This window comes from Mustelus asterias, chromosome 6 (genome assembly GCF_964213995.1).
Source record: "Mustelus asterias chromosome 6, sMusAst1.hap1.1, whole genome shotgun sequence".
NCBI classification, from domain to species: domain Eukaryota; kingdom Metazoa; phylum Chordata; class Chondrichthyes; order Carcharhiniformes; family Triakidae; genus Mustelus; species Mustelus asterias.
The window spans coordinates 16,412,664-16,556,842 of NC_135806.1; the positions used below are offsets into that span (position 1 = coordinate 16,412,664).

Here is a 144,179-nt window from a genome sequence, read left to right on the forward strand (position 1 = left end):
TCCTCCCCCCTCCCCTCTCTCCCCTTCTGCTCAGCAGTGATCCCAACACCTCGGTGAGGGAGCTTTTAACTATTCTGTTCTTCCTTACCCTTATCAATTACCCGGGGTTGGTGTAGCACTGCTCAACTGTTGGCTTCACCAGTGGCGGGCCCTCTAAGCCCAGCTATGTCGCAGTAGTGGCCATGACCCAGATTGCCGGCCCCTTGGCCATTGTAGTGGCCTCCAAAATGTATGGCAAAGCTGTATTCTTTTTGAAGGCCAAGTGGGTGCTCCACCTTGCCGTGGGAAAGGGGCTCATGGCGGGTGGGACCTTTCTGGTAGTGGATCCACTTCAGGCCCTTGTCAAGAAGAAGGAGGCACATGACATGTATAGGCAGCTGGGATCAAGTGAATCCCTTGAAGAGTATAGAAGGTGTAGGAGTTGAGTTAAGAGAGAAATCAGGAGGACAAAAAGGGGCACGAGATTGCTTTGACAGATAAGGCAAAGGAGAATCCAAAGAGCTTCTACAAAAACATAAAGGGCAAAGAGTGACGAGGGAGAGAGTGGGGCCTCTTAAAAATCAACAAGGTCATCTATGTGCGGATCCACAAGAGATGGGTGAGATCCTAAATGAATATTTCTCATCAGTATCTACAGTTGAGAAAGGCATGGATGTTAGGGAACTTGGAGAAATAAATAGTGAGGAGTGTACATTTTACAGAGAAGTCTTAGAGCATATCAAGGTAGATAAATCCCCGGGACCTGATGAAGTGTATCCCAGGACACTGTGGAAGGCTAGGGAGAAAATTGCAGGCCCCCGAGCAGAGACATTTGAAACACCAGTAGTCACAGGTGAGGAGCCTGAAAATTGGAGGGTGGTAAATGTTGTGCCTTTGTTTAAGAAGGGCTGCAGGGAAATGCCTCGGAGCTGTAGGCCAGTGAGCCTAATGTTACAAGTCGGAAAGTTGTTAGAAGGTATTCTGAGAGACAGGATCTACAGGCATTTAGAGAGGCAAGGGCTGATTAGGGACAGTCAGCATGGCTCTGTGAGTGGAAAATCATGTCCCACAAATTTGTTTGAGTTTGTTGAAGGGGTAACCAAGAAAGTAGATGAGAGCAGTGCAGTTGATGTTGTCCACATGGACTTTAGCAAGGCCTTTGACAAGGTACTTGATGGTAGGTTGTTGTTTAAGGTTAAATCTCACAGGATCCAGGGTGAGGTTGCCAATTGGATACAAAATTGGCTCGATGACAGAAGACAGAGGGTGGATGTAGAGGGTTGTTTTTCAAACTGGAGGCCTGTGACCAACGGTGTGCCTCAGGGATCAGTGCTGGGTCCACTGTTATTTGTCATTTATACTAATGATTTGGATGTGAATTTAGGAGGCATGGTTAGTAAGTTTGCAGATGACAAGATTGGTGGCATTGTGGACAGTTGAAGAAGGTTATCTAGGATCGCAAGGGATCTTGATCAATTGGGCCAGTGGGCTGATGAATGGGAGATGAAGTTTAATTGAGATAAATGTGAGGTGATGCATTTTGGTAGATCAAACCAGGGCGGGACTTACTCAGTTAATGGTAGGGCGTGTGGATGAGTTGTAGAACGAACAGATTTTGGGGTACAAGTCCATAACTCCTTGAAAGTAGAGTCACAGGTGGACATGGTGCTGAAGAGGGCATTTGACATGCTTGGTTTCATTGGTCAGAACATTGAATACAGGAGTTGGGACGTCTTGTTGAAGTTGTAGAAGACATTGGTAAAGCCACACTTGGAATACTGTGTACAGTTCTGGTCACTATTATAGAAAGGATATTATTAAACTAGAAAGAGTGCAGAAAAGATTTACTAGGATCCTACTGGGACTTGATGGTTTGAGTTATAAGGAGAGGCTGGATAGACTGGGACCTTTTTTCCCTGAAACGTAGGAGGCTTTGGGGTGATCTTACAGGATATGGGACAAACGCGGGTAACTGGGACTAGCTTAGAGTTAAAAATGTTGGGCCGAAGGGATGTTTGAATGGACCTACCCTATATTAAGTTGATCTTTCTCTACACCAGGGGTCTCCAAACTACGGCCCGCGGGCCACATCCCGTCCGCAGTTTGGAGACCGCTGCTCTACACCATAGCTATGTCTGTAACACTATATTCTGCAACTCCCCTATATAGTCTGTGAATGGTATGTTTTCTCTGTATAATAGGATTCGATTCCTGGCTTGGGTCACTGTCTGTGCTGAGTCTACACGTTCTCCTCGTGTCTGCGTGGGTTTCCTCCAGGTGCTCTGGTTTCCTCCTGCAGTCCGAAAGACGTGGTAGTTGGGTGCATTGGCCGTGCTAAATTCTCCCTCAGTGTACCCAAATAGGCACCGGAGTGTGGCGACTGGGGGATTTTCACAGTAACGTCATTGTAGTGTTAATATAAGCCTACTTGTGACACTAATAAATAAGCTAAACAAAACTAATTTCTGCTCGTAATATTTATAATCTCTCGATATTTCTGCTTCATCCTATTCTCTTGTCAGTCAGAGAGTCATTGCCCACCCTCCTCCCCCCTTATGACTTTACCCCACCCTTAGCACCATCCACGACCAGTGCTGATCCATATTGAAATCCTGCATATGATCTGAAAGGTTATAGTTGTAGGGTATGGTTCACTCAGAGTGCAAGTTGCTGTGGCGAGATTCACTTTTACAAGCACATTGTCTGAAGCTATGGATGGTGACAGTAGAGGCTCCAATGTTCTTTCTATCACATGGACGGATGTGGCCACAGGCTGATCAGGAATCTCTCCCGCTCTTTCTGTTTGCCATGGGCATGTGTTGGAAGAATTTGCAGATTGATATTCAATCTGTTTGGCCGTGTTTTGTACAGCGCTTCCTTCGCCATCAACTTCTGGAGTGGGACTTGAACCTGCAATTTCTGACTCTGAGGTTGGAATTTTCCAGTCCTGCCCGCCACGGCAATCGGCCCGTTGGCCTCGAGCAGGATTTTCCGGTTTTGGGACGAGCGCGGCCAGAAAATCCCACCCTGAGGCAGAGACACTACCCACTATTCCACAAGACCTGAAGATTGCTGAGTACAATTATCAAACTAACATTGTGCTCATTCTCCGTCAGAAAGGATCTTGTGATTATTGTTATAATCTGGTTATTACTGCATGTTGTGTTGGTATGGAATGGTTCTCACTGAATTGTTCAGTTAGTCACATTCAGAATCCAGTATATTTCTGCTGTACTAAATAAATCCCAAGTGTAAAAATGTAAAAACTGTGCTGGATAATGAAACACCACTAGATGGTGCTGTTACTCTGCCAGCTGATGAGCAGAGACTCCCATTGACAAGCTGATTATTCATTATAATGGCAACAGACACAGATTCCAGTGAACTTCTGAGCAACAACTTTTACTAAAACAGATTCAGCCAATTGTCTCAGGAAAGTTTCATACCAAGAATCTGAGACCATTTTGGTGTAGTTTACTGCTATATTATAACCATGCAATTTGAAAGTCATTCATATAGCGCGAAGAGGCAATATCATCGCAGATATTTTATTAAGAGCAATTAAAACTAAGAATATTATGATCAAAATAGCCACGATTTTATGGAAATGTCCTTGGCTGGGATTCTCCCAACAAAATTCAAAGTCCCCAATTTGCGGGAAAATGGGGGTCACCAAACTCCGCACTGACAGTTCGGTGCATGAGCAGTGGCAAACTCAGCGCTGAGCTGCCAGTCTCTAAGGCAGGAATAGGCCCCATCCCAGACTTTCAGACTGAATCACACTGAGGCACTCCATGATTCACAGAGTATCAGAGATTCACTCTGGAAGTCATGCTGAAAAAAAACAGCAGGAGTACGCAGTGGTCCCACATTGCCGGACTCCCGATCGCTGGCTAGCCCCACAAACCCCCAAACCCCCATCGCTGGCCTATTGACAACCACCGCCTCCCCCCAACCCCACCTCCCCCCCACCGTCCCGGCACTCCCAGTTGCCATCCTCCCTCCCTCTGCCTGCAATCCGTGTGCAGAGTGGCAGCAGTTCCCCCCCCACACCCACCGATCATCCCCCCATTAGGCCTCACCCCCTGATGCCCAGTGGGCAGTGCCAGGCTGGAACTGCCCAAGGTGCACCCCCCCTTACCCCCAACCTGTTAGGGGGAGGGCCCTGCTGTTGGGCTGGGAGAATCACTCAACTTGTGTACTTGATGTAAATACATTGAGTAAGATCTGTGTGAGTAAAATAGAAATTATCATAGAATCCCTTCAGTGCAGAAAGAGGCCATTCGGCCCTCCAAGCCTACACTGACAACAATCCTATCCAGGCCAACTTAGTTTTACAGTCACTCATTCAGTCACACAAGATAACATTTAAAAAATTCAGAAAACATTTGCAAGCATCAATATCTTCACAGTAGCTGATTTGTGCTTTGAGTTTAAATACTACATTGAACTCAGAGATGTTATGATCACTATTTGATAAATATTCCCACACAATTAGGTTGTTAATTAAGCCTGGCTCACTACTCATTTCTAAATTCAATATTGCTTGTCTCCTTGTTACATCCTTGTTACATCCTTGTCACATTGTAGGAAACTGTCCCGGACTCACTCCAGAAATTCACTACCTTTCTGACAGGTGCTTGCCTGCCTTTCCTAATCAATGTTAAAGTTAAAATCCCCCATTGATACTTCATAGAAGATTTATTATAGAATCCCGACAGTACAGAAGGAGGCCATTCGGTCCATCGAGTCTGCACCGACCACAATCCCACCCAGGGCCCTATTCCCGCAACCACACATACTTACCCTATAAATCCCCCTGACACTAGGGTGAATTTAGCATAGCCAATCCACGTAACCCGCACATCTTTGGACTGTGGGAGGAAGCCCACGCAGACATGGGCAGAATGTATAAACGCCACACAGACAGTCACCCAAGCCGGGAATTGAAGCAGGGTCCCTGGCACTGTGAGCCACTGCGCACTGCCGGCCTCCTGATCGCTGGCCCCTTGATTATGTAAGGGCCAGCCTCGACCACACCCCCCCCCACCCCCTCCACCCCAGCCCACCTCAATCTCCTCCCCCCCACCCCGCTGGCAGCCCCAATCTCCCAATTTCACCCCCCCTCCCCCACAACCTAACGCCCAGCCCTAATTGCTGGCCTCCCTCCCTCTGCTCAAGATCCCAAGTCCCAAGTACAGGGTGGAAATGGGACCCCCCCCCCACCGATCTCCCCCCAGAGGCCCCAACCCCCAATTAGGCCCCGTCCCCTTGTCACTGCTCAGTGGGCATCAGGCCTAGTGGTGCCCCCTGGGCATTGCCCCTTGGGCAGTGCCAGGGGGCCAGGCTGGCTGTGCCCAGGGGTCACCTCCCCCCTTACCCCTGACCCTCTGGGGAGCCTCGATGGCCCCCCCTTCACTCCTGTGGGGTCAGGCCGCAGGTGGGAAGCTATTGTAAATGCTGCTGGAGTGAAACACTCCTGGCATGGAGGGAGATTCTAGCGGGCCCGGAGATTTCAGTCCCGGGCTTGCTAATTATATGTTAAATACATTTCAATACTAGTTTAAATACATTATGCAGGTCCGCGCCGATGGGGCGGCACGGTAGCACAGTGGTTAGCATTGCTGCTTCACAGCTCCAGGGTCCCGGGTTCGATTCCCGGCTTGGGTCACTGTCTGTGTGGAGTTTGCACATTCTCCTCGTGTCTGCGTGGGTTTCTTCTGGGTGCTCCGGTTTCCTCCCACAGTCCAAAGATGTGCGGGTTAGGTTGATTGGCCATGCTAAAATTGCCCCTTAGTGTCCTGAGATGTGTAGATTAGTGGGTAAAATATGTAGGGATTTGGGGGTAGGGCCTGGGTGGGATTGTGGTTGGTGCAGACTCGATGGGCCGAATGGCCTCTTTCTGTACTGTAGTGTTTCTATGATTTCTATGATTTCTATGAGCTAATGGTGCTGGAAATCTGGTTGAGAAGGTTAGCCATCTTGGAGACCTAGACAAGGGATGCACGCGCTTTGTCAAATACAATGTGGAGAGGTAGGAATCATGTGTTATGGACGTCCAGTTTGTGGCACCAGTAATATTGCCTTGTGGAACTCTAGGCTAAGTCTGTTATTGTTTACCATCCTACAAACAACCTCACAGCAAATGAGCTTTCTGCCCGGGTTTGAATGTTTGGTTCCATTTAAATGTTTTATATTGTGAATTCTATACCATTGCCTATAAGAATGATTCATCTCTGTATTCCCACCCCATCGTATGTGGTCAACACTACAGAAAAGTGAATTAACCAGCATCAGTTTTCAACCTACACACCTCCGTGAAGGAATATTTCATTGGACATTGATTCTACACTCTGGAAACAACGTTGAAACAATATTTTTTTTTCTCTGTGGCCTTTGATCAGTTCATTCTTTCTTTTCTCAATCCTTTTTTTTCCAGCATGAATGCACACAGGAGACAATGTTGCGACTCTTTTTTTGTGTTTTGAGTGTGTGCAAATTAACTAACCCTTCGAGTTCATACCATCTCAAGCTTGCTTTGGGGTCATAGATAGAAATTGGATCACACCCAAAGCTGAGGAGTTTGGGAAAATACCACAACAAATGTCAGCAATTTGGCACTTTCAGCAATGCCGTCGCTCGGTGTGGGGAGTGAGGGGTATTCTCCATGAATCATGGAGTGATGATTGGAGAGGTCTCTGATCCATTCCCCATCCAGACCCAGCTGAGAGGACCTCAGATTTTACCTGATGGTCTTCCCATGCGCGGGTGGTCCATGGCAATGCCCGCAGAGGCTGTAAGTGGTTTGTTGGCAATTGGCCACTTGAGTGGCTTAATTGACTGTCAGTGGGCGACCAAGAACCAACATTCTCACCGCTGCCAAACTAGCACCGCAACAGGTAGATGTTGGGCACTATTCCAACAAACAAAGTACTCCCCCACCCCCCACCCTCCACCCCACCACCCCCACAACATGTTTCAACTTCTGGCACCTCCCAGAAAAATTCAGCCCAAAGTCAGGAAGGACAAGTTTGCTCAGAAAGCAAATACCTCGTGAGGTATTTCACGGAGGAGACAGGGGGAGATTTCCATTTGTTTTTTGTGCTTCACTGTTTCTGTTCTGCCACAAGGGTACAAGGGGGGCACAAGGGGGCAGCATTCTACATCATTGGGACAAACTGGAGACTCAGTTTAGCTTTTCCACATCCGCCTCGGTTATTCCCTGAGTTATGAAGCAAAAAGCAAATCTAGTTGTAGGGGCCTGAAAAAAAAGGATAAATGAAAGAAAAATGAAAAGAGTGTGTTTTCTTGAAATATGGGTAAATTTAATGAAAAAGACATTTACCATTGTTCTTTGTTTTCTTGAGAGTTTCAATATCCTGTTTACTGGGCCCAATACCATGAACAGATACTGTTTGTTTGAGTGATGTGAGCTAAGCCAATCCGTTTTCTAGATAGCTGCACTTTAAGCCAATCAGATTACTTAGGGGAGGGAAAAAAAATGGCGGGAGGCAGAGGAAGCTGCAGTAGGGAGACACACGTGGGGAAGAGGAGCTGTTTCCATGCGGTAAAAACCCAGTTTTAACATCGAGGCAAATAATATTTGTAGACTCACATACTTCACAGTACGGGCACAAATATTACTGTGCAGTTAAAGCTCGTGTTTGTCGCAGTTTAGTAACTCGTTTTTTCCAGTTTGAAGTGAAAGGCAGCAAGGTTGAGTCCTGTTTGTTATTTTCATTACTGTTGAGAAAAAGTGTAAAGTGCATCGTCTTGTACTCTCAAGCGTGGACGTTTCTGCTAGAAACTGCCGGTGAGGGACAGTCAGCTATAAACGCCGGGCGTAGTTTTCACTGAGAAGACGGAGAGAATGAGGATTAGCTGAAGCTAACTTGCTAAGTAGCACTGCCGAGGAGGACAGACTTCAGCGCACTGGACCTGCGTCACTACACGGACAGCTTGCTGCATTTTATTTCCTGCTGCATCATCTTCCCGCATGCAGACCCTTCTGGACTGTGTGTGTGGTGGTTGCGTGAGTAACTGGAGACTGTACTATCAGACACTGAACGGTATCAGCAGTGTGTTGTTGAGGGCGTGTTTTCTTCATATGTGCACCAACGTATGGGCCCCAACGTTTATAAATCCAAGCGCTTGGTAATATTTTGAACATTTCTCAGGGTTGAAACTGTTTAATTGAAAAATCTTTAGTTTGGGACTCTTTACCTGTTTTATGAGACGCAACAATGCAAGAACAAAGAACAATACAGCACAGGAACAGGCCCTTCGGCCCTCCAAGCCCGCGCCGCTTCCCGGTCCAGGATTGAATCCTGAATCCAGGATCCCCGCCCAATTTTCCAGCCTATCTACATACCAATATCCTATCCACCGAGCTGTCCCTCACAGCCACGATGCTTTGTTCATTACAACCTATTAACTCACCCCCACCCCCCCATTCCAGACCATGTGATCTCCAGGGAGAGGCGAAAACCCAGAGTGAAAAACCCCAGGGCCAATATGGGGAAAAAAAAATCTGGGAAATTCCTCTCCGACCCCCTGAGGCGATCGAAACGAGTCCAGGAGATCACAATGGCCCTGATCGGAAAATGCTTCCCAACCCTAGTCATTTCCACTTCCACGAACACCATATGAATTCCCTGCCCCCGAGACAGGCCCCCAGAAAATAAATTTATTTTTGTTATTCCTTTTGCAGGGTTGTCCTGAACCTTTTCTTATTATAAGGTTTACATACTTACCATTTTAGGAGGCCCCGCGCTATTATTAATAGGTTATTACTCTAGATTGCAACTGCATCCACTAATCCTTTTCATTCACGCCTGCACTGACATTTATTGGTAAATAGGAAATTTAGCTCAACACCAACCGCTGAGAACTCAGGATCCTGTTAGTTGAACATTTACATAGTAGCCCCTTATAACATCAAGCACATCCCAGGTACAGCTTTACTTAACTCAGCTGGTCAGAGCATATAGTTGTCAGCAGGGGGTTACATAGTGATTCCGATTAATTGTTACCAAGGTGTTTATCCCATGGTATGGGTGCTTTTTGTTTGGGAGACATTAGGAACAGAATGAGGCCAGTCAGCCCCTCAAGCCTGCTGTGCTATTTAATTAGATTATGCAGTGGGAGCTGAAGAATCGGTTTCCCTCCCGCCAGCATGGAATGACACTGGAATCGTGGGCTTCCATCATGGGATGCAGATGGAAGTCCTACCTCAAGTTAAGATGCATGTCAGCCAGTCGCATAAGAGGGTAGAGGCAGCTCTGGGAGGCAAACAACTGGATCCTGTATTGGTTTTGGCTGCACCAGCTTCTGAACTTGAGGTTTTGATCTGTGGGGTTGGACCAAGGGAGCCTTTGGCTTTGGTGATCAAGGCAGAAGAAGGGACCGGCAATGGCCTAGCATCAGAGATGACTAATCCACCCATTCCTTCTGTGGATCCTGTGTCTTTGATTGTTGAGGGGCCCTGGCAGGGTTATGGCATTCCGCCAGGATCCAAAAGTCACCAGACAGACTGACATTATGTACTAAACCCCCTGGTGTCTCCACTGTAATTTTGTTGCTTGTATACCTATGTGCGTAACCGTTCTTCTCTTTTGTTTTGTCATAGGTATAACTCAAGGGGTTAGTTTAAATTATATAAGTTTATTTATTAGTGTGACAAGTAGGCTTACATTAACTCTGCAATGAAGTTACTGCAAAAATCCCCTAGTCGCCACACTCCGACGCCTGTTCAGCTACGCTGAGGGAGAACTTAGGATGGCCAATGTACCTAATGAGCGCATCTTTCAGACTGTGTGAGGAAACCAGAGCACCAAGAGGAAAACCACACAGACACAGAGAGAACGTGCAGACTCCGCACTGACAGTGTCCCAAGCTGGGAATCGAACTCGGGTCCCTGGCACTGCGAGGCAGCAGTGTTAACCACTGTGCCACCGTGCCGCCCATAGGGGGGAAGGGGGAAGGAGTGTGGTAGCGTGGCTCCTTTAAGAGGAAATCCTTTGAGGGCCACGTGATCACATGACTGGGTGGAACCAATGGAGCGTGGGCGCATGAACCTCAGCCAATGGGGAATGAGGACGCGCATCCCCGTGGCTGGAGATCGGCAGAGCGAGTTGGGGAGTAATTGGGAGCAAACCTGCGTTGTTGTGTTGCAAATCCTTCAGTGTAAATAATTTCTTCTCGTTGAACTAATCTTCCTGTTTTATATCTGCCATAATGAATCGCCTCGAGTTATCACACAAATCAACCTGACACATCACATGCCTCATTTTTAGGGCCCTGGAAATCAAGTTTTTGCATCAACTCAGCATTTAAGTTGACCCCGGCTGTAATTTTCAGGTCTCACACATCCCGCTACAACCACCAGCAAGAATGGAGGATCTGCCACCCAGCCAAATCCCCCTGCACAGCAGTGGGACTGGAGAATCCCAGCCACAGGTGAGGTCAGAGAATTCTGCCCCCCAGCTCGTTTCCAACCATGATATTCTGTACTCACATTAACCATCAGCCTCAATTTTCCAGCCCACCGCTGGATCGTTTAAATGGAGGCAGTGGCCTAGTGGTATTGTCACTGGACTAGTGATCCAGAGATCCAGAGTAGCGCTCTGGGGCCCCAGGTTCGAATCCCTCCACGGCAGATGTTGAAATTTGAATTCAATACAAAATCCGGAATTAAAATCCCAATGATGACTATGAAACCATCGTCGATTGTCGGAAAAACTCATCTGGTTCACTAATGTCCCTTTAGGGAAGGAAATATGCTGTCCTTACCTGGTCTGGCCTACATGTCACTCCAGATCCATAACAATGTGATTGACTCTGAAACAACTGAGCAAACCATTCCGTTCAAGGGCAGTTAGGGATGGGCAATAAACTCTGGCCCACCCTCCAGTTGCTCTATAACTGGGCATGAAGGATCAAGCAGGAGATATGGGCTGTGTTGTGAAGATGTGTGGGAGTTTCCCACACTGTAAATACAAAGCAGAACCCACACTTGGTAAATGACAAATATGGCGACCACCCACACCTATGCCAGTGCTTCATTTCTATACTCAATCTATAAGTTAACTGCCCTTTCTGGAGGGATTTCTCAAGGCTCCAAATCTCGACTTACAAGCCTTATAATACTTGACTAAAAACATTTATGGTAATTGCAAAAAGTCATCAGGGAGTCTAAGCAGCCCTGTTTTATACTAGGTTTAAGGTCTGGGATTACACAGAGGCCTCTCTGAAGTCAAAGCATGTGAAAGTACAGAGGAAAGGCAGTGAACAAGATTGGGCAGAGGTGCTTTGACCACCTCAATGCCACCTTTCCACTGTCTCCAGGGCTTGTTCACCAAAGCGAGGGTGGCCAGGAAGGTGTGTGAAAGGGATGAGCTTCAATGAGGTTAACAGCCTAGATTGCACCGAATAGTATTCAAGTTAAATGATGCAACTGATTTTTGTGATCAAGTTCATCTGAAACCACTTTCTGTTGATGGGCAGTATGACCAGCCTGTTACTGAGAGGAATTTGTTTGGAGAAATGTTTATCACACTAGAACATCAGGTCATTTTCATCCCAAACAGACTGCTTTCCTTCCATTGTTTTTACAAGGGCAGTGCTTCTTTTATTCAGAAAATATGGAGTATTATAATCTGATATTAGTCGGTAGAGTTGCTTCTTGAAGGATTGTTTTGAAATTTGATGAAAGGCTTCACCTTCTTACCTACAAATGACAAAATCACAGAACTGTTACGGTGCAGAAGGAGGCCATTTGACCCATCAAGTCTGCATTGATCCTACGAATCTTAACCAGCCCCACCTCACGCCCTATCTCTGTAACCCCACGTATTTACCCCGCTAATCACCCTAACCTACACATTTTGGGATACTAGGGAGCAATTTAGCAAGGCCAATCCACCTAATCTGCATTGTGAGGCAGCAGCGCTAACCACTGTGCCACTGTGCCAGCCATCATGTCTGCACTGGCTTTCCAAATGGGCATTATGACTAGGTGCCATTCCCTTGTCATTTTCCATCCCCCTGCACATTGTTTCTATTCACGTAATCATCTAATGTCCTCATGCCAGGGACCCGTGTTTGATTCCTGGCTTGGGTCACTGTTTGTGTGGAGTTTGCACATTCTCCCCATATCTGCCTGAGTTTCCTCTGGGTGCTCCGGTTTCCTCCCACGGCCCAAAGGAACAAATAAAATAACAGAGCAGGGAATGGTGTGCAGTCCGCAACACACAGGTTGTGCAATAGAAAGGAATTTAAACCAGCAGAGGTTGGGCCCATATTTTCACTGGGCAGTCTGCACCTGTAACCGACCAATCATAATCATCACACTCAGTGTGTTCACATTGGATCCCTACAGTGCAGAAGGAGACCATTCGGCCCATTGAGACTGCACCAACCCTCCAACTGACCATCCCACCCAGGCCCATCCCCCCCACCATATCCCCATAACCCCATGCATTTACCACACTGACCCCCTAACCCACACATCTTTGGACACTAAGGGGCAATTTAGCATGGCCAATCCACCTAACTTGCACATCTTTGGACTTTGGACATGCATGCAGAGAAACGCTGATTTAAGCTTTCTTACTTTCTCCCTTAGTTTGGCCCCACATAATAAATTCACATCCCTACTCCAGTGCCTTTTCAAAAATCTCTCCCAGTATTCTGTGAACCTTGACAATCCCTCTCCTGTTACCCCCTGCTTCCCACATCCCTGCCCAAGTTAGTTTAAACCTTCCCAATTAGCAATAGCAAATTGCTCCGTGAGGAATTCAGTCCTGGCTGTATTTAGGGGCCCGCTTCAGGCCTGTGCAGGTGCCTTTGTCCAAACCTGGTCCCAATGTCCCAAGAAAATAAAGGCCTCCTTCCCATACCATCTTTCCACCCACGCATTTATCTTATTTATCCTCCTTTTTCTGAATTTGCTAGTGTGCGGTACCAGAAGTAATCCAATGATGACTGTGTTTGAGGTCCTTGGGGACTAAATTACTGAATTACTAAATTCCTACCTAGCGCTCTAAATTCTGACTGCAGGATCACATTCCCCTTTCTGTCTCTGTCATTTATACCAATATGGACCTCCTCAATGGTTCTGCAGCCATCCAGTGACATCTTTGACCCTGGCACCAGGGAGGCAGCATCCCATCCTAGATTGAAGTCTATAGCTACAGCAATGCCTGTCACTTCTCCCAGCAAATCACCTATCACTATTTCCCTTTCATTCTTCCTTGTACTCCCTTATAACAGCTGAGCCACCGCTCTGGTGCCATGAATTTGGCTCTGGCTGCACTCCCCAGGTGAGACATCACTCTCATCTGCACCCAGAGCTGAATACTGTTGCAGAATGAGATGCACTTAGAGATGTCTTGTGCCACCTGCCTGTTTCTTATTGACTGCCTGATGGTCACAAAAGCCTTGCACACTCATAAGCTATGGGCTGATCACCACTATAAACATGTTATCCGCAAAGCTTTCATTCCCACAGATGCACCACAGTGATGCCACCTGCTGCTCAGGTTCTGAAACCTGGAGCTCAAATTGCTGCAACTGACAGCACCCCCTGCACAATTGGTTATCCAGGACACAAGAAGCATCCTGGAGTTCCCACATAGCACAGGATATGCAATCCAGGTGTCAGAGCAGCACTGCCATTCTTTTATCGATCAGTTAATTTCGCTACTGCTGATATAAAGGAAGTACAGAAAGTTGGTTCAGGATGAAGGAATCATGATTGCAATCAAGAGACCAGCTACACCTCACATGATAGTCTGTGGTCATCAACAATATATATTCAGAGAGTGGTATCCCTTTCAGCAGAGAAATATGTCAGCTTGGTGAAAAGGTGCGTGAAATGCAATGTGAGGGCATCCTATAGCATCTTGGGATCTGGGGAAGCAAATGCAGGCAAAGTCTAACGCTGTCTCATTCTGTTTCATTCTGTTCATGGGGAATGGGATGCATGGATTCCTCCTGGAGTCGGGGTAGGAGACAATAGGGCTGATTGCTGAGTATCGTAGTTGGGAGGCCAACACCGAGAAGCTCAAGGACTACAATGAACGGTTATGGTCAGTAAATTCAACTTGAGGAAAATAGGAAAAGATAAACAGTAGGAGGACATTTAACCCCTTTAACCTGCTCTGCTATATAGTGCTAAGGCTGATCTGCAACCTAACTCCATTCACTTGCCTTTGCCTTATATCCTTTCATACATTTGGCTAATGAAAATCTATCAATCACAGTTTCAACATTGAAATTGCATCAATTGCCATCATTCTCATCAAGGGGTCCACCTAATTGCACTCCCAGATGCTCTGACGCTATTTATTTGATTGTGCTTCCTAGTCTTGTAGCTCCCAACTTGTGGGGAGAATTTCTCCAAACCTGACTTATCTGTTCCCTTCAATATCTTGAAAAATGCAATGAAATCACCCCGAGAGATTCTAATTTCCATGGAAAGAACCTTCCTAGTTTGTTTAATCTCTCCTCATAGTTTAATCATTAGTGACGAGCAACAGAACCTTCCAAGTGCAGGCCAGCCTTTGCAGTCATCTACGTATCCATTGGAATCTTACCATACACTCCAGAGAATGAACATGGACATCTTCATCTCCAAGGGGGAACAACACTTCTTTTACTATTCCATTTGCTACTTTCCTGTTCAGCTGAAGTAATAAGAACATAAGAACATAAGAACTAGGAGCAGGAGTAGGCCATCTGGCCCCTCGAGCCTGCTCCGCCATTCAATAAGATCATGGCTGATCTTTTCGTGGACTCAGCTCCACTTACCCGCCCGCTCACCATAACCCTTAATTCTTTTACTGTTCAAAAATTTATCTATCCTTGCCTTAAAAACATTCAATGAGGTAGCCTCAACTGCTTCACTGGGCAGGGAATTCCACAGATTCACAACCCTTTGTGTGAAGAAGTTCCTCCTCAACTCAGTCCTAAATCTGCTTCCCCTTAGGTTGAGGCTATGCCCCCTATTTCTAGTTTCACCCGCCAGTGGAAACAACTTCCCTGCTTCTATCTTATCTATTCCCTTCATAATCTTATATGTTTCTATAAGATCTCCCCTCATTCTTCTGAATTCCAATGAGTACAGCCCCAGTCTACTCAGTCTCTCCTCATAAGCCAACCCTCTCAACTCCGGAATCAACCTAGTGAATCTCCTCTGTACCCCCTCCAGTGCCAGCATATCCTTTCTCAAGTAAGGAGAACAAAACTGTACACAGTACTCCAGGTGTGGCCTCACCAGCACCTTATACAGCTGCAACATAATCTTGCTGTTTTTAAACTCCATCCCTCTCGCAATGAAGGACAAAATTCCATTTGCCTTCTTAATTACCTGCAAACCAACTCCTTGAGATTCCTGCACAAAGACACCCACGTCCCTCTGCACAGCAGCATGCTGCAATTTTTTACCATTTAAATAATAGTCCATTTTGCTGTTATTCCTATCAAAATGGATGACCTCACATTTACCAACATTATACTCCATCTACCAGACCCTCGCCCACTCACTTAGATTATCTATATCCCTTTGCAGACTTTCAACATCCTCTGCACACTTTGCTCTACCACTCATCTTAGTGTCATCTGCGAATTTTGACACACTACACTTGGTCCCCAACTCCAAATCATCGATGTAAATCGTGAACAATTGAAGTCCCAACACTGATCCCTGAGATACACCACTAGTCACTGATCACCAACCAGAAAAACACCCATTTACCCCCACTCTTTGCTTTCTGTTAGTTAACCAATCCTCTATCCATGCTAATACATTACCCATAACACCGTGCACCTTTATCTTATGCAACAGCCTTTGGTGCGACACCTTGTCAAATGCCTTCTGGAATCCAGATACACCACATCCACAGGTTCCCCATTGTCCACTGCTCATGTAATGCTCTCAAAGAGTTCTACCAAATTAGTCAAACATGACCTGCCCTTCATGAACCCATGCTGCATCTTACCAATGGGACAATTTATATCCAGATGTCTTGCTATTTCTGCCTTAATGATAGATTCAAGCATTTTCCCTACGACAGAAGTTAAGCTAACCGGCCTATAGTTACCTGAAAACTATAACATGATAACTTTCTGCAATATGCAGCTTTCTTCCTCATCAATCACACCAACAATTTTTGTGCTATCATCTTCAAGATCTAAGTAGGCACTTTTAAGATATGGCTGTCTATTTGGACTGAAGTGCAAGCTGTTGGATATGTTCCCACATTGCTGGCTTTAATGGATTCTGGAGTCACATCATTGCCCTAACTCCTAAACAATGCTGCAAAACCCACATTAAAGCACTATGTTATAAAGATGCACTTTTACAGACTTCATTAACGAACACAGAAGGTATTTATTCATAAGAATTGTACATCAGCCTCATGGCTGTAGCTAGCTATGCTGCCCTTAAAGGGAACATTGCCACATGTGTCTTCATGTCACCATCAAAATGAAGAAAAATTTATGCTCTTAATTCTACCCTATTCACACTGTTGTGGGAAATTCTTTTAGGTGGCCTGATTAATTTAAAAACTAAATCTTTTCAATAAACATTTCATTTCACAAAGGCAAAAAAAGTTTATTGAGTTCACTTAAATTCTTCAATTAAACTAGTTTTTATTAAAACATTGAAATGCTAGAATCAAAAACATTACAAATTAATAATATCCAGACAAACATATAATTAAGACGAAACAAATCTAATTTTGGCCAAAATGGGAGGTCAATGGTTTCACCTACACAGCTAATGTGCTAGCAGCTTTCACAAAAGATCTCAGATTTCCTGCCAAAGAGCAGAAATGATCATAGTTTTCGTTATCAGATTAATCGGCCCAGCACTTAATTACAAACAATTTCATTCATTCACTGATCTGTCAATCTAACAATGGCATGTCCTTCAATCAATTATTTTTTGACACATTCAAATATTGATCTGTCATTCGTCTGTCTGTTTTACGGAAGTTCTCTCCAAAAAATGGCTACTTATGATTCAGCATTTCTCTCACCAGTTTAAACCGGCTCTAATACCAAAAGACACCTTTATCTTTTGGTATTATCACCCGGCCTGGGTAATTTACTTTGTTGTATAATTTGTGCCTGACTTGTCCTGACATCTTTCATTTTACTGGCATCTTCCAAATTCATTTCTTTGAGACATTATTAAGATGTTACTTAAATATTTTGTAATATTCTCAAAACACATATTAAAACATTAGCTGCTAATTATTCTCATGTTGGGTATTTAGAATTAATCAGAATTCTCAACGACAATTCCCCCTGTTGGCCGTATTGGCTAACAGCAATACAAGGCCAAAATTGTTTCTAAAAACTCTATTAATGTAATCTACCCTATTCTACTTAAATATTTTCTTTATAATCAATGTGTTAATGCATCTTTAACTGATTCTTTATTGATGCTCATAAAGTATTAATTGTATTTAGGTTAAATAAATGTTCTTGTTTTAAAAGGATGCTCTCGTGTATTTATTATCATAAGTTGGAGCATCTAAAGAAGTTGAAGTCATTGGTATTTCTACCTTCTCTTCCTTGATCAATGCTACTCTTGCAACAGTCTGGCTTGTGGTTGAACAACAACATTAGAGTAGTATTATAGTCATAATAATCATCAGTAAATAAACAAAAAGATATGTAGCTCTGATAAATATGTTCTTTCCCAATATTCCGATCCTTCCTGTTTTCCATTTTTTCAGAGAGAATGGCTCTGGTTTTTCTAACTTCTTGACCTCCTTCCGAAAATGAGTTACCAGATTGGTGTAATTCTCCGAAATATCTGATAGGTAGGTGCAGGATTTTGATCCAATCTAAGCCCATGTTCCTCCTCTTGCTGCAAGAGTGAAGTCCAATGCCATCCGATTCTGTAGCATTGCTACCATTTCATCATTGATTTTTGTTAAAGCAGTAGCTGTGTCATTTGCTACCCTTTCTAAGATATAGGCAATATTTTCCAATTCCACTGTCAGTCTTACATGTGAATATCCTGGCACCATTATTCCAAAGAAATAGTCTATGCCCATTGCAGTATGTCAACATCTGGTAATTGATCAGTGTGATAAATATATGTGGAATTACATATTCTAAGTAACAAACTCCTTTCCAACCTGTGGGCAGCCTTGGGTAAGATTTGTTTCTACAAATCCAATAAGTTCCAATAAGCGTTGAGTATATTGAATCTTGCACATGTGATCATCCTCCGGTGGCCTTGAGCAAATCCTGCTCCTGACGTCTATGGTGTAGGTTTAATTTACTAATCCCAATATCTATGCTTCCCTGATCACCTTGATGCATAATATTCCTTGTACCTCTAATCCTGTATCAATTAGAATCAAATTGGGTGCTCGTTTGGTTGTATTGAATACAGGTGAGTATCTGTCTATTCAAGTAAAAAAATCTGCACTTTCACACTCCTTTGTAAATCCCACTGTCCTTCCTCTAGGTTTCCTGAACAATTGGGTTAATTGATCCCATATTAGTAATTCCTCCCACCTTAAAGGGATTGTCCGCAAAGGAAACTTCTTCCCCGCATGAATTGGTATATGAGTACATACCCAACATTGAGATACATCAGCTATTCGGGCACAAGTGTTCAGATAAGTGTTTCTGTTAAACTCCTAATAGCCCACTTGCACTATACAACACAGACATATTATTACAAGATGTAACATAATCATATTGTTTTTACCATTCGTTATTTCTCAAATTGTGTCGATGTCAATAACAGTAATGTACTTATTTTAACCATGCTCTGTTTTTGTTCCTTGTCTGAAGATTGTTCTAGATTGTTATTCATTGATGTTTTCCTTCCTCAATGGATGGTTGATTTTTTTTTTTGTATATACAATTCTGCAATTTTGCACACAATACGGCCCTAAGGCCTCGCAATTAGAATCAATAATCATAAATTTAACATTTGATTATAAACATTTTCTAGATTGCTTTCCATACCATCTGATTGACTAAAAAGTCTAAAACATTTTTATACAAATTTATCCAGATTCTTTTCACTAATTTAATCCTTTGAGTAAGGTTTTAGCTGTGTCCAGTGTCTCCATCTATGACCATGTTTTTCATCAACCAAAGCACATGTTTCTCCTGCAATGATTATTTCAAATGGCCCCTCCCATCCAGTGCTTAATCCTTTTTTTTGTCAGACATTAATTGTACCATAACCCTATATCCAGCAGTTGGTAAATTTGGATTTGCTTTTGAGCTAATTTCATCCAATTTTTATATTGCTGTTGAATGACTACTTAGTTTTTAAAGGAATGTAATCGGGTTATTAAGACTCTCATGCATTGATAGACTGCTTCTTTTCTCATTCATTAACCCCCCTCCTCCTGTGATAACATCTTCTGGGAGATGCATTGCTCTACCTGTCATCAATTCAAATGGAGTTAATCCTGTTCCTTGAGATGGAGTGGCTCTTTGTCTTAATAGAATTGCAGGTAAAGCCTGCACCCAATTATTTCCTCCTTCTAATATGGCTTTAGCCAAACTATTTTTCAATGTTCTGTTCATCCGTTCTACAATCCCTGAGCTCTGTGGGTGATATGGTAAGTGAAATTTCTGTTTAATCCCCAACATTTTACATACTTCTCTCAGAACTCTCCCAGTGAAGTGAGTTCCATGATCCGAGTCCAATTGTAATTGCATTCCCCATCGGGGTATGATTTCATTGGGTAATATCAAAGCCACAGTTTTGGCTGTTGCATCTTTACACGGGAATGTTTCTACCCATCCAGTGAATTGATCAATAATCACTAAACAATAACTTTGCCCTTTCTTCCTTGGTAAAGGTCCTGTGAAGTCTATTTGTAAGTTTTCTCATTGTCCCTTGGGTCTGGGTTGGTTTCCCATTTTAATTTTGTAATGTTGTCCTGATTCTATCTGAGCACACTGAATGCATTTTTTCAGAACTTGTCGATCATTTTTCCATACCCTTCCACCAGCAGCTATTCTTAATTAAGGTGGTCATTTTATCTCTACTAGTGTGTGTTACTCCATGATATAAATTCATCAGTGTTTGGTGTATTGCTTCCAGAGCTATTATTTTCTTATCTTTCCTCCATATTCCATCCCATTCTTTCTTCCCTCCCAATTCTTTCCATCTGTTTTTCTCTTCTTCTGAGAACTGTTCTTGAATCTGTTTCATGTCTAATTCAGTGTCACCTTTGGTTTGTATAGCAGCTATATCAGTTAATTTGGTTTCCTCTAACTTTTGTTCCAATAATCTTTTAGCTGCCAAATCTACTTTGTAATTCCCTTCTTGGTCCTCTCTAGTGATTCGTTTGTGTGCTTGAACTTTGATCACAGCTGGTTTGTATTCAATCACTTTCTTGACAAACAAATGTGAAATGATTTACTAAAACATTGAAATGTTAGAATCAAAAACATTACAAATTAACAATATTCAGACAAACATACAATTAAGACAAGGCAATTCTCATTTTGGCCAAAATGGGAGATCAATGGTTCCACCTACACAGCTAATGCGCTAGCAGCTTTCACAAAAGATCTCAGATTTCCTGCCAAAGAGCAGAATTGGTCATAGTTTTCGTTATCAGATTAATCGGCCCAGCACTTAATTACAAACAATTTCATTCATTCACTGATCTGTCAATCTAACAATGGCATGTCCTCCAATCAATTATTTTTTGACACATTCAAATATTGATCTGTCATTCGTCTGTCTGTTTTACGGAAGTTCTCTCCCAAAAATGGCTACTTATGATTCAGCATTTCTCTAACCAGTTTAAACCGGCTCTAATACCAAAAGACACCTTTATCTTTTGGTATTATCACCCGGCCTGGGTAATTTACTTTGTTGTATAATTTGTGCCTGACTTGTCCTGATATTTTTCATGAATACATCGTTCATTTTACTGGCATCTTCCAAATTCATTTCTTTGAGACATTATTAAGATATTGCTTTAATATTTTGTATTATTCTCAAAACACATATTAAAACATTAGCTGCTAATTATTCTCATGTTGGGTATTTAGAATTATTCAGAATTCTCAGCTACAATTCCCCCTGTTGGCCGTATTGGCTAACAGCAATACAAGGGCAAAATTGTGTCTAAAAACTCTATTAATGTAATCTACCCTATCCTACTTAAATATCTTCTTTATAATCAGTGTGTTAATGTATCTTTAGCTGATTCTTTATTGATGCTCATAAAGTAATAATTATGTTTAGTTAAAAAAAGGTTTTAAAAAATTTAAAAATAAAAAAAAACTCTCTATTCGCCATTCTGGGTTCGGAGTCTGCTCTATTCACAGCTTCAGAAATGTCCCTGAAGTCTGCTTCAGCACACATGCTTTCAGTTATTTACTCCATTTTCCATCCTAATTCTACTTACAAAGAACGAAGACCAAAGAAAGTTACAGCACAGGAAGGGGCACTTCCTCTCTCCAAGCCTGCTCCGACCATGCTGCCCATCTGAACTAAAACCCCCGACCTTTCTGGGGACCATATCCCTCTATTCCCATCCTATTTGTGTATTTGTCAAGACGCCCCTTAAAAGTCACTTTCGTATCTGCTTCCACTACTTCCCCCGGCAGCGAGTTCCAGGCATCCACCACCCTCTGTGTAAAAACTTGCCTCATACATCTCCTTTAGGCCTTGCCCCTAGCACCTTAAAATATATGCCCCTTAGTAATTGACTCTTTCACCCTGAAAAAAAGCTTCTGACTACCCACTCTGTCCATGCCCCTCATAATGTTGTAGACTTCTATCAGACCGCGAAGACTTCTATTAGGTACTTAGGACTTAATATCAACTCTGAAGCACTTGCACTATTGTGATACCTTTAGGAACTGTATAAAAATAAGTTCCTGTTGTCAATGGGAAAGAATTGTTGTTCCCGCAGACATGTTTGTGCTGTTTTGGGGTATGGTACAAAGAGAACATCAGACCAAAGTCTTGTCTAGTGTGATGGAAATTTCAGCTTACTCTCAGGGGGTTGTAGGGCTGGAGGAGATTACAGAGATAGGGACGGACAAGGCCATGAAGGGATTCGAAAACTGGAATGTAGAATTTAAAATGGAGGCCTTGCTGCACACCTGGAACCAAAGTAGAGTAGCAGGGACAGGGGTGTTGGGGAAATGGGACTTGCTTCCAATCTGGATGCAGGCAGGAGAACATGGATGAGCTGAAGATTATAGAGGGTGAAAGGAGGGGCCAGACAGGAAAACATTGGAGTCTTTAGGCAGAAGGTCACAATGACATGGACAAGGGTTCCAGGAGCAAATAGCTGAGGCAGGGGTGGAGGGTGGTGTTATGATAGTGGAGCCAGGCAGTTTTGTTGATGGAAATCATATGTGGTCAAATGCTCATTTCGGAGTGAATGGTTTTGTTTGGCCTGGCATGTTTGGCAGGGTGAAATATGTTGGCCAGAATTCTTCTGTTTTTGCGGGAATCATAGCCGGCAAGACAGAAAATTCAGCGGACCATTCAAAGGTCCATTGAAGTTGGGCAAGAATTCAGGTCTTGGGGCACGTGGACCCAGAGAATCCTGCCTATTGTCTTTGGCTCAGAGTTGGTGACAGTGACCAAAGACAATTAGTCTTCCCAATACTTAGTCGGAGGAAATTTGCAGTGTGCTGAATTAGAGGCAGTGCAGGGTTCGAAAGGGATGGAGGTGAGGTAGAGCTGGGAGGTTGTTACTCCCAGCCTTATTCCACAGCCTTATAACCCTTCTGCACTGTCGGGATTCTTTGAAATACACACTAATGTTGTCTAGATTGGATAGTTATTTGAATTTCATTGAGAGTTTGTGCATGTGTGTTAGGGATAGTGTGCAGTGTCCATTGGGAAATAAGTTTCAATATTTTGAATGACATAAATAAACCATTTGCAAAAAAGCAATTGTCAAATGAAGAAATTCAAAATCTTTACAGCTGCAATTTTTTTATTTTGTTTTACGAGGTTCAAAACGACTAACACAAGCTTGTAACATAGACCATACTAGAAATTACATGTAAGTTACTTTTGTCTTATTCCACGTTTGTGAGATATTTAATAGACTACATGGTTTAAAATCTCACTGAAACAGAGTCCATGTGTATAGAATAATATATAGAGATGTACAGTTTTCAGCAGAGAATGCTGATATCTTTTTTGGTACAGCCGTAAGTGCAGCATTTGGTTGACATTCCTGGCGACACTTCCCTTTTCTTCCTGAAGGATCTGGCCCAGGGTAGATGCTGCATCTGTTTGTTGCTGCCTTCCTCAATCTGCCGGATGTACTCGCTGAAATCTTCTGGTATCTGATCATACTGGCTGTAGTTCTCATTGCCCTCTTGCTCAACAACGGCTGGCTCAACCTCCTGGTTCCTGTCATTGGCAAACATCCCCTGAAAGTTCCTCATGCTGTCCATCTCCTTGGCGTAGTCTTTATCAGCTGAGGTCTGGAAGGGATCTGAAACAAAAATAAATCCCCACCCGTGACTATGCACCATATTAATGAAATTGGCGTTACAATATTCACTCTGTCCCGATTGTAGTGGCTATCATCTGTCTGGGGCAGAGAACTGGTCTAGATCATCAACCCTGAAGAGACATCTGCATAAATTGTGCTCCATTACATTTTGACTGCTCAAACATAATTGGCTATATATACATTGTTGTACACCCAGAGAAATAATTGATGACCATCCTTAAGTGGGTAACCAATGTTTGGTCAGACAGTTGAACAGGGCTATACTGCAGTTGTGACAGAAAATTGAGTATAACTCCAGTCAGTGGATCATTAATTCTCAGAGGACTGACTTCTTGAGAGAGTCTATCCATTGCAATATTCTCAGGTAAACGTTGCAGCTTGTTGCCAGATAAATTCTTAGAAAGTAGCTCAATCTTTGTCCCCTTTCATTCACTGACTACCTCCACCCATGCCAATGGGAATTTCATGTTTGTGGATTTGATTTAAGACCTGCTCAACAGGAGTTTAGAAACTTTCAAATTTCTGCTCTTTTTTTACTGCATTAGATACGATCAAACACTTTTCCAGTCACTATCTGTTGACTGAGTCAGTCACTGCCCCTGACATTCCGGGGGTTCACTTCAGCTTCTGAATCTACACCTGAACTTTCACTGTTTCATCAGATTTTCCAATTCAGTTTGTTGTCTTTTCTCAGCTAAATCCTTCAAATATCTCAAAACGTTCCTGCCTGTCCTTATTTTTAGGATCTTGACTGGGAAAAGAGAAACTGGAAGCATAACTCAGTAGATGAGTGACCAATCCAACTCTCTGGTTTAGCAAAGGAAAGAATTGATGTATTATCGAGATTTATGAATGAGAGTGAGGGGCGGGGTGGGGTGGGGGGGGGGGGGTGCGGGGTTGCACTCTTATCAAGAACTAGCCCGAGCACCATGGACAGAATGGCCTCATTCGTTTTGTGCTGTGAGGCCAGCCCTGGAAGGTTTGTGTTGGACCAGATATCAGCAGTGTATGCTATGGCTTCTTAAACTGAGATCTGGATCTTTGATGCTTTGGGAATGAGTCAATATTGCTGTTAGAATGATATTTCCAAACATTAATACTTCAAAACAAAAGCCCAATTCTGGCCCATCGAGTCTGCACCAACTCTGAAAGAGCATCATACCCAAGCCATATCCCTGTAATCCCACACATTTATCCCGCTAATCCCCCTAATCTACACATCTTGGGATGTCAGGGGCAATTTAGCATGGCCAATCCACCTAACCTGCACATCTTTGCGGTGTGAGAAGAAACCGAAGCACCCGGAGGAAACCCACGCAGACACGGGGAGAACGTGCAGACAGTTGTGGATCTCACTTGACAGATTCGAACCTGTGAGCAGTATCTGCAGCATACTGACAGTGTGAAGCAAGAATACGGCTTTGTCATTTTACAATGCTCATTAGAAGGACGAAGAGTTTAACTAAATGATGTTCACACTCACCTAAAATACCCCGCTATAATATCGAAGCATCGACAGATTCCATTCTAATGTGATCAGGGTGTTTGGTGATTGAATTAACCAGAAAAAGTCCTACATGAGGAACTAGGAAAGCTTGCTCTAAGGCAGATGCTGTGGCTTCAAATAAACAGACACTGCTGACTGATAGGGCAGCACCCACTCGCCCCATCCAGAATGCCAGAACCCATGTTCCACAATGTGAAATAAGAACTGACAGTCCTGGGAATGAATATCAGGATGTGGAGATGCCGGCGTTGGACTGGGGTAAGCACAGTAAGAAGTCTCACAACACCAGGTCAAAGTCCAACAGGTTTATTTGGTAGCAAATACCATGTTTTTTGGTGTCTGTGCACTGTTTGAGAACAGATATCCACTCCATCTGACGAAGGAGCAGTGCTCCGAAAGCTTATGGTATTTGCTACCAAATAAACCTGTTGGACTTTAACCTGGTGTTGTGAGACTTCTTACAATGAATATCAGGCCAGACAGCATTGGAAAGACAGTTGTCCCCTCCTGACAAGGACTGTGTTGATAACAAATCTCACATAACTTGCCTTTCAGAAGTTACCTGAGCGGCTCTGTGTTTCCAATATCTCTACTCACCCTTGTCCACACTGCAGCAGTTCACACACTCCTTACATTATGATCTATGTTAGCAATATGATCATAATAAATATATTTTACCCACAATATCTGTACGAGGGGCAGCATCTCCGAAATAAAGTTAACTTAAACATTTTCTATTTTACAATTTTCATACTCACGATGATTTACAAGCTTGGAGCTGTTGAATAAGTAAGATGATTATTCTGGTAACTACAGCCTAACTAGTTTCACAATTATTTAACTCAGTGACTAGCATTAAGACATCTTGATAGCAATAATGTCGAAACACTCAACCTTTTAGACAGGGATATAGCAAAGGGATATACTCACCATTCTGGTTATCAAGAAGTCTCTTCCAGCGAGAACCCCCACAGGTATAGATGACGGCTCGGATGAACTCCCGGCCGCATAGCTTGATTCCTGATTCCCCACCCCTCAAAGACTGGGACAAGGCAGCAGTGGGGAAGGAGACGAGGAACAGGTTGATTACCAGAACACACACTAGGCTCTTCATCTCAGCTCAATGAGTGTTCAGCCTGGGCTTCTCTAGATTGGGTCTTGTAGGCTCTGACTGGTGAGAGGTCTATATTGTTCTGACTCTCTCCCTCCTGTTCCTGTCTTCTGCATGTCTAACCCTCCTCCCTTTTATAGCTGTTTTTGCTCCTTTTCTCTGACTCACTGCTGACTTTGTTTTTAAAAAAAAATCACTTGTCCCTCCTCCTCTCTCCAATGACCTCGAGATTCTTGCATCACTTCACATTAGATACTCCCCCTGGATCATTATCAGATTTACAATTTGTGGATTGTATGAATAAATGTATTAATCAGTTTATCTCCTCTTATCCTCTATATACATTGTCACGTTTCTGGTTTTCATTTAACAATGTTATTCATAGCGTTATTCTACCTTCTTTGAAATGCTGCTTGCATTTCACTTATTAAATATTTTTTGCCCCTGATATTTTTCCTCAATTTCCTAAATGCAGATTCTTCAGCTTTCAGCTTAGTTTTAGCACTTGGACTAAACTTTTATTCCACCTATTTTCCCCCCATTCCTCTCTCATCTTTCTCTGTGTTCTCCCCCCCCCCACCCCTTCCTATGAATCTGTTATCACTGAACATCACACATTTGATTTTCCCTATTGTGGCTTCTCCAATTTCTTTTCTGCAAGTTGCCTTTACAACAGGTGAGTGTTTGTAAATGTGTTTTAAATTGGTAATTATTCATGTTATCGGGTCCTGAAAGAGACGTGGCAGTGAATTAAACACTAAGATGAAAGCAAAATACTGCAGATGCTGGAAATCTGAAATAAAAACAGAAAACGTTGGGAAGAAAAACTGACAGCATCTGCGAGGGAGAACGTCCAGGAATGCTTACCGTGCAGACGTTTTGCTCTTCTCTCTGACGGGATTTCAATTTGCCTCTTTTTTTTTACCTTGTTCACCTTCATTTTCTTCTATTTCCCTCCAGAGCAGACTTCTCCAGGTCTCGCATGCCCCGCTTCTGCTACCAGCGAGAAAGGAGAATTTGACGCTCAGCCAAATCTCCGTTCACAGCAGCGAGACCGGATAATCCCAGCCGCAGGCAAGGTTGGGGAATTCCAGCCATGGTGTTTGATAAGCTGTTTACCAAATCTCGCTTTCAAAGCTGCATTACCTTTCTCAGTGACTGTCTCTGCCTCCATCTTAACCTACATGGTTCTTATTTATTTTTTGTTCATTTGTGGGACATGGGCGTCACTGGCTGGCCCGTATTTATTGCCCATCCCTTGTTACCCTTGAGAAGGTGGTGGTGAGCTGCCATCTTGAATCGCTGCAGTCCCTGTGCTGTGGGTTGACCCACAATGCCGTTCAGGAGGGAATTCCAGGATTTTGACTGCGAAGGAATGGCGATATATTTCCAAGTCAGGACGGTGAATAGCTTGGAGGGGAATTTGCAGATAGTGGTGTTCCCATGTATCTGCTGCCCTTGTCCCTCTAGATGGAAATGGTTGTGGGTTTGGAAGGTGCTGCCTAAGAATTTTTGGTGAATTGCTGCAGTGCATTTTGTAGATAGTACACACTGCTGCTATTGAGCATCGGTGATGGAGGGAGTGAATGTTTGTGGATGGGGTGCCAATCAAACAGGCTGCTTTGAATTTCCATCCCTCATTTTGAATCCACCCGGGATTACAGGGATCTCTGGAACAAACAATGTTCCTCAAATTGCTGTTTTCCCCACATCCTGAGATCCACACTCAGTGCCATGCCCCACCATATGAACACTCGTCCTCTCTCTCCACCAACTCCGATTCAACCTATAGCTGCTCTTAACACATTCTGCTATTTTACCTTTTTGCCTCTTTAGTCTTTAATGCTACCATTAACACTCCCTTTGTCTTATGCCTGTGACATCTTTATCAGATCTCTCCTAGTTCCTACCTATCCCTGACCTTCTCCAACTGCTCCGCCCATTCTTACCCTGTACATTTCTCCCTCTCTCTAGCTCTGAAGAGGAGTCATACAGGCCTGAAATATTAACTCCTTTTCTCTCTCCACAGATGCTGCCACCCATACCTGCTAAGTTGTTCTGGTATTTCCTATTTTTCTCACATACATTCAGCTGCTTTTCAGTGATTTTCGCTCCATAAATGGGGCTCTCTGTCAATGGTTCTACGGAATCTTCAGTCTCAATTCCTCTCATAACAGGGCATGTGCTAGACTGCACCAGGACCAGGACAACAGTCAGTCTTAGGCTGAAATGTGGCATATAATATTTATGCCACATAAATAGGGGCGGCACGGTGGCACAGTAGTTAGCACTGCTGCTTCACAGCACCAGGGACCCGGGTTCGATTCCTGTCTTGGGTGACTGTCTGTGTAGGGTCTGCACCTTTTCTCTGCATCTGCATGGGTTTCCTCTGGGTGCTCCGGTTTCCTCCCACAGTCCCAAAGACGTGCTAGTTAGGTGCATTGGCCATGCTAAATTTTCCCTCAGTGTACCCGAACAGGCACTGGAATGTGGCGACTGTGGGATTTTCCGAGTAACTTCATTGCAGTGTGAATGTGAGTCTACTTGTGACTAATAAATAAACTTTATGTTGGGTAATGCCTATCCAACCATTTTCCTGAATCTTTAACGGTCTTACATTTGACGAAGCCTTTACCATCAACATCCAGACTAGAAAGTGACTGGACATATTCAGAAAAATGGATCAAATGATGAGGGAATTGTAGAAAGAGATAAGAGAAATAGGCCATTTTCAGAGTAACAGCTACCAGCGTTGCAATGATTGGCTCAGACCTGTCACTGAGGTACCTGCAAGAGCAGTCAGCAAGATTCAATCAACAGACCATTGTACAAAACAGTGTTTTCGAATTGTCCCACAGACAATCATGTCATTTCCAGTCCTCACTGCATCTTTTCATTCACTGCAATAAATCACAAGGTATTGCTACCAAACCTAACACTGTGCAAGCAACTCTATACTGTATGCCTTTCCCGCCTACAGATAAAACTCGTGTACACACAATTAACTCTTGTGGCAATCTACTTTCAATCACAAAATGTGCAGAATTATTGAACTGAGAGCAATATATATGTTCATGCTTGATGATATAACCCAGGTTTAGAATTCTTTTATATGCAACATCTCTGTCTGGAGCCTGTAAGATGACAGAAGGCTATAAGATGGCTGGAGATTGTAACATGGGTGGAGACTGTAACACGGGTGGAGATTGTAACATGGGTGGAGACTGTAACACGGGTGGAGATTGTAATATGGGTGGAAACTGGAAGTTTGGGCGGCATGGTAGCACAGTGGTTAGCACTGCTGCTTCACAGCGCCAGGACCTGGGCTCGATTCCCGGCTTGAGTGATTGTGTGGAGTTTGCACATTCTTCCCGTATCTGCGTGGGTTTCCTCTGGGTGCTCCAGTTTCCTCCCACATTCTGAAAGACCAGCTGGTTAGGTGCATTGATCCAAACAGGTGCCGGACTGTGGTGACTTGGGGAATTTCACAATAACTTCAGTGCAGTGTTAATGTAACACTTACTTGTGACTGATAAATAAACTTTAAAAAGATGGTTGGAGTCTGTGGGCTGTCTGGAGACTCAGATGCCTGGGGACTGAGTTTGCAGATGATACAAAGATATGTAGAGGGACAAGTAGTATTGAGGAAGCAGGGGGGCTGCAGAAGGACTTGGACAAGTTAGGAGAGTGGGCAAAGAAGTCGCAGATGGAATACAATGTGGAGAAGTGTGAGGTTATGCACTTTGGAAGGAGGAATAGAAGAATAGACTATTTTCTAAATGGGAAAATGCTTAGGAAATCAGAAATACAAAGGGACCCCCCTGGGAGTCATTATTCAAGATTCTCTTAAAGTTAACGTGCAGGTTCAGTCGGCAGTTAGGAAGCCAAATGCAATGTTAGCATTCATGTCGAGAGGGCTAGAATACAAGAGCACAGATGTACTTCTGATACTGTATAAGGCTCTGGTCAGACCCCATTTGGAGTATTGTGAATAGTTTTGGGCCCCATATCTAAGGAAGGATGTGCTGGCCTTGGAAAGGGTCCAGAGAGGATCACAAGAATGATGCCTGGAATGAAGAGCTTGTCGTAGAGGAACAGTTGAGGACTCTGGGTCTGTACTCGTTGGAGTTTAGAAGGATGAGGGGGGATCTTATTGAAACTTACAAGATACTGCAAAGCCTGGATAGAGTGGACGTGGAGAGGATGTTTTCCACTAGGAAAAACTAGAACCAGAGGGCACAACCTCAGGCTAAAGGGACGATCCTTTAAAACAGAGATGAGGAGGAATTTCTTTAACCAGATAGTGGTGAATCTGTGGAACTCTTTGCCACAGAAGGCTGTGGAGGCCAGGTCATTGTGTGTCTTTAAGACAGAGATAGATAGGTTCTTGATTAATAAGGGGATCAGGGGTTATGGGAAAAAGACAGGAGAATGGGGATGAGAAAAATGTCAGCTATGATTGAATGGTGGAGCAGACTTGATGAGCCGAGTGGCCTAATTCTGCTCCTATGTCTTATGGTCTTATGGACTGTAAGATGGCTGGCAGCTGGGATGGCTTGCAACCTCTGTGAATTGGGCTCCAATAGATTGTCCTGCCACCAGTGTGGGGAAGGCAGATCCTGCTATTGTCTGACACTATCAAAGTCATGAAGAGAACTTAAATGGAAAATGTAGAAAATGTAAGTCTTACATCCTCCAGAGCAAAATATTACTGCTGCTTCCAGTAGGTTGCCAACCCTCCAGAGTTGGCCTGGAGTCTTGAGGAAGTGAAGATCAATGTCCAGGACACTAGTCTGTGCACGCCTGGAGAAAAATCATCAGGAAATGAAAAGAGACTTTTTTTGTCATTTCCTTTGAACATTTATCTTTACCAGATATAAACATATTGAAAATGGGTTGGGTTGGGTGCAGCAGGGAGGACAGGGGGTGAGGGGGGTGGTTGGCATGGAGGGAGGCCATTTCACTGACAACCAAGCATCATTCAATTGGGTAATGAGTCGTTTCCCTTTCCAATTGGTGCAGGAAGGCAGTGTGTCATAAGGACGGATACGTTGGCTGATTATCGGGTGGCACAGTGGTTAGCACTGCTGCCTCACAGCGCCAGGAATCCGGGTCCAATTCCGGCCTTGGGTCACTGTCTGTGTGGAGTTTGCACATCCTCCCTGTGTCTGTGTGAGTTTCCTCTGGGTGCTCCTGTTTCCTCCCACAGTCCAAAGATGTGCGAGTTAGGTTGATTGACCATGGTAAATTGGCCCTTGTGTCAGGGAGACTAGCAGGGTAAATGTGTGAGATTACGGGGATAGAGCCTGGGTGGGATTGTGTTTGGTACAGACTTGATAGGCCGAATGGCCTCCTTCTGTACTATTGGGATTTTATGATTCGATGATTGGCTGGAGCATGGGAGCAAGTCATGTGATGAAACCTTCAGGGACACATTTAATCACAGTTGGCAACTCGAGCTCTCCGACATGTTTGCATTGCGCAATTAATGTCGGCTACCAGCACTAAGGGCAGTTCACTACTTTTAAGGGCACTGTGTATTCCACCCATGTCAAGCCTCCCATCCCTGGGCAGCAAGCCATGGGCAGTGCTGATCCACAAAAAGGTAACAGTCCTCGTGTAGAAATATAGGTTCAGGTGCATCTAGTTCAGACAGTTTCCTGGGAGGGCATTGCCTAGCGTAAATGAAGGTGGTGTGCAGAGGTGAAGTGTGAGGAATTGACTCCCAGATCATTTTGTTTCTAATATTGTTCCAAGGACGGGATTTTCATTACTATTTAAAAATAAGAGAAAAAACATTGTTTACCAGATTGTAAAGACGCCTCTTCAAGGATTATTTTGCAACAGTTAATGCAATTTACCTTTGTCTTTGCTTGTTAAATATTAATCAGTTTCCCTCCACTGTGCAAAAAGGTTTCTTAGCCGTGTCACTTGGATTCTTTCAGATGAGCTGACTATGACAGCCTGGATTCTATCTGCTGTCCGTTGACATCTTAAGTCTTGTCTTTTTGATCCTTGGCAGTATGGCCCAGCATGCACTTGCACTTGAAGCACTGGGAGTGGCTTGACTGAGTTCTACAGCAGCTTCCCATAAAGCAGCAAAATTGGACCTGTGATCTTGCCCTTATCTCATCCATCTGGGGACTGAGTAAAGTTGTGACTCTGAAAAGGATATAGCTAACACTTGCAATGGAACGTGTGGTGTGGTCAGGAAGTTGACTATGGCATGGTAGTGTTTAAAGTTTATTTATCAGTGTCACAAGTAGGCTTACATTAACACGGCAATGAAGTTACTGTGAAAAACCCCTAGTTGCGACACTCCAGCACCTGGTCGGGTACAATGAGGGGGAATTTAGCATGGTCAATGCACCTAACCAGCACATCTTTTGGACTGTGGGAGGAAACCGGAGCACCTGGAGGAAACCCATGAAGACATGGGGAGAATGTGCAAACTAAACACAGACAGTGACCCAAACCTGGAATTGAACTCGAGTCTTTGGTGCTGTGAGGCAGCAGTGCTAACCACTGTGCCAGCGTGCCTCCAGAAACAATACAGGCAACATTTGCTCTTTTGATGTCTAAGATCAGTTGTAAGGAAAATGCTACAATCTATAATAAAGGATGTAATAATATAGGAGACTTAGAAAATAATGGCAGGATTGGACAGAGTCAACAGAAATTTACAAAAGAAAAATTGGGCAGGATTCTCTGACCTCCCCATGGCATGTTTCTCATGGTAGGAGGCGATGAACCAATGGCCAGAGGTGGGATCTTCTATTCCCGCTGCTATCAATGGGATTTCCCATTAGCTCCACCTCATGCCGCTGGGAAACCCACAGCTGGTGCACCGTCAGCGGGACCAGAAATTAATGACGGCATCAACAGCCAGAAAGTTACTGCCGTTAGGTTTAACCTGTTACAATTTTTGGAGGATGTAGGTGGCAGGATAGATAAGGAGGGACCAGTGGATGTGGTACATTCAGATTTTCAGAAAGATGTCAATCAGAAGAGGTCAGTAAACAAAATTAGAGCACATGGGATTGAGGGGAAAATACTGACATAGATCGACAAATGGTCCAGAAGACATGCTGGTTAGATGCATTGGCTATGCTAAATTCTCCCTCAGTGTAACCGAACAGGCGCCGGAGTGTGGCGACTTGGGGATTTTCACAGCAACTTCATTGTAGTGTTAATGTCAGCCTAATTGTGACACTAATAAATAAATAATTAAACTTAAGTAAACTTGAACTTAATGGACAGAAAACAGATTAGGAATAAATGGGTCATTTTCAGGTTGGAAGTCCGTGACTATGGAGTGATGCAAGAATCATTTCTTGGGCTCCAGTTATTCATAATCTATATCAATGATATGGATGTGGGAATTAAATGTAATATTTTCAAGTTTGTAGATGACACAAAACTATGGGGAACTGTGATTTACGGGAAGGATGCAAAGACACTTCAAGGAGATCTGTAGAGACGAAAGTGAGTGGGCAAAAATTACAATGTGGAGAAATGTGAAGCCATCCATTTTGGTAGGAAAAACAGAAATTCCTTAAATGGTGAGAAGCTGGGTTTTTTCAAACAATGATGAAACGGAGTATAGGGCTTATACACACTTACGTGTGGCCAAATTCCGCTCCAACTCCATTTTCAAGTTTGCTGATGACACCAAAGTTGGGGTCAGATCTTAAACAATGATTAGACGGAGTATAGGAAAGTGACAGAGAATCTGGTGGAATGGTGCGATAACAAAAAATCTCTCCATCAATGTCAGTAAAACGAAGGAAATAGTCATTGGCTCCAGGTGGTGGAGAACATGTACCTGTCAACATCAACAGTGATGATGTGGAAATGGTCAAGAGCTTCAAGTTTCTAGATGTCCAGGTCACCAACACACTGTCCTGGTCCCACACCAACACCATAGTTAAGAATGCCCACCAACGCCTCAACTTTATCTGAAGGCTAAGGAAATTTGATAGAACATAAGAAATAGGAGCAGGAGTAGGCCATCTAGCCCCCCCAAGCCTGCTCCGCCATTCAATAAGATCATGGCTGATCTGATAGTGGGTTCAGTTCCACTTACCCGCCCGCTCCCCATACCCTTAATGGTTAAAAATCTATCTGTGACTTAAACACATTTAACGAGGTAGCCTCTACTGCTTCATTGGGCAGAGAATTCCAAAGATTCACTACCCTTTGGGAGAAGAAGTTCCTCCTCAACTCTGTTCTAAATTGACTCCCCCGTATTTTGAGGCTATTCCCCCTCGTTCTTGTTTCCATTGTAAGTGGAAATAACCTCGCTGCTTCTACCCTGTCTAGCCCCTTCATGATCTTATTTGTCTCTATGAGATCTCCCCTCAACCTTCTAAACTCCAATGAGTACAGGCCCAGTCTACTCACTCTCTCCTCATAAGCTAACCCCCTCATCTCCGGAATCAATCTGGTGAACCTTCTCTGTACCCCCTCCAAAGCTAATATATCCTTTCTTAAATAAGGGGACCAAAATTGGACACAGTACTTTAGGTGCGGCCTCACCAGTACCTTGTACAGTTGCAGCATGACCTCCCTGCTTTTATACTCCATCCCTCTCGCGATAAAGGCCAACATTCCATTTGCCTTCTTGATTACCTGCTGCACCTGCAAACTGAGTTTTTGTGATTCATGCACAAGGACCCCCAGGTCCCTCTGCACAGTAGCATGTTGTAATTTTTCACCATTTAAATAATAGTCCATTTTACTATTATTCCTTCCAAAGTGGATAACCTCACACTTACCAACGTTGTACTCCATCTGCCAGATCCTTGCCCACTCACTTAGCCTATCCAAATCTCTCTGCAGACTCCACACAATTTGCTTTCCCACTCATCTTTGTGTCATCCGCAAACTTTGTTACTCTACACTCAGCCCCCTCCTCCAGATCGTCTAAGTATATGGTAAATAGTTGAGGCCCCAGCACCGATCCCTGTGGCACGCCACTAGTCACTGATTGCCAACCGGAAAAGCATCCATTTATTCCAACTCTGCTTTCTGTTAGATAGCCAATTAGCCAGTTAGATAGCAAATATAGATATGTCTATTACGACTCTCACCACTTTTTATAGATGCACCATAGAAAGCATCCTTTCTGGATGTATCACAGCTTGGTATGGCTCCTGCTCTGACCAAGATTGCAAGAAACTACAAAGGGTTGTGAACGCAGCCTAGTCCATCACGCAAACCGACTTCCCATCCATTGACTCTGTCTACACTTCCTGCTGCCTCGCAATAGCAACCAGCATAATCTCGGACCCCATGCACCCCAGACATACTCTCTTCCACCTTCTTCCATTGGGAAAAAAATACAAAAAGTGAGATCACGTACCAACCGACTCGAGAACAGCTTCTTCCCTGCTATCATCAGACCTTTGAATGGACCAACCATATATTAAGCTGATCTTTCTCTACACCCTGGCTATCACAGTAACAGTACATTCTGCACCCTCTCCTTTCCTTCTGCCCTATGTACTCTATGAACAGTATGCTTTGTCTGCATAGCGCACAAGTAACAATACTCTTCACTGTATCACAATACATGTGACAATAAATCAAATCAAATTTGCACGTGATGGGTGTTTCTTTAGCCTGTCTTTCAACAACTGAAAGGTAAGCACTGTGCTCCCTTGGTGTACCTCTGGCTGGTGCAGGATGAAGCAAGAAGTTGAAATAATGCAAAATAAAAACACATCTCCAGAACATTGAGGCTTTATTTAATATTGAATAATTTATTGAAGACAATAACGACACACCATCTGATTAAAAAGATCCATGCAAGGTTAATTAGTGGCTACTCATACATTCCTCCCCTTTGATCTGTGAACTATATCTTTGAGCTGTGTCTTCCAAGCCTGCAACCTATTTTTGAATGAAAGGCATCCCCTGAGCCCGCCTGGCCTTTTCAATACTTTCAAAGGTTGGCACTCCTTTTGGCATGTCAATCCGGGTTGGCTCTGTATCCATTATATTCTCTGCCTCATCTGGAAGATAAAATGAACTCCAATAACCATCCAATTGTCCAATGTATATCACAGAAGAACTGAAAATAATAAGTGCACATCTGTAATTTGGAAAAATATAAATGCACATAGACCGCTTTCTTTTGGATTACTTTATTTTCTTTATTCGTGGGACATGGGCGTCACTGGCTGGCCAGCATTTATTGCCCATCCCTAGTTGCCGGAGGACCATTGAGAGTCAACCACATTGCTGTGGCTCAGGAGTTACATGTGGCCAGACCAGGTAAGGACGGCAGATTTCCTTCCCTAAAGGACATTAGTGAACCAGATGGATTTTTCTGACAATCAGCAATGGTTTCATGGTTATCGGTAGATTCTTAATTCCAGATTTCTTTTATTGAATTCAAATTCCACCAGCTGCCATGGCAGGATTTGAACCCAGGTCCCTGGAACATTAGTTGAGTTTCTGGATTAATACTCTAGCGATAATACCACTAGGCCATCGCCTCTCCTTTTGAAGTATTCTCTGCTTCTGTAGAATATAGTCTGAATATAGCAGCATGGTAATTTCTGCAAGCCCAGGGACAACACAACAATTATATTCTTTCATAAGGTAGGAGCCAGTCAATGCAAAAGACTGAGGGCTCATTGTTGTATCTTAAAGGCAAAACACCCCAAATGTATCTGGCTGAAACACAAGCAAACTACAAAGTGTTGCAAATGTAGCCTAGTCCATCACGCAAACCAGCCTCCCATCCATTAACTCTGTCTACACTTCCCGCTGCCTCGGAATAGCAGCCAGCATAATCTAGGATCACATGCACTCCAGACATACTCTTTTCCACTTTCTTCCATCAGGAAAAAGATATAAAAGTCAGAGATCGTGTACCAACCGACTCAAGAACAGCTTCCTCCCTGCTGCCATCTGACTTTTGAATGGACTACATATATTAAGCTGATCTTTCTCTACACCCTAGCTATGACTAAGACTATATTCTGCACCCTCTCTTTCCCTTCTCTCCTATGGGAAGACTGGTATTCACAATAGGAGTGGCAGAACTTTAAACTGGGAATAGACACTGGCTGAAAAAAACGAAAGGACGGGCATGGAATCACTTAAGGTATTGGGTGGGTTTCTCCGGCCATGCTCACCCCAAAACCAGAGAATGCCGCCTGAGGTGAATGGACCTTTGTGTGGTGCGTCCCCCTCACCCGCTATGATTCCCATGGCGTGTGGGATGGGAGAATTCCCCCCATGTTTTTAGTAGAACATTTCAAAAGACAACATCCACTGGGTAATAAAATGCCATCACGGGCCTTTCTAAAACCAAAGCTACGCTAAATGTTAAGACCTTAATAAACTTGGTTTTGAAGCAGAAATTCTAAGAGAGTAGAGGAACGGGAAAGGGTACAGGTCATTCAGCCTATTCATGGCAGGTGTGAACAGGACGAGATGAATTACAACTTGCTCTCTGGAACCATGGTTTCATTTTTGTAGGATTTGTTGTCTTCGTTGACCCTTTTCAAAAACGAGGTGAGTTTGGAATCCAGATTTGTAGAGACAAACTATTTTTTTTTCTAAATGGAATTACTGTAAATGCTTAAATATAACTGACCTTTTGAAATGTAAAATAACTTGTTCCCAACTTTATCTGTACAAGAATGCAGCAATCTCAGATCTTAAACATAATCGAAGTCAGTATTCACTGTGGGGATTCTGTGAACTATGTGTTTGGCAAATGAAACTGATGAGACATGAGGGAAAAGTTCTCTTACAGGGCGATTGGTTACCAGTAGATAGGTTTTTTTTCGGATTACTTTTTTTTGTTCATTTGTGGGACATGGGCGTCGCTGGCTGGCCAGCATTTATTGCCCATCCCTAGTTGCCCGGATGCAGTTGACAGTAAACCACATTGCTGTGGCTCTGGAGTCACATTTAGGGCAGACCATTTGATAGTTCTCTGAAGAGAACATTTTGTGGGGCTATGGGAAGGGGAGAAGGAATTGAACTGGCTGAGAGCGAGCATGGACACAAGGGGCTGAATGGCCTTCTGCGCTGTAACCATTCTATGTACAATGCTCTCAGAAGTTGCTCTTGAATTGGGCAGAAATAATGAAAGCAAGTTTAGTCAAAAGCCCATGACCACTGTTTGAATACCAGGTGCAGAAGACCTTTTTCCTTAACTCATCCAATAAAGTCACAGATTTTTCCTGTATCTTACCTTTCATTCTTATCATTAATGTTCCATAGGCAAGGTCATACTGGTAGGCAAAAATGAAGCTAAATGGAATAATAGGAACCAGAAGTCCCGGTTTCTTCCTCTTCATGGCCCTGCAGAGAAAATAGCCAAGGACAGATTTAAATTGCTGATATTGGAGTAAGAAACACTTGCTTCGTGAAACTTAATATTGTGCTCCCCTACAGTTACTAACTAGATTGCATGTATTCCCGGAGGTTTCCACATGACGGCCCCCGCACTCCAGCCATTAGTCAGCCAACACATCTATCTTTGTGACATACTGGCTTCCTACACCAATCGGAAAGCTCATTGTCCAATTGGATGAGGGTTGACTGTCAGTCAAACAGCCATTATTCCCACCACCCCCGCCAATTTTCAACATTTCAATCTGCTAATGTTCAAAGATAATGACAAAAGAAACCAATCTTTTATTAATGTGCTAATCATTTTTCTCCAGGGTTAAATACAGTCACGTTCTGGAGATTGATCCATTAACTGACACTCAGATTGGATATTTAAACATACCGTGCGTAGTTAGTGCTGTAAAAATGGACAAATCCGGTCTTCCGCTGACTCTGCTCGCTCCTGAGGGATTGTGCGTTTCTGTGAAAGCTAAGATTGGAAACTCCCGGGGGAAATGTGCAGCAGCGTCAGGTTGGGGGGACTTTCAAGTGCGCAGTGACAATTCGGTCACTATGTCGGCTACGATTCTCACCAACGTTTACAGATGCACCATAGAAAGCATTCTTTCCAGATGCATCACAGCTTGGTATGGGTTCCTGCTCTGTCCAAGACCGCAAGAAACTACAAAGGGTTGTGAATATAGTCCATCATGCAAACCGGCCTCCCGTCCATTCTGTCTACACTACTCACTGCTTCGGAAAAGGAGCCAGCATAATCAAGGACCCTACGCACCCCGGACATACTTTCTTCCATTGGGAAAAAGATACAAAAGTCTGAAATCACGTACCAACCGACTCTAGAACAGCTTCTTCCCTGCTGCCATCAGACTTCTGAATGGACCTACCTTATATTAAGTTGATCTTTCTCTGCACAATAGCTATGTCTGTAACACTATATTCTGCACCCTCTCCTTTCCTTCTCTCCTATGTACTCTGTGAATGGCATGCTTTGTCTGTATAGCGCGCAAGAAACAATACTTTTCACTGCATACTAATACATGGCTGAAGGGCCTGTTTCTGTGCTGTACTTTGTTTGTATGTGACAATAATAAATCAAATTTAAAAAAAATCAAATTTGTATTCTAAGATTCTGGTGACTATTGGTACTTTACAAGCTTATCCTTGTGTCTATGTTAATTGGGGCAATAACAATATGGCATACACTGCAGATCTCGGAGTCAGTTGTGTTTAAAGGTTGTTTAATCAGGCAATCGGTTTGTCTGGTAAAACGTTGCTACAATGGTAAACCCGTCAATGACCAGAAAGCCAAAACACAATACTCACCCTAATGTTAACCCAATCGTTGCAAATCCAAAAAAAGTTCCAAAGTATTTTATAAATTCACGGGACCATGCGATCTGCATCGCCACTTGTCTCTGTCTCATTTCATTTTGCATCAGAATCTGTCTCTGCAGCTGTGAAAGGTGACACAGGCAATTCAATATGTTTATCAGGAAACAATTTGCAAACTGCTCTCCCAAACCCTAGAAATAATATCCTTTTCCCAGTAAAACTAAGCAGCCATGATCAACACCAGTGATCTATCATTGTGTTTGAAATTAATGTTGTGTTTAGGGATATAATATTGATGAGTTACTCAGATTGAATGTGCGTTGGGAGCATGAAAACCAACATAAACTAGTTGGGCCGAATGGCCTGATTTTGTGTTTTAAGATTTTTCATGTACAAACATACGGACCCAACAAATACCAACACTTCCCTGAGGATCTCCTGTCTAAATTTCAGAAAGGTCACTAAATAAGATCAAATGGTGTTATCATTAAAGAAAATGTAAGTTATTGGTAAATAGCAACAGGATTGAATCTTGGTCAGTTTAGTCAGTAAATGTAAAAAATGTCAGAAATCCAGCCACTAATGACAAAACATTGATCATCTCAGAGATTCCCTGGCATCTCCTTGTGAATTACTGAAGGATATGATGAGTTTGAAACCACTGACTTATTCAGGACCAGTGCTCCATAGCTACTTATTGGCTCAGGTGGAGTAACCATCTCTGTGGTAGAACACTGAAGGAAACAATGCGACCCAACAGAGGGGCGACATATAGGGGGTGGATTCTCCCAGGCCGTTGTGTCTCCCTTCCCGCCAGGAGTGGTTCACTCCAGCAGGGTTTACTGCTGCTCCCCACAAACAGGGAACAGGTGGCCCGACCCCGCTGAAGGGAACAAAGACCATGGAGGCTCTCCCAGGAGGTCAGGGGTAAGTGTGTGTGTGTATGTGGGTGGGGGGGGGGGGGGGGGGGGGGGGGGGGGGAGAGAGGGTTCCCCAGGGCAATGCTTGCCTGGCAATGCCAGCCTGGCTCCCTGCCACTGCCTAAGGGGCAAACTGGCAATGTCCACCGGGCATCAGGCACCAGCGAGAGTTACTCTCATTTTCACGCAAACTGGGGACTTAGAACATTTTGGGAGCATCCCAGCCATAAAATCTTTTGGTTACTGTTTATTGTCAATTATATTAATGTGGATCTCCAAATTATGCTTGCCCCTGAACTATAAGACATTTCAGTCATCTTTCAGCTAATGTTCCTGCTAGATATAGTTGACCATAGAGTCGTAGAGATTTACAGCATGGAAACAGGCCCTTTGACCCAACTTGTCCATGCTGCCCCTTTTTTAAAAACCATTAAGCTGGTCCCAATTGCCCATGTTCTTCTGTAGTTTGGCCCATATCCTATTCCATCAAAGTGTACAAATTGTACTCTGGCTCAGGGAATAGTACAACAGAAAGTCTGAAGAGTTGGTGACAGGGCAGGGGTGTTGTGGGTAAATGTTTATTGAGTGTGCTTGTTTTTCAATGTGTACTGCAGTCCATAGTGGAAGAATGATGCTGCTGTGTCTTCCCACTGAAAGAATCATCTTTAGACATTGCCAGACTTCTTCTTGACTGACTGAAAAAGATTATTATCTGTATGTTAACGTTTTTCTCACCAGTAGCTTCCAGTCTCTATTTTCCCACTGACCATTTATCTTGTAATGCTTTACATAATCTACACCAATATGGTCACCACCCTCTTCAACATGATAGATGGCATTGAACTGCACAAAATCCCCCACCCTCACCAAACTGCACATTCCACATCCCACTGAATTACCTTGAGGGTACCTGTTCTTGATTTCAACTCCCTCTGCAGCCTCACCCATCCTATTATCATAGGGGGGCCGTAGCATAGTGATATTGTCGCTGGACTAACAATCCAGAGACCCAGCATAATGCTCTGGGGACCCGGGTTTGAATCCCACCAGGGGAGATGGCGAAATTCGAATTCAATAAAAATCTGGAATCAAAAGTCTAATGAAACCATTGTCGATCGTCATAAAATCCCATCTGGTTCACTAATGTCCTTTTGGAAAGGCAATCTATGTTTATCTATTAGTCACAAGTAAGGCTTACATTAACACTGCAATGAAGTTATTCTGAAATTCCCCCCGTCACCACACTCTGGTGCCTGTTCGGGTCAATGCACCTAACCAGCACATCTTTCAGACTGTGGGGGGAAACCAGAGAACCCGGAGGAAACCCACGCAGACACGGGGAGAACGTGCAGACTCCACACAGACAGTGACCCAAGCCGGGAATCGAACCTGGGCCTCTGGCGCTGAGAGGCAGCAGTTCTAACCACTGTGCCACCCACTAAGTTGCACTTCTGTTTTTCCAAAATTGCCACCATTCAGGTAATAATCTTCCTTCCTGTTTTGCCACTGAAGTGGATAACCTCTCATTTAACACATTATATTGCATTTGCAATAGATTTTGGCAGTGAAGGAGATGAAGCAGTGGTAGGCACTGCAAGCAGCATCAGGAGAAAACTGCACTCAGTGATGTACAGCGGTGTCAACAGTGTGGGTTCACAGTTCCTGCACCGGCTAAGGCTATTCATGAAGACCCACCTTTTCAACCTTGCCCATTGCCTGAGGTGTGGTGGTCCTCAGGTTAAATCACCTCCAGTCAGTTCTCTCTCAGGGAGGGGAGAGCAGCCGATGGTCATTTAGGAAAACGACTTCACCTTTTCATAGAACCATAGAATCCCTACAGTGCAGAAGGAGGCTATTCGGCCCATCGAGTCTGCACTGACTCGCCAAGTGCACCTTACACAAGCCCATCCTTCCCCCACCCTATCCCCATAAACTTGTGCATTTACCATGGCTCATCCAACTAACCTATACACCTTTGGATCTTTTAATGGTAAATAATTTATAGCAAGAGTCCAGTGAAACCTTGTTACTTTGAATCATGTTATTATTACAGCAGAAAACATAATCAAAACTTAATTGCAATAGGAAGTTTTGCTCTGTTCAAATTTCAAGTTTGAATGCCAGAAGGGGAAAATAGTAGGATAATGGGATGAACAGGATTGATCTTTCAAGGAACTAGTATAGACACAATGGGCCGAATGCCCTCCTTCTCTCCCATATCATTCTGTAATTCTTTGATATTCTGTGAGCTGATAGTTACCTACACTCAGGCCGGAATTCTCCGATCTCGTGCGCCCCACCACTGCTGCCAACAGGAATGGAGAATTCAGTGCTCAGCCAAGCCTCCATTCACAGCAGCAGGACTGGAGAATCCCAACCGCAAGCAAGGTCAGAGAATTCCGGCCTCAATTTTACTAAAGAATAATTAAAAAGGAAATCCAAATGTTCAATGCTGAGAAGTACAGTTGGTCTCATATTTGTTTAGTCTCACAAGAATGGTTCTGTTTAATTCTCTTCTATGGAGTAATTTATGGCATAATCTCCATGTCTCTATAACTAACTGGGGCAATTATAACAGATCAGATTCTACTTCATTAAATATTAAAATAATTAGATCTAATTTTCTCAATTTTGTTAGCACAGCACACGTGCAAACTATAAAGTAACTATTCATGTAGCCTATTAAGTATTCTTTTGTGATACTAATTTTAGAAGTCATTCAAAAGCAAGCTTGGAGTCAGAGGTTTTGGAACAAAGTAGGTTCATTTACCTAGCTGTAATCTCAATTCAATTTGTGTGCAGATACAGACAAGTGTGGATGGAACCGCAGCATGAACCTAGTTGCCAGTAGTTAGCATGAGAGATTTACCCCAACCTTACCAAAGGAGTACGCACACTTCATAGCAACTCTCATTTTCTTTTTAAGTATTGTGGGCATTGTTGGCAAGGCCAACATTAATTATCTATCGCCATTTGCTATCAGGAACCGCTGGAGTCCTTGTGCTGCGGGTGCGCCCACAATGCTGTTAGGTAGGGAGTTCCGGGATCTTGCCATAACAAGCAATGTTGCTGCATTTCCAAGACTGGTTGGCGCATGACTTGGAGTGGAAATTGCAGGTGGTGGTGTGCCAATGTGTTTACAGTCCTTGTTCATCTACATGGCAGAGGGTGTGAAAAAACCTTGGTAAGTTGCTGAAGTGTAGCATGTAGATGCTGCACGCTGCAGCCAGGATTAACCAATGGAGGACAGTGCGAGTGCTTGTGGATGTGGTGTCAACCAAGCTGACTGCTTTATCTTGAATGATGTTGAGCTTCTCGAGTGCTGCTGGAGCTGCACCCATCCAGGCAAGTGGAGAGTATTCCATCACACTCCTGACTCGTGTCTCGCAGATGATGGACAGACTTTGGAGAGTCAGGAGATGAGTTACTCCCCACAGGAGTCCTAGCCACTGAGGTGCTCTCGTAGCTACAGTTTTTATGAGACTTGTCAAGTTAGCTATCTGGGCAACAGTAACCCACAGGGTGTTGATGGTGGCAATTGCAATGCTGTTGAATGGCAAGGGGAAGCATGGAGATGGTTAATGCCTGGCACTTGTGTGGCAAAGATATTATTTTCCACACACCAGCCAAAGTCTGAATGATGGTTAGGCGTTACTGTATGTTGGCGCAAACTATTATATGAGGAATTCCAAATGGAATTGAATACTGCACAATCAGCAAATATCCCCACTGCTTATCTTACGTTGGAGAGAAGGTCATTGATGAAGCAGCTGAAGATGGCTGGGAATAGGACACCATCCTCAGAAAGCACTGCACCAATATTTTGGGTTCGAGATGATTGCCCTCCAACAACCACAAGCATCTTCCTTTGTGCTAGGTATCACTCCAGATAGGATAGAGTATTCCTCCTAATTGCCACTGACTCCAATTTTACGAGCGCTCTTTGAAGCCACACTCAGTACAGCAACAGGTTGGCTACGTCTGGAATACAAGTCTTCACACTGGCGTTGAGACCCATAGCCTTTGCTCTATTCAGCGTTCCCAAGCATTGCTTGCTAAAACATGAAGTGAATCTAACTGACTGAAGAATGACACCTTTGATGTGGGAGATTTCAAGAAGAGGCGGAGATGGACCATCCCATCAGCTCTTCTGGCTGAAGATGGTTGCAAAAATTTCAGCTTGGACTTGATATGCTGAGCTCTCCATTCACTGAGGATGGACATGTTCATGAAGCCTCCACTCCCGTTGTCCAACATCATTTAGGACTGGGTGTGGCAGATCTTCGATCTGATCCAACGATCGACGGAACACTAACATCTATAGAACGTTACTCCTGCTTTGGCCCAAACACAATGAATTAAGCTATTTGGGCTGTTTAAAGGTTATATTAGTCCTTACAATGTCGGGCAGCACAGTGGTTAGCACTGCTATCTCGCAGTGCCAGGGACCTGGGTTCAATTCCCAGCCTCGGGTCACTGGCTGAGCGGAGTCTGCATGTTATCCCTGTGTCTGCGTGGGTTTCCTCGGGTGCTCCGGTTTCCTCCCACAGTCCAAAAGACGTGCTGGTTAGGTGCATTGGCCGTGCTAAATTCTCCCCCAGTGTACCCGAACAGGCAACACAGTGTGGCGACTAGGGGATTTTCACATTAACCTCATTGCAGTGTTAATGTAAGCCTACTTGTGACACTAATGAAATAAACTTTAAACTATCATTTCTGTAGCATTGAAAAAAAGACACATGCCAAAGTTTTTAGTCTTACACTCATCAGAACATTCATAAGAATACCAAATGTAAAGGAAACCAACAATTTATACTTCATGGGTAGAGCACGCTGGCTGATTGGTAGAGGCATTACCATGGATTTCACCTGATATATTTATATTTTCTCCTGATGCAACAAGTCATCTAAAATATCCCTAACTCTTTCATGTTGACCAAATATCCTTTTTATAGTCCAATTTAAGAGAAGAATTTGTGTATAGGAAGTGAACAGTGAGGGTCACGGGAAACTATGAGGGGAATATTCAACTAGAGCAGGGAGGGAAAATGGGCATTAGTGGTTTCCTGCTGCATTGTGAAGTGGGAACAGCTCTGAGGAATTTCCTGTTCAACTCGGCTACACTCAAATAGTACTCAAGACCCCTGATGATTTTATAGAGAGATGACCACATCGCACCAAAGAATACGTTTTAAAAAAAATTTTCTTTTGAACTTGTAAGAACTCGTGCTCTTCTCTGAAGAGGCTAGAGGTGGTTTCTGAATATCATTGTTGTGGTACCCAAGGATCTATCCTTGACTCCCTCCTCTTTCTCATTGATAGGCAGGTTCCTACAGTTTCACACTTGGAACACTGAAGCCACTCAGCCCTTCTCACATACTCCACTCCCTTAACACCAATTTGCAAATGGCAAAAAAGCAGGAAAGGGTCAAACAAGATAGAGCAGAAAAGACCACCTGGGAGTCAGCAAAAGTGCTAGACTGCTTTAGACTTCCAGCTACTGTTAGGAAAAGGAACAACTTTAACACTAAAACCTCAGATCATACAGTGCAATGATCTTTACTAATTGATTCTCATAACCAGATAGCACATAACAAAAGGACAAGCCGACAAATCATTTCCGAGTCCCTCGCTGCTCTTGTAACAGTTTGTGAACACCAGTTAAGATAACGGAATCAGAAATGCCACCTTTAAGAAATTAATATTCAAAAAGGAAGCATCAAAACCAGGGACAAATGCCGCTGATGACCTTCAGAGCACATTTCAGTGATTACTGGCTGAAGAGTCCTGTATTCAGGATAGAAATGTCACAGAAGACTCCAACATTTTTGAAACGCTTCAATCCACAGACTATCAAGTCGGCTCCTCCAATATACCAGGTCAAAGTTCAGGCAAAAAGGCAACAACATTTCATTGGGGACATGGTTTTTCTTACAAGCCAAATTTTACATATACGAATACAGTATTTTGATAATGGCAACAGGGAATTTATCAATGGTTGCTGCACTGCTTTAGCTACTTCAACTCCAGCAATGGCCCAATGCACACTTGGATATCACTAAGCTTTGACTCTGCTGATGTACCACTGAGAAAATTGGACTTTGGTCAATGGGGCACGTCTAGGCTTTGGGCGCAATCTTATCACCCAGCCAAATCTCCGTTCATTGCAGCGGGATGGGAAAATTCAGCCTGCATGAATGGTGGTAACGTTCCAACCACAGAGAATGCAAATAAAACCTCTATCTGCATGTGTGTACCATCTACAGGACACACTGCAGGAACTCACCAAGGCTCCTTATGACAGCATCTTCCAAACCCATGTCCACTGCCATCTGGAAGTTTTCCTCCGGGTCACACACCATCCTGACTTGCAAATACATCATCGTGGTTAGCACTGCTGCCTCACAATGCCAAAGACACGGGTTCAATTTCCAGCTTGGGTCACTGTCTGTGTGGAGTTTGCATGTTCTCCCCATGTCCACGTGGGTTTCCTCTGGGTGCTCCTGTTTCCTCCCACAGTCCAAAGATGTGCGGGTTAGGTGCATCGGCCATGCTAAATTGCCCCCTAGTGTCCCAGAAGACTGGAGGGATTAGTGGGGTAAACATGTGGGGTTATGGGGATAAGGTCAAGGTGGGATTGTTGGTGCAGACTCGATGGGCCGAATGGCCTCCTTCTGCACTGTCGGGATTCTATGTTCCTTCACTGCCGCTGGACCAAAATCCCGGAACTCCCTCCCTAAGAGCCCTGTGAGTGTATCTGCACGATGTGGAGATGCCGGCGTTGGACTGGGGTAAGCACAGTAAGAAGTCTCACAACACCAGGTTAAAGTCCAACAGGTTTATTTGGTATACCTACACCACAGGGACTGCAGCAGTTCAAGAAGGCAGGTCACCACTATCTTGAGGGCAATTAGGTCTGGGCAATAAGTGCTGGTCTAGCCAGCGACACCCACATCCAGAAATGAATAAAGAAAAATATCAGGAAGATCGAAATTGTTGACTTTGACTGCTGATCACAAACTCCACAACCTTGTCACTGATTCTATCATCCACTTCCTCACACCCCTCTGGTGAGTGTCTCAGTGTCATACTCAAACCTGCAGACCTCACTATACCAAAGCCGCTCTGGCTAACCTTCCACCTTCTGTGTAATCTCCTGCTGTTCATATCCTCCTCCTGCCATTGATGATCTTATAGAGACCTATAAGATAATGAAGGGGCTGGATAGGGTAGAGGTGGAGAGATTCTTTCCACTTAGAAAGGAAACTAGAACTAGAGGGCACAGCCTCAAAATAGAGGGGGGTCAGTTTAGGACAGAGTTGAGGAGGAACTTCTTCTCTCAGAGGGTGGTGAATCTCTGGAATTCTCTGCCCACTGAAGTGGTGGAGGCTACCTCGTTGAAAATGTTTAAATCATGGATAGATGGATTCCTGATCGGTAAGGGAATTAGGGGTTATAGGGATCAGGCGGGTAAGTGGAACTGATCCACTTCAGCTCAGCCATGATCTTATTGAATGGCGGGGCAGGCTCGAGGGGCTAGATGGCCTACTCCTGCTCCTATTTCTTATGTTCTTATGACCTACGTTGGTGCCTGGCCCCTCTATTGCAACTGTCGATCCTGAGGTTTAAAATCCCTAAAACCCCCTTTCTTCTCCATTTCTTTGCAATCTTCTTCAATTCGACAAATTCTCTCCCCAACCAGACTCTCCTTTCCTCCAACTCTCCTCAACAGCAAGAACTTGTGTTGCCTCTTTAGCAGACTCAAATTACCCAGGATGCTTCACAGCTACATGACCAACAAAATTAGCCACATAAGGAAATATTAGGACAGATTCGGTCCAAGGGTTAGGTTTTAAGGAGTGCCCATCTCATGTGCTCTCTCCCTCCTTTGAGACGGTCCTTAAAACCTGCCTTTTTGATCAAACGTTTGGGGATTGGGGAGGCGATGGCCTAGTGGTATTATCGCTGGACTATTAATCCAGAAACTCTGCTAATGATCTGGTGACCCCGTTCGAATCCTGCCATAGCAGCTGGTGAAATTTGAATGCAATTTTTAAAAATCTGGAAGTAAAAGTCTGCTGATGACGATGAAATCATTGTCGAAAAATCTCATCTGGTTCACTAATGTGCTTTAGAGAAGGAAATCTACCGTCCTTACCCGGTCTGGCCTACATGTGACTCCAGAGCCACAGCAATGTGGTTGACTCTCAACTGCCCTCGGGCAACTAGGGATGGGCAATAAATGCTGGCCAGCCAGTGATGCCATGTCCCACAAATCAATTTAAAAAAAATTGCCCTAATATTGCCTCTGCGGTTCAGTGTCAAATTCTGTTTGATAATGCCTCAGGTGAGGTGTCTTGGAATGTTCTATCATGTTAAAGGCGCTATGTAAATGTGTAAAACTTGCTGTTGGAGGCAGGGTAGAGAGCTTTGGGGAGCGATATCCAGAGCTCAGGGCATAGGCAGCTGAAGGCACAGCCACTAATGGCGAAACAATTAAAATTTCAGATGTGCAGGAGGTCAGAATTGGAAGAGTGCAGAGATCTCAGAGGGTTTTAGGATTAGAGGAGGTTACTGAGATGAGATGTTGGGGTCGGGGTCGGGGTCGGGGGGGGGGCGGTGAAGAGAGAAAAGAGATGAGGCCACGTAAGGAAACAAAACCAGGATGATCATTATTTTAAACTGAGCAGCTGCTGAACCAGGAATCAGCATCAATCAGTGAGCACAGAGGTGAATGGAACATTGAGGGGAGCTTGGATACGGGAGGCAGAGTTTTGCAGGAGCTCAGGTTTATGGAGGGTGTAAGGGGAGTTGTCCAGGAGAACATTGCAATAGTCATGTTTGGAGGTACCAATGGCATTGCCGTCTATGCCTTCTGATATCAAAGACCCAGTCCCTAAATATCTCAGCCTGTCCACCCTCCTCTCCTCTCCCGAAAACCTTTCAGCTCAGCTCGGGCAGCACGGTAGCACAGTGGTTAGCACTGCTGCCTCACAGCGCCAGGGACCCGGGTTCAATTCCCGGCTTGGGTCACTGTCTGTGCGGAGTTTGTATGTTCTCCCAGTGTCTGCATGAGTGTCCTCCGGATGCTCCGGTTTCCTCCCACAGTCCAAAAGATGTGCAGGTTAGGTTGATTGGCCATGCTAAATTGCCCCTTAATGTCCCGGAATGCGTAGATTAGGGAGGTAAATATGTGGGGCTACAGGGATAGGGCCTGGATGGGTGCAGGCTCGAAGGGCCAAATGGCCTCCTTCTGCACTGTAGGATTCTATGATTCAGCTCTTTTGGCTCCTGCTCTGAACATCTACTGAATTGGTGGGAGTCTGATTAGGCTGCCTTGGCAAAGCAGCCAGCATAATAAAGGACTCCATGCTCCCCGGGCATACTCTCTTCCATCAGGAAAAAGATAGAAAAGTCTGAGGTCACGTACCAACTGACTCAAGAATAGCTTCTTCCCTGCTGCTGCCAGACTTTTGAATGGACTTACCTTGCATTAAGTTGATCTTTCTCTACACCCTAGCTATGACTGGAACATTACATTCTGCACTCTCTCCTTTCCTTCTCTATGTCTTGTCTGTATCGCAAGAAACAATACTTTTCACTGTATAGTAATACATGTGACAATAATAAATCAAATCAGACCTCTGTGCAGCACTTTTGTGTTTGTTTTTACATTAAAACTCTACATTAGAGGCTCCCATCCCTCTATGGAACCTCACCCTTTTAGCCTCAGCTGGATGGGCAAATTTTCTCCACTCATTCCTCACTCCAGCTACAATTGCCTTTCAGAGGTGAGATTCTTAAAGGGGTCATATCTTTCTTCTTAAAGGGTCAATACAAGTTCTCAATCCCTGTGCCATGATACCTGCTCATATTCAGCAATGCTGTACAAATTTGTGAATATAGTTTGTGTTGACAAATGCCAGAAGTGCCACAACATAAGTTTGCTGAACTAACCTTCGTTCATTCCCTGTCTCAGTGCTTTGCAATGCCTTATCCCTCAGGATTTTTTTGTCGGATCTACTTACAGCTTTTTTTGAACTAATCCTATCTGGAATGAAAATATTGCTTTTTCAAAAGTAATCACGCGTTTGCTTTCGACAGATTTCTATCCAGTGTCAAATTCATTAGGTAGCTTTTCTTAAACAAAGCGTAAATATGATTTTAAAGTTTAAATTTTTTTTATTAGTGTCACAAGTAGGCTTACATTTAAACTGCAATGAAGTTACTGTGAAAATCCCCTAGTCGCCACACTCCAGTGCCTGTTCGGGTGCACCGGGGGAGAATTTAGCATGGCCAACGCACCTAACCAGCACATCTTTCGGACTGTGGGAGGAAACTAAAGCACCCGGAGGAAACCTACGCAGACACGGGGAGGACGTGCAGACTCCGCATGGACAGTGACCCGAGCCGGTAATCGAACCTGGGTCCCTGGCACTGTGAGGCAGTGGTGCTAACCACTGTGCCATCCCCCATTGTTAATAAAGATTTGCTGTTTTTGTACGTCATGATAGAAATGAAAGTTGTTTGTAGTCAATGATTGGATTTTGTTTCGTTGTGGAAAGTGCGATTCTTTTTCAGTCTTTCTTCAATGACAAATACATTAATTATGTCAATTCTGATTTCTACCCGCAGCATGTAGATATGGACTCTTTGCAGGATGTATTGTAATGCAATGTGGACGTTTCAAGCCTTCCCACATCACTTTTGTACCAAAGACAAGCAATCTCTGTAACGAAGAACTCACCAGAAAGAAAATAGTTCCCTATTTCACGGCTCAACAATTTTCAAAAGGTCAATTTTTATGACCTCAGCGACATTTCATGTTACCTTGAGGAGAATCTGATTGACAAAGGAGCAGCTTAATAGCATTATTTTAAATCAACATGCTGATCGCCACAATGGACAAAGTGCTGGGTTTGTATATGAAGTGAAAAGTGTGGAGTCTGCACGAGATCTTGCAGAAAAGGGATGACGCACAGAAACAGCAGATCTTTATTAACATGGAGATCTCATCATGCTTGAGTTTTTTTAAAAAAAAGCTACCTAATAAATTTGACATTGGACAGAAACTTCCCCCATCCAGCTGAGCATTAAAGGGTGAGGTTTGATAGAAGTATGAGAGCCCGAAAGTTGGGGAGTAGCCCAGTACTAATGTTCATCGGAGAAACAAGGCTCTGAAATGGGACTACCGTATAACACAAGAACACATGGGAGGGTGGGGACAGAAATTAGGGGGAGGCACTGGCTAGTGATATTGTCATTGGACCAGTAACCAGACACAGGATAATGCTCTGGGGATCGGAGGTTCAAATCCCGCAATGTCAGATGGTGAGATTTGAATTCAATTAATGAAAACCCGATGATTATCATGAAAACATTGTTGATTCTTTCAAAAACACATGCAGTTCACTAATGTGCTTTAGGGAAGGAAATCCTTACCTGGTCTGGCCAACATGGTTGACTCTTAACTGTATGCTAGCAGTTAAATGGTCTAGCAAGTCACTCAGTTGTATCACAATTGCTGGAAAGTCTATAAGGAAAGCCGGACGGACCACCTGGCATTGACCTAGGCACTAGAAATGACAATGGGAAACAGCCTTGTCGACCTTGGCAGGTCCCCTTTACTAACATCTGGGGGCTAGTGCCAATATTGGGAGAGCTGTCCCATGGGGCGACATGGTGGCACAGTGGTTAGCACTGTTGCCTCATAGCGCCAAGGACCCGGGTTCAATTCCCGGATTGGGTCACTGTCTGTGCAAAGTTTACACGTTCTCCGTGGGTTTCCTCCCACAGTCCAAAGGCGTGCTGGTTAGGTGTATTGGCCGTGCTAAATTCTCCCTCAGTGTACCTGAACAGTTACCGGAGTGTGGCGACTCGGGAATTTTCACAGTAACTTCACTGCAGTGTTAATGTAAGCCTACTTCTGACACTAATAAATAAACGCAAACTTTAAAACAGACTAGGCAAGCAACAGCCTGACAGTCATTGGTGTCATAGGTGACTGAGCACACCCACCCACTGTGCCTGTAATGCTATTACAGGAAACCCACAGCTCGGGGGTATAGCACTATAGAATTTGAAGGCTCAGGGTTCAAATCTCACTCTGGAGACTGAAATCTAGGCTGAAAACCCAATGCAATACCATGGGGCTACGGCACTCCAAGAGAATGCACAATCTCTTTTCTTAAGTGATGTGAAAGATTCCATGGCACGAGTTGAAGTAGAAAGCAGGTGGGTTTTCTGCAGTGATCAACATTTATCTGTCAATGAGCATCACTATAAACAGATTACCTCATAATTCTCATGACTGATAGTGGGATCGTGCTGTGTGCAAGTGATTGCCGTGTTTTTTTTTACATAACAACAGTGACGAGATTTCAAGTGTGGGCATTAGCTGCAAGATTGTCGGATCACTTGAGATAGTGTAAGGTGCTATATAAATGCAAATTCTTCATTTCTTTCTGTTATCATAGAATCCCTACTGTGCAGAAGGAGGCCATTCAGCCCATTGAGTTTGCACCGAATCTCTGACGGAGCATCCCACCCAGACCCTATCCCCGTAACCATACGTATTTACCCCAGTAATTCACGGCTTTAGTCACTGTCTGTGTGGAGTTTGCACATTCTCCCCGCGTCTGCATGGGTTTCCTCCGGGTGTAACCCCATGTATTTACCCCACTAATCACCTCCGGGTCCAAGGACGGCACGGTAGCACAGTGGTTAGCACTGCTGCTTCACAGCTCCAGGGACCTGGGTTCGATTCCCGGCTTGGGTCACTGTCTGTGTGGAGTTTGCACATTCTCCTTGTGTCTGCGTGGGTTTCCTCCAGGTGCACCAGTTTCATAGAACATAGAACATAGAACATTACAGCGCAGAACAGGCCCTTCGGCCCACGATGTTGCACCGACCAGTTAAAAAAAAAAACTGTGACCCTCCAACCTAAACCAATTTCTTTTCGTCCATGAACCTATCTACGGATCTCTTAAACGCCCCCAAACTAGGCGCATTTACTACTGATGCTGGCAGGGCATTCCAATCCCTCACCACCCTCTGGGTAAAGAACCTACCCCTGACATCGGTTCTATAACTACCCCCCCTCAATTTAAAGCCATGCCCCCTCGTGCTGGATTTCTCCATCAGAGGAAAAAGGCTATCACTATCCACCCTATCTAAACCTCTAATCATCTTATATGTTTCAATAAGATCCCCTCTTAGCCGCCGCCTTTCCAGCGAAAACAATCCCAAATCCCTCAGCCTCTCCTCATAGGATCTCCCCTCCATACCAGGCAACATCCTGGTAAACCTCCTCTGCACCCTCTCCAAAGCCTCCACATCCTTCCTGTAATGTGGGGACCAGAACTGCACACAGTACTCCAAGTGCGGCCGCACCAGAGTTGTGTACAGTTGCAACATAACGCTACGACTCCTAAATTCAATCCCCCTACCAATAAACGCCAAGACACCATATGCCTTCTTAACAACCTTATCTACTTGATTCCCAACTTTCAGGGATCTATGCACACATACACCTAGATCCCTCTGCTCCTCCACACTATTCAAAGTCCTCCCGTTAGCCCTATACTCAACACATCTGTTATTCCTACCAAAGTGAATTACCTCACACTTCTCCGCATTAAACTCCATCCGCCACCTCTCGGCCCAACTTTGCAACCTGTCTAAGTCTTCCTGCAAACTACGACACCCTTCCTCACTGTCTACCACACCACCGACTTTGGTGTCATCAGCAAATTTGCTAATCCACCCAACTATACCCTCATCCAGATCATTAATAAATATTACAAACAGCAGTGGCCCCAAAACAGATCCCTGAGGTACACCACTTGTAACCGCACTCCATGATGAATATTTACTATCAACCACCACCCTCTGTTTCCTATCCGCTAGCCAATTCCTGATCCAATTTCCTAGATCACCCCCAATTCCATACATCTGCATTTTCTGCAGAAGCCTACCATGGTGAACCTTATCAAACGCCTTACTAAAATCCATATATACCACGTCCACTGCCTTGCCCCCATCCACCTCCTTGGTCACTTTCTCAAAAAACTCAATAAGGTTAGTAAGGCACGACCTACCTGCCACAAAACCATGCTGACTATCACCTATCAATTCATTACTCTCCAAATAACTATAAATCCTATCCCTTATAATTTTTTCCAACATCTTGCCGACAACAGAAGTGAGACTCACCGGTCTATAATTCCCGGGGAAGTCTCTGTTCCCCTTCTTAAACAATGGGACAACATTCGCTAACCTCCAATCTTCTGGTACTATACCAGAGGCCAACGACGACCTGAAGATCAGAGCCAGAGGCTCTGCAATCACTTCTCTTGCCTCCCAGAGAATCCTTGGATAAATCCCATCCGGACCAGGGGATTTATCTATTTTCAGACCCTCCAGAATATCCTGCACATCCTCCTTATCAACTGTAATACTGTCTATTCTACTCCCTTGCAACCCAGTGTCCTCCTCAGCTATATTCATGTCCCCTTGCGTGAACACCGAAGAGAAATATTGGTTCAATGCTTCACCAATCTCCTCCGGTTCCACACATAACTTCCCTCTGCCATCTATAACTGGCCCTAAACTTGCCCTAACCAACCTTCTGTTCTTGACATATCTATAGAACGCCTTAGGATTCTCTTTAACCCTATCCGCCAAAGTCTTCTCATGTCCCCTTTTAGCCCTTCTAAGCTCGCTCTTCAACTCCCTCTTAGCCAATCTAAAGCTTTCTAGTGCACTACCCGAGTGCTCACGTCTCATCCGAACATAAGCCTCCTTTTTCTTTTTAACCAACAAAGAAACTTTTTTGGTGCACCACGGTTCCCTAGCCCTACCAATTCCTCCTTGCCTGACAGGGACATACCTATCACAGACTCGCAGTAGCTGCTCCTTGAAAAAACTCCACATGTCGGACGTTCCCAGTCCCTGTAATCTCCTAGTCCAACCTATGTTTCCTAATTCTCTCCTAATAGCCTCATAATTACCCTTCCCCCAGCTAAAACCACTGGCCCGAGGTTCATGCCTATCCCTTTCCATCACTAAGGTGAACGTAACCGAATTGTGGTCACTATCACCAAAATGCACACCAACTTCCAAGTCTAGCACCTGGTCTGGCTCATTTCCCAGCACCAGATCCAATATAGCCTCACCTCTAGTTGGCCTGTCTACATACTGAGTCAAAAAACCTTCCTGCACGCTTTGAACAAAAACTGACCCCTCTAACGAGCTAGAGCTATAACAATTCCAGTCAATATTAGTCAAGTTAAAATCCCCCATAACAATTGCCCTATTACTTTCACTCCTAAGCAGGATTGACTCCGCAATCCTTTCCTCAACCTCTCTAGAACTTTTAGGAGGTCTATAAAAGACTCCCAACAGGGTGACCTCTCCTCTCCTATTTCTAATCTCCGCCCATACTACCTCAACAGATAAGTCCTCATCAAACCTCCTCTCTGACACTGTGATACAATCTCTGACCAATAATGCTACCCCTCCCCCTCTTCTACCTCCTTCCCTACTTCGACTAAAACATTTGAACCCCGGGACCTGCAGCATCCATTCCTGCCCCTGCTCTATCCATGTCTCTGAAATAGCCACAACATCGAAGTCCCAGGTACTGATCCACGCTGCAAGTTCACCCACTTTATTGCGAATACTCCTGGCATTGAAGTATACACATTTCAAACCCTGCTCCACCCCACCTCTGCAATGCCGTGCATTGCAGTCCCCATCCATGCATCCCTCACTTTCAGCCCCACTACTCAGGATCCCTCCCCCCCCCCGAATCCGTTTAAACCTCCCTGCATGGCCTTAGCAAATTTACCCCCCAGGATATTGGTCCCCTTCTGATTAAGGTGTAGACCATCCTTCTCATAGAGGTCACACCTTCCCCAGTACGAGCCCCAATTGCTTAAGTACCTGAACCCCTCCCTCCTGCACCATCCCCTCAGCCATGAATTCAAACCTTCCCTCTCCCTATTCCTCTCTAAACTATCCCGTGGTACAGGCAAGAGTCCAGAGATAACCACTCTGTCAGTCTTGGCCTTTAGTTTCCACCCCAACTCCATAAATCCCTGCCTAATATCCCCTTCCCCTATCCTCCCTATGTCGTGTGTCCCCACATGTACAATAACTTGTGGTTTATCTCCCTCCCCCCTAAGAGTCCTGAATACCCTGTCAGACACATCCCGGACCCCAGCCCCTGGTAGGCAACACACCAACCCTGAGTCCCTACCTTTAGTTCCGACCCTCCTATCTGTCCCCTTAATTGTGGAGTCCCCAATCACAAGGCCCAGTCTTTTACAGCCCCTAACCACCTGAGCTTTCTCACTCGGCTCACCCCCAGAGATCTGCTCTCTATGCTCAGTTGATTCCTCCTCAACTGTAGCCTCCAGCACCGAAAACCTATTATGGAGGGGAACCGCCCCAGGGGATTGTCTTCCCGATTGCTTCTTACCCCTCCTCCTGGCATTGACCCAAGCCTCATTTCTAGGAGTTACTATTTCTCTATAACTCCTATCAACTTCCACCTCCGCCTCCCGAATTATGCGGAGTTCCTCTACCTCCCCCTCCAGCTCCTTTACACGCTCCTCCAGAAGCTGCAATCTAATGCACTTCTTACAACTAAAATCTCCTGAAACACTACTGGATTTCCTCACCACATACATCCCACAGGAGATGCAGCATACTGCCTGAACTGCCATCCCTGAAGCCATTACCAGCAAGAAAAAAAGAAAACAAAAAACTTCCCCACACTTATAATTAGGTTAGACTCCAGCATCCGCAGCAATTTTGCTTTTATCCCTTGAGAACTTGCTGGATTTGGGGACGTTTTCAAGTGGAAGGTTTTGTAATGCCTTTCCCCCTATTCCTTTTTAAAACCCATCATCTATTATTTTAAGCGTTAATAATGACAAAAACAACATCCAGTTTGGTTTTTTTTTTCCCCCGGTAAAGTCAAACAATGTTTAATTTAATTTCCTCCCACAGTCCAAAGATGCACGGGTTAGATTGATTGGCCATGCTAAAATTGCCCCTTAGTGTCCCGAGATGTATAGGTTAAAGGGATTAATGGGTAAAATGTGTAGGGATATGGGAGTAGGGCCTGGGTGGGATTGTGGTCGGTGCAGACCACAATGGCCTCTTTCTGTACTGTAGGGTTTCTATGATTCTAATCTACCCATCTTGGGACACTAAAGGGCAATTCAGCATGGCCAATTCACCTAACCTGCACATCTTTGGACTGTGGGAGGAAACCGGAGCTTCCGGAGGAAACTCATGCAGATACAGGGAGCTTAATTCTACTGAAACCGGAACCAGAGTGGGTGAACAGGAACTGAGTTCTGCGAGGTTGGTAAGCGATGGTTCTGGTGTCGTGGAAATATATACTTTATAATAGCAGATATAGGTGTCAAAGCTAATATGATCTCCAGTGTGTTGAATGAATTTGTACTTTTAAATTAAGAAAAATGCTGAAACCACTTCTGTTATATAAAAACTGATCTTATTTCGGTAACATTGGACAAAAACACAACCTTCATTATTTCAAATAATTTCCAGAATCCGTTTTTACACAATGCTGAGACATGCGTCAAGGTTGATACTATCCTTCTGGGGATTAGTTTCCGATTGCATTTTTCATGGAAATAAAATAGTCATTAATTAACGTGGAAGTATCCTGTTTGGTGAAAAATTTGTTTTCTTAAAAAGTCGAGTTAGTCGTATTAAACAATCTAGCACTAATCTTTCTCACTGTTGGTCTTCAATATATCAGCATTGGAGGAGAGCAGTCACTGAATTAATAAAGTGAGCTACTAAATTTCACTGCCTCCATCACTTTAGGCACACTATTTATTAGTATCACAAATAGGCTTACATTAACCCTGCAATGAAGTTACTGTGAAAATCCCCTCCTTGCCACACTCGGGTACACTGAGGGAGAATTTAGCATGGCCAATGTACCTAACCTGCACATCTTTGGACTGTTGGAGGAAACCGGAGCACCCGGAGGAAACCCACGCAAACACAGGGAGAACATGCAGACTCCACACAGACAGGACTCAAGCTGGGAATTGAACCCGGATCCCTGGCGCTGTGAGGCAGCAGTGCTAACCACTGTGCCACCCGTGCCATCCACATACCACTGATGTTTTCTGTTCATATCTCTATGAAAGAAACAACAAAAACATTGGCCACCCATTTCTCAGGGTAAATGAGATGTGAGACAAAGGAATCAAGGAGACTTGGTAATACTCGTGTGAAAATGTCAGCGTATTTGCAAATCATAGAATCCCTAGTGAGAAGGAGAACATTCGGCCCATCGAGTCTGCACCGACCACAAATCCACCCAGGCCTTATCCTCATAACCCCACAAAAAGGAAAGTAAAAATAGTTTGATGGGATGGAGAAATTCCCGCGCAGGGAGGGGGGCGCGGAGGGGGGGGAAATAATAGGAAAACAGGTGTCAAACTAATGGGCTAATTAATGATGGAGGTGACAAGCACTATCAGTTCTATTGATTACAGCTTTGCCACCAGCACAGACGTCACACTGCAGAATCTAACTTTGCATCATTGATTAACATCTCCCAAAATAAAGTACTCATCTACATGAACTTAACAGATTCTAACAATCTACACAGAAGCGTCAGGAAAACTAAATCAGACACTTGGCATCTTACGTCAGCCAGGCTGTAGATATTACTGAGACACTGAAGAATTAATTTTTGAAGTAAAGGTGATTCTACTTGTCAGTTCATGAATGCGTACCCAAATCTAGGATACATTTAAAATGGTATTTTTCTACTTTATCCCACTTAATACAGGGTGGCAGAGTGGTTAGCACTGCTGCCTCACAGCGCCAGGGACTTGGGTTCAATTCCGACCTTGGGTGACTGTCTGTGTGGAGTTTGCACATTCTCCCCATGTCTCCCCACCTATTTTCCTCTGGGTGTTCCCATTCCCTCCCACAGTTGGAAAGATGTGCTGGTCAGGTGTATTGGCCATGCTAAATTCTCCCTCAGTGTACCCGAACAGGTGCCGGTATGTAGTAACTAGGGGGATTTTCACAGTAACTTCATTGCAGTGTTAATGCAACCTACTTGTGACACTAATAAATAAAACTTTAGAAAGATGGAAAATTCACTCTTTGAACTATTTCAACCTTGAAAAATCATCCAAATTCAATCTTTTCATTGCTTCAGCCAAAGTAGCAAGTCTAATGTTCATTGAGAGTTGGTCCCACTAACTCTTGGCAACCACTGGACAGTCAATAGTTTACTATTTTTGTCCACTTTGTGCTTTACTGAACAACTTATCATCAGCACAGGGGAAATAAGGCATTATTTATCCGATGTTAAGACTCCAAGTTCCCTTATCACTAGACCTGACGAGATATTCAATTAAAAAAACCAGCAGTTTGAAAAAGAAGTTCCATTCGCATAAATATTCAACAAGTCTTTCTGCAAATAAGATTAAAATTTTGACTAAAATAAATGTGTTCCTTTACAATGTGTTACTGAAGTAGCTGCGAATATTCTGAAAATCTCCCGCAGTGATTCTGTTATGAGACGGAGTGAGGTTAACTTTCAAGCTGGATAAAAGCAAAATACTGCGGATGCCAGAATCTGAATCTGAGTGGCACGGTGGTACAGTGGTTAGCACTGCTGCCTCACAGCGCCAGGGATCCGGGTTCGATTCCCATCTTGGGTCACTATCTGTGCAGAGTCTGCATGTTCTCCCCGTGTCCGTGAGGATTTCCTCTGGGAGCTCCGGTTTCTTCCCACACTCCAAAGAAGTGTGGGGTTAGGTAGATTGGCTATGCTAAATTGCCCGTTAGCGTCAGGGGGATTAGCTGGAGTAAATACATGGGGTTACGGGGATAGGGTCTGGATGGGATTGTGGTCGGTTCACATTCGATAGGCCGAATGGACTCCTTCTGCACTGTAGGGTTCTATGATTGAAAAACTGAAAATGCTGGAAAATCCCAGCAGGTCTGACAGCATCTGTGGAGCGAGAATAGAGCCAATGTTTCGAGTCTGGATTACCCTTCGCGGAGGGTCATGATAGTCCCTGAAAGGGTCACTAAATGGATCAAAATTTCAAAGGACATTTAGCTAACGAAATCAAAATGTAGCTTTGGGCGGCACAAGTGGTAAGCATTGCTGCTTCACAGCGCCAGGAACCTGGGTTCAATTCCGGCTTTGTGTGGAGTTTGCACATTCTCCGTTTCTATTGCATGGTAGGTTGTTGCGGAAGGTTAAATCTCACAGTATCCAGGGTGAGGTACCTAAATGGATACAAAATTGGGTGATTATAGAGGGTTGTGACCAGCGGTGTGCCTCAGGGGTCGATGCTGGGCCCACTGTTATTTGCCATTTATATTACTGATTTGGATGAGAATATAGGAGGCATGTTAGTAAGTTTGCAGATGACCCCAAGATTAGTGGCATAGTGGACAGTAAAGGTGTTTATCTCGGATTGCAACGGGATCTTGATCAATTGGGCCAGTGGGCTGACGAATGGCAGATGGAGCTTAATTTAGATAAATGCGAGGTGATGCATTTTGGTAGATTGAACCAGGGCAGGACTTACTCAGTTAATGGTAGGGCATTGGGGAGAGTTACAGAACAAAGAGATCTAGGGGTACAGGTTAATAGCTCTTTGAAAGTGGAGTCACAGATGGGCAGAGTGGTGAAGAAAGCATTCAGCATGCTTGGTTTCATTGGTCAGAACATTGAACACGGGAGTTGGGACATCTTGTTGAAGCTATACAAGACATTGGTAAGGTCACACATGGAATACTGTGTACAGTTCTGGTCACCCTATTATAGAAAGGATATTATTAAACTGGAAAGAGTGCAAAAGAGATTTACGAGGATGCTACCAGGATTTGATGGTTTGCGTTATAAGGAGAGGCTGGATAGACTGGGACTTTTTTCTCTGGAGCGTAGAAGGCTGAGGGATGATCTTATAGAGGTCTATAAAATAATGATGGGCATAGATCAGCTAGATAGTCAATATCTTTTCCCAAAGGTAGGGGAGTCTAAAACTAGAGGGCATAGGTTTAAGGTGAGAAGGGAGAGACACAAAAGGGTCCAGAGGGGCAATTTTTTCAGTGGGTGATGAGTGTCTGGAACAAGCTGCCAGAGGTAGAAGTAGAGGCGGGTACAATTTTGTCTTTTAAAAAGTGTTTAAACAGTTATATGGGTAAGATGGGTATAGAGGGATATGGGCCAAATGCGGGCAATTGGGACTAGTTTAGGGGTTCAAACAAAAAAAGGGCGGTATGGACAAGTTGGGCTGAAGGGCCTGTTTCCATGCTGTAAACCTCTGTGACTCTATGACGTGGGTTTCCTCCGGGTGCTCCGGTTTCCTCCGAGTCAAAAGATGTGCAGGTTAGGTGGATTGGCTGTGCTAAATTGCCCTTTAGTGACCCAAGATATGTAGGTTAAGGGGATTACGGGGGTAAATATGTGGGGTTATAGGGATAGGGTGGGTTTGGGCAAGATGCTGTTTCGGAGAGTCAATGCAGACCTGATTGGCCAAATGGCCTCCTTCTGCACTATAATGATTCTATGAAGCACGCCAGCCACAATGGCATCCACCAGTTGAAGAGAGCTGGTCTCTCTTTATACACTTTTGAGAAAATCAAATTAACACATGGGCAAATTAACAAATTAAAGTGATCTACCTTAGGAAACGATTATTTCAGGCTAGATAATTTTCCCTGTGCTGTAGAAATCCTTTTTCTGCCCTGCAGGGTGGTCTCCTCCGGTGTTTGAACAATTCTACATATTGTATGGAATTTACAGCACACTAACAAGCCACTTGTCTATGCTGCTGTTTATACTTCATATGACCCCCCTCCCATCTAACCCTATCAGCACACCCTACTATTCCTAATCCACTTATCTAGCTTTCCCTTATATGCACCATTGCTATTCACTTCAACTATCCCTTGTGGTACCGAGTTCCACAGTATGACTACTCTCGGGGTAAAGAGGTTTAATCTGAATCCCTTATTGGATTGGTGAATATTTTAGCTGGATTGGTGACACAGTGGCAGAGCGGTTAGCACTGCTGCCTCTCAGCGCCAGGGACCTCTGTTCGATACCCGGCTTGGGTCACTGCCTGTGTCCTTCCCATGTCTGCTCTGGTTTCTTCCCACGGTCCAAAGATGTGCAGGTTAGGTGGATTGGCCATGCTAAATTGCCCCTTAATGTCCCAAGATGTGCAGGTTAGGGGGATTAGCGGGATATGTATATGGGGTTACAGGAATCGGGCCTGGGTGGGATGCCCTGTCGGAGAGTCGGTGCAGGCTTGAAAGGCCTCCCTCGGCACTGTAGGGATTCTATGAGTCTTTGATACATTGAGTACTTTGTCAAAGGAATCGGATGCTGGGCATTACATGGTTAAATATTATTGGATTGGTGCTTAACATGTCAAGTTCCTTAATCCCACTAGTCTAGCAGCTAAACTTTTTAGAATAAATCTGACACAAATGTGTAAATTATTCACACGTGAAACAGGTCGACAGCTTAATTCCCAGCTTCACATTACTTTATCAGAAACATCCTTATCTTCCAATAAGCAACGCAGCATCTTAGACAGGAAGACAGGTGACAACAACTGGAGATTATGAAAAGGCAGCCATTTATTATTGGTAAAATATTTCCGACAAAGGTTATTTAAATCGATAATGTCACAAGATTTCTGGCCTTGGTGTGTTCTGTTAGTTTATCAACAATTCTTAAAAGGTCATTGATTTTTTTTTGAATCACACCGATGCTGATAACTAAAAACGAAATGTTCTTGCCCTCTCCGATTGTGCATCCGAAGATTGTCTAGTCTGACTGCAATGCTTTCCATTCGGTTGGAACACAGACGCAATAAATGGAGGGGACTGCCAAGGCGCCACACATTTCAGATCTCATTTTCTGCCCAGATTCAAAGTGCTCCTCACAAAGAGATTCAAAATAAACCCCGAATGGTAAGCAATTAAACTAGGTTAACGAGTCAACTAGACTCTGGGCGGCACGGTGGTGCAGTAGTTAGCACTGCTGCCTCACAGCTCGAGGGACCCAGGCTTGATTCTCGGCTTGGGTCACTGTCTGTGTGGAGTCTGCACATTCTCCCTGTGTCTGTGTGGGTTTCTTCCGGGGGCTATGGTTTTCATAGAAATCATAGAAACCCTACAGTGCAGAAGGAGGCCACTCGACCCATCGAGTCTGCACCGACCACAATCCCACCCAGGCCCCATCCCCACACATTTCACCTGCTAATCCCGCTAACCTACACATCTCAGAACTCTAAGGGGCAATTTTTAACCTGGCCAATCAACCTAACCCGCACATCTTTGGACTGTGGGAGGAAACCGGAGCACCCGGAGGAAACCCACGCAGATTAGGTTAATTGGCCATGCTAAATTGTTTTCTCCCACAATCCAAAGATATGCGGGTTAGGTTGATTGGCCGTGCTAAATTGTCCCTTAGTGTCCTGGGATGTGTATGTTAGAGGGATTAGCACGGTCAATATGTGGGGTTTCGGGGATAGGGCCTGGGGGGTATTGTTGCCAGTGCAGACTCATGGAATAGAATAGAATAGAATCCCTACAGTGCAGAAAGAGGCCATTTGGCCCATCAAGTCTGCACTGACCACAATAACCCCATGCATTTAATTTGCTAATCCCCCTGACACTAAGGGGCAATTTAGCATGGCCAATCCACCTAACCTGCACATCTTTGGACTGTGGGAGGAAACCGGAGCATCCGGAGGAAACCCACGCAGACGCAGGGAGAACATGCAGACTCCACACAGACAGTGACCAGAGGCCGGAATTGAACCCGGATCCCTGGCATTGTGAGGCAGCAGTGCTAACCACTGCGCCACCGTTCTGCCCTAAAGGCCATTCGGCCCTTCGTATCTGCACCGACAACAATTCCTCCCAGGCCTTATTCCTGTAACCCTCACGTATTTACCCTGACACTAAGGGGCAATTTAGCATGGCCAATTAACCTAATCTGCACATCTTTGGACTGTGGGAGGAAACCCACACAGGCGCCACACAGACAGTGACCCGAGGCCAGAATTGAACCTGGGTCCCTGGCTTTGTGAGGCAGCAGTGCTAACCACTATGCCACCGTGCCACCCATTGATGGGCCGAATGGCCTCCTTCTGCACTGTAGGGTTGCTACGATTCAATGATAACAAAGCATAGCACTTTTTAAACTAGCATCAAGAATTCAGGGATATCGCAACTTTCTTTTGAAAAGAAGCTGGGATATTCAGATCCTTATGCAAACCAGCGAGTACATTTTCTACCTTTTCAAACACAAGTTTATCTGATAAGAATAAAGCTAAAACCGGCAATTAAAACTGATACAGAACTTGAGTTTCTACATACAAATATACAAAATAGGAACAGGAGTAGGCCATTCGGCCCCTCGAGCTTGCTCTGCAATTCAATAAAATCATGGCTGATGAGTTCAAGCTCTTATCTCTCATTCCTAATCCTTTAAATTTGGCCCAGTTTGGAACCCCCGGGAAAATCAAAACAGAAACAGGCCCAATGTCCTATCTGATTGATGTCCAAGGAAGAAAAATAAGGAAACATGAAGAACAAATCAGGAAAAGAGAAACTAATATGAAACAGAGAAGGATAATCTGGGATGGCACAGTGGCAAGCACTGCTGCCTCACAGCGCCAGGGCCCCGGGTTCAATTCCGGCCTTGGATCACTGTCTGTGTGGAGGTTGCACATTCTCCCCATGTCTGCGTGGGTTTCCTCTAGGTGCTCTGGTTTCCTCCCACAATCCAAAGATATGCGGGTCAGGTTGATTTGTCATGTTAAGTTGAGCCTTAGGGTGGGATTTTATGGCCCCGCTCGCCCCAATGCTGGAAAATCCCACCCAAGGCCAAAGGACCTTTGTATAAATTCCGCCCATAGTGTCAAGGGGAGTAGCAGGTTAAATCGTGAGGTTGCTGGGATAGGGTCTGGGTGGGATTGTGGTTGGCGCAGACTCGATGGGCTGAATGGCCTCCTTCCGCACTGTCAGGATTCTACGATTCTATGATAGCAACATCAACCAGCATTCCTCCAATAGAACCAAATTCAGTGGGACTGTTTATTTCAGAGGAAGGTCCCGTGTTGTTCCAATGGGAACTGGAGCAGATATCCGCACTAACGCACCTCCTGAAACTGCAAACTACCTGACTTCGACTGAAGACATTGCTGCCTCTGAGGCAGAGGCGGCCAGAGAGCAGAGACGTTCTCAGAGAATTCGGAAATCTCCTGATAGACTGGAATTTTCAGAGGCTATAATGAAATATCCAAACGTTTTTTCAAATATAATTTTATTGGCTATTCTTGTAGACAGTTGTCTGTTCATGAATTTATTTGTAAAGCGCTAAAGGAGGAGGAAGATGTGGTAGTGTAGCAGAGTGTGTGATACGCAACAATATAGCGCACATTTGGGAATGCAGAACAGCAGTGGAGTGCAGGCCTGAGAGAATGGAGCAGCCTTTGAACATGAGTGCAAACCTGCGTTCTGCGGAGGTGGAGTGCGAATCCAAGCTTGCATTGTTTAAAGTTTATTTTTTTTAAGGTTTAAGTTTATTTATTAGTGTCACAAGTAGGCTTACATTAACACTGTAATGTAACATCAACACTGTACTGTGAAAATCCCCTCGTTGCCACACTCCGGCACCTGTTCGGGTACACTGAGGGAGAATTTAGCATGGCCAATCCACCTAACCAGCACATCTTTCGGACTGTGGGAGGAAACCGGAGCACCCGGAGGAAACCCACGCTGACACGGGGAGAACATGTAAACTCCACACAGACAGTGACCCAAGCCGGGAATTGAACCCAGGTCCCTGGCGCTGTGAGGCAGCAGTGCTAACCACTGTGCCACTGTGCTGCCCCATTGTGGCAGTTGGAGATTGGCAGTTGACGACAATGGAGGTTTCTGTCGTCCTCCTTTGTAAATACTTCTTTCTGAATAAATCAATCAATTACTTTCTCCTGTCGAGTAATTGTAGAGCCTCGCAATTATTACACTGTTCATACCAGGTCCCTGGTGGTGAATTTGCAGCTTGGGAGGGACGGGATAATCAACAGTAGTGCGATTTTGAAAGCACCGCAGCAATCTTTTAAAAGGGCAAATACTTTCACGGAACAAGCACTTGGTTATTTCCAAGTACGCAACCATTTCTTATTGTTCACAGCTGAAGGGCTGCTTCAGTAGGAGGTGGACGAAAGATGAATTGCTCAGTTGGGCACTCATAGAATCATAGAAAGCCTACAGTACAGAAAAAGAGGCCATTCGGCCCATCGAGTCTGCACCGACCACAATCCCACTCAGGCCCTACCACCATATCCCTACATATTTTACCCACTCATCCCTCTAACCTACGCATCTCAGGGCACTAAGGGGCAATTTTTTTTTTAGCATGGCCAATTAACCTAACCCGCACATCTTTGGACTGTGGGAGGAAACCGGAGCACCCGGAGGAAACCCATGCAGACACGAGGAGAATGTGCAAACTCCACACAGACAGTGACCCAAGCCGGGCGTCGAACCCAGGTCCCTGGAGCTGTGAAGCAGCAGTGCTAACCACTGTGCTACCGTGCCGCCCACTCGTAGCATCCTACCCAGCAGATCGTCCGGCAGAAGGTGGTGAAAGGGATGTTATCCAACCAAAGGAACAACCCACAAATGAGAAAGAAATTTACCTTGGGAAATCCGTCAAACCAAGGCTCACCATCATAACGTAACAGAAGAACAGTAAAGTATGCATGCACAAAATGTTTCTTCATGTACTGTTAAACGCTAAGTGCATGCCAAGCAATCAGACTACCTTCCATAAAATCATAGAATCCCTACCCTGCAGAAAGAGGCCAACTGGCCCAATATGTCTGCACCGACTCTCCAAAAGAGCATCCCACCCAGACCCTCCCCTCTATACCCAGAACCCTGCACATTCAGTCAACACAGCTTAGGACACTAAGGGGCAATTTAGCATGGCAAATCCACCCAAACCTGCACATCTTTAGACTGTGGGGGGAAACCGGAGCACCCAGAGGAAATCAACGCAGACACAGGGAGAATGTGCAAACTCCATACAGACGGTCACCTGACACCGGAATCGAACTGGGGTCCCTGGCACTGTGAGGCAGCAGTGCTAGCCACTGTGTCACCGTGCTGCCCGCAACACATACCTGGGAAATGGAAACAGGGCACAAAATGTCATAAAAATATCTGGAATTAAGAATCTATTGATCCATGAAACGACTGCCCATTGTCAGAAAAACCCATTTGGGTCACTAATGTCCTTTAGGGAAGGAAATCTGCCGTCCTTACCCGGTCTGGCCGACATGCGACTCCAGAGCCACAGGAATGTGGTTGACTCTCAACTGCCCTCAGACAACTAGGGTTGGGCAATAAATGCTGGCCAGCCAGTGATGCCCATGTCCCACGAATGAATAAAAAAGTTGCAGCCTACAATGTGGCATTCTTAGCACTGTGCCATCTTAAGCCTTGACATAAAAAAGTGGTCGTCCCCAGAGCCTGACTGGTCTCAGTATTAGCAACTGAGGTATTGACAGTGCTACAGGCCCCTGCAGCATCCAATGAAGCAATTACACAATGACTGCACAGTGCTGATGTACTGCACAGAACTGTATACAAGTTGGGGCAGGTGTACTTCATGTCCCAACTAGCAGAAGCTCGCTGGAGGGCAGTGCTGTGCATTGAGGTATCGCTGGTGTTCAGCAAGTAGTTTTCTTTGAAAATGCGCTTTGGGTCTTCTCTCTATCCTCAGCACCAGAACCCAGACGTGAACTGTGAGCACATTCCTAGGATGGCCTTTCCAGCTTACTTGAGCTCAGTGAATCAACCAATGCAGAACCACCCAGCCCCATCCCCCCACCTCCTCCCACTCTCCCCTCCACTTAGCTCAATATCTATTTGACCTGGCCAATCAATTTATGCACGAGTGAGAATGAATGATGGACCATCTTTGGGAGGGTTCTCACCCTCAATCTGGGCAGCTACAAGGCCCAACACATAGAAAAATGGAGAATGCGATGGAGTGGCATGTGGTGGCAAAGTAAGCAGTAGCAAATGTGTGGCAGCATAGTGCACCATCAGGTATTGTGCTAAGAATTTATTTGTGCTTGAGACGCAAGTAAAATAAAAAGGGAAGATGTCCACTCGCTCTTGTGCACCACCTCCAGCCTGGTCATCTGCAGTGCTCCACACCTTCTCCCGGTCAATGACATTGAAAATGGCTTCCACTATTGGTCTCAGGATCTACATAGAGGTCAGACCTCCTCCTGTTCTCATCTCCTTCCTTTCTTGGATGCCAGTTTCTCCCATGAGCAGTGCCAAAATGGATTAGCCTATGCTTTACTGAAGGGCTTTCGGGATGTCTGAGGTTGTGCTGTGTGCTTAATGAGAGAGCAGGAGTAGGCCATTCAGCCCATTGAGTCTGTTCTGCCATTCAATGAGATCATGAGTGGTCTGATATCATAGAAATCATAGAAACCCTACAGTGCAGAAAGAGGCCATCTGGCCCATCGAGTCTGCACTGACCACAATCCCACCCAGGCCCTACCCCCATATCCCTCTAACCTACACATCTCAGGACACGAGGGGCAATTTTAACATGGCCAATCAACCTAACCCGCACATCTTTGGACTGTGGGAGGAAACCGGAGCACCCGGAGGAAACCCACGCAGATACGAGGAGAATGTGCAAACTCCACACAGACAGTGACCCAAGCCGGGAATCGAACCCAGGTCCCTGGAGCTGTGAATCAGCAGTGCTAACCACTGTGCTACCGTGTATGATAATTCTCAACTCTACTTTTCTACCTCATCTCCATAACCCTCGATTCCTTTACGGATTATAAATCTATCTATCTCAGCCTTGATCATATTTAACGACCCAGCCTCCACAGCCCTCTGCAGTAAAGAATTCCACACATCGCTACCCTCTGAGAGAAGAAATTCCTCCTCAACTCTGTCTTAAATCGGCGACCCCCTTACTCTGAGATTATGCCCTCTGGTCCTAGACTCACCCATAAGGGGAAGCAATTTCTCAGCATCCACCCTGTCAAGCCCGCTGAGAATCCTATATGTCTCAATAAGGTTGCTTCTCATTCTTCTAAACTCCAATGAGTACAACCTATTCAACCTCTCCTCATGAGAAAATCCCTCCATTCCTGGGATCAACCGTGTGAAACTTCTCTGGACTGCCTCCAATACAGTAAGAGTTTTAACAACACCAGGTTAAAGTCCAACAGGTTTATTTGGTAGCAAATGCCATTAGCTTTCGGAGCGCTGCTCCTTCGTTCTCTTTGACGAAGGAGCAGCGCTCCGAAAGCTAATGGTATTTGCTACCAAATAAACCTGTTGGACTTTAACGTGGTGTTGTTAAAACTCTTACTGTGTTTACCCCAGTCCAACGCCGGCATCTCCACATGACTGCCTCCAATAGACAGGAACCTTCCTCTATCAATGAGTATGTGCTACATGGCATTTGTCAGCAAATGATATGGGTCAAGGCATGTTTCATGGTGTTAAACTACACTCATGAAACATCTGTTCAGAAGTGCACCATTTCATTCATATACTGGTACCAGATAAACCACATCAGCTCACCTTTCCACACTGAAACTGATAAGAAGCATGTCATGTCGGGGGACTCTGCCGTTTCATTCACAGAATACAGTAGCCATACCTGCAGAACACTGTTTGCCGCCATGAACTCTTGCTGTTTCTTTAGGTTTTCATCCATTGATTTAGACATAAAGAACCCCATCTTGCACCTGAAAATCCATAACACGTTAGAAGTTAGTTTACAAATAAAATCTCCTGCATTAATTCTAAAAACCAATGTTGGCATCACTAGGCAAAACACAAAGGATTTTTCGTTTCGCCTTAGGTTTTTGAACTGACAATGGATCTTGCCATTTCTCATGGCAAAATATGTGAAATTATTTTCATTCAATTAATTAGATAGTTCATCCAAAATATTTTTAACATAATTATTGCAAGAAATAATTGAGCAATACCATTGGTTGAGATACTTTTGTTCATAATTCATACATAAAAGAGTTTCACATTATTTAGGAAAATAATACCATATAAAATTGTAGAATGAATGACCACCTCTATAAATGGAATGTTGTGCCCCCTAGTCTCTGGAATGTGCTTTACTGACTTGGTATCTTGTGGCTGTAATATATCACATGCAGGCATGTGATTCTCCTAGTCTTTGGCAGGTTGATTTATCATAGAAAAGAATCCCTACAGTACAGGCCATTCGGCTCATCGAGTCTGCACCGACCACAATCTCATCCATGCCCTATTCCTGCAACCCCACACATTTTACCCTTCTAATCCCCCTGGCGCTAACGGACAACTTAGCCCAGCCAAATCAACCTAACCCACACATCTTTGGACTGTGGGAGGAAACCAGAGCACCCGGAGGAAACCCATACAGACATGGGGAGAACGTGCAGTCTCCTCACAGACAGTGACTGAGGCCAGAATTGAGCCTGGGACCCTGGCGCTGTGAGGCAGCAGTACTAACCACTGTGCCACCGTGTCGCCCCTTTAATGCCGGATTGCCCAACCCAAGGCGCATGGGCCACAATCTGGCCCATCATGCCTCTCTGTTGGGCCTGCAAAGCAAGTGTTTAGAATGCAGGTAAGCTGAATGGGCAGATCTGCAAGGAGTTGATTCTCCCAATCACAGGCTGATTCTCTCCCACAAAGCAGGCCAGGAGAGGAGGAAAATTCCAGGCTGAAAGGCAACCTGCTTCCTGCCCACACTTCACAAGAATTTCACCGAGGCCAACTAGGAGTGTGTGCCACTAAGGGCAAACACAAATTCAGTGTTTGTTAAACCCAGATCTTTAGCTCTTTATTCATAAACACAGTTCAAGTATAACCCTAAACCTGTTGGACTTTAATCTGGTGTTGTGAGAATCAACATGGTGGACTCAAGGGATGGACTGTGCCCACCCCAGTATCTCCACAAAAATGAAACAGTTTAACTCTTGACCATTGAACAACCTTCAAACTTGGAAAGAAACAACTCTTAACTTCTAACTTATCACTATTCAGTTCCAATAAAGTAATACTTCTCTTATAGACTTGAACTCCTCTTTAAAATTAGTTAGCAAATCCAGGCATACTTGCTTTGACTTGTGTTAATAGCTTTGGAGCTTCCAGAGAGGTTTTGTAGAAAGAGCTGCTTGTAGGCTTCTATCTTTAAACAGCCATCTCCAGTACCTGAATTCAGAAAGCTGCTTATCTCAGCTATGAGCCCACCTCCTCCCATTTCTAGTATCACATGACTATATGATCCTGTATACCTAACTCGCCTTCCATTACTTTAATCAAGTAAACACCCCAAGTGTTCTTTTCTTTGGGAAACAAAAGCTCATTAAGCCTTCACTAACCTGACTAAAATGAGTAATTATTCTGCTTTCCAGCATCTGCTGAATTCCTCCCAAACAAACTGATTGCACTACATCTTTTGCAGTTCTCCTCAAATATAAAATATATTAATAGCACAGTCTCATCACGGACTCTATTACAAGCAATCTTTGCTCCAGTGAGGCAGGAGTAGGCTAGAGTCAGGCCCACTGACTCTGACAGCAGATAAAGGCAGCCATTGGAGTGGGTGAGTGCTGAGGCTGGCCACTTGGAAGGCCTGGTTCACTTCTACAGGACTTTGTCCCAGTTTGTTGCCCTGCACCTCATGCTCCCTCCATCCCCCCCATGCTCATTCATCCAGAATGCAGCATGTACAGAACTAAATAATAACATGGCCAGTGTTGAAATGCTGAAGGAAAAAAGAATAGCATTCAAAAATCAGCTTTGGGAAAACATGTTGTTCCTATTATTGAGTGCCTAGTATAATTTAATTTAAATTTAAAATGTAATTCTCCACTTTGTCCCTTCTGTCTGTGGCCTGCTACAGTATACCAATTAAACCCAACACAAGTTTGAGGTGTTAAAGTGTGCCCTTTGAAGGATAGCAGCAGAACATCACTAGAAGAGAAGTGTGTCATGTGATCCAGTCTTATTTTCACTTTAAGCAGTGCACACACAGTTCTGGCATCTTGATGCTTATTACCAATGTATAACTGTTCTCATGTGCCTCATCTCTAGTGTCAGGAGATTTGCAGGATAAATTTGTGGCATTGTGGGAATGAGGCCTGGGTGGGATTGAGGTCAATGCTGACTCAATGGGCTGAATGGCCTCCTTCTGCACTGTAGGGAATCCATGCAGATTAGAAATGTAATTGTTTTTAAGTCAGTAATTATTGAATTCAATAACTTTAGATCATTGCCCCCACCTTGTTCTACATGTTTTTTAAACTCTTGACCCTTTCTTTATCCCTTCATGTTGCATTCAGATAGCCACTACACAGGTATTTACACCTCATCTGGACACAACTTCTGTCTCTTTACTGTACTCATTAACACTCTCTTCAGCCTTTGCAACCTGAAATCTTTGCAACATAATCTCTTTTCTTCCACCTTATCACAGACCTTCCTTATTATTCTATCCCCACCCCTTTTACTGACTTAAAAACAATTACATTTCTAATCTGCATGGATTCCCTACAGTGCAGAAGGAGGCCATTCAGCCCATTGAGTCAGCATTGACCTCAATCCCACCCAGGCCTCATTCCCACAATGCCACAAATTTACCCTGCAAATCTCCTGACACTAAGCGTAAATTTATCATGGCTAATCCACCTAACCCGCACATCTTTGGACCGTGGAAGGGAACTGGAGCACCCGGAGGAAACCCACGCAGACACGGGGAGAACGTGCAAACTCCACGCACACAGTCACCCGAAGCTGGAATTGAACCCGGGTCCCTGGTGCTGTGGGGCAGCAGTGCTAACCACTGTGCCACCGTGCCTCTTCCTTCTTTTCCAATGAAAGGTCATTACCAGGTGCTGCCCAACCAATTAAGTGCTTCTAACATTTTTTGCTTTTATTTCAGATTTCCAGCATCTGCAGTTGTACTACAACATAATTCATACAATTACGGAACCAAAGAAAGAGACCCATCAAGCCTACACCAACAACCCAGGCCCTATCCCCATACCCCACATATTTACCCTGCTAATTAATTTCCCTGTCACTAAGGGGCAATTTATCATGGCCAATTTATCTTTGGACCGTGGAAGAAAACCGGAGCACTTGGAGGAAATCCACGCAGACAAGAGGAGAACGTGCAAGCTCCACACAATCACCTGAGGCCAGAATTGAACCTGGGTCCCTGGCACTCTGAAGCAGCAACGCTAACCACTGTGCCACCCTGAAAATATTATTTTTTTCTTACCAGAACTGATACTTCTGCTTTCTGTGAATCATCACATTGTGTGCTTAAAATCTTCATCCCCGTTTCATAAGGATGGCACCGGAACAAAGTGACTTCTTGCAAGCTGCACATATGTTGTCAAACTTGGCATATATGTGCAAGATCCAGCCTTTGCCTTTATTCAAACTAAGTCTGAAAGGAGTGCAACCACGATAGAACAAAGGAATAAAGAATGAACTTGAATTCATATCGTACATTTCAGGGCCTCAACATGCCTCAAAGTTTGTAGCAGCCAGTTGAATACTTTTGAAGAGTAGTCACTCTTTGCAGGAAACATGGCAGTCAATTTGTGCACAGGAATGAAATAGAAATAGGAATGGTTGACACGGTGGCACAGTGGTTAGCGCTGCTGCCTCACAGCACCAGAGTCCCAAGTTTGATTCCGGCTTAGGTTACTGTGTGCATGGAGTCCTGGAGGTTTACAGCATGGAAACAGGCCCTTCGGCCCAACTTGTCCATGCAACCCTTTAGTTTGCACATTCTCCCCGTGTCTGTGGGTTTTTTCCGGGTGCTCCAGTTTCCCCCCACAGTCTAAAGATGTACGGGTTAGGTGGATTGGCCGTGCTAAATTGCCCCTTAGTATCAGGGGGACTAGCTAGTATAAATGCATGAGGTTATAGGGATAGGGCCTGGGTGGGATTGTGGTTGGTGCAGCCTTGAGGGCCAAATAGCCTCCTTCTGCACTGTAGGATTCTATGATTATAGATGACCAGAACACTAGTTTTAGGTGTTGGCTGAAGGATAAGAATCCACCATGCCATTGGGACACCTCCCTTACTCCTTTGCAAGCTTTGTCTTGGGATCTTCTACATCTATCCATCAGGCCAGACTGGGCAAATGACAAAGCAGCATTCTCTCAATGCATGGGAGTGTCAACCTAAAGTTTGACGCTCAAATGGTGTCGAGACTTCAATTCGCCTTGCGAGGATTGACTCCAGGTTTGATCTGGAGTCTTCAGGAATTGAAGTTTGATCTCCAGGATACTACAGTATACAATTCTGCAGAAAAATCATCAGGACATTAAAAAAATGTTTTTTTTCCCCCCCCCCCATTTCCTTCGAACATTTCTCTATGCCCGATATCAAAATATTGAAAATAGGAAAAAGAAATCTCTTTGGCTGACAGTCAAGTATCATCCAAATGGTTAATGAGTCTTTGGGGGGAATTTCTCCATTCCGCCCACCGCGGGAATCATAGTGGGGGTGGGGCAGGGGGGAACTATGCAAAGGTCCGTTGAACTCGGCGGGATTTTCCAATTTTGGGACGAGCGCGGCTGGAAAATCCGGCCCTTTGTGTTTTCCAATTGGTGCAGGAAGGTGGTAGGGCACATGGATGGATGTGTTGGTCAACAAATGGCTGGAATGTGGAGGGCAAGTCATGTGATGAAATCTCCAGGAATACATTTAACCACCGCTGGCAACCCTACATTCTGGTGAGGTAATAAGTTCTGAGCCAAGGCAGGCACCTTAGTTCCATGCTGAGCTTCAAATTCCACCGCCAATCACTCAGGCCTTGGTTTGCTAGTTCTCTCCAGTTTCACGTTACACAAACAACAACTCCAATCCCTCCCCTGCCCCCGCAACTCCCTGCCAGCACCCCTGGGTCTCTGTGGGCTCTTTGGCTCCAGAGGCTAACACACCCAGCACTCTCGATCTTACTGACTTTCACCAACTCCCTGTGATTGTACATCAATGTAAAGATTCATGTTCACATTCTTATCTCCAGATGCCTCCAAGGCCTTGGCACACCATGACTCTGCAATCTGCTCCAGCCCCCATTCCGAAACATACCCTCTACTCTTTAAACTGTACACCATCATATTGTCTTCCCACCCCAGTCCATTATCAGTGCCCTTCAGGCACCTTCTTGCTATCTCTTTCCCCCTCGCATAAAGACACTTCAAACCTTATCCTAATTCCCTTGTTTGATTGAATGATGGGAATGCCCACTTGTTAACAGCTCCGAGTGCTTTCAACTAGCACAGATCTCCAGCTTTCAACACAATCGGGTGGCACAGTGGTTCGCACTGCTGCCTCACAGCGCCAGGGGCCCGGGTTTGATTCCCGGCTTGGGTCACTGTCTGTGCTGCATGTTCTCCCCGTGTCTGCATGGGTTTCCTCTGGGTGTTCCAGTTTCCTCCCACAGTCCAAAAGATGTGGTAGTTAGGTTGATTGGCCTTGCTAAATTTTCACTCAGTGTTACCCGAACAGGCGCCAGAGTGTGGCGACTAGGGGATTTTCACAGTAACTTCAGTACAGTGTTAATGTAAGCCTACATTTGTGACACTAATAAATAAACTTTTTGAAAAACCCTTCAAGTTGGTACTAAAATCTGATTGCCATAAAGCTTTACCACATTACTGTACGAAAACCTTTTGGAGAAAATGGAAATAAAAGTTTTATATTATCATGATACATATTATGTTTTTTCTGCAAATAGGAGCCTTTTTAAAAAATGCTACAAACACTGCAGAGAGATTACAGAAAGTGAAGACTACTGTCAATATCTCAGGAACTTCTGACAGTCAGTTAGTGTTGGCTATCACAAGCAGAAAGCACTTGTGGAATAAGTAGGAAGCGGTACTAACAAACCAAACACAGGAATATGAAGACAGAACTGCCCAAGGGTGGCACGATGGCACAGTGGTTAGCACTGCTGCCTCACAGGGCCAGGAACTCGGGTTCAATTCCGGCCTCGGGTGAAAGTCTATGTGGAGTTTGCACGTTCTCCCAGTGTGTTTCCTCTGGGTGTTCCAGCTTCCTCCCACAGTCCAAAGATGTGCGAGTTTGGTGGATTGGCCATGCTAAATTGCCCCTTAGTGTCAGAGGGATTAGCTCGGGTAAATGCGTGGAGTTATGGGGATAGGAGCTGGATGAGATTGTGGTCGGTGCAGACTCGATGGATCGAATGGCCTCTTTCTGCACTGTAGTATTCTATGATTCTAAAATTAGCCCATTAAAGCCTCTTCCACCACTCAGTAAGATCATGGTTGATTGTGACCCATAGCTCCCTTAATACCTGCGGTTAACAAAAATCTAATAAATTAATCTCTTATAATTTTATGCTGCTGAATACACTGGGCAGGATCTTCAGCCCAGACTCTCCATGCAAGGGATTACCGGCAGGGGCGCAAAATCCGGAAATCAGGAATCTTGCCGGTGAGACCACGATTTCCCCCAACCCTCGCTGGCACCTGACTCAGGTTCACGCCCATTTGACTTTAACTGATTTCAATAAATTTAAATGTAATTATATAGTCCCCTTGCCGCATGATTCCCCCATCATGGTATATTTTCAACAGGTCTTTAAACAAGTAAACCAGTCGAGTGGATCTGCCCCGGTACCATAAAGTATGGCCCCTGGGACCCTAGCTCTTCCCTCTGCCAACCTGGTTGTGTAAACCTGACAGTGCCAATCTGTGCCAGGGCAGTGCCAGAGGCATGTTCTGGTGGGGTCCCATTGGGATGATGCCGGGGGGGGGGGGGGGGGTTCATTTATTTGTCGTGGGGGTGCCGGCGATGATTGTGGTGGGGGGGGGGAGGGGAAGGGAGAGGTGGATTTTTTAAAAATTCATTCATGGGATGCTACTGGCCATCCCTAATTGCCCTTGAACTGAGTGGCTTGGTAGGCCATTTCAGAGGATAGTTGAGTGTCAACCACACTGATGTGGCTCTGGAGTCACATGTAGGCCAGACCAGGTAAGGACGGCAGATTTCCTTTCCTAAAGGACATCAATGAATCAGATGGGTTTTTCTGACAACCGACAATGGTTTCATGGTCATCAGTAGATCCTTAATTCCAGATATGTTTTATTAAATTCGAATTTCACCATTTGCCATGGCAGGATTCAAACCCAGGTCCCCAGAACATTAGCTGAGTTTCTGGATTAATAAGTCTAGCGATAATACCCTAGGCCATTGCCTCAATGCCGGTGATGATCGCTGGGTGGGGGCAGTGATTCTGTAGTAGTTGGGAGTATGGCTATTTTTCATTCTGATTGGGGCACCCAGAAATGTGCAGCCGGCCTTGCTGGTTCAACTGTTCCTGACCCACCAGAGCGACAGCATAAACTATTCCTACTCATTGTTTTTTGTCTAAAAGGCTCAAAGCTGGGAAGAAAACTGCTCTGCGGAGAGCTTCACGCCAGTTTTCTACCTAAACTTGACACTTTGAAGAATTTTAGTAAGATTCCATCCACTGTTTACTCTGCCACCTATCTTTTCTTTTATTGGTTCCCTTCGGTACATTATCACTAATCAAAAGAAAAGCCAATTCAAAATAAGTCCAATCGTGGTCCCCACGAGGGACAAACCAGATCCAAGCTGACAAGACGAGACAACACTTTGCATCCCATCTTGGGCTCGATCAAACAAAATACAAGCTGACAAGATGAGGCATTGCTTCATTTTCAGCCCATTGAGTCTGCACTGACAACAATCCCACCCAGCCCCAATCCCCGTAACCCCACGTATTTACCCTGCTAATCCCCCAACCTACACATCGGGGGACACTAGGGGACAATTTAGCATGACCAATCAACCTAACCCGCACATCTTTGGACTGAGGGGGAGCACCCAGAGGAAACCCACGCAGACACAGGGAGAAAGTACAAACTCCACACGGACAGTCACCCGAGGCCAGAATTGAACCCGGGTCTCTGGCGCTGTGAGGCAGCAGGGCTAACCACTGTGCCACCATGCCGACTTGGCTTTGAAAAATTGCATCAGGTAAAGCCTTGGTTTTACCTCATCGGCCACCCCTAATCCTTTACTCTGTCCTAGCCTGGGCAAACTAACATTGTAGGCACAGCATACCCCCAGTGCAATGGGCTAGCCTCATCCCTTGCCTGATCATAGTTTCACCCCTGCCAGGTAAGCGGATATGCAGCTTTCCATCTTAGTCACTATTAAATAGAGTGATTAGTTGAGGCCCCAAACATGTGCTTAAAGGGTACCGTTAGTCACTCGATGCCAATTAGAGTTTCTGCCCATTACCCTTCCTCCCATCTCCTGTCACTCAGCCAATATCTGAACTGGATCAATATTTAACTTCAATTACATGAGCTACAGCCTCATGAGATTCAATTACGCATCCCTGTAAATTGGACATTTCAGATGCAAATTCACCAAGTCAGTTCTTTACGTAGAATTCAATTTGGTTATGAGCTAATTTTGTTTTCAGTTTAAGATTAACTTGTTTAACAGTGTCAGAATGCATTGCTGTAATGAACAAAAAATAAAATAACTATTTCTGGTGGCAGGAACATTTTTTGTTTGACCTTATCTTGTTTTCCCTTTTCTGTTTAAAGCCGGAGACTGCTTCATCCGTATTTTTCTCAATTGAAAAATGAAACTTTTATTAACACCTTTATTTCTGAACCTAGGGTATAGGGGAGGCGATGGCCTAGTGGTATTATTGCTAGACTATTAATTCAGAAACTCAGCTAATGTTCTGGGGACCTGAGTTCAAATCCCACCACGGCAGATGGTGGAATTTGAATTCAATAAAAAATATCTGGAATTAAGAATCTACTGATGACCATGAAACGATTGTCGGATAAACCCATCTGGTTCACTAATGTCCTTTAGGGAAGGAAATCTGCTGTCCTCACCTGGTCTGGCCTACATGTGACTGCAGAGCCACAGCAATGTGGTTGACTTTCAACTGCCCTCGGGCAAGTAGGGATGGATAATAAATGCTGGCCAGCCAGTGACGTGCATTTCCCACGAATTAATAAAAAATAAATAATTTGGAACACTGAGGGCAGAATTTTCCCATCCCGCCCACCACAGAAATCGCAGCGGGCGGGACGCGGACCATGCAAAGATCCGTTGACCGAGTGGGATTTTCCAGCTTTTGGGCAAGCGTGGCCAAAATCCCACCCAGAGAGTTGTTCACTTTGTCATCATAAAGAAATATAGAACAGTACAACACAGGAACAGGCCCTTCGGCCCTCCAAGCCTGCGCCGATCACGTTGCCCTATCTAGACCAACCGCTTGTATTCCTCTATTCCCCGTTTGCTCATGTGTCTATCCAGATAAGTCTCAAATGTCGCTAATGTATCTGCCTCAACCACCTCACTTGGCAGTGCATTCCAGACCACCACCACCCCCTGTGTAAAACATTCCTTCACATATGTCCACTAAACCTTTCCCCCCTTACCTTGAACTTGTGTCCCCTTGTAATTGTCATTTCTACCCTGGGTTATGAACTGAATACAGGAATAATATTGGGTACTCTTAAGGAGCAATATTGTTCCTGGGGACATGGATAACCTGTGAATCCTACAATGTACAACAGCACAACACTGAATTTTTCTAGCAAAGAGAATTCACTCAAGGAATTTGAGCCTCAGTCACTGTGAAACTGGCAGTAAGATCATATCAGTGTCAGTTATTTCAGTGAGTTCTTCGTACATGGATATAAACTTATCAATTGTTAGGAACTGAATGCTACCCATTGTTTTTCCGGAGTTTATTGCTGTTATTTCCTTATTTCATGCACAATTCCTGGGACTGGGTCACACGAGTGGGCAAAGTCCTGGCCAAGAGATCAATGTTGTGGAGATGCCGGCGTTGGACTGGGGTAAACACAGTAAGAAGTCTCACAACACCAGGTTAAAGTCCAACAGGTTTATTTGGTAGCAAAAGCCACTAGCTTTCGAAGCGCTGCTCCTTCATCAGGTGAGTGGGATTTCAGTTCACAAACAGAGCATATAAAGACACAAACTCAATTTATAAAATAATGGTTGGAATGAGAGTCTTTACAGGTAATCAAGTCTTAAAGGTACAGACAATGTGAGTGGAGAGAGGGTCAAGCACAGGTTAAAGAGATGTGTATTGCTTAACACTCTCTCCACTCATTGTCTGTACCTTTAAGACATAATTACCTGTAAAGACTCGCATTCCAACCATTATTTTGTAAATTGAGTTTGTGTCTTTATATGCCCTGTTTGTGAACAGAACTCCCACTCACCTGATGAAGGAGCAGCGCTTCGAAAGCTTGTGGCTTTTGGTACCAAGAGATCAGTGTCACAGGCTTTCCCTGAAGGGAAAGGGAAATTGCCCTTTTGAGGTCCAAATTCCCCAGGCAGCTGTGGCATGGTCAGTGCGTCAGACTTCTGAGGGGTTCCCGCAGAGCATGTTGGGGTTGGGGGGTGGAGGGTGGAGAGGGTGGCGCCGGGGACTTCTGAAGTGGGGCAATCCGGAAATCGGAAGTTTTGGTCCATTATCTCCTTATGGGATTTGGTGTTATATTTAGTTTTATAATGCTCCCTGGAAGCATCGTGGGGCGATTTATTATGTTAAAAGGTGCTTTATAAATAAATACAAGTTGTTGTTGTTTGTCCTCGGATCCATTTTCCTATGGAAAGCCACAATTGAATCTGCCTCCACCACCTTCTCAGCCAGTGTGTTCCAGATCCTAACCAGTAGCTGTATAAAAGCATTTCATTGTCACGTCACTGTTGCTTCTTCCGCCACTTGTATTGAATTGGTGTCCTCTGGTTCTTGACCTTCATGCCAATTCCATTCTTATTTCCAATTTTGTCTCGATTCCTCACGATTTTGAACACCTCTATCAAATCTCCTCTCAAGCTTCTCTTCTCTCAGGAGGACAGCGCCAGCTTCTGCCATCTGACCATGTAACTGAACTCCCTAATCTCGGAAAACATTCTCGTGAATTTTTTCCACAGCCTCTCCAATGCCTTCACATCATTCCTAAAGTGCGTTGCTCAGAATGAGAACAGTACTCCAGCTGAGGCCAAATCAGTATTTTGCCAAGATTCACCATAACTTCCTGGTTTTTCAGCTCTACGCCGAAAGGGGTTGAAGAGGAATTTTTCAATTTTTAAAAATCTGAATTGCTGTGGGATTTTAATCTGTTCTTTTGCCTTTCCTGGGGATTACATGGTTCTGGGTGGATGGGGAGTATATACATTCTAAAAGTAAAGTTTATTTATTAGTCACAAGTAGGCTTACATTCACATAGTAATGAAGTTACTGTGAAAATCTCCTCATCGCCACACTCCGGCGCCTGTTTGGGTACACTGAGGGAGAATTTAACATGGCCACTGCATCTAACCAGCACATCTTTTAGACTGTGGGAGGAGCCATTTTCATCTGGTTATGTAGTCTGTGTTCCAAGTATCTGGGAACACATATGGACCCGGTTAAGCTTCACCAACCGTGCTCTTAAAAGGCTAGCCAGCATCTGTTTTTAATCAAAAAACTGAAAGGGTTTGGAGTGAGTCAAGGGGGCGAGATTTTCCGGCCGTGCTCGCCCCGAAACTGGAAAATTCCGCCAGAAGTCAACGGACCTTTGTATGGTCCGCTCCCCACCCGCTACGATTCCAGCGACGGACGGGTTGGGAAAACTCCCCCCCCCCCAAGATGTTTTAGAGAGGGTATACAAAAGTCTTGTAGAGAGCACCCTAGCATTCAACAGGACAGTGTGGTACGGTAACCTGGGTATAAATGCAAAAGTAAGATGGTCTGAGTTGACATCGCTGTCGGTAGAATCATTGGTAGACAGCAGGCACAACTCAATAACCTATTTAACAATGCAGTTAAGAGAAAAGCTCAGACCATCATCGGTGATCCCTCTCACTCTTTATATCCTCAATTTGAAAGGTTCCCTTCGGGCTGGTATTTTAGAATACCCATTGCCAGGAAAAATCTGTTCAGGAGGCCGTTTGTTCTCCGTGCTATAACCTTACTAAATAACATGCTGTAAACTCAACCCCACTGTTTTTATTTATTCAACTGCAGCAAATGCTTGACTATCAGGGTACAATATGTTCTGTCTGTATGGGATGGATGTAAGTTACATATGCACAAATGTATGAAATATTCACCGTTTTTAAACTGATGACTGTGTGATGAAATGTTATGCTGGAGGTGAAGGCAAAGACACATTTCCACTTTTATGTGGACAATAACGTTCTATTCTAAATTTTAAACCACTTTTGTGAGTTTACATTACAGAGGGTGGCACGGTGGTAGATGCTCTGTCATAGAGTCAGTGCACACTCAATGGGCAGAATGGCCTCCTTCTGCACTGAAGGATTCTATAATAGGATGTTTCTATGGACCATCTTACAAAACTGTGCAATCGCATTGTCTTTTTGATCTATATTCTCTTAATAATATAAAATGACCAAATTCGGCCGGTGGACAGGCAGAGCTAAGTTACACTTTCACTGCTGACATCAGGTGATGCACAACTACAGATTAACATGAATCCCTTTCCAATTTTATCTCTCTCTGGTGAAGGGACTTGTAAATAGCTGAGATTCGAAATGCTGGGAGAAAATCAGCCATGAGCTTTCTCAATAAGGTTCACATTTCAGGATGTGGTATCTTGGCATTTCCCTTTTGGCCGATACAGCAAGTGATGAGGAATTTGAGAATGGGCTGGTCAGGAATGAGCCCAGACCACTCATTCATCATTAGATGTCTAAGCTGACAACTCAATGTGCACCAAATCTGAGATAAAATAATCCAACCTCATTCTTATACACAAGGACGTAAAACAGGCACCGCCTGCTTGCGTAGCTTATCTTTCATGAAAACTTTTGTGCAACTCCAAACTTGTATGTGAAGGAGAGCGGAAGTGGAAAATTCCCCTTGGAACAAAGAACAGTACAGCAGAGGAACAGGCCCTTCAGCCCACCAAGCCTGCGCCTATCTCTTTCTCCTACCGAGGCCAACTGCCTGGATCCCTCTATCCCTCGCCTGTTCATGTGTCTATCCAGATAAGTCTTAAATGTCGCTAACATATCTGCCTCAACCACCTCACTTGGCAGTGCATTCCAGGCCCCCACCATTCTCTGTGTAAAAACCTTCCTCTGCATATCTCTACTGAAACTTTCCCCCCTTACCTTGAACCCCATTGTAATTGTCATTTCTGCCCTGAGAAAAAGCTTCCAATTGTTCACCTTATCTATGCCCCTCAGAATTTTATAAACTTCTATCAGGTCGCCCCTCAGCCTCCGTCTTTCCAGGGACAACAATGCCATTTTATTCAATCTCTCCTCATTAGGATACCCTCCACACCAGGCAGCATCCTGGTAAATCTTTTCTGTACTCCCTCCAAAGCCACCAGGTCCTTCTAGTAGCGTGGTGACCAGAATTGGACACAGTATTCCAAATGTGGCCTAATCAAAGGTCTTCAACCCCTTTAGCCACAGAGGAGAAAAGCAAGGAGGTTATGGTGAATCTCAACAAAATACTGTGAGGCAGCAGTGCCAAGGAAGGACATAGAAAGAGGGTGCGGAAAAGATTGCAGGGATGAGGGACCCCAGTTCTTACATTTTCTGAGAGAGGGGCAAAGGGAAACAATAAAGGAATAAACGATATTAAAAACCTTAACAAGATATTGTCCAGGGTGATGAAAAGGGAAAGCTCACATATTAATGCAAAGTGTTAGGAAAGCAATAGATCCTGACAGAATTCTGCAGTGTTGTTATCTGCTAACTATGGCCTATAAAGGAGATTAAATAAAGAACATTGTGTGTTATTATTGCTCAAGATAATACCAGAAAACTGGAGACAGACAATTACATGACTAACTTTATACAAGATATGTTATGACAACAATGGGGTTGGATATTTCGCAGTGACAAATATGTCCTGGTGAGTTGAACTGGATCAAAGGTCTATTTGTATGGAAGTTGTAATAAAAGAGAATAGGTTTTTAGCCAAACGAATAACTATTACAATTTTATAATACTTTGTGTTATTTTCTTCATAGTTTTATGGAACTATTTTACTCAGACACAAATTTAAGATCAAAAATTAGAACAAAGAGCAAAGAAAAGTACAGCAGAGGAATAGGCCCTTCGGCCCTCCAAGCCAGTGCCGATCATGATGCCTGCCTAAACTAAAACCTAATGCACTTACGGAGTCCATATCCTTCCATTCCCATCCTATTCATGTATTCGTCTAGTTGCCCCTTAAATGCTGCAATCGTACCTGCTCCCACCACTTCTCCAGGCAGCGCGTTCCAGACATTCACCACCCTCTGTAAAAACCTTGCCTCACACATCTCCTCTAAACTTTTCCCCCATGCACCTTAAACCTATGTCCCCTAGTACTTGACTTTTCTACCCTAGGAAAGAGCGTCTGACTATCCACGCCGCTCATAATATTGTCGAGCTCTGTCAGGTCGCCCCTCAACCTCCGTCATTCCAGTGATAACAAACTGAGTTTATCCAACCTCTCCTCATAGATTTAAATTTAGAATTTAGATTTTAAACTGACAAGTTTTATCTTGTATGCAAGTGGGTTTGATACATAGAAACTTGGAACAGGAGGAGGCCATTCAGTCCTTTATTATGATCAGAACTGAGCATCTAACCTGATCTCATCTTCCCCCCCATATCCTTTGATCCCTTTCACCCAAAGCCTATATCTAGCTCCTTCTTGACAACATGTTTTTGTTTCAATTGCTTTCTGTGGTAGTGAAATCCACAGGCTCTCTGGGCAAAGAAATTTCTCCTCATCTCATTCCTAAAATGTTTACCCCTTATCCTCAGACTATGACCCCAGGTTCTGGACTCCCCCACCATCGGGAACATTCCTTCTGCAGCTAACTTATCTGGTCCTGTTAGAATGTTATTCTTCAGAACTCCTGCAAATATAATCCGAGTTGCGTCACTCTCTCCTCATAGATCAGTCCCACCATCCCAGGAATCAGTCTGGCAAACGTTCGCTGTATTCCCTCTATAGCAAGAACATACTTCCTCAGATAAGGAGACCAAAAACTGTACACAATATTCCAGGGGTAGCCTCATCAAGGCCTTGTAAATTACAGCAGGACATCCCTACTTCTGTACTCAAATCCTCTCACTATGAAGGCCAACTTACCATTTGACTTTTTTACCACCTGCTACACCTGCACACCTTCAGCAACTGGTGTACGAGGACATCTTACACATTCCTCTCTCCCATTTTATAGCCATTCAGATAATAATCTGCCTTCTTGTTTTTGCTACCAAAGTGGATAACCTCACATTTATCCACATTATATTGCATCGGCCATGCTTTTGCCCAGTCATGCAACTTGTCCAAATCACACTTACATTTGTATCTTTTTACCCGAGATGTATCTGTTCGTCAAATGTCAAGAATGAATGCATCATACCTATAGGAACTGCCTCCGAACTCTTACCGGGGCTGGCGGTTCGATGTCTTTCAGCACCCGACCCCCAAAAATGAAAACCCCCTTTTTATTGAACACTTGAAGCAAATACTCCAAGCCAGGAAATATCCTGACTCCCATTACTAGTCTGGAATATGAAAAGTCCAGCCTGCCACACACCATCGTGCAGTGTACAAAGAACAGTACAGCACAGAAACAGGCTCTTCGGCCCTCTAAGCCTGTGTCGATCATGATGCCTCCCTAAACTAAAACCGTATGCACTCATGGATTCCGTATCCCTCCATTCCCATCCTATTCATGTACTTGTATAGATGCCCCTTAAATGCTGCTATTGTACCTGCTCCCACCACCTCCCCGGGCAGCGCGTTCCAGACATTCACCATCCTCTGTAAAAAACTTGCCTCTCACACCTCCTCTAAACTTTTCCCCACGCACCTTAAACCTACGTCCCCTGGCACTTGACTTTCTACCCTAGGAAAGAGCGTCTGACTATACACTCTGTCCATGCCACTCAATGTGTAGTTTCATAAAATCTTATTCCGAGTTACACTGCTGACTTTTTGAAGATTAAATTAGTGATCAAATAACAGTCACAATCAACAGTCATTGAGGTGATGGCGAACATTTTTCAGTCATACCTGCTCAAAGCCAACATCCAAGTGAAGTGTTGGGAGTTAAAGCCCGTTACTCATTAGAACCGATGTTTATTTTAACTAGCATTACGTGACAATTGTAAAGGACCATCAAAGCAGCAGTGTCCCGTCTCAATTAACACTGCCTGGGATTTTCTGACCCTCCTGGTGGTATCTTCCCATTCCATCGAAGGCAAACCCCGCCATCCCCCCCTCCCCACGGCGGGTTCCTGGCAGAATGACTGGTGAAACACAAATGGCCACTGACTTTGGCAGGACTGGAAAATCCTGGCAGTGGGCAATAACGAGCCTCCTCCACCGCTGGAAAACTAGCCACCGTCTTTGAACACTGTTGTCTCGGAGTCGGATAGTTCCGATTCCAAGCCCGACTCCAGAGGCTTGAGCCGATAATCCAGGCTGACCTTTCAACGCAGCGCTGAGGGAATGCTACAATGTTGGAAATATTGTCTTTCTGAGGTGTTACATTGAGACCCTAGATGCCCCCTGAACCATAGAATCCCCACAGTGCAGAAGCAGGTCATTCGGCCCAGCGAATCCGCTCTGACTCTCTGACGGAACATCCCACACAGACCCTATCCCCGTAACCCTACGTATTTACCCCAGTAATTCCCGGCTTCGGTCACTATCTATGTGCAGCTTGCACATTCTCCCCGTGTCTGCACAGGCTTTCTCCGGTGCTCCAGTTTCCTCCCATAGTCCAAAGATATTCTGGTTAGGTGCATTGGCCATGCTAAATTCTCCCTCAGGTGTACCCAAACAGACGCCAGAGTGTGGTGACTAGCGAATTTTCAAGTAACTTCATTGCAGTGTTAATGTAAGCATACTTATGACACTAATAAATAAACTTAAAACGGTCATCCGTCCTAACCTACACATTTTGGGACACCAAGGGGCAATGTAGCATGGCCAATCCACATAACCTGCACATCTTTGGACCTTGAAGGGATATTAAAATTCCCACAGCATTCCTTGAAGAACAGCAGGAGGGACAATCCCCGAGTCCTGCTCAATATTTATTGCTCAACCAGCATCGTTGCCTGGGAAATACTTTGGATTGTTCTAAGATCATGAAAGGAACTACATAAATGCAACTCTTTTTGCCTTTCAATCCTAATGACCTCAAAAAAAGGAAAAGAAACTGCTAGGGACCAAAGAAAAATATTTAACCTACACAACTGACTAGCGCATTGAAGGAAATGAGATACCCTATATATGCTCAAACAGCACAATCAAAATTCAGCTCTTCATCAAGGCAAGATGGGTATAGCTCAGTGGCAGAGCTTGTGACTGCAGATCAAGAAGTCCCCAGCTCAAATCTGAGTGTCCCCTTCAATGATTGGCTGGCATGATGTTTTTCATTGGCTGGAAAGCGCACTGTGACGTCGGGAAAGGTGCTATATAAATGCAAACTGTCTTTCTTTAGCAGGGTAAATACATGGGGTTATAGGGATAAGGCCTGGATGGGATTGTTATCAGTGCAGGCTAGATGGACCAAATGGCCTTCTTCGGGACTGTAGAGATTCTATGAAGGTCAAGCCCAGGTTTTTGGGAGAGATTTGTTCCGTCCAGTGAAACTTAAATGGGGCGGCATGGTGGCTAGCACTGCTGCCTCACAGCACCAGGGACCTAGGTTCGATTCCCGGCTTGGGTTACTGTCTGTGTGGAGTTTGCATGTTCTCCCGGTGTCTGTGTGTGTTTCCTCCGGGTGCTCCGGTTTCCTCCCACAGTCTGAAAGACGTGCTGGTTAGGTGCATTGGCTGTGCTAAATTCTCCCTCAGTGTACCCGAACAGGCGCCGGAGTGTGGCGACTAGGGGATTTTCACAGTGACTTCATTGCAGTGTTAATGTAAGCCTACTTGTGACTAATAAATAAAGTTTAAATGAAAGCATTCAACAATGTGAGATATATGTAGTTATGTCATGGTCAAATATATTTTGGTTTGAATTATCGTTTTGCGTGACACTTAATTTGGATATTAAAAATAACCGTTATTGAGAAAAAAATGGGAAAACTTAACAAAAGTTTCAGAGATCTTGAGCAATGTGTGTGGAAGACATGCCACCCAGTGGCCACATTGTACAGTTACAGAATTGTGACTCAAAAACGTGGCAGCAGGAATTTAGGACAGAAAGGTTTACACAAAAATGAAATGAAGTCATTTTTCAAAAAAAAAACTGGAATTGCAGATATTACACTTTTAAGCAGTTAGGGAGAGAGGAAAGAATGGGGAAGAGGAAGAAATGAAAGAACAACAGTATCACAAAGACTCGGTCTTTGGGCTAAGATCAAGCATCTGATCGAGCCCAAGATGGGTTGCAATGTCTTATCTTGCCAGCTTGGATCTTGTTTGTCTCTCTTGTGGGGACCTTGAATTGGATTCAGAATTTGGTTTTGGGAGCAAGGAATGAATATGGGGTTGTCCAGTCCAGTCTGAGCATTGGCTTTGTAACTTTAAAAATGGAGTAAATTTTTTTTTAAAAGATGAAGGAGAGACAGGGTAAGAGTGAGAAAGCATGGGCGAGTTTCTCCGGCCTCCTAGCCGGGTGTTTCCCACCAGCAGGAGGTGGTGCGTTGTTTGACAAGTGGCAAGTAACATACGTGCCACAGAATGACCATCTCCAACAAGACAGGATCTATCCATTGCCCCATGGCATTCAATGGCATCATCATCGTTGAATTTTCCAATACCAAAATCCTAGGGGGTTACCATTGTCCAGAAGCTGAACCAGACTGGCCACGTGGTGGCACAGCAGTTAGCACCGCTGCCTCACAGCGCCAGGGCCCTGGGTTCGATTCCTGGCTTGGGTCACTGTCTGTGTGGAGTTTGCATGTTCTCCCCACGTCTGCATGGGTTTCCTCCGGGTGCTCCGGTTTCCTCCCACACTCCAAAGATGTGCGGGTTAGGTGGATTGGCCATGCTAAGTTGCCCCTTAATGTCAGGGAGACAAGTTAGGGTAAATGCATGGGGTTATGGGGATAGGACCTGGGTGGGCTTGTAATTGGTGCAGATTCGATGGGTCGAATGGCCTCTTTCTGCACCATAGGGATTATATGCTGTGGTCACAAAGGCAGGCTAGAGACTAGGAATCCTGCAGTGACTAACTCATCTCCTGACTCTCAAAGCCTGTCCACCATCTACAAGGCACAAATCAAGAGCGTGATGGGATATTCTCCACTTGCCTGGACGAGTGCAGCTTCAACAACACTCAAGAAGTTCAACACCATCCAGGACAAAGCAGCCTGCTTTATTGATATCCCTTCCACAAACATTCACTCCCTCCACCACTAATGCAATGGCAGTAGTGTCTCCCACTACAAAATGCACTGAAGGAACTCAAAGATTCCTTAGGCAGCACCTTCTAAACCCACAACCACCTAGATGGACAAAGGCAGCAGAAACATGGGATCATCACCACCTAAAGTTGCTCACCATTCTGCCTTGGAAATATACCGCTGTCCCTTCACTGTTGCTGGGTCAAAATCCTGGAAGCCCCTCCCTAACAGCACTGAGTGTACCAATAGCTCAAAAAGACAGCTCACTATCACCTTCTCAAGGGCAATTAGGGATCACAATAAATGCTGGACTAGCCAGTGATGGCCACATCCTTTAAGTGAATAAAAATAAATAATAGGGTTAGATCCAAATTATTTCTTGTGGTGGGATTGGATCAAGGGGATTTAACCTTAAAGTGAGGACTGGCTCCCAACCCCCCCTGCCTCAGTCGCCGGACCAGTTCATCAGCATGGGTGCGCTCCAAGTCTTTTTGCAAATAAAAGCCTATTTGTTCTTGCATACAAACTAGTCTTTGCTTGATTGATAGTGCACCAGTTGGGCACAACATTGTGGGCTGAAGGGCCTGTTCCTGTGTGCTATACTGTTCTACGTTCTAAATCTTGGGAGGGAAGGAGAGGGAAATAAACTCAAAATGCTGGAAACACACAATAGTCTTAATGAAAGATTTTACAGTGAAATATAAACTTTATGTTTCGTGTTCAGATTCCCAGACGCCGGCTGTGCACTGTGTATATTGTTTTCTTTATAAATTTCACAGGACAAAACAAAATACAAATCCTGATCCTCACCTATTTCAACAGAAACAAATAATAGGGAAAATAAAATAGAAGAGAAAAACAAGTAATGTGAACCAGTCAAACATTTGTAAGGGATTTAAGAAAAAAATTGCTTCCAGGTCACATTGTAAATTTAAAAAATACTTGGCTATTGAAGTTTCCCTGTCCTATCTGTTCATAGGAGCGCCACAACACTTCAATAACATTAGTTGGCCATCTGCAGTGTGAGCAGCTTCTGATTAAGTAATATGAGATCGCACATTGAGCAGTCTTACACAGGAGGGCAGCGCTTACAGGGTGTGGGATCTATGTCACATTGCATGCTTCCTTTGATTCACTTGTAGTCATTTATACGTCGGTCTTATCTGGCAGAGGTAGACTAAATGTGATCATTTCCACAGTACAACAGCATTCTACAGTTGTCCCTCCTTTATTCTTTAGGAAGGTTTTAGGCTGGAGTCTGTGCATTGGAAGATATATGTTTTCGCTTCCGCATCTGGCCACTTTTGTTACTTATTCGCTGGCTATACCCAGTGACTTGTGCTTTGGTGGGTGGGGTTATTTCAGACAATGAAGCAGTTACTGGAGGTTACACGTACCGTGAGTGAGCAGCGCTGCTGTAGGCAGCCTGAGTGCTGTCTGTCTGTGTGTGCGTACAGCGCTGTGCTGTCCGCCTCACTGCTCCCTTTGTCCCGGACTCCGCTGTCTTCACAGGCGCAGGGGGAGGAACACCTACCCGGCTGTTGCTTCTCAGAGAATGAACCAGTCATTTGCTTTCCCTGCGTTTCAACACTTTACAATCCACCCAAAAAATTAACCGCATTAGTTCTCACAAATAACGTGAAAGAGGGAGGGAGGGAGGGAATTAAAGTGTTAATGCAGGAGAGTTGTATCTGCAGTCTCTCGCTGTCCTTCCCTGATCACTCTCTCCCTTTGACCACTCTCTCCCTTCCCTGACCACTCTCACTATCTTTATCGCTCTATTTCTCATTTCTCTCTCTGAATTTGTCCATTTCTCTCTTCCTCTTTTTTTCCCTTTGCCCCTTTTCTCTCTCTTCCACATTTATCTCTCCTCTCTCCATCTTTCTCTTGCTCCATTTCTCTCTCTTATTTGCCCCAACTGTATCGCTCCCTTCTCTCCATCTTTCTCATCTCTCTCTTACCATTTTTCTCTCTTCCATTTCTCTACCCCATTCCCTTTTCCTGTGTCTTCCCACATCTCTCGCCATCTCTCTCTTTGCCCCCTCTCTCTCTTTGCCCCCCCCTCTCTCTGCCCCCTCTTACTCTTTGCCCCCTCTCTCACTCTTTGCCCCCCTCACTCTTTTTCCCTCCCTCACTCTTTGCCCCGTCTCTCACTCTTTGCCCCCTCTCTCACTCTTTGCCCCCCTCTCTCTCTTTCCCCTTCTCGCTCTCGCTTTCCCCTTCTCGTTTTCCCCTTCTCGCTCACGCTTTCCCCTTCTCACTTTCCCCCTCTCACTCTCCCCTTCTCGCTCTCCCCTTCTCGCTCTCGCTCTCCGCTTCCCTCCTCTCTCGCTCTCTTTCCCAGCAAGTGACACAACTGAGAATTTTGGTAGTTGACACAGAAAGCTGATTGGTGGTGGAACAAAGGGCAGCAAGAGGTTGGTTTTGGAAACAAGAAAACTGGGGGGGAATGAGCTTTGAGTGGGAAGAAGTGATGCTGATAATGAAGCAGAGAAGATGAGAGGTTTGAACTGGAGGAAAGTAAAATCCCCCAGGCTGGGAAATCTTGGGGTTTGGGGGAATACTGTGCCAATAGGCTGTGTTTACTTTCAGATTGGCACATACCCAGGATCATAACACCAACAATGTTGAGGTGGAAACATCGAACCTTAATGCAGCCACAAAAACTATAACGCAATGAAACAAGATGGCTACGCCCACGAGGAACCCAGACTCTCATCAGCCAGAGGACAATCACATTTACTTGCATGACCTCCTCCCTTCTCTCACTGACATCACAGTCCTATCTTGTGCTCACTGTCGGCACTCCCAAAAGACAATCAAGGTGACTTCATATAAACAGCTTCATCACATCAAACAGTGCAGTCATAAGTGAACATAAATGATTAAATGTCATAACCAAGAAACAAAACCATCTTTGCCAAAGGAAAACACTTGCATAGGCATTGCAACAAATAGTGTACAAACTGAGTACACAAACACATTTCACAGGGTGAACTACGTTGTATCCATGAAAGATGCCAAAAGACAGTACTGGAGCAAGCTAGAGTCCCAGGCTAGCCACACGGACTCCCGCCGATTCCGACAAGGTCTGCAAGATATAACAGGCATGTAAAATCATCGGCACCAATGCACCCCTCCCCGATGAACTCAATGGGGAAAGGGGGAAAAGGTAGGATCAGGTATGTCACGACAACAAATGTTGTGACTGAGTGAGATCTACCTATAACTTTGCCAGCTATCTAAAAACATATTGATACTTTTTTGAAAAAATAAACAAGAAACAACACTGACCAAGGATGGCTACCACTGGTCACCTGATGTCTGGTTGGAAATTGACCACTTTTCTGGAATGTTCCAAATGGATTGCAATGTAGACCTGCCCTCACATGTTGCATGGAATTTCATACCTGGTGGATGTCAAGGTCCACCTCAAAAATGGACTCTTAAATGGAAGGCATTAAATATTGCAAAGTGCTGGACTTTAATTAAGTTAATTCTGTCAAGATAATAGGACCTGCTGGCCAACCAGATACCCAACAGACATTCAAAACCCCTGTAGAGGACAGAATAACGTCATCTTCTTGTCGGTTTCTACCATCCTGAATGTGTCAGAAATTTCTGAAATGAAAGATCAAAAGTGGGATTATGGCCAGAACTTTACCACTTTGCCCACCACAGAATTGGCGCGGGTGAGCGTCCGACAATGGAAATCTCCCGAACAAGGCCGTAAAATCCTACCCCTTATGTTCAACAACAGTGACTGCAAAGTATGTTAATTGAATTATTTCTTGGAATATAGAGACAGGAGGTTTAAGAATTAGCTTGACCAAACCAGAAAAAGGAAGGTTATCTGGAAAAACTGCTCAAGACAGCAGTAAGGAATCTCTCTCTCTCTTTCGCTCTCTGAAGTCAATATTGTCTCCAGCAAAGTGCTGAACTTCAATTCACCTCAGGTGTAGAATTTTGAGGATCGGCACCGAACATGCAGCTACCGACTCCTTAACTCCCACTTCACCTCACTCGTCCATTCAATTTTACACACTCAACCCTCCCCCAACAAACTCACCTTGGGGGCTCCACCTCAGGATTTTGAGTTTTTGATGGAAACCAGTTAACTTCAAATGTCCACAATGTTGAACAATTTACACCCCAAGGACAAGAAAAGAACTTCATTGTCTATTCTTTTAACTTTCACCATGGGTGGCATGGTGGCACAGTGGTTAGCACTGCTGCCTGACAGCGCCAGGGACCTGGGTTCAATCCCAGCCTCGGGTCACTGTCTATGTGGAGTTTGCACATTCTCCCCGTGTCTGCATGGGTTTCCTCCAGGTGCTCTGGTTTTCTCCCACTGTCCAAAGATGTGTCGGTTAGGTGATTGGCCATGATAAATTGATACTAGTGTCAGAAGATTAGCAAGGTAAATATATGGGGTTATGGGAATAGGGCCTGGGTGCGATTGTGGTCGGGGCAGATTCAATGGGTCGAATGGCCTCCTTCTGCACTGTAGGGATTCAATGATTTTATTTGTGCTCTAACTTTCCCTACTTCTGTGATCTGTGTGTGTTCCCCCCCCCCCCCCCAACCCCACCACCACTGGGTTCAGTAACTAATAAACTTACTCATTCCTTGACTCAAGAAAGCCTGGTTCGATTGGCTCTTTATTAAAAAAATAAGTTCATTTGAGTTAGAAAAGGCATCTACAGGGAAAAGAGGAAAAAAAAAACTTCTGTTGCAACAAATCAAAGGGGTTTGTTCATGAATCACAAAGTGTTCATTCCTCCTTACCCACTGGTAATAAACATCAAAGTGTAAATTAGGAAAGACCAAGATAGTCAATTCATTTGAGCTGGCATCATGCCAATGCTCAAATGAGTTGACTGTCTTGGTCTTTCCTACAGAACATTACTTCAGTCCCCAATGTGTCTGCCATGGTTTCCTCTGTCTCAGTACTGCAATATTGTGGACTAAATAAAAGTGAATATCCATGTTTGATTGCCAAATAAACTCACCAACTTATTTTGAAGAGAGACATGAAAATGTTCTGATGCTGCCTTCGCAAAATTATTCATTTTGGCTGAGGAAATAGAAAGGCAAGTTATATAAAAGGCCGTGACTGGTGGTGATTTAACCTGAGGGGCGGCACGGTAGCACAGTGGTTAGCACTGCTGCTTCACAGCTCCAGGGACCTGGGTTCGATTCCTGGCTTGGGTCACTGTCTGTGTGGAGTTTGCACATTCTCCTCATGTCTGTGCGGGTTTCCTCCGGGTGCTCTGGTTTCCTCCCACAGTCTAAAGATGTGCGGGTTAGGTTGATTGGCCATGCTAAAATTGCCCCTTAGTGTCCTGAGATGCGTAGGTTAGAGGGATTATTGGATGGATGTGGGGGTAGGGCCTAGGTAGGATTGTGGTCGGTGCAGGCTCGATGGGCCCAATGGCCTCTTTCTGCACTGTAGGGTTTCTATGAGTCTATGAAATGGAAAGCAGATTCAAAATGCGTCCAGGCAGAGGGATCTGGGTGTCTTTATTCATGGACACAGAAAGTCAATATGCAGGTACAGTATATAATAAAACAGGCAAATGGAATGTTAGCATTTATTGCAAAAGGAATGAAGTGTAAAAGTAGAGAAGTGTTGTTTATTTGATTTATTATTGTCTCTTGTATTAGTACACAATGAAAGCATTGTTTCTTGTAATCTACACAGACAATGCATACCCTATATAGAGAAGGAAAAAAAGTGCCAAATATCATGTTACAGTCATAGCTAGGGTGCAGAGAAAGATCAACTTAATGCAAAGTAGGTCCATTCAAAAGTCTGATGGCAACAGGGAAGAAACTGTTCTTGAGTCGGTTGGTACATGTCCTCAGACTTCTGTATCTTTTCCTGATGGAAGAAGGTGGACGGGAGTATGTCCGGGGTGTGAGAGGTCCTTGATTATGCTGGCTGCTTTTCCGAGGCGGGAAGTGTAGACAGATGGGAGGCTGGTTTGCTTGATGGATTGGGCTTCATTCATGACCCTTTGTAGTTTTTGTGGTCTTGGGCAGAGCAGGAGCCATACCAAGCTGTGATACAACCAGAAAGAATGCTTTCTATGGTGCATCTGTAAAAGTTGGTGAGAGTCGTAGCTAACATGCCAAATTTCCTTAGTCTTCTGAGAAAGTAGAGGTGTTAGTGGGCTTTCCTAACGATAGCGTCAGCAGGAAGGGACCAGGGTAGGTTGTTGGTGATCTGGACACCTAGTAACGTGAAGCTCTCGACCATTTCCACTGCACCTTTGTTGATGTAGACAGGGGCATGCCCTCCACTACGCTTTCTGTAGTCAATGACTATCTCTTTTGTTTTGTTGACATTGAGGGAGAGATTATTGTCGTTACACCAGTTCATCAGATTCTCTATCTCTTTCCTGTGCTCCATCTCATCACTGTTGCAATTGTATAGGGTGCTGGTGAAACCACATCTAGAGTCTTGTGTCCAGTTTTGGTCTCCTTATTTGAGGAAGCATGTGGTGTCATTAGAAGCAGTTCAGAGGACGTTCACCAGATTGATTCCAGGGATGAAAGGATCTGATCGAGGTATATAAAATTTTAAAAGGGATTGATAAAGTAAATGTAGACCAAATGTTTCCTCTTTTGGGGAATTCTAGAACAAGAGGTCACAGGGATAGTTTGAGAGGCTGTAGATTTAAAATAGAGATGAGGAGGAACTACTTCTCACAGAGGGGGGTGAATTTGTGGAACTCGCTGCCCATAGTACGGTGCAGTCGGAATCATTAAATGGCTTCAAGAAGGAGATAGATATATTTCTGATTTTAAAAATGGGTGAAAGGGATATGGGGAACAGGTAGGGAGGTGAGAACAAGACTAGATCAGCCATGATGTGACTGAATGGCGGAGCAGAGTTGAATTGCCTGCTTCTGCTCCTAATTCCTATGTTCATATGATATAGTGACACTGGGCAGGTTTCAGGGTGGGCGAGGATTACAGATGGTGATCAGAATAATGGAGGCACTACTAGGTGCATGGGCATTGGAATATGTTGATGGTGGAAGCATAATTCTGGTGCCTGAGAATACTGCAGACCAATGTTGTGTTATAGACAGGAGGGGATTAATTTAAACAGCATTAATTTCTCCTCAGAGTCATAAAGTCATAGAGGTTTACAGCATGGAAACAGGCCCTTGGTCCCAACTTGTCCATGCCGCCCTTTTTTTTTAAACCCCTAAGCTAATCCCAATTGCCCACTTTTTGCCCATATCCCTCTATATCCATCTTACCCATGTAACTATCTAAATGCTTTTTAAAAGACAAAATTGTACCCGCCTCCACTACTACCTCTGGCAGCTTGTTCCAAACACTCACCACCCTCTGTGTGAAAAAATTGCTCCTCTGGACACTTCTATATCTCTCCCCTCTCACCTTAAACCTATGCCCTCTCGTTTTAGACTCCCCTACCTTTGGGAAAAGCTATTGGCTATCTAGCTGATCTGTGCCCTCATTATTTTATAGACCTCTATAAGATCACTCCTCAGCCTCCTACGCTCCAGAGAAAAATGTCCCAGTCTATCCACCCTCTCCTTATAACTCAAACCATCAAGGCCCGGTAGCATCCTAGTAAATCTTTTCTGCACTCTTTCTAGTTTAATAATATTCTTTCTATAATAGGGTGACCAGAACTGTACACAGTATTCCAAGTGTGACCTTACCAATGTCTTGTATAGCTTCAACAAGACATTTCAACTCCTGTATTCAATGTTCTGACCGATGGAACCAAACATGCCACATGCCTTCTTCACCACTCTGTCCACCTGTGACTCCACTTTCAAGGAGCTATGAACATGTACCCCTAGGTCTCTTTGTTCTGTAACTCTCCCCAACGCCCTACCATTAACTGAGTAAGTCCTGCCTGGTTCAGTCTACCAAAATGCATCACCTCGTATTTGTCTAAATTAAACTCCATCTGCCATTCATCAGCCCACTGGCCCAATTGATCAAGATCCCGTTGCTATTGGAGATAACTTTCTTCACTGTCCACTATGCCACCAATCTTGGTGTCATCTGCAAACTTACTAACCATGCCTTCTATATTCTCATCCAAATCATTAATATAAATGACAAATAACTGATCCCTGAGGCACACCGCTGGTCACAGGCCTCCAGTTTGAAAAACAACCCTCTACAACCACCCTCTGGCTTCTGTCAAGAAGCCAATTTTGTATCCATTTACATACCTCACCCTGGATCCGTGAGATTTAACCATTTGTTTACCTTTTTATAAGCAGTGGCATATTCCTAACCCCTTGGTTTTGGTGCAATCCAATTTTTTATGAATAAGCTCACAGCAAGTTAGAAATGGGATGAACTCAAAGGGTTAGTTTATTTGCACACACACCAAATGCAAATAGAGGGATTACAAAGCCCCCTCACCTTAAGATTGAAAAGAAATGGATGGAGAAAAGAAGGATTTACAGTACAGTGACTACAGAGGAAAAACATCGGGGGAGATTTTCCCAAAAAAATTCTAAGTGTTGAATTTGCGTAAAAACTGAAGTAAATCAGGCAGGCTGTTTTTTCAGCGGGAGTTTCAAAATGAATCTCCCACACTCTGTGCGCTGCAAAGTTCAATAGGATAAATCACTCCAAAACTCAGGGCGGGGCTTATTCCTGCTGCAGAGGCCAGCAGCATAGCGCTGAGCGGGCCACTGTGCATGCACCCATCTGTCAGTGCCGAGCTTGGCACATGCGCACTGACCCCTGTCTGTCAACCTTCTGATTACTGGCCAGCTCAATTGCTGGCCAGCCCTGCGACCCCTGCATCACCGCCTGCGCAAACACCCCGCCCCCCCAACGGCCCGATCACTGGCCTCCCGAACATGCCCGGACCAGCTTTAACACCCCACCCCCCACAGCCCCGATCTCTGGATCCCCCCATCCTCCCCCACCCCACCTGCTCGCTGGCAGCCCAGAGCACCACCCTGCAGTCCCAACTCCACCCCTCCCCTCCGCAGTCCCAACTCTTCCCCCTGCATCCCCGACCCACTCCCAGCAGGCTGACCCACCCCCCCGATGACCAGCCCCGATCGCTGGCCTCCTTCCTCTGTCACTCAGCCCAAAGTGCAGAGTGGCAGCGAGACTCCCGCCCCCCAACGATCGCCCCCCCCCAGATGCCACGCCCTGCCTTAGGCCCTGCCCCCATTAGGCCCTGCCACCTTGGCACTGCCCGATGCCCGGTGGGCTGTTCCAAGGTGCCCCCTGGGCATTGGCACTTTGCTCCTTGGGCAGTGCCAGGGGATTCCGGCTGGCACTGCCAAGATGGCAATGCCCAGGAGGCACTCCCCCCACGGCGCCCGACTCTCTGGGGGGCCTTGATTGACCCTCTTCACTCCAGCGAGGTCGGGTCGCCAGCTCCCCGCAAGTGGGGAGCTATAGCCATCCCCGCTGGAGTGAAATACTCTTGGCAGGGGTGGGAGGGAAGGAGGGAGGCTAGCAGGCCCAGAGACTTCAGTCCCAGGCCTGCTAATGGCATTTAAATCGCATTTAAATTAGGGCCTGCATATACCAGACAGCTCCGCGCCAGAAATCAGGTGCTGGGAGATGCGCTCAGCACCGGACGCCCAGTGGGGAGCCTGCAAAATGGCCACCGCTAGAGTCTCTAGGCCCGCTGCGCTACAATAGCAGTGCAACAGGATGGGAAAATTGTCCCCATATTGTTTTACCTGGGTTCCAGAGTTCAGAATCAAATCCAATGTGATTCCTTTACATTGGTCGATGATTGAGGTTGTTGAAAATTGATGTTGGATAATTCACTTTTCCGGTGATGTTGAATTCACACGATGAGATAGCTATGCAGAGGTGATCAGTCTTGTAGGTGATGGCACAGACCTCCAGCAGAGCAGGGTAGATGGGGCCAGACTGCCTTTGGTGTGGCTTGCTAGTCAATATTAAAAAGCAAAGTGAGTAATTCATACCAGCAAGGCAATATTACTTGTTCAAGAAGCCAGAAGCCTACATCATGTGATTTAAATTCTCCACAATGTTTTCAACAAAGGATACTTATCCATTGTTTTGAACTGAACAATGAACAAAGAAAATTACAACACAGGAACAGGCCCTTCGACCCTCCAAGCCTGCACCGACCATGCTGCCCGACTGAATTAAAACCCCCCTACCCTTCTGGGGACCTTATCCCTCTATTCCCATTCTATTCATGTATTTGACCAGTTTCCCCTTAAATGTCGCTATCATATCTGCTTCCACTACCTTCCCCGGCAGCGAGTTCCAGGCACCCACCACCCTCTGTGTAAAAAACTTGCCTCATACATCTCCTTTAAACCTTGCCCTTCGCACCTTAAACCTATGCTGCCTAGTAATTGACTCTTCCACCCTAGGAAAAAGCTTCTGACAATCCACTCTGTCCATGCCCCTCATAATTTTGTAGACTTCTATCAGCTCGCCCCTTAATCTCTGTCGTTCCAGTAAGAACAAACCAAGTTTCTCCAACCTCTCCTCATAGCTAATGCCCTCCATACCAGGCAACATCCTGGTAAATCTTTTCTGTACCCTCTCCAAAGCCTCCACATCCTTCTGGTGGTGTGGCAACCAGATTTGAACACTATATTCAAAGTGTGGCCTAATTAAGGTTCTATAAAGCTGCATCATGACTTGCCAATTTTTAAACTCAATGCCCTGGCTGATGAAGGCAACCATGCCGTATGCCTTCTTGACTACTTTCTCCACCTGCGTTCCCACTTTTAGTGACCTGTGTACCTGTACACCAAGATCCCTCTGCCTATCAACCCTTAAGGGTTCTGCCATTTACTGTATATTTCTCATCTGTATTAGACCTTCCAAAATGCATTACCTCACATTTGTCTGGATTAAACTCCATCTGCCGTCTCTCCGCCCAAGCCTCCAACTGATCTATATCCTGCTGTATCCTCTGACAGGATTCATCGCTATCCGCAATTCCACCAACCTTTGTGTTGTCTTCAAACTTATCAAGCCAGTTACATTTTCCTCCAAACCATTTTTATATATATTACAAACAACAAAGTCTCAGCACTGATCCCTGAGGAACACCACTAGTCACAGCCCTCCATTCAGAAACGCACACTTCCATTTCTACCCTCTGTCTTCTATGACTGAGCCAGTTCTGTATCCATCTTGCCAGCTCACCTCTGATTCCATGCGACTTCACCTTATGTACCAGTCTGCCATGAGGCTTTGTGTTCCAGGATGAAAAATATTATAGGTTAAAGGAATGTTTGAAAGGCCATTGCCTTAGTAGATGTTCCCTCTCCATTGGCCCGCCTGGTTATCAAATATTTGATTTGATTTATTATTGTCACGTGTATTAACATGCAGTGAAAAGTATTGTTTTTTGCGCAGTATACAGACAAAACATGCCATTCGTAGAGAAGGAAACGAGAGAGTGCAGAATGTAATGTTCCAGTCATAGCTAGGGTGTAGAGAAAGATCAACTTAATGCGAGGTAGGTCCATTCAAAAGTCTGACAGCAGCAAAGAAGAAGCTGTTCTTGAGTCGGTTGGTACGTGACCTCAGACTTTTGTTTCTTTTTCCCGACAGAAGAAGGTAGAAGAGGGAATGTCCGGGGTGCATGGGGTCCTTAATTATGCTGGCTGGTTTGCCAAGGCAGCGGGAAGTGTTGACAGTGTCAATGGATGGAAGGCTGGTTTGCATAATGGATTGGGCTACATTCATGACCTTTTGTAGTTCCTTGCGGTCTTGGGCAGAGCAGGAGCCATACCAAGCTGTGATACAAACCAGAAAGACCTTTTCTACTTCATCCCCGTTGATTTAGACAGGGGCATGTTCTCCTTTACGCTTCCTGCAGTCGATGACAATCTCCTATGTTTTGTTGACATTAAGGGAGAGGCACCAGTTCACCAGATTCTCTATCTCATTCCTGTACTCTGTCTTATCATCGTTTGAGATCCGACCCACTACGGCGGTGTCGTCAGCAAACTTGAAAATTGAATTGAAGGGGAATTTGGCCACACAGTCATAGGTGTATAAGGAGTATAGTAGGGGGCTGAAAACACAGCCTTGTGGGGCACCGGTGTTGAGGATGATCATGGAGGAGGTGTTGTTGCCTATCCTTACTGACTGTGGTCTGTGGGTTAGGAAGTTCAGGATCCAGTCGCAGAGGGAGGTGCCGAGGCCCATGCCATGAAGTTTGGAGATGGGTTTCGTGGGAATAATGGTGTTGAAGGCTGAGCTGTAGTCAATGAATAGGAGTCTGACATAGGTGTTCTTGTTGTCTAGGTGTTCCAGGGTTGAGTGCAGGGCCAGGGAAATAGCATCTGCTGTGGACCTGTTGCGGCGGTAGGCAAACTGTAGTGGATCCAGGTAGTCCGGGAGGCTGGAATTGATTCATGCCATGACTAGTCTTTTGAAGCGCTTCATGATGATGGATGTCAGAGCCACCGGCCGATAGTCATTAAGGCACACTGCTTGGTTTTTCTTAGCTCCCTTTGATGTAGCTCCCTTTGAGTTTGTGCTGTGCAGTCCCCAGGAGATCATTAGTAGCTCCTCAGAGACAATGAGGTATGGAATTTATGAAACTGCGAAATGACTCATTTTATTCTGGGATCACGGACAGACAGTTTCAGCCATTCGAAGGATCTTTGTTCAGTTTTTAGTAATAACTATGATGAAATCTGTGGCCCTTTTATGGGGATAGCCCCTTTAAGGGATGTTCTCTGAGGGAGGACTCTTATGACCCTCTAGTCCAATCAGGGATGGAATTGGGGATTCACTGGGACGTGTTGGACCCTAGAGCTAGGTACAGAAAGACCGTTTAAGCACTCTGCAAATAGTTGTTCATAATTGTAATAAATTATTGTACTTTACAAGTTAACTATTGGAGCCAACCTTTGAAGTTATTACAATATCTATACATATTTTAGAAAAATATACAATATGAGGTCTTAGCTCTTTAAAGTTCCAAATAAGCTGTGTGGGTCCGTAACTGCACCGCAATGCAGAACATCTTATATATCATTCCATTCAAATTCTCTGCCCACACTCTAGTGGCACATTAATGCCTTTTGTCTGTTTCTGTAGCTAATTATCCTTAGAACAAGTAGCTAGTCTGTCGCCAGAGGCTTATAGGTTGAGGGGTGCCACTCCACATCAAGCGTGGGTAACCAGGAGTCTCTCCTGGTTGGTATGTTTGGAAGGATTTTCAGGTTGGTATGTTTGGAAGGATTTTCAGGTTGGTATGTTTGGAAGGATTTTCAGGTTGACACTCAACCTGTTTGACTGCGTTATGGACGTACCTTCCTTGACCATCAAGTCCTGGGGTGGGACTGGAACCCGGAGCTTCTGGCTAAGAGGCAGGGACGCTACCCACTGCATTGCAATACATCCTCTGATATGAAGAGTAATTGCTATGGTAATTCCCATGCAATGCTTCAGGTACAGATTTCATTTCATTAGTTGATTTGCGTATGGAAATCACATTCCTGTATTGTTCACATGTTAAGTTTTGAAATGTTATAAAAATCATCATAATGATCTGAGGTGACTTGGCAGACTATTTTTTTTATTCATTCGTGGGACATGTGCGTTGCTGGCTGGCCAGCATTTATTGTCCATCCCTAGTTGCCCTTGAGGAGGTGATGGTGAGCTGCCTTCTTGAAACGCTGCAGTCCATGTGCTGTGGTTTGACCCACAATGCCATTAGGGAGGGGATTCCAGGATCTTGACCCAATGACTGCCAAGGAAAGGCAATATATTTCCAAGTCAGGACAGTGAGTGGCTTGGAGGGGAACTTGCGGGTGGTGGTGTTCCCATGTATTTGCTGCCCTTGTCCTTCTAGATGGAACAGGTTGTGGGTTTGGAAGGTGCAGTCTAAGGATCTTTGGTGAATTGCTACAGTGCATCTTGTAGATAGTGCACACTGCTGCTACTGAGGGTCAGTGGTGGAGGGAGTGAATGTTTGTAGATGTGGTGCCAATCAAATGAGCTATGTTCAGGTTCTGGCTGTGTCCAGTATGTTCTTGTACCACTGAGAGTGGAAGGTACATTTGTGAGAATATCACTACACTCTGTTACTTTACAATGAGCTCTGAAAGTACATTGAAGAGAATCAGGTTTCAGAGCCTTGGATAAAATTGATACCGTGTGTCTTCCTCCCACCTCCTTGGCAGGAGTATCTTCAACTGTGTGGAATGTCAACAACTTCATAGTGCTTCCATGCTCACCAGTACCACTGAAGACCCGCATGCTGTCAACCATAAAACCGCAAAAGCGATTTAAGCAGTCACTATTGGCTGTGGCCATTCAGTAATCACTGCATTAGTTTCATTGGACAAGGTTGCCTGTTCGTGATTTTGTTTTCAAAGTCAAAATCATCAGCATCATTGGGGAATCTTTTGCCTCGTTATAGGCTACACGTTGCTATGGGGCTAAACATGTCTACTAATTATGGATTTTAAAATGAGCCTCCTCAGTCCGGAATCCACTCATTGGATTTTCAGGGATCAAAGCCCAACAATTTCAGAACTGAAGTGTAATTTCGAAAATCACATCAAAATCCTCAATTCAGTATTCGTTAAGAAAGTTACACTTACCGGATTTCCTCCAAGGTCCAATAGTAAACATCAAAAAATATGAATGCCTGGTCCTTGTGTCCACAGCCATTATCCTCAATCCGCTTGGGAGCCACAGACTCTGTCAACTGAGGCCTTGCGAGTGCCAACTCAGTGCAATCCCCCTACACCAAGGCCTAGGTCAAGGGCTAGGGGCTATCAGTGTGACATTTTCAAATGTGATGGCTCCTCCCTTTCATTCCCCTGGGCACCATTGAAACCGCAGGCCCTCACCACTTTATCTCCCAGGGCGGGGGAAGTGGGGAGGGTTAAGTATGTCAACCATGATTAAAGCTATTGCTGGAGGTTTTATCACATGACTTGACCCCGCACTTCAGCCATTTGTTGGCCAACATATCCATCCTTGCGATGCACTGCATTCCTACTACAAGCAAAAAGACTTATTACCCAAGTGGATGACACTTGACTATCAGCCAAACAGCCTTTTTTGTTTCCAATTTTCAATACTGTAATACATGATAAAGAGAAATATTCAAAGAAACCAAGTAAAAACCTAGCTTTTTTTAATATCCTGATGATTTTTCTCCAGGATTTCATGCAGCTGTGTCCTGGAGGTTGATCTTCAACTAATGGAGACTCCAGGCCATTACTGGAGAGTTGGTAATGCTAGGGACACTCCTTACTAAAAGCAGAAAGAGACATAAGTAGTCAGTACCACTCATCCTTTGTGTATGTTTTTGGGAGCCATGTTAGGTGTTCCGGATGTGTGTATTTTAGTTGAAATTTAGTCCGGCAAAAACATTATCCATGTAAAAGCTGATCCCTTAAGATTTTGCGAAACAAAATGACCTCCAAGATTTGATTTTTATACAAATAATATATGGTTCATTTTGTCATAGGAAACAAAATTTAAGCTACTGAGAGATTTGTTATCTGAGTGAAGTGGAATATTAATGTGTTATATCCACATTATAGTGTAATGTTTCATGTTTTCAAGTATCTGCATCAGTTTATAATGAGATATAGAATCATAGGATCATACAGTGCAGAAAAGGCCCTTCGGTCCATCAAGTCTGCACCGACACATTAGAAACACCTGAACTCCCATCTAATCCCATCTGCCACCATTTGGCCCATAGCCCTGAATGTTATGATGTGCCAAGTGCTCATCCAGGTACTTTTTCAAGGATGTGAGAGGCATCCTGCCTCTACCACCCTCTGGGTAAAAAGGTTTTTCCTCACATCCTCCCTAAGCCCCCTGCCCCTCTCTTTGTGACTGACCCATCATCTAAGGGGAACCAGCTGCTCCCTATCCATTCTGTCCATGCCCCTTATAATCTTGCACATCAAAGCCGTCATGAAAGAAAATGTAGACTACCATTTATCTCCTTGTCTTTCATACTGCAGTGAACTCTTTTCATAGTGCAAAAATCTCACTCTTGCTGAATTTTCAACCTGGGACGAACATATCTGTGCAGAAATGTAGTGCTTATCTCAGGAAAGTGGCATTCTGGATCAACCTACAACACATGGACTGCCACTTTTCCAAAGGCAGCTCACCAACACCTTCTCAAGGGCAACTAGGGATGAGCAATAAATGCTGGCCTAGCCAGCGACGCCCATGTCCTATGATTGAATAGAAAACACATCTTCCAGTAATCCTGGACTAATAATTCTGAGAAAGCAATTTCAAATCTTATGATGGAATTAGGAACATTTGAATTCAGTTTAAAATCTGGGAATAAAACAAAGTGGGATCAGCAAAAATGATCCAATTCTTGTAAAAACCCAATCTATCCACTATGGTCTCAAGGGAAAATATATTACCAGAAGGAACAACAGTTTGGAAGAGTACTCTTGGTTTCCTGATTTACCGTTTTGTTTCTTCTGGGGTCTCTCTTAACTGTCCTGTAAAGATGCCTCATAAGCTCAACCCTGTCTTAATAAATGCTAGCCTTACTAATGATGCCCCCATTCTGGAAATGAGTTGAAATATTTTCCTCCTCCACTTCCTCCAGGTACCTTGCCCTAAGAGGGCATTGGTGATCATGGACTTCCATTGGGCTGGTGCAGTGTTACACTTGGCAAAGTACTGCAGTTGTTTCCCATTGCCTTCTGCAGTATGGCTGACCAAGAGTGTCTCCGTCGCTTACCCGCCTGCTGTCAGGAAGGATTCACAGGCTGATGATCGACCTGTTTGGCCATGTTATGAACGCAACTTCCATGGCCATTAATTTTTAAAATGGGGGCTTGAACCAGGATGTTTCTGGCCCAGAGGTAGGGACACCAACACAAGATCCCTGAATAAGAATAAATAAATGAATTGAAACAGTTTGCCTTGGTGTAAGAATGATAGTGCATTTTGCTGTTGGACATCTAGGGCGGAATTTTCTGGCCGCACTCGCCCCAAGACTGGAAATTCCTGCCCGAGATCAACGGACCTTTATATTTGAATATTCCGAATATTTTGTCCCGTCTGCTATGATTCCCATGGTGGGTGGGTCAGGAAAAGTCTGTCCCCTATTGTCAGAAAGGTACAATACAGCTTTATTTACCATGGAACATTCCTATACTGCTTCCTTATTAGAATGAACACAGAAATAATGGAAATACTATTTTGAAATGCATACAGGAAGTCCAAATGAAAATGCATGTTAAAGATTCTGCCGTTTAGAGTATGCACCATTTCACACAAACATTTGGTCTTTCTAAATTCTAGTTTAATCCACTGTAAATTGAAGTGTTCACACGAGATCCATGAGACAGAAAAAACATTTTTTCCAAGATGTCAGGTAGATAGTGAATGAGGGAAGTCAAACACTGAGGTCAGCAGATGGGAGCTTCCCTCCATTTCAACTGGTCTCAAGTCAAGTCAAATAACCTCCTTCAGTGCCATAACAATTCTCTGATTCTGTGAAGTGCTGCTACCCTTATTTAAATAAGTATTCATAGAATCCTAGACTGCAGAAGGACAACATTCGGCCATCTGGTCTGCACAGACTCTCCTACAGAGCATTTTATCTGGTCCCAATCCCTGTAACCCCACGTATTTACCCTGCTGATCCTCCTAACCTTCACATCTTTGGACACAAAGGAGCAATTTCACAGGACCAATTCCACTAACCTACATATCTTTGGACGCTCAGGTACAATTTAGCATGGTCAATCCCCCCAACCTGCACATCTTTGGATACTAAGATACAATTTAGCATGGTCAATCCTCCTCACCCTCACACCTTTGGACATAAACGGGCAATTTACCATAGTCAATCCACCTACCCTGAACTGGACTTTAAACTGTGGGAGGAAACCGGAGCACCCAGAGGAAACCCACGCAGACACGGGGAGAACGTGCAAATTCCACACAGACAGTGATCGAGGCTGGAATCAAACCCGGGTCCCTGGCGCTGTAAGGCAGCAGTGCTAACCACTGTGCCACCGTTCTGCTTCATGTGCCACCATGCTGCCATATTGAGAGGGGAAAGACTGCATCTGAGAAACTACACTGTTTAAAGGAACAGGCATCATGCAGTTTAATAGCAATCTGTGACCTTTCAGGGCCTGGTTATCAAGATTTACCGGCAGTAGAAGGCAAATCCAACTCTTTCCCATTTGGAGCAGGTGCTGGGAGGTCTTTCTCTGGGGATCTATTGGCAATCCTCTTTTTTTTAACCGCTGCTGATCATAGAATCATAGAATCCCTACACTGCAGAAGGAGGCCATTCGCCCATTGAGTCTGCACCAACCACAATTCCACCCAGGCCCTATCCCCATAATCCCACATATTTACCCTGCTCATCCCCCTGACAGTAAGGGTTAATTTAGCATGGCCAATCAACCTAACCCACACATCTTTGGACTGTGGGAGGAAACCAGAGCACCTGGAGGAAACCCACACAGACACAGGGAGAATGTGCAAACTCCACGCAGACTGTCACCTGAGGCCGGAATTGAACCCGGGTCCCTGGCACTTTGAGACAGCAGTGCTAACCACTGTGCTACCGTGATGCCCCCATCTATTGGGAATCTTTTTTTTTAAACTGCTGCTGATCAGATGAATAGGAATTCTGGATCACTGTCCTCGGCCACAAGCTGCACAGCCAAGCACTGATAGAGGCTGAGACCTGGAGACAGAGCAGTGAGAATGCTCAGAATGGAAGAGGTGGAGGGGCGTGAGGGCCCAGGAGAGGACAAGCACCCATCACCTTGTTGGAAGATGCTAGATCCATTTGGCAAGCACTAAACACAAATCGTTCTCCTAAATGTCACTCATCCATTATCACAAACACATCCTCTCACCATCATCTCTGACCCATGAAATTATATATTAGCAATCATGTCACGCAGAACAAAACACTTGTGCCTTGGGAACACGATTTGTCAGCCCAGAACAGCACTTACACATTAACGAATGAAGCTGGCTCCGAGCAGATATTGTCCAGCCTTGTATTCATTATTGTTCATCCACATAAGTGTCCCTTATGTTTTCAGTTCCTATCCATGGGGAAATGTTGAGCCCCCCTAACTAATCTGCTGTTTATTCTCAGTTGTGGTGGGTGTGATAAGGTTGACTGATTGGCACAAAGAGACAATGCCATGATTTGGAGAGTTTGAGTTTCCCCAAAGTCTCTGTAAGAATGTTTCCAAAAGACCTCATTCTCTCTTTGCCAATTAGTAGTATGATGCAAGTGATGTTTCACAGCTCGTCTGTCATTGGGTGCAGGATTCAAGGAAAGACAGTGAAAGAAAAGGCCATGTGGTGCAAATACTGTGCTGGGGTCTCCATTTCCATTCACAGCCCTGGAATTATACTGAATCGAAACTGGTCATGGAGGATAACTTATCCTGCAGCAGTGGACAATTGTCTTCTGTTTTTTGATACTATTAGCTACCAGAGAATAACCCCGCTGCTGTTACACTCTCACTGGCATTCGTCATCATGATGTGTCACAATCATAGTGCAGAAGGAGGCCATTTGGCCCATTGGGTCTGCACTAACTCTCTGACAAAGTATCTTACCCAGGCTCTCTCCCCCGTTCTATCCCCGTAACCCCACACATTTAGCGTGGTTAATGCCCCTAACCTACATATCTTGGGACACTAAGGGGCAATTTAGTATGGCCAGTCCACCTAACCTGCACATCTTTGGACTGTGGGAGGAAACTGGAGCACCCAGAAGAAAACCACGGGGAGAATGTGCAAACTCCACACAGACAGTCACCCAAGCCAGGAATTGAACCCGGGTCCCTGGCGATGTGAGGTAGCAGTGCTGACCACTTTGCCGCTGTGCCGTGTTGTTAATGCTCGTACAATTTGACGTTAATTGAATGGATCCATTACTATTCATCTCTGCTGGATCAAACATTGCAACCATTTGGATTCTAACTGGGGCGTGGGTGGGCTTCCTGTCCGAGGCCCTGTCTGCCTCTCTGTGTCTGTGTTGGCGGGATCCCAAAGGGAGTTGTGCCTGTAATACTTTACACTGCACAACCCCCAGCGTCAAACCCATCGGGAGGCAAGGAAAATTCTGACCTTGGAATTTACCACCCTGAAGAAGTGAATCAGCTGATAAAGAAAAAGTTGCAGTTTACCCAATTCTAAAGGAAAATTCGACTGTAATCAATCATGTCCTAGAACAAGACACAGGAAATTACACAGGAAATTATCTCTCTGGCTGATGCTTCCCCATGGTGATAAATTTAAAAGTCTGCAAGTATAAATCAAAAAAAGGGCACCATTTATCATGGAGATGCACTGGTGAACTGCATACTGTCATGGAAGGACTAAGTTATAGAACCATAGAACCATAGGAAATTACAGCTCAGAAACAGGCCTTTTGGCCCTTCTTGTCTGTGCCGAACCATTTTATGCCTAGTCCCACTGACCTGCACTTGGACCATATCCCTCCACACCCCTCTCATCCATGAACCCGTCCAAGTTTTTCTTAAATGTTAAAAGTGACCCCGCATTTACCACTTTATCCGGCAGCTCATTCCACACTCCCACCACTCTCATAGAACCATAGAAAATTACAGCTCAGAAACAGGCCTTTTGGCCCTTCTTATGGAGAAATTCAGTACAGTTGTCATTTTAAAGAAAACCAGAAATTGCTGTGTGGAGCGAGAAACCAAGTTAACAGTCTGAATCTTGTTATAGTAATCCATGCCAGAATGACAAGGCCATTTTTGGGTCTGGGACTTGAATCTCTGAATGGCGCACCAGGACTTACTGGAATAAACTGACTGTCATCTCGCCTTTGGGCCTCTTGACAATTTGGGTGGGAGGATATGTCCATCTGACAGAGAGAAGGCTGTTTGCAGACTCTTATCCTGCTGTGGAATCTGATGCGTGGGGAGTGGATGGGGGCTGTAGTTAGGTGAGCTGTGCCAAGGGAGAGTGCTACCTCTCCAACCAAGCCGGCATGGATTGAGATGTCAGCAACAGGAGTTCACTCCCTCCATCCTGGAGCCAGCACCCCAAGAGGATCCAGGATCTCCAGGAGGGTATGACAGGTAAACGGCATAACACTTTCAAGTATTAAGTCCCACACTCTGACCTTCCCAGCTTCCTGCCACACAACATGGCCTCTGGCCAACACACCTTGCAGCTCCACTCATTCCCCTGTCTGCAACTGCACAACCAACCCTCATATTCACCCTTGTCCTCTTGACCTCTCGTACCCATGCCTCCCAGTCACCTTCCATAGACTCTCTCCATGCCACGCAACCCATGATCAGCATTCACACCTCCCTGCTCTCTCTCCTTGCAGGAGAAAAGAGAACACCATTAGCAAAAAGTGGAGAAGGGGTTGGGAGCGGGGGTTCTGGTACAGGGAGGGGGAGGATTGCAGTTACCCTCCTGTAACAGACAATTTACCAGCCACTGTCCCAGCATGCCCATTTGCTCTGCTGGGAAGGAGGTCTTGTTCCAGATAGCTGCAGATGCCAGTGGTGACCTGCCATGCTATCTTAAGCCTCCAGAGGTACTGGGTCGGATTTTCTGGTCTCACCAATATCTACGGTGTTGCATGGCCTGCACCTACCAGCACCGGGGACCCACCAAGGGAGTTGCCATTGGCAGGATTGGAAGTTCGTGCCGGCAGGGAGGGCTGGAAGTTCCTGCCCTTGGCGAGTAGTGTATCTTGTAGATGATACACAAACTGTTGCCGCAGTGTGTCAACGGTAGAGAGAATTAATCGTTAAGGTGGTGGGTGGGGCTGCTTTGTCCTGGATGATGTTGAGCTTATGGAGTGTTGCTGGAGTTGCACTCATCCAGGCAAGTGGAGAGTATTCCATCACACTCCTGACTTGTGCCTTGTAGATGGTGGACAGGCTTTTGGGAGTCAGGAGGTAAGTTATACCTCCCCAGTAGTATACTCACACCGATCACTGCTTTCCCTACTGATCATGATGTGGAGATGTGGGGGTATCATCATGTGGGGGTATCATCATGATGTGGGGAAACCATGCAGACGCTACGACAACGGATGAATGAACACCGCTCGACAATCACCAGGCAAGACTGTTCTCTTCCTGTGGGGGAGCACTTCAGCAGTCACGGGCATTCAGCCTTGGATCTTCAGGTAAGCGTTCTCCAAGGCGGCCTTCACGACACACGACAGCGCAGAGTCGCTGAGCAGAAACTGATAGCCAAGTTCCGTACACATGAGGACGGCCTAAACCGGGATGTTGGATTTATGTCACATTATCAGTAATCCCCACAGCTTGCCCCTGGTCTTGCATAATCTCACCAGCTGTTCTGTCTGGAGACAATACACATCTCTTTAACCTGTGTTTAATGTTCCCTCCAACCACATTATCTGTACCTTTTAAGACCTGGCTGGCTGTAGAGATTTGCATTCTAATTAGTATTCTGTAACTTGATTTCTGTGTCTGTGCACTGTTGGAGAACAGAGACCACTCCATCTGACGAAGGAGCAGTGCTCCGAAAGCTAATGGTATTTGCTACCAAATAAACCTGTTGGACTTTAACCTGGTGTTGTGAGACTTCTTACTTCCCTACTGATCACCAATGCCCCCCACAATCAGCGATACCCCTTACCTTTAATGAATACCCTCCCACGATAACCTATACTCCTTTCACCAATCACTGGTACACCTCCACTGACCAGTAGTTATCCCTTCTGCCTCAATAACCATGAATGAACCCCTACTCATGATCAAGACTAATGCCAGTTGAGCAATGCAGTGCCCCAGTCAAACATAAGGCTTGCGCTCTACAATTCACTGCTATCACCCTCTGATCACCAGTTACTCATCATCGATTACTGCCTACTGTTAACCTGCTGATCACTACCGTTGTACCCATTTCATTGTGGATGTTTAAACAATCCACTCCATAGAATAAAATCGAATAGAATAGAATTCTAAAGTGCAGAAGCAGGCCATTTGGCCCATCGAGCTTGCACCAACAATCCCACCCAGACCCTATCCCTGTAACCCCACATATTTACCCTGCTAATCTGCCTGACACTAAGGGGCAATTTAGCATGGTCAATCCACCTAACCTGCACATCTTTGGTACGTGGGAGGAAACCGGAGCACCCACAGGATACCCACGCAGATACGGGGAGACTGTGCAAATTCCACACAGTCACCCGAGGTTGGAATTGAGTCCCTGGTGCTGGGAGGCAGTGGTGCTAACCACTGTACCACCATGCCACCCTCGAACCTGCAGTGAAGGTTCACCCACGAGTGATCTTGTTGTGAGGTATCAGTTACAGACATTAACAGGTTTGGCTAAACATTAACTGCAGCAGGAGATGCCGTTGTGTTCCGTTAGGGACTTCAAGGTGCTGAGGTGTTGGCAAAATATCAAAAGTCATTAGAAAATGAACAAAAGGTAAATAAAATACAGGTTTGGGGTATTGAGGAAGATTCAAAAAACACTTGAAAAAGGTTAGAAAGTTAATGAGAAACTGTGACGATTCGCAGGTAAGGGAGAAAAATGTCTATAAAGAGAGAAGGAACATAGAAGTCAAGGAAAGAGAAGAAGCAGCAAGATACAGTCTGGTAGCAGCTTGAGACAGCAAAATAAACTTAGATCCGTTGGTGAAGGCAGGTGCAGTTTACACAGTTGAAGCGTTAGAGGGTGAGTGGAGCGATTGGCACTCGGCTCCTGGACAGGGTCAGAGTGGTTGAAGCTGATCACTTGTGAAGCTGAAATGAAGAGTCCGGTGTTTGTCCTGGCAATCGGCCTGATGCTGCCTTCCTTTACAGGCTCCAAAAAGCCGAAGGAGAAAGTAACGTTCCACTGCGGCCAGGTGACAATACAAGTGTTGCTGAAAATGTGCGAAAGGCCCAAGGACGACGACATACGCGAGCTCTGTAGCCATCCCATCGTACAAAGCATCGGCCACTTCTGCAAAGGTTCAAGACCCTACGATCAACAAGAGTTTGGTAAGCATTGAAATCTCCTCTCTTAACTAGGAGAAGTAGTCATTCATCTCCGATAAACGTCCCAAGGTGTGTAGTTAAGGTGGATTAGTCGTGGTGAATGTGCAGGGAAGGAGCTCAACCACATAAGGTCCAGTTCTCCACCACTGTGCAGGAAATCCGATGTGGAGATGCCGGAGTTGGACTGGGGTAAACACAGTAAGAAGTTTGACAACACCAGGTTAAAGTCCAACAGGTTTATTTGGTAGCAAATGCCACTAGCTTTCGGAATAGCCTGTCCCTTCGTCAGGTGGAGTGGAGAGCATTTCTCCACTCCACCTGATGAAGGGACAGCCTGTTTCGAAAACTAGTGGCATTTGCTACCAAATAAACCTGTTGACTTTAACCAGGAATTCCGAGCCAGAGTCGATTAATGCGATGGGGTAATTCTGCTATCCTACAGCATCAGAAGGGAACTGTACTCACTGTGAGTGTGAGGCTGAACCAGACACTGCTAGGGTGGCAGTGGGCCTGGTTAAAACACTCTGGGGCCTATTTTACCATTTTGATTCTAACTGCTGGGCGGACTTGAAACTGGGAATGTTTCAGATCCAACTTTTAGACCCGTTCTGTGGTGCCCCCATACACACTCTGCCTGCAAAAATATCAGTGAGTCCGAATCGCGCTGCACAAGCTTGTGGGTGGGGCCTAACGCACCCAAAACCCTGCAGTTCCGATTGGCGCCTCCAACTGCGCATGCACAGAAAAAAAAATAGAATGCCACTCCCCTGCCACATCCCTCCTGGGCCGGATAATGCCTCCCCCTGGCCCCCACAGATACTGCCCACCCCCCACAAAATTGCTGACCCCATTATCCTCCCAGCCCCTCCGTCAACCAGAAAGATCGCCAGCCCCTCCCCCCTTCCTCCCACCGATCTCAGGCAGAGTGATCCACCCTCCCGCTCCCCCCCCTCCCCACCAATCTCAGGCAGAGTGATCCACCCTCCCGCTCCCCCCCTCCCCACCAATCTCAGGTAGAGTGATCCACCCTTCCGCTCTTCCCCCCCCTCACCAATCTCAGGCAGAGTGGCAATGGACCCCCCTTCCCTTCCATTGATCTCAGTCAGAGTGGCAGCAAACCCCCATTCCTCCCTTCCCACTGATCTCAAGCAAAATGGCAACGGACCTCCTTTCACCCCCACTGATCTCAGGCAGAGTGGCAGCGGACCCCCCACCACCCCCCCCTGCTCAACCACTGATCTCAATCAGAGAGCCGTTGGACACTGTACACTTACCTCCTCACTACCCCTCACTGATGGAGCCCCAAATTGGACTTATATGGAGCATGTCTTTTTCAAGCCGATTCTGGATGGGCGGACGTGGTGGTAAAGGGGGAAGTGCCTGTAAAGTTGGGCGTACAGCCCATTAAATCAATTTAAATGCATTCAAATGCATTTTGCGGAGGCGGGCGTGGATTGCGCTACTCGCCTCATGCCCGACCTTACCAAATTTTCGTGCCCGAAAATGGGCACAACGCGATGTAAAATTGGCCCCTCTGTCAGAGAGTTGGTGTAGACTGCATGGGCCAAATGGCCTCCTTCTGCACTGTAGGGATTCTACGATTCTATTCTGAGGGAAATAGAACATAGAACAGTAAAGCACAGTACAGGCCCTTCGGCCCTCGATGTTGTGCCAAGCTTTATCCGAAACCAAGATCAAGCTATCCCATTCCCTATCATTCTGGTGTGCTCCATGTGCCTATCCAATAACCCTTGAAAGTTCCTAAAGTGTCCGACTCCACTATCAAAGCAGGCAGTCTATTCCACACCCCAACCACTCTCTGAGTAAAGAACCTTCCTTGGACATCCTGTATCTCCCACCATGAACCTTATAGTTATGCCCCCTAATAATAGCTACATCCACCCGAGGAAATAGTCTCTGAACGTCCACCCTATCTACCCTCCTCATCATCTTATAAACCTCTATTAAGTCGCCTCTTATCCTCCTCCGCTCTAAAGAGAAAAGCCTTAGCCTCCTCAACCTTTCCTCATAAGACCTACCCTCCAAACCAGACAGCATCCTGGTAAATCTCCTTTGCACTCTTTCCAATACTTCCACATCCTTCTTATAGTGAGGTGACCAGAACTGCACACAATATTCCAAATGTGGTCTCACCAAGGTCCTGTACAGTTGCAGCATAACCCCACAGCTCTTAAACTCAAACCCCCTGTTAATAAAAGCTAACACACTATAGGCCTTCTTCACAGCTCTATCCACTTGAGTGGCAACTTTCAGAGATCTGTGGATATGGACCCCAAGATCTCTCTGTTCCTCCACATTCCTCAGAACCCTGCCGTGACCCTGTAATCCACATTCAAATTTGTCCTACCAAAATGAATCACCTTGCACTTATCAGGGTTAAACTCCATCTGCCATTTTTCAGCCCAGCTCTGCATCCTATCAATGTCTCTTTGCAGCCTACAACAGCCCTCCACCTCATCCACTACTCCATCATTCTTGGTGTCATCAGCAAATTTACTCCTCCAAGTCATTGATAAAAATCACAAATAGCAGAGGACCAAACACTGATCCCTGTGGTACACTGCTGGTAACTGGTCTCCTGTCTGAAAATTTTCCATCCACCACCACCCTCTGCCTTCTATAAGATAGCCAGTTACTTATCCAATCAGCCAAATCTCCCTCTATCCCACACCTCCTTACTTTCTTCATGAGCCGACCATGGGGAACCTTATCAAACGTCTTCCTAAAATCCATGTACATGACATCAACTGCTCTATCTTCATCTACACACCTAGTTACCTCCTCAAAGAATTCAATCAAATTTGTGAGGCAAGACTTACCCTTCACGAATCCATGTTGACTATCTCAGATTAAGCTGCATCTTTCCAAATGGTCATAAATCCTATCCCTCAGGACCTTTTCCATTAACTTACCGACCACCGAAGTAAGACTAACTGGCCTATAATTACCAGGGTCATTCCTATTTCTTTTCTTGGACAGAGGAACAATGTTCGCCACTCTCCAGTCCTCTGGCACTATCCCCGTGGACAGTGAGGACCCAAAGATCAAAGCCAAAGGCTCTGCAATCTCATCCCTTGCCTCCCAAAGAATCCTCGGATACATCCCATCTGGCCCAGGGGACTTATCGACCCTCAGATTTTTCAAAATTGCGAATACATCTTCCCTCAGAACATCTACCTCCTCCAGCCTATCAGCCTGTATCACACTCTCATCCTCAAAAACATGGCCCCTCTCCTTGGTGAACACCCGAAGAAAAGTATTCATTCATCGCCTCTCCTATCTCTTCTGACTCCATGCACAAGTTCCCACTACTGTCTTGACCGGCCCTAACCTCACCCTTGTCATTCTTTTACTTCTCACATAAGAGTAAAAAGCCTTGGGGTTTTCCTTGATCCGACCCGCCAAGGACTTCTCATGCCCCCTCCTGGCTCTCCTAAGCCCTTTTTTTTAGCTCATTCCTTGCTACCTTGTAACCCTCAAGCGACTCAATTGAACCTTGTTTTCTCATCCTTACATATGTGTCCTTTTTCCTCTTGATAAGATATTCAACCTCTTTTGTGAACCATGGTTCCCTCACTCGGCCATTTCCTCCCTGCCTGACAGGGACATACCTATCAAGGACACTCAGTATTTGTTCCTTGAACAAGCTGCACTTTTCATTTGTGTCTTTCCCTGACAGTTTCTGTTCCCATCTTATGCTCCCGAATTCCCGCCTAATCGCATCATAATTACCCCTCCCCCAATTATAAACCTTGCCCTGCTGCATGGCCCTATCCCTCTCCATTGCAATAGTGAAAGACACCGAATTGTGGTCACTATCTCCAAAGTGCTTTCCCACAAACAAATCTAACACTTGGCCCGGTTCATTACCCAGTACCAAATCCAAAGTAGCCCCACCTCTTGTCGGCCTATCCACATATTGTGTCAGGAAACCCTCCTGCACACACTGTACAAAAACTGCCCCATCCAAACTATTCGACCTATAAAGGTTCCAATCAATATTTGGAAAGTTAAAGTCACCCATGACCTCCACACCTATCCATAATCTGCTTTGCAATTTCTTCTTCCACATCTCTATTACTATCTGGGGGCCTATAGAAAACTCCTAACAACGTGACCGCTCCTTTCCTATTTCTAACTTCAGCCCATATTACCTCAGTAGGCAGATCCCCTTCAAACTGCTTTTTTGCAGCCGTTAAACTATCCTTGATTAACAATGCTACTCCTCCACCTCTTTTACCACCGTCCCTACTCTTACTGAAACATCTATACCCCGGAACTTCCAACAACCATTCCTGTCCCTGTTCTAACCATGTCTCCGTAATGGCCACAACATCGTAGTCCCAAGTACCAATCCACGCTCCAAGTTCACCTACCTTATTCCGGATGCTCCTTGCATTGAAGTAGACACACTTCAACCCACCTTCCTGTCTGCCGGTACACTCCTACGACCTTGATTCCCTCCTCAGTACCTCAAATAGATCCAGGGCTGGGATGACCAAATTCATCCAGCAAAATTAAACATGCAGGAAGTACAAATCAAGGCTGAAATTTCGCAGGCAGTGCTTTTATAGTCATAGTCATAGAAACAGGCCCTTCGGCCCAACTTGTCCATGCCGGCCCTTTTTTTTTAAAGCACTAAGCTAGTCCCAATTGCCCGCCTTTGGCCCATATCCCTCTATACCCATCTTACCCACATAACTCATCTTTCTACCAGGCAAGCAACGTGCAAGTTTTACTTGTGCAACCTCAGCCTTGGCAAGTTCAGTGAGTTATAATTAACACCTAATTTCAGAGTCAGTCGGAGCAAATGCTGCAGTCATGGTGCTGAGGCTCTCAATGAGAACTGGAATTTCTGCCATACTGCCGCCATTTCACTGGCATTACCTTACCAGAATTGCAATGGAAACCTAGCAGATTTTCCACTGATATAGTGGTGACAGGAGCTGCTCTGGGGAAATTCCCTTACTCTTGTTCTTTCTCTCTCCCTTTCTCTTAAGCATTCTTTCTTTTCTTATCGTCACCTCTCTTCCTGTACCTGACTGATCTCTAGTTCAATTCTGTTTCCTTTTCCATGTTTTCTCTGTTCCTTTCTCATTCCCTAAATTTTAATGCTTAAACGGGTGCACCATTGGTTCAATCTGCAGTTCAACGATTTGCAGGTGCCTCCCCATTCCATAAGCTTTTTTTAAAGTTTGTGAGTTTATTTATTAGTCACAAGTCAGGCTTACATTAACATTGCAATGAAGTTACTGTGAAATTCCCCTGGTCGCCACAGTCCGGCGCCTGTTCGGGTCAATGCACCTAACCAGCATATCTTTCAGAATGTGGGAGGAAACCGGAGCACCCAGAGGAAACCCACGCAGACACGGGGAGAACGTGCAAACTCCACACAGACAGTGACCCAAGCCGGGAATTGAACCCGGGTCCCTGGCGCTGTGAGGCAGCAGTGCTAACCACTGTGCTACTGTGCTGCCCACAGTTCAGTGAGTTGCAGGTGCCTCCCCATTCTACAAGCTTGCATTTCCAGCAAGTAATGGTGCAAATAATTTTGAGCTGAGGGCTGCAGGAAAAAGACTAGCAAACAGCGAACGCTACATATTTCCAGTTAGATTGGGCCAATGTTCTGGATTAATTCTATCTTATTGGAGATGGTGGAAGGGAAGAAATCAGTTGCCCATATTCAACTTTGTTTGCAATCAAGCTCCTCACAGCTCTTCCTATTAATGTGCAACATGACACAATTATTGTCCTTGTAGCATGACCTACACTTGATATAGGTCACACTACAAGGAATCTGGTACAAAATATCAGAAACTTTAAGAATAATTTCACATTCCAACCAGGAAGCTGTGTTTTATGTTAGCAGAGAACGCAGGCTGCAAAATTAGGGCTTTAAGGTTATTTGTCTGGTTCAGCCTCATACTCACAGTGAGTACAGTTCCCTTCTGATGGTGTAGGATAGCAGAATTACCCCTATCGTATTAATTGGCTTCACTTTGGCTAGGATTTCTTGCTCAGCGGTGGAGAACTGACCCTCATGTGGTTGAGCTCTTTCCCAGCAACAGATTAGTGGTGGTGATGGCCTCGTGGTATTATCGTTCGACCATTAATCCAGCTAATGTTCTGGGGAACCTGGGTTCGAATCCCACCACGGCAGATGGTGGAGTCGGATTCAAGAAAAATTATCTGGAATTAAGAATTTACTGATGAATGTAAAATAACTGTCGATTGTGAGGAAAAACCCATCTGGTTCACTCATGTCCTTTAGGGAAGGAAATCTGCCATTCCTTACTTGGTCTGACCTATATGTGACTCCAGACCAAAGCAATATGGTTGACTCTCAACTGCCCTCTGAACAATGGCAACTAGGGATGGGCAATAAATATTGGCAAGCCAATGCCACCCATGTTCTAAGAATGAAAAAGAAATTGCTGCCAAGTGTTACTGCTTGACTTTCCCGCTGTGTTGACATCCTCTCGCTGGTCTCAAAATAGAGGCCAGCGTGATTAGGCTTGGGGATGAGAAGTATTATCATCAGAAAGCAGATAAGTAGCCAATCGCATTGAAGTATTCGCCCTGAGAAAAGCAAAAAAATTAAAAACAGTACATTTTCCCTTCACTTTTACATTTTCAGATAGCAAAATAAATGATTGGATTGAGACAAAAGCGAAAATAAAAATAATCTGACATGTTTTTAAAACATGTGAAATTTTGGAGACATTTGACCTTCCAAAAATGTACAATGAGTTTCTCAGAGTTAATGCAGTTAGAAACCCAGTTACGCCACAATGAACAAAGTGTAGTTTTTCAAAGGTTTTTAGCAGGACTAATGACTGATAATGGGCTTCCTCATTGCTTCAATGGATAGTCCCTTTGATTTTGCTTTTATTCATTCGTGGGACATGGGCGTCACTGGCTGGCCAGCATTTGTTGCTCATCCCAAGTTGCCCGAGGGCAGTTAAGAGTCAACCGCATTGCTGTGGCTCTGGAGTCACATGTAGGCCAGACCTGGTAAGGGCGGCAGATTTCCTTCTCTAAAGGACATCAGTGAAACCAGATGGGTTTTTCCAATAATCAACAATGGTTTCATGGTCATCAATAGATTTTTAATTCCAGTTTTGTTTTTGTATTTAATTTAAATTCCACCATCTTGCATGGCGGGATTCGAACCCGTGTTCCCGGAGCGTTAGCTGAGTTTCTGGATTAATAGTCCAGTGATAATACCACTAGGCCATCGCCTCCTGCAGACAGGAGACAATTCAACATTGCAATCATTGCAGAAGGTTAGGAATACTGACAACTTCTGGAATACCATGTCATTCAATGTTTGTACAAGCTCCTGGAGTTGCTTTAGACTTTAAATGTTTTGCTACAGAGAGACGCCTGAAGAATGAATACCTTGTATGATCTCAGAACCAACTGTCAATCTCTTTTCTTCCTGGACGGTGGTGAAAGACTGAATTTGGTGGGCAGAATTTACCGGTCCCCTGTTGGTCGCTTTGTAGACAGCGATGCTCATTGCCATCCCCTGGTGGCATTCCCACTAACCACCCACCTGCCCCCAAGTTTACTAGAATCATAGAATCACGACAGTGCAGAAGGAGGCCATTCAGCCTATTGTGCCTGCGCCAACAACAATTCCACCCAGGTCCTATCCCCGTAACCCCATGTATTTACCCTGCTAATCCCTTGACACTAAGGGGCAATTTAGCATGGTCAATCATTCTAATCTGTACATCTTTTGGACTGTAGGTGGAAACCGGAGCACCACGCAGACACGGGGAGAACGTGCAAACTTCACACAGACAGTCACCTGAAACCTTGAATCCCTGGCCCTGTGAGACAGCAGTGCTAACCACTGTGCTGCTGTCCGTTACTCAGGGTGCTTGTCTGCTGATGAGTCCTAGGGCAACATCCCCTCACTCCCCTCACCCTGGATGAAGCCTTTAAGTGGCACGGTAGCACAGTGGTTAACACTGCTGCTTCACAGCTCCAGGGACTTGGGTTCGATTCCCGGCTTGGGTCACTGTCTGTGTGGAGTTTGCACATTCTCCTCGTGTCTGTGTGGGTTTCCTCCGGGTGCTCCGGTTTCCTCCCACAGTCCAAAGATGTGCGGGTTAGGTTGATTGACCATGCTAAAATTTGCCCCTTAGTGTCCTGAGATGCGTAGGTTAGAGGATTAATGGGTAAAATATGTAGGGATATGGGGGTAGGGCCAGGATGGGATTGTGGTCGGTGCAGACTCGATGGGCCGAATGGCCTCTTTCTGTACTGTAGGGTTTCTATGATTTCTATGATGATTAATTGGCCACTTAAGGGCTTTGTCATATTTGGCCTTCATTTTGAGACCAGCAAGAGGAGGTCAGAGGCAGGGGAGAAGTTAAGCTGTATGTTTGCTTGGACTATGGGTGGGAAAAGGGGAATGCCTCCATCACTGACCCCTTTTCTGCAGTGGGCCTGCCCCAACAAGCTCTGCTCTCTGAGGTGCTTCCTCTCCACAGCCTGACCATCAGGAACCTCGACCTGTGTCTCAGCCACCAACCCCCTGGATCTCCCCTCCAGTCCTCACCCAAGGAACCTTCCTCGCTAACTTCAACCTGGCACTAGGACTTAGACTTTGCGTGGTTGCTTGTCGTCCCACCAGTGGCCATCCCTCCCAGTGGCGCTGCTGAGGCTACAAACTGCCGGCCAATCAAATTGGTTGGCACCTCTCTGAGGCAGGACTTCTGTCCAAGTCAGGGAGGTTGAATTCATGCCTTCAGCCAATTAACACTGCATGAAGCATTAAATTGGGGGATGGGGGCGGGGTTGTATGTGTCGTCAAACTGACATCTTTTGGGCAGTGGAGTTTCCCAGCTATTAAATTCTACCCCTTGTGTGTGTACAATCTCTGCTCCTTAGCACCTGACGATGCCACACAACACCAATATTTAGGTCATCTGTTCCAGTAGTCCTACCTTTTGATGTTTAGTTTGATACTTTACACACATTGAACATTGCATTCACTACCTGGTTGATATTGGAATGAATTACATTAACAAACATTTATATATTTCCCTTCAACGGTTTAGGAAAAGCCACATCAACAGAAAACTGTCTGTGTGTTCTCACCCTTAGGAGTAAAGTGTTATGTACGTCCAGTTAATATAAACTCATAATTTTGCTGTACAAATATGGCAAAATGTTGTTATCATTGATGCCCTAAGGAAATTAAAGCTGAAAAGAGGGGGGCACAATTTTAGAAAACTCCTTGAAACAGTGACCACAGTCACGCTGGGCTGTACTGAGGGTTGCTGACTTCAATCCAACCAGCCTCCGACCGAAAGCTGAATACCCTGGATCCTGGCCTTGCAAAAAGGCCTCCTCTGGCCTGGATTCTGGGAGAAGCCTCCACTCAGCACAAAGGCCAATTGTGTGGAGCAAGGCCAGAGGTAGAGACTCAGACTTGAGAGTTTTTCTCTCTTGGGCCATAGTTGGTGCCCGGTGTTCACGTAAAGGTGGGGATTTTGAAAGTGACAGTTTTTAATAAGCTAGTGGAAGTCTCAGGTGGTTCCTGCCTTATATATAGTGGGTACAAGGTGTGTGGGGGTGTAACCCCCCTCCCCCAATTCTTACATGATCCAGTCTGAAAGTGGACCACATCCAGTACTTAGTTTTCCTGTAGCACTGATTTACTCTCATAGAATCATAGAATTCCTACAGTACAGAAGGAGGCCATTCAGCCCATCGAGTCTGCACTGACCACAATCCCACCCAGACCCTATCCCCATAACCCCATGCACTTACCATAGCTAGTCCTCTTGACATTAAGGGGCAATTTAGCATGGCCAATCCACCCAACCCACACATCTCCGGACTGTGGGAGGAAACTGGAGCACCTGAAGGAAACCTACGCAGAGATAGGGAGAACGAGCAGACTCCACACAGACAATGACCCAAGCCAGGAATTGAACCCAGGTCCCTGGCGCTGTGAGGCAACAGTGCTAACCACTGTGCCACCGTGCCGCTCGTGGAACGTAGGGGAGTGAGCTTTAAAGCAATTGCAAGTTTCAATCGAAAATATATTGGAATAAAATATGAATCTGTTCACTGGGAAAAGCAAGTCATCCCAACGCAGGCGTAAGATGGTGAAGCAACTTGATAATGTTGTTGAAGCTCTGAGGAAAGTTCCTTAGCCTGAAATGTTGCCCTAAATTTGGGAAAATCCTGCCCGTTAAATCTGGGTGGGATTTTCCAGCCCTGTCTCAGTCCATCAAAAAGTCAATGGTCTATTGGCTGGCCCGCCACATCCCCGCCATGGCAAGCCTCACCAAGGAGTGGCCAGAATGCCTTGGTGACTGTCTCTCTCCGTACCCATGTTGCCAGGCCTGTCGAGTATTTCCAGCACTTTCTGTTCATACTCCAATACTGTAGCTCAATCTCCAACCCATAGTCTTTTCAAGTAAGTCTCCCAGCCCAGAACGCAAACTCATTTGACTTGGGCGGCACGGTAGCACAGTGGTTAGCACTGCTGCTTCACAGCTCCAGGGTCCCGGGTTCGCTTCCCGGCTCAGGTCACTGTCTGTGTGGAGTTTGCACATTCTCCTCGTGTCTGCGTGGGTTTCCTCCGGGTGCTCCGGTTTCCTCCCACAGTCCAAAGATGTGCGGGTTAGGTTGATTGGCCAGGTTAAAAATTGCCCCTTAGAGTCCTGGGATGTGTAGGTTAGAGGGATTAGCGGGTAAATATGTGGGGGTAGGGCCTGGGTGGGATTGTGGTCGGTGCAGACTCGATGGGCCGAATGGCCTCCTTCTGCACTGTAGGGTTTCTATGTAGGGTGGAAATACTGATGCAAGGTGAGGTTCATAGAATCCCTATAGTACAGAAGGCTATTGGGCCCATCAAGTGTGCACCAACAACAATTCCACCCAGGCTCTATTCCTGTAACCCCACACATTTACTGAGCTAACCCCCTGACACTAGGATCAATTTAGCAATGCCAATCAACCTAACCCACACATCTTTGGACTGTGGGAGGAAACCGGAACACCCGGAGGAAACCCACGCAGACACGGGGAGAACGTGCAAACTCCACATGGACAGTGACCGAGGCTGGAATTGAACCCGGGTCCCTGGAGCTGTGAGGCAGCAGTGCTAACCACTGTGCCACCGTGCCTCCCTTGGTTCTCTTTTGAACAAGGCTATCTAGTTGTCTGGTAAACAAGAGTGGAATAAAAATATCCACTTCAACAGTTGCATGAATGGATAAGCTCTGTCTGATAGGAATGTCTGGGGTTGCACCATATGTAACATAATTTGGGCTCGAAAGAAAGGTGATCCTTCAAATGTTTCACTGGATTCCAATTCCCTTCCCACACCAAGGCAGACTTCAGTCTGTTTTCATAGCTAGTTATTCCTGGAACAGATTGCTAGTCTGTCGCCAGGGGCCTATAGCTTGAGGGCGCCACTCCACATCAAGCATGGCTGACTAAGAGTCTCTCCCACTCTTACCACCTGCCATTGGAGTGTTGGAAGGATTTTGCAAGTTGACATACTCAATCTGTTAGGCCGGTTATGAGTGCTCCTTCCTTGGCCATCATGCCCTAGGGTGGGACTCGAACTCGGAGTTTCTTTCTCGGAGGCAAGTGTGCTACCCACTCCACCATAAGACCTCGATTTTACTGGATACAGGTCAACAACTTGGTCTAGTTGGCAGTCAGTAGTCTTTCTTTCTCTGTATAGTATTACATTTGAATGCTGTGGTTGAGCAGTAACAAGTGCAATGAAAGGTCCAGAACATCCCATGTAACAAGAGAGAGAGAGCCTCCAGTGTATCGTTAGGCAAGAATGTAAAATGAATAAGGACAAGCCAATAGTGTTCACTGGGGGAGTTTTATTTCTTTTCCAGTCTCCTCCCAGACCTTCAACAATAATGAGAACTTCAAGAAGGAAGACACTAAGAAAGATCGATTGATTTACAATAGCGATGGGAATCAGCAGTCCGAGTCAATTTCTGAAGAGGAGCCGTTTTATGATCAGATGTTAAGTGACGTTACAGCATTTCTGTCCGAGACAGAGACAGACCAGGGTTCGTCTGAGTGAAAATGGAACGCTTTGAAATTCAGACCATGAAACGATGCCGACTGTATCTGCGTTTATAGATTGCTCTGTGCACATGGGTTCAGGATCAGTGAAAATTAAGGAATTGTCGGGTACACACCCTGAATTCTAGTTGTCGCGAAGATGCTTAGTCTGCCCATTTTGGGAATCGGGGCACCGAGGTCAGCAGTTCCTTCAGGATTTTCTATCCATAATGATGGGAAAATCCTGCAACTTGATGATCTCAGCCCCAGATTTCCACAATGGGTGGTGGCAAGAGAATCTGGAAATGCAAATTCATCAAATTTGTTCAATGTAGAAATTTCTGAGCTTGGTCTCTGTCAAGGACCTGCAATCTTTGTAGTCAGACTGAGGTGATCAAGGTATGGAAGAAACATAGCACCTCTTAATTCTTTCACTCAGTGTTTGGTGGGGGAGGGCGATTGGGTACTGATGCCTACCAACACCCCACCCAGAAGGAAAGTCGGTTCCAAACTACCGATTAAAAAAAAAGTCCACCCCACATTCATAACACACTGTAAGCGGCCTTAAAACGCTGAGGGTCCTACCTCTTCCTCTCAGTGGGGAAAGGTCCTCCTCTCCAGACATGCTGGCAGTCCCAGCAATGCCAAAACCCAGTAGAGGGGGCACTGCTGGGACTGGAGGGAGGCCCTGAGATAGCCATTGGAGTATGTCTGGAGTTTTAAATGGGCAGGTATAGAGGTGTGGGGAGGGGGGCGGGGGGGGGGGGGGGGGGGGGGCGGGGGGAGGGGGGAGCGAGAGGTTGAGTGGGGAGTTCTGGAAGCCAGGGGGTGAAGATCAATGAGGGGGGGTTAACATTATGGATGGGTGCTCCCAATGCACACCCATCGAATGATGTGATGCCCTTCCTTACTGTCTTTTCAACAAGGTTGATCAAAAAATGCTGTGCCCAATCTTGCCCGCCTGCCACTGCCCAATATTTTATGGCAAGTGGAGGCAAATTGAAGGCTTTAAATGGGCAATAATTGTCTACTTATGGTCTTCAATAGGCATAAGGGCAAGCAGGCTTGTGGACACTGTACTCATGCCTGGGTACAGTGTCTACAAGCCTGGAGCCATACAGGGACCAGGTTGAGGCTGGGCAGGAAGATAGTGGGCTAGTCACCTGTCATGTTTGACGCGCCCCCTTGCAGCCAGTGTGGGGTGGGGGGGGGTCATAACATCTGGCCTGGTACCATTTTATTTCTTATCAAAATTATTTCTGGAAACAATCCACTTAATTGATTAAGAAAGGTCACAGCCTAGGTTCTTAGATTATTTGCCAATCACTATTTCTAATACCATTTGAAAAGACCCAGATAAAAGAAAAATTATCCATTGTCACAAAAACTTGCCTTTATAGAGTGCATACTAAAGTAATAAGAAATACATCACAAGGCACTTGAAGTTATTAATCAAACATAAATGGGACCTGACAGATTATTGTGTTTTTTTGAGGGGTTGATGAACAGCTTGTCAAATAGGTGAGCCTCAAAGGAATGGAAAGAGGTTGAGAGACAGAATGGCTCAGGGAAGGAATTCCAGAGTTAGGGACTAGGCAGCTGAAGACACCACTACCAATATTGAGCAAAGGGAAAGGAGATATACAAGAGAACACAATCAGAGAAGTGGAGGGTTCTGCACTGGGGGATTTGTAGAGCTGTAATATGTTGCAGAGAGAGGGAGAAGCAAGGTTACGAAAGGATTGAGCATGCAACGAATTTGGGGATAGACAGCCAATGGAGGTCAGTATGGTATAGGAGGCCTGGGTAATTAGATTTTAGCTTAATTTGACCATTGTTACATTCTATTCATGAAGTAACTGACAAAGTCAAGGAAACCAGTTTAACACTGACGTGTGGCTTCTTTAGCCATTTCATGTTCTGCATTTTGTATCCTATGTTAACTACATGTATTGAACAAATGATTATATTAAGTAGCAGCTAGTCGTGAAACAAATGATTGCAAATGTAATGAACCTTGATTAAGTTGTAATTAGCAAATCAATGTAATTAATAAGTATATTAGAAAGACCAGGGGCAGAAGTTTCTACTCTTCACGCTGCAGTGAATGGAGCTTTGGTTGAGCGCCAAATTGTCTGTCCTTGCTTACAGCGGCAGCGGGACGTGAATGGCTGGAAACCTCTGGCCGAAGTTTTCATTTAATGTATTACTGTGTGATAATTATAAGTTGAAGGTCTCCAGAAGTGCAGCTTCAATGAATTATTTTAACAAAGAAATCTTTCTGGAACCCTAATATGGTATAGCATGCTACAACATTTTCCCAAAGGTAGGGGAGTCTAAAACTAGAGGGCATAGGTTTAAGGTGAGAGGGGAGAGATACAAAAGTGTACAAAGGGGCAATTATTTCACACAGAGGCTGGTGAGTGTCTGGAACAAGCAGCCAGAGATAGTAGTAGAGGCGGGTACAATTTTGTCTTTTAAAAAGCATTTAGATAGTTACATGGGTACAATGGGTGTAGAGGGATATGGGCCAAATGCGGGCAATTGGGATTAGTTTAGGGTTTTTTTTAAAAAAAGGGCGGCATGGACAAGTTGGGCCGAAGGGCCTGTTTCAATGCTGTAAACCTCTATGACTCTATGAACATTGAAGAGTCTGGTTTGATGAACAGACAGTTTACAATCAGATTAAAACCGCTCGAATAAAGAAACCATTGTTTCTTCATGGATTGTACATTGAACCAAGAGTTATCATCACCCGGATGTTGTAACTGAATGCCAATTAAATTTATCTAACAACAGATAGACCCCCAACCTTTAAGTCAACAAAAACCTGACTCTGATCTGTATTGAAGATCATTTAGAGGTTAAAAGTAGGGGCTCTGTACCATTTCATTGCGAGCCAGATTCTGGAGACCCCTGGGATGCAAACCACGTGTCAGTTGGGTTCCAGAACAAAATCGAAGACCTGAAAGGGACAATGTGACTCGCACGTCTGCAGATTACGCAACTGGCTGAAGATGTAAAAGTCATTGTCCTAAGTTTGTTAAGTATGTCTTCCTTTAATAAACTTTTTAAAACTGGTGATCCAAAGAGTCCTGTTTTTGTCTTAATTGGTTAAAACTTGTCTGAGCAAAAATGGACTTATTGTTACGATCAGGATGGGAGGAGTGTGCACATGATCCAGCCCCACTACTCCACAGGCCCAACCATTAATTTAAAAGTTTAATTTTTGCAACAAAATAGCCAATCATTCCCCCTGTTGGTGTCCAGAATAAAAGAGACTTCAACCAGATTTCTTTCAATAAAATTATAAAACGATATTTATTTTTAACAAGTTGCAAGTACTGGTTAACACACAATTGTAATTGGGAAGTATAACCATTTATCTTTTCTGAAAGAATTCCTCCAGCACAGACAAACAAAGAACAGATAGAGTTTTTTCTGCAGAGATGGGCTTTGGAGGATGGGTGCTAAAAAAAAAGATAAAGTTTGCAGGGTCTTGATGCTGTTGACTTGGAATTTCCTCAGGTGAAGATGGGCTGCTGGTCCTGGTGGGCATCTGGAAGTTTTTTTCTGTCTCTCATGTGGTTCCTGGCAAGTTACCAATCTTTGTTTTATTAGTTTTACTCCTCATCAGTTAAAGTGATCGTAGTAAACTAGATCTTCCTCAAGCAGGATAAAGGTCAGGTGATTTCTTGGGCAAGACCTGCTTGTTAACAGTTTCCAGATTAACTCATGAGCTTCTTTTTTAGAAAAAAAAGTGCAGGTTAGCATCCAAATGTTCAGATAATGGCACAGCGTAAAAGAAAAATTCAGCCTTGAGAGATATAATTCTAACATTAGGAAGTCACTTGCAAATTGCTGACAAAGTGAAATGACTGGAATTAATAAGAAATTTAGTTACAGAGGACAGGGGTGATGGTCTCACCAAGAATGATTATTGTGCAAGATGTTAAGATTTGGTTGTTTTAACCTACATCTCTGAAAGACCCAACTGAAGCTGCAACAGTCCTAAATTTTAGATAGAAACATAGAATCTAGAAGCAAGAGTAGGCTTTTCGGCCCTTTGAGCCTGCTTTGCCATTCATCTTAGGCTGATCATCAAATTCAATATCCTGATCCCGCTTTTCCCTCATATCCCTTGTTGCCTTTCGCCCCAAGAACTACATCTAATTTCTTCTTGAAGTTACACAACGTTTTGGCCTCAACTACTTTCTGTGGTTATGAACTCCACCACTCTCTGGATGAAGAAATTTCTCCTCACTCCAATACTAAAAGTTTTACCCCTTATCCTCAAACTATGACTTCTGGTTCTGGACACCCCACTATCGGGAACATTCTGAATCTACCCTGTCTAATCCTGTTAGAATTTTACACGTTTCTATGAGATCCCCTCTCACTCTTCTAAACTCCAATGAATGTAATCCTAACTGACTTAGTATCTCCTCATATGACAGACCTGCCATCCCAGGAATCAGCCTGGTAAATCTTCGCTGCACTCCCTCTATAGCAAGGACATCCTTTCTCCGATAAGGACACCAAAACTGCTCACAATACTCCAGGTGTGGCCTCACCAATGCCCTATACAATTGCAGTAAAACATCCCTATCCCGATACTCAAATCCTCTTGCTGTGAAGGCCAACATACCATTTGCCTTCTTTACTGCCTACTGTACCTGCAGAGATGAACAGGTCACAGAATTGGCACTGAATTCCAGAGAAAGAGGCAGTCCGACAGGGCCTGAAGACAAGGTTATGTGGTAGCATTGTGTGAGTAATTTATAATTGGACCACACAGAAAGCAGAGCCCCTGAAGTAATGGGTCCTGGGCCAATTCACCTTTGATTCTGATCATTGCTTATATTAATTTGGTGAGCTGGCGTGATATCCAGTAGATTTGAAGGGTCTTTAAAGGAAGCAATTACCATGTTGGGAGTGGAGGGTTGGATCAGTTTTCAGGAACCTGCAAAGCTTCTGGAGCACCTAAAGCAGCAAGAATATTAAATATGAAATACCGCAAAAGGCACAAAGTTTGTTATCCTGACTGCAGATGACGGTTACAAACAGAGGCACAAAAAGGCCACCTCCTGAAGTGTACCACCCTTGTTTGTTGGTTGGGGAAAGGAATCTGACAGGCAGAGAGTGAACTGGGGCAGCACGGTGGCACAGTGGTTAGTACTGCTGCCTCAAAGCACCAGGGATCCAGGCTCAATTCCAGCCTTGGGTGACTGTGTGGAGTTTGCACATTCTTCCTGTGTGGGTTTCCTCTGAGTGCTCCAGGTTCTGCCCAGTCAAAAGATGTGCGGGTTAGGTGGATTGACCATCCTAAATTGCCCCTTAGTCTCAGGGGGATTAGCAGGGTAAATAAAACGTGGGGTTATGGAGATAGGGCTTGCTGGGATAGTGGTTGGTGCAGGCTCAATAGGCCGAATGGTCTCCTTCTGCACTATAGGGATTACAATGAACAAAGAACAAAGAAAAGTGCAGCATAGGAACAGGCCCGTTGATCCACCAAGCCCGTGCCGTTCATGATGTCCTAACTAAACAAAAAAAATCTTCTGCCCTTATTCAGTCTGTATCCCTCTATTCCCTCCCTATCCATGTACCCATTCAGCTGCCTCTTAAATGTTGCTAATGTGCCTGCTTCCACCACCTCCTCTGGCAGCACGTTCCAGGCACCCACCACGCACTGCGTGAAAAACTTCCCCCTCTCACCTTGAACCTACGCCGCCTTGTAATTGACACTTCCACCCGAGGAAAAAGCCTCTGACTATCCACTCTGTTAATGCCTTTCATAAGTTTGTAGACCTCTATCAGGTCTCCCCTCAGCCTCCATCTTTCCAGTGAAAACAATCCTAGTTTATTCAATCTCTCCTCATTGTCAACACCCTCGAGACCAGACAACATTCTGGTGAACCTCTTTGCACTCTCTCCAAAGCTTCCACATCCTTCTGGTAGTGTGGTCACCAGAACTGTACGCAATACTCCAAATTCTATGATTCTATGAATTGATGTTGGCGGTTGTGCCTACATCATCTGACCCCGATTAACATGACATTCACCAGGTTCCTGTCTCTTACATGGCAGGAGTGCAAAGTCGTATGGATCAAGACCTGTCTGAAAATCAAGACCGGGCACCAGACAGAGCTCCAGCCAGCATCTTCTTTTTAATGCCCCTGGGTGGCCATAATATACTTCCTTTAATATTGGACATCGTCCTGGGTGGAACAATTACTCAGGACCCCCAAAGAATGATACCATCCTCAACACTCGCTTTATCTTTCTCAAAAAGGTAGGGTTTCATCTTTTCAGAGAGACATCCTTGGAATCCACCATGTAGGATAATATGTAGGATAATGTACCTTATTTTAGATAAGGTTGAATCTTTTTGGGTCTAGGTCTTAATCTGCCTTGCCATCACTGGCAAAGTCTCCAAAATATTCAGAGTCATCACAGCCTCTTCCAATGCTGGTAAAGGAGCCAGGCCTGTGGACAGTGGGAAGTGACTTAGTGCGTCAGCATTGGCTGTCCGGGCTCCAGGGTGATGTTCTAGAAGATATTCGTAGGCCACCATTAAGAAGGCCGAGGGCTGTGTCTGTATCTGAGTGGAGGCGATAAGAGGGATTGCCTTGTCCTCTTTGAAAAACCTCAATAAGGGTTTATGGTTGCTAACTATAAAAAAAACCATTGGCCGTAGACGTATTGATGGAATTTCTTCACATCAAATATGACCACTAACCCTACCTTTTCAATTTGAGAATACCTTCACTCCACAGCTGAAAGGGACTTGGAGGTATACATGATGGGCTTCTCCATCTTGTTTGTCCAGTGATGTGACAGCGCTGCTCCAACCCCATGCAGGGAAGCATCACAAGTTAATTTAAGTTCTTTCTTAGGGTAAAAAATGGGCCATTAAGTCAGATGACAGTAACTAATGTTTGACTTTAGAAAAGGACTCTGCCTGTGGAGCTTCCCAGGACCATCACTGGTATTTCTGTAATGGGGTGTGCAAGGGGCCAGCATGGAAGCCAAGTTCAAGATCAATTTTCCATAATAATTTACTAATCCCAGGAAGGATTTCAACTCTGTGGTGTTCCTTGGGGTTGGTGCTTCCTTGTCGGCCTTTACCTTATCCTTTACTGAATATAACCCCTTGCCATCTAGTTGGAAACCTAAATAGTTTACTTCAGCCACTTGGTAAAATGCATTTCTTCCTCTTCAAGTGAACTCCAGCTCTGGAAAATCTCTGCAAGACTTCTTCTAAGTTGGCCAGGCGTTCCTGTTCTAAAGCCTCTGTCACCAAGCTGTCATCTAAGTTGACAGCTACCTTGGATAGCCCTTGAAGGATGTTCTTCATAATGCGTTGGAAAATGGCAGATGCTGAGGAGACCCCCCAACGGGCAAGTGAGTATACTTGTCGAGTCCCTTACATGTGTTGATTGTCACATATTTCTGGCAGGACTCATCCAATTCAAGCTGAAGATAGGCATGGCTTATGTCCAACTTGGAAAATGTCTTAACCTACAAATCTTCAATTTGGGGCATGGAGGATCTTAGTTTTTCTGCATTTTCAAGTGGTCAGGCTATTTCAACGGCTTCTTTAAAGTCCAAATCGGGTTCTGCCAACAGCTTCTTTTGGGTATTTAGGACATTTACGCCTCACAAATTTGTCTCACAAATTTCACTATGAGGCAGCTCAATTTTGCACTGTTCTGCTCATTTCCACAACCTAGCCAACAACTCAGTAACGGGTTTCCCCAGGAGTTCTCCCAGCCACGTTGAAGCGATATCTCTGGAGTATAACCGGTGGCTTTGGGTCGTAGTGGTTTTTCACCAGGTCTACTAGCTCATTAAATTCAGGGGCATCCGGATAGAAACATAGAACATAGAAACATAGAAACATAGAAAAACTACAGCACAAAACAGGCCCTTCGGCCCCACAAGTTGTACCGAACATATCCCTACTTTTAAGCCTACCTATAACCCTCCATCCTATTAAGTCCCATGTACTCATCCAGGAGTCTCTTAAAAGACCCTACTGAGTTTGCCTCCACCACCACTGACGGCAGCCGATTCCACTCGCCCACCATCCTCTGTGAAAAACTTCCCCCGAACATTTCCCCTACACCTACCCCCCAGCACCTAAAACCTGTGTCCTCTCATAGCAGCCATTTCCACCCTGCCAAAAAGCCTCTGAGAGTCCACCCGATCTATGCCTCTTAACATCTTATATACCTCTATTAGGTCTCCTCTCATCCTACGTCTCTCCAAGGAGAAAAGACCGAGCTCTCTCAGCCTACCCTCATAAGGCATGCCACGCAACCCAGGCAAATCCTTGTAAATCTCCTCTGCACCCTTTCAATCTTTTCCACATCCTTCCTGTAATGAGGCAACCAGAACTGAACACAGTACTCCAAGTGGGGTCTGACGAGGGTCTTATATAGCTGCATCGTTATCCCCAGACTCCTAAACTCAATCCCTCGATTGATAAAGGCCAGCACACCATACGCCTTCTTAACCACCTCCTCCACCTGCGGGGCCAATTTTAGAGTCCTATGGACCCGGACCCCAAGGTCCTTCTGATCCTCTACAGTACTCAGAGTCTTTCCCTTTATATTGTACTCTTTCATCCCATTTGACCTCCCAAAATGGACCACTACGCATTTATCTGGGTTGAAGTCCATCTGCCACTTGTCCGCCCAGTCTTGCATCCTATCTATGTCCCTCTGTAACTTCTGACATCCCTCCAGACTATCCACAACCCCACCAACCTTCGTGTCGTTGGCAAACTTACCAACCCATCCCTCCACTTCCTCATCTAGGTCATTTATGAAAATGACAAACAGCAAGGGTCCCAGAACAGATTCCTGGGGAACACCACTGGTGACCGACCTCCATTTAGAAAAAGATCCATCTATACCCACTCTCTGCCTCCTTTGGGCAAGCCGGTTCTGGATCCACAGGGCAGCAGCCCCTTGGATCCCATGCCCTCTCACTTTTTCTAGTATGCCTTGCATGGGGGACCTTATTGAACGCCTTGCTAAAATCCATATGAACCACATCTACCGCTTTCCCTTCGTCAATGTGTTTAGTCACATTTTCAAAGAACTCCACCAGGCTCGTAAGGCACGATCTGCCTTTGACAAAGCCATGCTGAGTATTCTTGAGCATACTAAACCTCTCTAAATGCTCAAAAATCTTGTCCCTCAGGATCTTCTCCATCAGCTTACCAACCAGTGAGGTTAGACTCACCGGTCGGTAATTTCCTGGGCTATCCCTATTCCCCTTCTTGAAAATAGGAACCACATCCGCAATCCTCCAATCCTCCGGCACCTCTCCCGTCTCCATTGATAGGTTAGACTTTTTATCACTCTGTAAGTTGGGGCCCCACATGCCATCAGCAATATCGCCTTTTGTTTTTCAGTCTCCTTCAATGTTATTGGCAGGAAGAATTAACACATGCACTCTGTATATTGGGCCCAGTCTCCCCATTGGTATCATAAAGTTCAAGTTTCCTGAAAAGAGGCGCAATGGCTTTTTCTTATTGGAGAAGATTCTTGACTTACGAGTTTGTCCGGAGGGAGAGATGGGGAAAAAACTATTTCTCCTGTCGCCAATGTAATAATTCAGCCAGACAACATTTTCCCAACACCAAAGGCCTTTTACTGTGTACCAAAGAGAAGGGCCACATCCATGACTTACAACTAGACAGTCTACACCTCGGGACCTACAACATCAGTCTGGGTTGAGCAGCAAGTTTAAAAGCCTCTGCTGTCCATTGGACAATCCTCTTCCGCTCGCTCAATATGGCAGCTCGTAATCCATGAAGCCAACGAGGAGATCAATTGATGATCCCCTCTTGCTCTTCATGGCCATCACAACATCGAGCATGTTAATGCTCTTAGGTTCGTCATTGCCTTTCATTGACTGTGGAGGCTTTGGAGAGGGTACAGAAAAGATTTACCAGGATGTTGCATGGTATGGAGGGCATTAGCTATGAGGAGAGGTTGAAGAAACTTGGTTTGTTCTCACTGGAATGAGGGAGGTTGAGGGGAGACCTGATAGAAGTCTACAAGATTATGAGAGGCAAGGACAGAGTGGATAGTCAGAAGCTTTTTCCCAGGGTGGATGAGTCAATTACTAGGGGGCACAGGTTTAAGGTACGAGGGGCAAGGTTTAAAGGAGATGTACGAGGCAGATTTTTTACACAGAGAGTAGTGGGTGCCTGGAACTCGTTGCCGGGGGAGGTAGTGGAAGCGGATACGGTAGTGACTTTTAAGGGGTGTCTTGACAAATACAGGAGCCATACCAAGCTGTGATACAACCAGAAAGAATGCTTTCTATGGGGTTTGTAGTCTGGATTTTGTTCCCACAGATGAGACAAACAAATTAAAGTGAATGTAATAGCTGCAAGGAACTGATGACGAACAAGGCAGATAAATGAACAGGGGTTTATTTGGGGGAAAATAACTATCTACAAGATAGAGATAAGAAAGCTTCCAAACTCCACGGGTGGGATTTTATGGCCTGGCTCGAATCTCACCCCTCAGTGGTCAACAGGCCTTCCCATTGTCTGCCCCTCTCCCGCTCCGATTCCCATGGCGGGTGGGACGGTAGAATTCCGGCGTACGACTGACTCCCAGACTCTAACTATTGGAAAGCACACACACCCCACTCTTGGTTCACGTGCCTCACTGTGATTGGCCCAATAATTTGTGTGCCCACCCCACCCTGCCCCAGCCTAATAACTCGACCCTTAAAGGGGCACGCTACCACAGTGAGGGAATTAAATTATTTCTCAAAACTGCTTTTAAGAAACTGCTAAGAGGTTTTCTCGAGTCTGTATTATTAAATGGTAAAATTGTCCACTTCTGATGCCAGTACTTTTCCAGCAGAACCCGAGAAAGTTACTTTTGCGGATTTAAAAATTCTGTCCTTCGAGCCGCCAAAAGAATTATCGAGGCACTTAGGGTTAGAATTTCAGTGGAAGGCCTGAAAACCCAGAATTTTAAAAGAGGTGGCCAATGGTCTTCAGATGGAAAGTGAAGACAATGAAATGGATAGCATAGCATTACAGAGAGCAGCAAAAATTGGAATGTTTTAGCTGCCGGAATGTAGGCTATGTCTGGGTCAACTGCTGGAAGCAGCAGGGGAAACCAATGGGATTTATTAAGCCACATACACACAATGCAGACAATAGGAGTCAGTCGGAGAGCGTCCCAGACCAGGCTATCATGGAATCCATAGAATTAGACAGTATAGAAGAGGCTCTTTGGCCCATCGAGTCTGGCTCTGACTGCAGCTGAGAACCTCTGTATGGGCATCCCTGGGAGCGCGGATGTATCCCTGAGAGTTACCAGGATTTTATGTCCAAATGAGAGGTGGCCACATTTTCCCAGGGTGAGGCAAGTAAGCCTGTTCTAATACTGACGGACACAGAGGCCAGCCAGACTCTACTGCTGGGAAAAGGCACGACCTTCCCACCAGCGAACGCCGCAAGTGCCAAGGTGTTTGAAAAGGGGATTGAAGAAGGATACTTGCCCATTCGCCTATGCTGGGTTCATCTGAAGTGTGACCTCGTATCAGGGCCAGTGACTGTAGGGTCACTCCCAGTTTGCCTGTGGATGGGGGTGACCTTCTCCTCAGCAATGACCTGGTCAGATCAAAGGTAATAGCATCTCCAGGGGTCTCAGAAAAACCCATTGAGGTCAAGGAGACCGAATAGCAGCTGGAGAAGGTGCCTGGCATTTTCCTAGTGTCTGGTCAGACAAGCTCCATGTGAGGAAGCTGAGTGGTGTTGCAGGCAGTAAATCCGCTGGCCTGGTTATCTGAAACCTTTCCTGGGAGTCTAGAAGGCCTTAAAGAGGAAATAAATGAATCTTCCTTCATAAAAGCTCAGCTGGATGACCCACTGTTAAAAACATTAGCTCTGAATGCTCACAACGATGCTGAAGGAGATGCAGTCCCTGAATGCGACTACATTAAAAATGAGGTGCTGATGAGCAAATGGAGGACCCCCCCCGCCCCACCCCCACAGACCGGCTCGTTGGTCTAGGGGTATGATTCTCGCTTTCGGAGTAGCGTTAGAATGCGAGAGGTCGCGGGTTCAAATCCCGGACGAACCCAGGAAGGTTTTTTCTGAGCATATTACAGCGGTGCAGAGGGAGGACAATTCAGAGGGGTCGTGTAACGAGTCACTCTGGGTGGAGCTTAGAAACAGGAAGGGCGCAGTCACTATGTTGGGGGTGTACTACAGGCCCCCCAACAGCCCAAGGGAAGTGAAAGAATGGATATGTCAGGAGATACTGGATAGGTGCAGGAAAAATAGGGTTGTTGTAGTGGGAGACTTCAATTTCCCTGGTATAGACTGGAAATCGCTGAGAGCGGGGACTCTGAATGGGGAGGAATTTGTAAAATGCATACAGGAGGGTTCTTTGGAACAAGATGTAGATAGCCCGACTAGAGAGGGGGCTATACTGGACCTCGTACTGGGGAATGAGCCCGGTCAGGTCTTCAAAGTTTCGGTAGGGGAACATGTGGCAAATAGTGACCACAATTCTGTTAGCTTTAGGATAGTGTTGGAAAAGGATGAGTGGTGTCCCAAGGGTAAGGTGTTGGATTGGGGGAAGGCTAACTTTAGTGGGATTAGGCAGAAATTGGCAGCTCTTGATTGGGAGAGGCTGTTTGAGGGTAAATCCACATCTGGCATGTGGGAGTCTTTTAAGGAACAGTTGTTAGGGCTACAGGACAGGCATGTGCCTGTTAAAAAGAAGGATAGGAAGGGTAGGATTCGAGAACCGTGGATAACCAGGGAAATTGAGGGACTGGTCAAAAAGAAGAGAGGCGTATGGTAGGTCCAGGCAGCTAAAAACGGAGGGAGCTCTGGAGGAGTACAAAGAAAGTAGGAAAGAACTCAAACGGGGAATTAGAAGAGCAAAAAGGGGTCACGAAATGTTCTTGGCAGACAGGATTAAGGAGAATCCCAAGGCATTTTATTCATACGTTAGGAACAAAAGGGTTGTCAGGGAAAAAATCGGACCTCTCAGGGACAAAAGTGGGGAATTATGCTTGGAGCCCAAAGAAGAAGGGGAGATCCTAAATGAATACTTTGCGTCGGTATTCACAAAGGAGAGGGATGTGTTGACTGGGTGTGTCTCGAAGGGGAGTGTTGAACCGTTGGAGAAAATCTCCATTACAAAGGAGGAAGTGTTAGGTTTGTTAGAGAATTTAAAGACTGACAAATCCCCAGGGCCTGATGGAATCTATCCAAGGCTGCTCAGGGAGACGAGAGATGAAATCGCTGGGCCTCTGACGCAAATCTTTGTCTCGTCACTGGACGCAGGTGAGGTCCCAGAGGGTTGGAGGATAGCTAATGTGGTCCCGTTATTTAAGAAGGGTAGGAAGGATAACCCGGTTAATTATAGGCCAGTGAGCTTGACGTCCGTGGTGGGGAAGTTGTTGGAGAAGATTCTTAGAGATAGGATGTATGCGCATTTAGAAGGGAATAAACTCATTAACGATAGTCAGCATGGTTTTGTGAGAGGGAGGTCATGCCTCACTAACCTGGTGGAGTTTTTTGAAGCAGTGACCAAAATGGTTGACGAGGGAAGGGCTGTGGATGTCGTCTATATGGACTTTAGTAAAGCGTTTGACAAAGTCCCTCATGGTAGGCTGGTGAAAAAGGTTGGATCTCATGGGATAAAGGGGGAAGTGGCTAGATGGGTGGAAAACTGGCTTGGTCACAGAAGACAGAGGGTGGTAGTGGAAGGGTCTTTTTCCGGCTGGAGGCCTGTGACTAGTGGTGTTCCGCAGGGCTCTGTATTGGGACCTCTGCTGTTTGTGATTTATATAAATGATCTGGAAGAAGGTGTAACTGGGGTGATCAGTAAGTTTGCGGACGACACAAAATTGGCAGGACTTGCAGATAGTGAGGAGCATTGTCAGAAGCTACAGAAGGATATAGATAGGCTGGAAATTTGGGCAAAGAAATGGCAGATGGAGTTCAATCCTGATAAATGCGAAGTGATGCATTTTGGTAGAAATAATGTAGGGAGGAGCTATGTGATAAATGGCAGAACCATAAAGGGTGTAGATACACAGAGGGACCTGGGTGTGCAAGTCCACAGATCCTTGAAAGTGACGTCACAGGTGGAGAAGGTGGTGAAGAAGGCATATGGCATGCTTGCCTTTATAGGACGGGGCATAGAGTATAAAAGTTGGGGTCTGATGTTGCAGATGTATAGAACGTTGGTTCGGCCGCATCTGGAATACTGCGTCCAGTTCTGGTCGCCACACTACCAGAAGGACGTGGAGGCTTTGGAGAGAGTACAGAGGAGGTTTACCAGGATGTTACCTGGTATGGAGGGGCTTAGTTATGAGGAGAGATTGGGTAAACTGGGGTTGTTCTCCCTGGAAAGACGGAGGATGAGGGGAGACTTAATAGAGGTGTATAAAATTATGAAAGGCATAGATAGGGTGAACAGTGGGAAGCTTTTCCCCAGGTTGGTGGTGACATTCACGAGGGGTCATAGGTTCAAAGTGAAGGGGGGGAGGTTTAACACAGATATCAGAAGGACATATTTTACACAGAGGGTGCTGGGGGCCTGGAATGCGCTGCCAGGCAAGGTGGTGGAGGCGGACACACTGGGAACGTTTAAGACTTATCTAGACAGCCATATGAACGGAGTGGGAATGGAGGGATACAAAAGAATGGTCTAGTTTGGACCAGGGAGCGGCGCGGGCTTGGAGGGCCGAAGGGCCTGTTCCTGTGCTGTATTGTTCTTTGTTGTTCTTTGGCAGCTCAGCTGTTCAATATAAATGAAGCACAAAGCTCAATATCAGAAATATCTTGAGCCTTACCATTCATGGCCAGAATTCCAAAGAAAGTGAAGTGTGGGCAGGGATAGTGGTTCAATATACCACTGAATGTCGGTGTTAGGGTCCTGGACCAGAATCACAAATTACATTAGGAAGCCCAACAATTTTTCAATTTTGGCATAAATGTGAAGATAGGATGTTTCACTCTAGAGGCAATTAGGCTGACAAATTATGGATCTTTTGTGGTAAAACAAACTTTATTTAATAACACAGTTTAACTATAACTTTAACAAAATGAAGTAGCTTAACTCTTAACAGTTGAGCAATAGTTAAAAAATGAAAGGAAAAGCTTTAATTTCTAACTTACCTTTCAGATCCAAATAAGCAACATTATCTTACAGGCTTACAATTCCACTATAAAATAGTTAGCAACCATAAATATACTTGCTATAAGGAGTGTAGACAGTCTTGAAGCTGTCAGAGAGATTTTGAGTTTCAGAGCAGCTTGCAGACCGCTGTCTTTAAACAAACCCCAGCCAAAACTGAAAGCTGTTTTTCATCTACTACATGCCAATTTCTTCCCATTAACCATGATATCACATGACCCTGTCAATCAACCTAATCAAAAACTAGAGGGAAAATCTTCATTTATAAACAGAAGTCTATTAGCTCTCTCCTAAGTAAACACTACAGAGTTAAAATGAGTAATTATCCTGATCCCTCAGCATCGGAGCTGCATTCCCCCCATACTGACTCCCTGTAGAAGGAAACCAAATTTTAAAACAGTCCCCTTAAATATAAAATAAATACATCCATTGCAACTATTATCATCGCAACATGCTGCCCACTCAGGTCTTCATGCGAGTTGTAATTCCTTCACAGAATAAACTGTACAAATGAAACTTTAAACACTGAACCAAACCAACATGATAGAAATTTTAAAAAACACTTTTGTGAGAATGGAATGGCCAGAATTCAACGTACAAAGTTCAGGCGATGCCCAAACTGAAAGCATGTGAAATTGCGCACTCTCCAAATATTTCAGCCGGCGGCAGCCCATCAGAGTCAGAAGTCAAAAAAGAAAATGCTGGAAAATCTCAGCAGGTCTAGGCAGAATCTGTAAGCAGAGAAAAGAGCTGATGTTTCGAGTCCAGATGACCTTTTGGCAGCATTCAGCCTTTCACAGCGTATGTTTCACACTGGCTGCCCGTCATCTAGACTCGAAACAACAGCTCTTTTCTCTCCTTACAGATGCTGCCAGGCCTGCTGAGATTTTCCAGCATTTCCTCTTTTGGTTTCAGATTCCAGCATCCGCAGTAATTTGCTTTTATCCAGAGTCAGAAGCCATTTCTGATCAATGAAATATAAATTAACCGGAATTTTACGTTGCCCTTCTGTCTTTATGGTTGACAGGTGGGACGAGTGGCAACTCGGCATTCATGTTTTCTGCAATTTCAATCCGGAGCGGGTTGAAATTTTTTTTATTTATTGGTGTCGCAAGTCAGCTTACATTAACACTGCGTTGAAGTTACTGTAAAACATCCCCTAGTCACCACACTCCAGCGCCTGTTCGGGTACACTGAGGGAAAATGACCCCTAGTTCTGGACTCCCTCACCATTGGGAACATTCTTTCTGAATATTCAGGCCAGGTCTCCAATAAAATAAACCAGTACATCTGAGGATTGAAGTCCGTGTGTGATTGTGCTGTCCGGTGGCATAGTTTTTCTGCTGATATTTATTATTGATGGGTCAGCTGCTTCCTGCAGCAGCTGCCCCCGAGGAAGCACATTGGAAGTACCAGCCCACACACTCCCTTTGCTCAGAACCTGCCCTCTTCCATGGCAGTGCTCAGCCTTTCACAGCATGTGTTCCACACTGGCTGCCCGTCAACTGGCAACGGGGTCAGTTGTGGTTGGGAGGATGATGCCCGCTTCCAGACCTGCCGAGTGTAAAAAGTAAAGTAAAATTTATTTATTATTCACAAGTAAGGCTTATATTAACACTGCCATGAAGTTACTGTGAAATTCCCCACACTCTGGCACCTGTTCGGGTACACTGAGGGAGAATTCAGCTTGGCCAATGCACCTAACCAGCACGTCTTTCAGACTGTGGGAGGAAACCGGAGCACCCGGAGGAAACCCACACAGTCATGGGGGAGAATGTTCAGACTCCACACAGATAGTGACCCAAGCCGAGAATCGAACCCTGATCCCTGAGGCAGCGATGCTAACCGCTGTGCCACCGTGCTGTGGAACCCGGTTGGCAAATAATTCAGGCCAACGTCTTTAACCTAATTGTATTGTACAGCCAACGATATATACTGCTCCAAACGTAATTTAGATGTTGATATAAAGTGTTAGAAACTACTCAGACAATACAGATCCATTCCCCAAGTCCCCAATACTGCAGTATAACAGAAGGTTCACCTACTATCCATCCACATAAGAACTGTTAGGTATTAATTACAAACACCAACTACTTAGACTAAACATTAAGCAAAGAAGTATTCGGTTAGGACATTATGGATTTGAGATTTTGAAGAAATTTCCAAGTCACTGGGAAAAGGGACAAAAGTTAATGAAAAACAATGATAATGAGTCAGAGTAAGGGAGCAAAACTGCTATAAAGTGTGGAGGAACGGATGAATGTAAAAGACAGAGAAGAAATAACAAGGTACTCAGAATTGGGAGCTGAAATGAAAGGCCTTGTGCTCATCCTGGCTATGGGGCTGCTCCTGCCTTTCTTTGCAGACTCTGTGAAGCCACATGCTATCAATATGAAGATGTGCGGCGTGACATTGATTAAGAAATTGGCCACAGTATGCAAACGATTGTTCTTGAGTTGGAGAGCTCTACCCCGTCGGTATGGTGAGTACTGAAGTTCTTCTTCTTGATCCAAGTTAAGAAATATTCACTGCTGACTAAGGAGATGAGAGACAAGGCTGCCATTCCGAGTAAAATGTGATTTTATTTAGCAAGAGGTCAGGTCAGTGATCATATTGGCTTCATTAGAGCAAATGCATTTATAC

The 144,179-nt window shown here is 45.0% G+C and overlaps 2 protein-coding genes across 2 annotated transcripts; both read right to left on the reverse strand.

Moving 5' to 3' along the window:
• Window positions 1-23,133: 23,133 nt before the first annotated feature.
• Window positions 23,134-26,101, reverse strand: LOC144495266 (relaxin-3-like). Its single transcript, XM_078215337.1, has 2 exons — window positions 25,918-26,101; window positions 23,134-23,459 (listed from the first exon to the last, which is right to left on the reverse strand). Exons 1-2 carry the CDS (start codon window positions 26,099-26,101, stop codon window positions 23,134-23,136), a joined length of 510 nt encoding a protein of 169 aa, XP_078071463.1.
• Window positions 26,102-35,826: 9,725 nt separating this feature from the next.
• plgrkt (plasminogen receptor, C-terminal lysine transmembrane protein) lies at window positions 35,827-91,798 on the reverse strand. Its single transcript, XM_078215339.1, has 5 exons — window positions 91,658-91,798; window positions 70,499-70,586; window positions 39,800-39,930; window positions 38,316-38,425; window positions 35,827-36,114 (listed from the first exon to the last, which is right to left on the reverse strand). Exons 2-5 carry the CDS (start codon window positions 70,577-70,579, stop codon window positions 35,993-35,995), a joined length of 444 nt encoding a protein of 147 aa, XP_078071465.1. The 5' UTR covers window positions 70,580-70,586; window positions 91,658-91,798; the 3' UTR covers window positions 35,827-35,992.
• Window positions 91,799-144,179: the final 52,381 nt, after the last annotated feature.

Coding starts and splice junctions, on each gene's coding strand:
- LOC144495266 (XM_078215337.1), bottom strand. CDS start 26,101: ATGAAGAGCCTAGTGTGTGTTCTGGTAATCAACCTGTTCCTCGTCTCC. Junction 23,460..25,917: donor ACTTCTTGATAACCAGAATG/GTGAGTATATCC, acceptor TTTTTGTTTCAG/ATCCCTTCCAGACCTCAGCT.
- plgrkt (XM_078215339.1), bottom strand. CDS start 70,579: ATGGGGTTCTTTATGTCTAAATCAATGGATGAAAACCTAAAGAAACAG. Junction 39,931..70,498: donor CGGCAAACAGTGTTCTGCAG/GTATGGCTACTG, acceptor CACCTTTCACAG/CTGCAGAGACAGATTCTGAT. Junction 38,426..39,799: donor ACGATTGGGTTAACATTAGG/GTGAGTATTGTG, acceptor TTTTCTCTGCAG/GGCCATGAAGAGGAAGAAAC.